General features: G+C 38.3%; 6 protein-coding genes across 15 annotated transcripts in view; 1 reads left to right on the forward strand and 5 right to left on the reverse strand.

The window, feature by feature from the left end:
- Nucleotides 1–1,879: 1,879 nt before the first annotated feature.
- chd1 (chromodomain helicase DNA binding protein 1) lies at nt 1,880–36,281 on the forward strand. Of its 5 annotated transcripts, none has more exons than XM_026339244.1 (36): nt 1,880–2,263; nt 3,595–3,710; nt 4,071–4,278; nt 4,867–4,980; nt 5,128–5,324; nt 5,481–5,755; nt 6,074–6,299; nt 10,420–10,520; nt 11,229–11,407; nt 11,600–11,724; nt 11,927–12,143; nt 12,358–12,447; nt 13,280–13,470; nt 15,878–16,066; nt 17,082–17,244; nt 17,373–17,525; nt 17,667–17,738; nt 17,828–17,977; nt 18,547–18,695; nt 18,906–19,002; nt 19,095–19,190; nt 20,081–20,257; nt 20,445–20,605; nt 20,687–20,728; nt 20,811–20,944; nt 22,412–22,550; nt 22,691–22,841; nt 23,168–23,290; nt 23,400–23,540; nt 23,625–23,900; nt 24,066–24,197; nt 27,987–28,165; nt 29,030–29,129; nt 29,211–29,262; nt 29,351–29,588; nt 34,695–34,977. In XM_026339244.1, exons 2-36 carry the CDS (start codon nt 3,658–3,660, stop codon nt 34,975–34,977), a joined length of 5,373 nt encoding a protein of 1,790 aa, XP_026195029.1. In that variant the 5' UTR covers nt 1,880–2,263; nt 3,595–3,657. The 5 variants fall into 5 exon arrangements, with proteins under 5 accessions (XP_026195029.1, XP_026195028.1, XP_026195032.1 ...); XM_026339243.1 differs by having other exon boundaries at nt 1,881–2,245; nt 34,695–36,281; XM_026339247.1 differs by having other exon boundaries at nt 1,881–2,028.
- Nucleotides 36,282–39,692: 3,411 nt separating this feature from the next.
- Nucleotides 39,693–45,553, reverse strand: reep5 (receptor accessory protein 5). The gene is made up of 5 exons (XM_026338856.1): nt 45,383–45,553; nt 45,071–45,164; nt 42,374–42,512; nt 41,322–41,490; nt 39,693–39,959 (listed from the first exon to the last, which is right to left on the reverse strand). The coding sequence occupies exons 1-5, from the start codon at nt 45,498–45,500 to the stop codon at nt 39,910–39,912; spliced, it is 570 nt and encodes a 189-aa protein (XP_026194641.1). The 5' UTR covers nt 45,501–45,553; the 3' UTR covers nt 39,693–39,909.
- A 3,140-nt stretch (nt 45,554–48,693) lies between these two features.
- hmgcs1 (3-hydroxy-3-methylglutaryl-CoA synthase 1 (soluble)) lies at nt 48,694–59,841 on the reverse strand. Of its 4 annotated transcripts, XM_026340207.1 has the most exons (11): nt 59,114–59,231; nt 58,776–58,809; nt 58,089–58,566; nt 57,460–57,585; nt 56,635–56,799; nt 53,691–53,859; nt 52,773–52,943; nt 51,845–51,951; nt 51,601–51,726; nt 51,031–51,188; nt 48,694–50,699 (listed from the first exon to the last, which is right to left on the reverse strand). In XM_026340207.1, exons 3-11 carry the CDS (start codon nt 58,534–58,536, stop codon nt 50,556–50,558), a joined length of 1,614 nt encoding a protein of 537 aa, XP_026195992.1. In that variant the 5' UTR covers nt 58,537–58,566; nt 58,776–58,809; nt 59,114–59,231; the 3' UTR covers nt 48,694–50,555. The 4 variants fall into 4 exon arrangements, with proteins under 4 accessions (XP_026195992.1, XP_026195994.1, XP_026195993.1 ...); XM_026340209.1 differs by lacking the exons at nt 58,776–58,809; nt 59,114–59,231 and adding an exon at nt 59,716–59,841; XM_026340208.1 differs by lacking the exon at nt 58,776–58,809.
- A 3,876-nt stretch (nt 59,842–63,717) lies between these two features.
- LOC113148067 (3'-5' RNA helicase YTHDC2) lies at nt 63,718–119,062 on the reverse strand. 3 transcript variants are annotated; one of them, XM_026339542.1, is made up of 32 exons: nt 118,929–119,062; nt 117,506–117,665; nt 117,234–117,324; nt 114,704–114,900; nt 113,969–114,171; nt 112,715–112,881; nt 110,635–110,737; nt 106,967–107,123; nt 106,544–106,651; nt 106,292–106,443; nt 106,044–106,179; nt 105,832–105,958; nt 105,490–105,555; nt 105,073–105,251; nt 102,029–102,125; nt 98,581–98,668; nt 98,272–98,352; nt 98,104–98,186; nt 96,820–96,925; nt 94,225–94,344; nt 93,806–94,078; nt 89,259–89,385; nt 86,865–87,070; nt 84,904–85,090; nt 82,130–82,221; nt 75,615–75,734; nt 72,956–73,095; nt 70,593–70,767; nt 67,240–67,446; nt 66,927–67,109; nt 65,301–65,375; nt 63,718–65,181 (listed from the first exon to the last, which is right to left on the reverse strand). In XM_026339542.1, exons 2-32 carry the CDS (start codon nt 117,657–117,659, stop codon nt 65,179–65,181), a joined length of 4,203 nt encoding a protein of 1,400 aa, XP_026195327.1. In that variant the 5' UTR covers nt 117,660–117,665; nt 118,929–119,062; the 3' UTR covers nt 63,718–65,178. The 3 variants fall into 3 exon arrangements, with proteins under 3 accessions (XP_026195327.1, XP_026195326.1, XP_026195325.1); XM_026339541.1 differs by having other exon boundaries at nt 67,240–67,443; nt 113,969–114,183; XM_026339540.1 differs by having other exon boundaries at nt 113,969–114,183.
- A 6,161-nt stretch (nt 119,063–125,223) lies between these two features.
- Nucleotides 125,224–136,384, reverse strand: dcp2 (decapping mRNA 2). The gene is made up of 11 exons (XM_026340234.1): nt 136,126–136,384; nt 133,901–134,052; nt 133,494–133,621; nt 131,396–131,494; nt 130,753–130,905; nt 130,550–130,662; nt 130,194–130,298; nt 129,940–130,048; nt 128,175–128,261; nt 127,896–127,947; nt 125,224–126,231 (listed from the first exon to the last, which is right to left on the reverse strand). Exons 1-11 carry the CDS (start codon nt 136,191–136,193, stop codon nt 126,101–126,103), a joined length of 1,197 nt encoding a protein of 398 aa, XP_026196019.1. The 5' UTR covers nt 136,194–136,384; the 3' UTR covers nt 125,224–126,100.
- A 6,688-nt stretch (nt 136,385–143,072) lies between these two features.
- LOC113147806 (histone H3-like centromeric protein A) overlaps nt 143,073–144,179 on the reverse strand; it is a 5,966-nt gene continuing 4,859 nt past the window's right edge. The window contains exon 5 of the mRNA XM_026339040.2: nt 143,073–143,566. Coding sequence (XP_026194825.1) covers nt 143,438–143,566 — 129 coding nt within the window. The 3' untranslated portion in view covers nt 143,073–143,437. The remainder of the gene's footprint in view (nt 143,567–144,179) is intronic.

Below are 144,179 nucleotides of genomic sequence, written 5' to 3' on the forward strand. Positions count from 1 at the left end.
GAGTAGTGTACATAAAGTTTGGGGTCCATTGGCATCTCCTTGGTCCCTACATAATGTGCTCTGTGCACATTATAATCTCCAAATGAGATTACCTTCCCTCTCTAGTGTTCAATTATATTATTGGTACATTTTTTTGCAGGAGTTATAAAATATTGTTTACTATAATTTACTAGGAATATCCACAAATAACAAAATCTAGCATTAGTTTTAGCTAAAATTTTCTCTATGCTTATTATATCTGCTTCTTAATAATCCTTTCAACATGTAGACAAGCAGTCCACTGAAGTATTAACATTATGGTATAATTTGAGATCTGCCTGCATCTTTCTCGCTCACAACAGTTGATAACGTATGCAAAGATGTGAACAATGTTCACCTGCACAGTGAGATTCCTGTTTGACTGTTTTGTGGGATGTTTATGTGGTTCACATTCCCATCCCTGGTCCCTGTGTGGTTCTTCACAGCTGCACTATATATTTTACCGCATGCATTTCTACCTCATTCTCCATAAGCATGCTTTCCACTACATACACAATCACTTATTTTCGTATAGAACGATCTTAAACTGTACTATAAATATTGTCTTCCTTACATTACACGATTCTTCATCATCTTCAAGCCCCCGTTTGTCTAACCGTGTCAAAGGATTTTCCTGTCTTACCTACTTATCCTCTTCTGTTACCACAATATTAGTCCATTCAACATCCATATCATCATCATCAGACAAACACCCATCACTGCTTGCCATTCCAACACAGTCCCAAACCAGATTAATGCAAAACCGCAGACCAACAATTAATAGATTAGTTTCCCACATCATGCCTATGCCTCTGTGCCACACTTGAATATTACCATTCGGCTTCTGTCATGTTTAAATGTAGTCGAAGTGTCGAGCCTCTAAAAACCGTGTTTGGATGTCATCTAAATTCAACTACCAATGCGATTTGATATCACATGAAACGACATTAGCGATCATGTGTCTACTTACCCCCTGAAGCGTAGGTCATTTATTCCTGGCAGTCGCCCCCTGTCATCCCATTGTTGTTATATAATAAGGTTGCCTAAAACTTTAACACCATTTAGGCATGTGCGAAATTAGCCTGATCATGCAGTTTGAATAAGACTGAGGGTATGTTCACGGTTTAGCAAAAACCTTATATTACCACTGCTTTTAAATGTTTAGAGATGCAGAATATGAGCTTCCGTTCCAGGGATGCGGGATTCCTGAATCACTTCTTATTGGTCCATAGTCAGACACGGCTAGTTTAGCCAGCCAATTATGCTAACTGAAACAAATGACTGAGTTTTCATATTTATCTAGATTCCGGCTATTTCTATTAGTGTATATTATGTGGCTCTCGATCTATTGTAAAGTCATAGTAGAGGTAAAAATGAAATGTAGTAGAATATAGAGTTAAAATTAGCTTGTAGCCTGATTCTGCATGCTTTAAACTTATCCCCAGCAGATGGCAGTGCTGCAACATGTGTTTTACCATTACAAAGTATAGTACACAAGGATTGTATGTTCATTGCATTTTATTTCACATAGTTCCATTGCAAAGTATCGTCTGCAAACATCAACGATCGGTGAAGAATAATGAATACTGAGGTCACAAGTCGACAAGTAACTACTTGAATATAATTTAATAATTGCCTATAGTGTTAGTTTACAATTGAGCATCAATAGGCCAATTTAAATCATATAATCGCGTTAATCTAAACAAAGCAGAGTTTCGCGTTTATTGGGGTTATCATAACAATGCACATGTTGATTAGTTCTGAAGAAGTAGTTCATTTATTAAAAAGAAAATAGCCGCTGTCAGATGTTTCAAACTGTTGTGGTATGTTGTGAGGAGCCGAGTCGTGACGTCACTGCCCGGGGTTTCCTAGTGAAGTGAAGCCTATAGCGTCATGGCGGAGGCCGGTTGTTGGAAGACCCTGGATTGAAATGCAAGCTTTCCACAATCGTAGTTGACCAACGAACATTTGACTTCGCTTACATCTCAAACAGAAAAGGACTTACTTGGAGTTGGGTAGAGAAGCAAAACAACATTGTACTACTCCTTACCGAACTGAGTTATTCGGGGCTGCTCTCCCTAACTGGGAGCTAGCTAGCTAGCTAGTTAGCTGGCGCAAGGTAGCGTTAGCTATCACCAGCTACTAGCTCACTAGTTGAATAAAAGAAGAAAGGACATCTGAACTGGAAAGCCGGATTTAGACAGCTTTTTCCACTTGAGTTTCCCAGGTACCGAAATAGCACCCGGTAATGTACAGCTTGCCATTACTTATCTTGTAGTATAGCGAGAAATTAAGCTAACGTTGCATGTTGATGGGGAAAAAGCCGCGAGAAGAGAACGGCGAATGAAAACAAGATGGAAGTGGGTGAAGTTAGGTTAGGTAATTTGGGTTTGTGGATTTAAAAACGATCACGAAATTTGTGTTCTGCTGTAGCTTACTATAAGAACAGACATTTTAATGGTGAATGCGGAGCATCGAGCTTGACAAAAAAGTGAACATTCCGCTGGTTCCATGCTAAGATGAAAGTTTTTTTGTCATTTGTTAGCTTCCATGCTAGCCTCGTGTTTCATAACGTTAACGTTAGCTTATGTTGCTTTCCTTGACAACCTCCGTAGACGCTGGACTATCATCTCTCTTAGCTTACTTCATGTTTATTGGATTCACGTTGATATAACCTCAAAGTAAGACGGCATTTATCAACTTCCGTTGCTATTCATGTTGTGGAAATATAGTTATCGCTACGAATAATGTTTTGCGCTATGTTTTAATGATTTTCCAACTAAGAAAACCACAATACTAGCACGACATTCGACTTTAGTTTTATTATTATTATATGACATTATACAATATTATATGATATAGTTTAACGAGATACAGTCGATATTCCTTAGCAAAACCGTAACTAGCTTTAATGTGGTTTGAATTTGGAGATAAAACACTGGCTGGCGCGTTTACTGTTATGCTTACTTTCACGCTACTTCTATACCCCGCCAATAGCTAATACTGGCATTATTAGCCGGTATTAGCTCGTTGGCTACAAGCTAAGCTGTAGCCATAGGAAGACCATAGGACGCCATAAATCGATGACGCGAGGGTTGATACAAGAAGGCCCGAACAGCCGTGACTTGGGTCCGAGTGGTTATTTACTGTTTAAAATACCTAGGTAGTTATATTAAAGCAATCAGCTGTTGTTGTAAAGGAACAAATGTAGCTAAGGAACATAGTTGGGTCTAAGGTCCATGTGTCGGGGTTTAACGTCAAATATTAATAAAAAACACGTTTTGGTGTGCGGCAGACAGTTGCCTATTGGAAAAAAACTAAAACCCAGAAAACGGCGACTATTTCGTGCGAAAATATATTGATGGCTCCACAAGGACAGTTCCCAGTGTCATTGGTTGAAGTTTGAGGTAGGCAATATTTAGAGCAGTGTTTCGAGTTGCAAGTGGATGTTACTCTATTGTATATCTGTTCAACCTGTGTGTATGTTATATATCGATGATTTGTTTTGACAAAGGCACTGTCCTGCGATTTATTATAGGCCATGTATCATGGTCTTAATGCGCCTTTCTCTTGCAGTTTAACCACGTGGAGGATAATACCACAGTTTGTGAGGGCGAAGTCTATATTTTGGACTTCAGTATGGCTGGGCGCAGTGAGGATGAAAGTGTAAGCAACAGCAGTGGAGAATCAAGGTGAGTTAAGTTATTGATAAATCTGTTGGTAACTTGCATGATCTTTACTGACACACATGATAATACGTTGGTGGTAGTAATAGATGTATACTAGATTATTTACATTATTGCTATCTCTAGTGAGTTTAATGTAAAAAGTTGCTAGCTGATGTCTACTGTTTTTCTACATTTCACACAAGTCTGTTTATACAACACAGCAGAAGAAACAGCAGCATTTCTGTCTGTAATAGGATTTATATGGGCATTATATGAACTTCATTTGAGTTACACTATTATGTCAAACTTATATGATTTGTGAATGATGAATCTATTCATTACTAATACACTCTTTTTTTGGGATTGTCTCTTAACATGTGACAGTAATTCTGATGATGAATCCGGTTCTGGATCAGGCTCAGCATCAGGGTCTGCATCAGGCTCCAGTTCTAGCTCTTCCAGCAGCAGCAGCAGCCAGTCAGGAAGTAGTGACTCAGGAAGTGGCTCAGACTCTGGCAGCCAGTCAGATTCTGACACAAAATCCAAGGAGAAGATGGAACCGCCAAATAAGTCAAACATTGATGGAGCTGAGGTAAGCAATGTGACTTCAAAGTAGTGATTAGAAATGGCCTCCTAATTATTACTTCAACTGGACATGTTCAGAAATTATCCCTCTAACTAGGAATGGGCACTGAAACCCAATACTAAACATGAACTAATCCTAACCCTCACTAACTCCCTTTTTGATTAAGACTGTCATCTATGATGTATTGTCACTATTGCCAACGCAGAAGATGTTTGAGAAGCAGGAGAAGCTAACTCTTATACACTGCAGACACAGAGACCCTACAGACAACAATTGCAAGCTGCATTTGACCAGAGTAAATGTCACAATGCTTGTTGCTGCAGATGCAAGAAATCGTGATGAAAGTCTACAGTGATCCAACCCACTTCTTCCCTGTACCACTACTGATCAATTTGGACCAGTAGTAATTTAATTCAAGAATGTTAATTAAAAAAAAATAAAAGTACTAATTAGTAAGAGAAGTTGTATCTATAAAATCTTAACCCATACCTTACTCTGATAAAGAAATGTTTGAATATTAGGTTAAATGCAAAATCCCAAAGTATTTATTTTGCACATTTTTTGCTAATCTTCAACTACAACCATTGATTGCAGTTCTGGAAGTCCAACCCAAGTATCCTAGCAGTTCAAAGATCTGCTATGCTCAGGAAGCAGCAGCAGCAACAGCAGCTGCAGAGACAAAGCTCCTCTAATAGCGGCTCTGATGAGGTTTGTTTCATGCAGTTATGATACCCATTAAGTATTTTCTGTTTGTTAACTGGGAGCTTATCAACATCATTTGGACATTTTTAAATTTATAGTTAATTGGAGATGAATATTTATGAATCTTTTAGCTTAACTGATAATCTTTTCTAGGACTCGTCTAGTAGCGATGAATCTGACACATCAAGTGGATCCAAAAGAAGAAAAAATTCACGCTCTTCTGACTCTGGGTCATGTTCTGGATCAGGAAGTGGTTCTGGGTCAGACTCATCAGTAGAGGACAACAGTGAGGAGACAGCATCAGACTATGAGCCCAGTCACAAAATCAAAAGCAGAAAACCTCCAACCAAGTAAGTGAGCAGTTGTCCTTTCCTGTTAAAGGTTGTTTTTCTTTTGTTTGTTTAGTTTTACAATTTGGATTTGTATTGATAAATGTGCTTTGTACCAATTACATTTACAAAATTTTAAGGTCTATAGTAGAAATATAGCCTTTTCTCATGTTCCAGGAAGAATTTTCGTAACGGGAAGAAAAGTAGTAGCCAGAGGAAGAAAGCCCAAAAGTGTTCATCCTCCGAGGACGAGGATGATAACTACAAGAAAGTGGCATCTGCAGGGCCACGGCGGCAGGCCACAGTCAACATCAGCTACAAGGAAGATGAGGAGTTGAAGACAGATTCAGATGATCTGGTGGAAGTTCTGGGTGAGGATGTACCACAGCCTGAGGAAGATGAGTTTGAAACACTGGAGAGAGTCATGGACTGCAGGATCGGAAGGAAAAGAGGTAACACAGTGTTGAGATGTTGTGTATATACACACACAAAACAGAATATATATATATATATATATATATATATATATATATAACACAGTATATAATGGATACAATAAGACAGGATCTGGTTAAACATAATAATATACCACTGGCTGGCCTGGTCCACCAAAAAAATGAGGCCTAGGGAAGTGATGGACCATGTTTTAAAGGAAGTTGGTGATATCAGATAGAACTTTTGTGTGATGGACTTCCTGTTTCTGTGAGCACTGCAAAAATAGGCCAAGTCTACTCTTACTCAGTATTCCCTTAATTTTTTTGTCTTACCAGCAACAGGAAGTGCAACCACTGTCTATGCTGTGGAAGCAGATGGGAACCCTAATGCCAACTTTAATCCCAATAAAGAGGCTGGTGAGGTCCAGTATTTGATAAAATGGAAAAACTGGGCCCATATCCACAATACTTGGGAGACAGAAGAGACACTGAAGTTTCAGAATGTCAAGGGCATGAAGAAACTGGATAATTTCAAGAAGAAGGAGCAGGAAAAAAGGAAATGGTGAGAACTTCTTTATTCAGTAAAATTGTCAGTGTAAGCTAATGACAAAACTATTGCAGCAAATGTACAATTAAAGATCTATGTGATTCAGAATTACCTGGTAATTCTGTATATTATTATGTTTAACATTACCCTTTTAGGGTAATTCTGTAGGAATAATGATAATGTTTGTGGTTGATCTAATTAGAGACGGCTCACATCACCCACCCAACACACTAACACTGTAGTGCAGTGATGACTTGTATCTGTTAAAACCTTTTATTAGTAGAGTGATCAAATGCACTATTGCAGCACTTCCATAGCTTCGTATCGTAAAGTGCATTGTCCATCCAATTAAACCTAACCACCTTGAATTAACTAGGCAAATAGGTAAGAGCCTCACACTGGATAATTACTACACTGGTGATTATTTTCAGCTAACAAGACCCTAACTGATGCAGTGAGCAGCTTCTTATTTCTTAAACAACCATGACGGAAGACACATCCTGCGGTCTCAGAAAAGATGTTAATTTGTTTCAGAAGGGTAAAAAAAAAAATAACTTGCATCAAGCAAAGAAAAGATCTAAGAAGATTGGTGAAACTACTAAAACTGGGTTAAGAACTGTCCAATGGAAGTAGGTCATGTGGTCTGATGAGTCCAGATTTACCCTGTTCCAAAGTAATGGGCAGATAAGGGTAAGAAGCCTGTTGAGGCAGTGCTATGATCTGGGGTTGCTGCAGTTGGTCAGGTCGAGGTTCAGCAATGTTATATGCCCAAAGAATGTGGTCTTCTGACTACCTGAATATACTAAATGATCAGGTTATTCCATTAATAGATTTTTTCTTTCCTGATGACACAAGCAAATTCCAAGATGACAATGTCAGGATTCATCAGGCTCAAATTGTGAAAGAGTGGTTCAGGGAGCATGACACATAATTTTCACACATGGATTGGCCACCACAGAGTCAGATCTTAATCCCATTGAGAATCTTTGCGCTGTACTGGGCAAGACTTTGTTCAGCGGATCAACTCTCCCATCACCAATACAAGAAATTGGTGAAAAATTAATGCAATTTCTTTTTTGGGAATAAATGTTGTGACAGTGCTTATGTCAATGCCACAGGGAATGCATACCGTAATCAAAGCTGTGCTGGTCCAACAAAATATTAGTGTGTTTTTTGTTGTGGCTGTTTGTTTTGTTTTGTTTACATTGCTCCAGAAAATTTTATTATTTAAAATAATTGTATTATTTTTAATCAGAGCATCATGCCATTTAAATGTCTAGGATATTGATCTGATCAGTTAAGTAGCAGAGGGGGTTGTTAATCAGTTTCAGCTGCTTTGGTGTTAATGAAATGAACAACATTAAGGGCAACAATGAGACAACCTGCAAAACAGGAATGGTTTTACAGGTGGAGGCCACTGACATTTTTTCTCACCTAATCTTTTCTGAATGTTTTTTCACTAGTTATACATTTGGCTAGTGTCATGAGGCGATACGGGACCCTACAGAGGTTGTACAGATAGTCCAACTCTTTAGCATTTTCAGAAGATTTACTGCATTTGCTCCTTTGGGGCCTACAAAATTACCTCCAGCAGGCCACTTGTGTGAATGTCTCACTAACTAAACAATCAGAAAGAGACTTCATAAGGGTGGCGTAAGGGCCAGTAATCCTCTTGTGGCCCCTGTGCTCACTGCCTGGCTCCATTGAACCCGATTGGCATTTGCCGTAGAACATTAGAATTGTCAGGTCTGCCCCTGTGCTTTTCACAGATAAAAGCAAGTTCACCCTGAACACGTGAAAGACATGAAAGATCTGGAGAAAGTTATGCTGCCTGTTTCTTTTTGCATGACTGGTTTGGCGGTGGGTCAGTGATGGTCTTTGGAGACATATCAATAGGGATGCACAGACCTTTACGGACTGGACAACAGCACCCTGAGTGCCACTAGGTCTGGATAAAAACCTTGAACCCACTGTCAGACCCTAGACTGGTGCAGTGGGTCTTAGACCAGATCTGGGCATCATCTGTGGTCTCATTACCCATTAATGTCTGATGGGTTCCTGTTTTTAAATTAATTCTGTTTGGTCTGGTTGAAATAACAATGCGGTGACCATCTCTATTCTGGTAGCCAGTGCTTTGGTGATAATATTTAAATCTGTGTTTAAAAGTAAGGGTGAGTGGTAACTGCAAGGGTGTGATGGGTCTTTGTTGGGTTTTAGTAGAAGTGTTTTAACAGCTGTGTTCATATGTGTGGGTATTATTGAGGTATCTTTAATATCTGTAATTAAAAAAATTTGCCAGAAAAGTTTTTAGAATTTAGTTTGGAATCTGTCGGGTCCAGGTGATTTGTTAATGGGCATACTATTTAGTGCTTTATGAAGTCTGTCTTGGGTAATGGGTGCATCTAAACTGTTTGCATGTTCTTTCAGTTGGTATTAAGGGTTTTTAGGAAATTTTTATCTATGATTGATTTACATTATTATTAAAGGAGTGACGATTTTATGTTTTGTAGAAATCCCCAAAAACTTTCTTTCCTATGTTGTAGTTGGTTTGATTTGTTTGGCGTGATATGTGGAAAGTCCTGTCTCTAGAAAGGTTGCCCAATCTTTCTTGATGAGATTGACACATTTTTTGTAGTAATGATGTATTAAAAAGCCATAATTTATTAAACATAATATGGTAAATGGTCTGCATTTATATAGTGCTTTTCTACCTAACTGGTACTGAAAGTGCTTTACACTGCATCTCATTCACCCATACAAGCACACACACACTCACACACCAATGGCAGAGCTGCTATGCAGCTGATCTGACTCACTGAGGGCAACTTGGGGTTCAGTATCTTGCCCAAGGACGCTTTGGCATGTGACATGGCAACTACCAATCCTATGATTGGCTAATAGTACAAATAAAACAGAATAACAAATAGTACAATTTTTTTCTTTTACTATACATTATGGTAAAAGAGTGGGTCGTCATGGTTTGGGCCATAGAGTGGCCTAGTGACCATGTGATAAATTTATGCTTTAATAGTAATAAATCTTCCTTCTGGGTCAATAATGTATGTATTGTGGAATGTTTTTATTTATTAAGATGGAGACAATGTTGTTTACTATTGTATGTTGATGGAAATATTTTATTATATTGTTTAGTATAGTATAAAGTCATTAGTAGTATATTTTGTAGTAATCAGTAGTTCTTTGATGGCAGCTACATCAGAAACCCATGGAGTGATGTTGGAGTCACTGTAGAGTTGTCCTTTTATGTAAAAATTGTCCACAATCAGATATGCATATTTATTGTTTTGTGTCTTTCATTTCTTAACCTTTACCTGTTGTCAGGTTGTGGTGTTCTGGAGTTGGCGTGTTTTGTTTGAGAGTGATCCAAGGCGGTGAACGCAGTGGAAAGTGATCTGGTTAACCGTGTCCGGTGGTAAATTGAGTTGTGATTTATTAAAATCTTTAATCAGAACTTTAAGGATGTCAGATGTAGTAGCCTAGTAGTTACTGAGGTAAATTAGTTTTAAGGGCTAGATTTTCTTTTCACTATTACATCATCACTATTATTACATCCTCATGTGATTGTCCATCTTAGTGCAAATTAGCAGATGGAGTGTGTTCACCACCATGACAGAAAGCACACTTGCTCTTTGATCATAAGGTCGGCCATTCAGGAATCTACCTTTTTATTTACTCTTTGCTTTGTTCATAAATGTATGGTCTCTACAACATTGTAAAGCATCTTTGCGTGTTATTCATGTGTGAGAGCATTTAAGAAGATTTTCTCTAACTAAAGTATTTTGGTGAGATAACATTACTAGAAACATTTCCTTGGTGATTAATGCTGTGTTGGAAACCACTTAACCACACTGATTTTTTTTATACAGACCTAGGTTGCTACAAGTAGTCACTAAAGGGATACCCTTCAGACAATTGGGATATATAATGCTACATTTGCACATATGCATTGACATTGATTCACTGATTTTTTTTTTTTTTTAACAAGCATATTGGGAGCATAGTAAAACATACTATTACATACAACAGCTTCATTTTTAGCTGATACAACTTCTTAGTCGGCTGTCCATTTTTGATCCAGTATGGGTTAACGTGTGCTTTCTTTTTCTCCTTTTACCAGGTTAAAGATGGCTTCACCAGAGGATATTGAATATTTCAATTGTCAGGAAGAACTGATGAATGACCTGCATTCTCAGTACCAGCTAGTTGAACGAATCATAGGTGCGTTTGCTCAATTGTATTTGTTGTTTGTGTGAACCAGTTTACTCTGAACATACAGTAGCTTCAGAAAGTATTTAAACACCTTCAAATTTTAAACACTCAACTGTGTTGTAAATGTGATTTATTTTATTTAGCCCTATGTGTACACATCACAGTCAGTGAACATGACCACATGACTGCATGTGGCTGTACACATGGCTGCATGTGTACAGCCACAGGCAGACCAAAAATGTGGTCCATACAGACTATCTGTACTGCCAGGCAAGTAAACGGAACACTTGCTTCATGCACTGTAAGTTTATAGTCTTCATTTCAACATACTTGACACTATTCCTGTTAAGAAGTTACACACCATTTTATTTCTTCACCTTTAGATGTTCACACCAAATACAACAAAAAAAAGCACTTCCTTCTTCTATACTTGTGGAAAATTCAATAGGGTGATCCCAGGCTGATGTCCTCTGACATCCCTGCTCTGAATACCACTGTAAATGTAAATGTAAATGACTTTATAGTTTTTGATTTTTAGAATTTGTGGGGATTTAAAAAAAAACATATATACATTTTTTAAATATAGTTTTATCCATTAAAATTAAATATACAAGAAATTAAAAGTTTGCTAATGATGCAGTTGAATGCTTCCTGAAGCACTGTATTGGTTCCTATGGGTTTGTGTAAGTAAGTAGTTCTCTGTATTCCGTTGAGCAGGACATTCAAACCAGAAGTCCGTGGCTGGTTACCCAGACTACCTATGCAAGTGGCAGGGTTTACCATATTCTGAGTGTAGTTGGGAGGATGGTGCTCTGATTGCCAAAAAGTTCCAGAAATGCATCAGTGACTACATGAGCAGAAACCAGTCCAAGACTATTCCATTCAGGGACTGCAAGGTAAATTGTTTCCATGTCTGTATTGGTAGTTTATTGATAATGTGTTACACCGTGAACAATAGAGTTTAAATTTAATTTAGATTGGTTTGCTAGCTTGATTTTAGCATTAGCTCTTCTCATGTTATTTTAACATGTCAAATAAACTGCAAGTTCTGACTTTAACACTGTCACCACTTGATGTTCTTTTCTTAGGTTTTAAAGCAGAGACCCAGGTTTGTGCCTATGAAGAAGCAACCAGCTTACATAGGAGGTGATGGACTGGAGCTCCGAGACTACCAGTTGGACAGTTTAAACTGGATGGCCCACTCTTGGTGCAAGTACGACTCAAGCGATCCTTAAATCCTTAAATTCTCATCTTGCATTGACCAACATTAATACTATAATAATGGGAAACAATACCATATTGTAATGGAGACCTATTTTGTCTATGAATGCTTGATCATTCCGTAATGTGCTGCAGGCTGATGATCTGTTTTCAACTATTCAACTGCTCTCTTCTATTCTGTCTTTGAATCATAGAGGTAATAGTTGTATCCTTGCTGATGAGATGGGTTTAGGAAAGACCATCCAGACCATCTGCTTCCTCAACTACCTGTTTAATGAACACCAACTGTATGGGCCCTTTTTGTTGGTTGTGCCTCTCTCTACACTAACCTCTTGGCAAAGAGAAATCCAGCTCTGGGCCCCCCAGATGAATGTTGTGGTCTACCTGGGAGACATCAACAGCAGGAACATGGTATGGTAGCAATTTCAAGACCTGTTGTATAACCAATAGCGAATGTCTGGCGGTGCACAATGCCATATCTGAGAAAGAAAAAACACACTATGTTTTCATGCAATTTCATATCCCCTTTATCACATAATTAAAGATGTATGGATCCAAGCAGCAAAGACTGCAATTATGGAATTGCCTGTAATGTTTCCTGTTCTCTTGTGTTTTTGTGTAATAGATCAGGACACATGAATGGATGCATGTCCATAGCAAAAGACTGAAATTTAACATTCTCCTCACAACATATGAGATTCTTCTCAAAGACAAGGTCAGTAGCGTCTTTACACTATGATGAGTCATGCAGTGTGATTACATGCACTCACATAACCAGGTTACAATCGGTTTTCATATTAAACTCATTGTAAATGGGTAAAAGTAAAATCTCCTTTCCATAATGGGGATAGGGGATTAGAGAAACCTGACTTTCCTAGGTAGATTTCTCACAGAGAACTCGGATAACTCTGCCATTTATATTCGTAACTGGATTGTTAATTAGCTTTTCATGCATGTGCAGGACAAAGGCTGTCAACACCACACTGCTACTATTAGCTGAGAAGTGTGGTTGGATAATAGTAGAGATCATTGCACAGAGCGACGCTACTCATTTTTAAATTAAGTCCACCCAAAATGTATTTAAAACTTAAACAAACACAAAGTGCTGCATAGACATCTAAATAAGTCACTTTTCACACTAGTTCTTTAATTCGGACAGTTTGCACTGTAAAAAGTAGTGCTGTGACTGTGTCTCTCTCGCACAGCACTGTCAGTCAGCTCCCTTTACTTACATAAAAAAATGTGTGGCAGGAAGCAATCTTGTCTGTCTCCATACAGTTAAAATTTCAGTGTCATGCTTGCAAAATAAGCTCTAGGTATAAGAAATCTGATTACTCATCTGCTGCTTTTATAAATGGATTTGACCAGGTTTCTTGACTAGATATAAACTCATTCCCGATTACCTAAATAAGACCAGTTATCTTGTCATGTAAGTGCATGTAAATGCAATTTGTTTTTGTTTGTGTCTTAATCATCTTAACTTATTACATGATTTGTGTCCGTTGAAATTTACTCGAGCACATGTAAAATCTGTTGTGTGTCTGCAGTCGTTTTTGGGCAGTGTTAACTGGGCCTTCATTGGTGTGGATGAGGCACACCGACTGAAGAATGACGACTCCCTTCTCTACAAGACCATGATTGACTTCAAGTCTAATCACAGGCTTTTGATCACAGGAACGCCATTGCAGAACTCCCTAAAGGAGCTCTGGTCATTGCTGCACTTCATTATGCCTGAGAAGTAGGACATCATTTTTCTATATTAAAACAGTAACTTATGTTAAATATTTGTCCTTCCTTCATCATGTTTATAGACATTTATAGAATGGGGCAAAAAAAAAAAACATTTACAGCTTGTTTTTACTATAGCAGATACATATAGATATAGAGCATAGATTGACAGCAACCACTTTTTCTAAACTCCGTCACAATAAAATAACTGTGGCTCAGTTTCACATTAAAGTGTTTTTTATTTAACAAAAGAGCATGTTAAAAGGGCTTGTTGATGGTGCAATAATATCGTTTGGGCCATAAGTATTTGGACAATGGCAGTTTGTATGATTTTTGCCTGACTAGTTGAGTTGAAGATGCCTTTCTTTCATCCAGGCAGAGATGTCAGAGACAAGCAGTGATACGTATACTCGTGTAATCATGCAGTGGAAAGGACGAGCTGTGTGTCATCAGCATAGCAATGATAGGTAAAGCTAGAAATGTAGTGAGCCAGCCCAGAGCCTTACCAGTGTTGCCCATATCATAAGTAATTTTTACATATGCACTCAGGAAAATCTCCAGAGGATCAGGTACATTGTGCACAGTTGGGACGGTAGGTCGGTCGTGCACTTGTTCTATGAACAACTGAGTGACATGACAGAAAAAGTACCTCCCAGAAATAAATTCAGTTCAGTTCAATTTTATTTGTAATAGATGCCTGCAGAAAAGTACAGAGAGGAGGAAGCACAAATGTGTTTTGTTTATAGCACATCAGTAGAACTAACTCACTTACAGGGGCATTACATGGCCGTCACATTCTTCCAATTCACTGGTAACATTTCACCGCAATCCGGAGCAGTTTTCTTCCCTGGTTTCTGCAACGCTGACCCGCCACATGATCTCTCCACCCCAGACACAAACGCAGCCACGGACAGGCTCTGCAATATCCTTTCATTCTGCCTGGATAGTCTCTGTCAGATGTCTTCTAGACCTGCTCATCCTTCAGCTTTCAACTTGTGGCTCACTGACCAGATTTGTGAACAACGCACCGTGCTCAGGAGTGCTGAGAGGAAGTGGCGCAAATCCAAGTCTTAACCTGTTCTTGCTGATTATTAGGATTTGCTTGCATCTTTCTCTCACATTGCCACTAGGGCGAAGTCGGAATACTACCAGGACAAGCTCAGCAACACCACAGACACCAGAAAGCTGTTCTCTACTTTCAAGTCTTTGAAGTCTGCTCTATCCACCCCCACCTACTCCACCCTGCTGTCTCACAGCAGAAGACTTCACCTCCTTTTTCACCAACAAGGTGGCAGCCATCAGCTCCCAGTTCTCTCCTCCTGACGATGACATTCTGCTAACTAAACCCAACGGCGCATCTCACTTGTTCACTCACTATGTTTTCAACCCTGTCAGAGGACGACGTTTCCACCCTCCTCCTCTCGAATCGCCCGATCACCTGCTCTCTGGATCCGATTTCCTCCACTCTTCTTCAAGCTATTGCACCAACACTAATACCAGCCATTACACAGATCATCAACACTTCTCTCACAACAGGCACCTTTCCCACCTCGTTCAAGCAGGCCCAGATTACTCTACTGTCGAAGAAGCCTTCTCTGGATCCCTCTCTTGTGGAGAACTGTGTTTAGGATCTTTTCAATCTATCAGTTCAGTTTACCATAAATGGTATGAGCATAAATGGTAAATGGTCTGCACTGCGCTTTTCTACCTAACTGGCACTCAACACACACACTCACACCAATGGCAGAGCTGCTATGTAACTGATCTGACTCACTGGAGGCAACTTGGAGTTCAGTATCTTGCCCAGGGACACTTTGGCATGTTACATGGCAGCCGGGAATCAAATCACCGATCCTATTATTGGCAGACTACTGCTCTACCTATTGATCCACAGCCACCCTGAAGCAGAACACTGCATCCACCATGTTTGAAACATTATGTGTTATGCTCTAGACCATGAGCTGTTCCCTTCCTTTGACATACTTTTGTCTTCCCATGATTCTGGTACAAGTTCTCTAAACTGACTTTCCTGTTCTTGAATGTTACCAATGGACTGCACCTGGTCAATTAACCTCTTGTTAGTCAATTATCCAAATACTATTGAACCACTGACAGCGGAGGTTTAAAATGTAATTTCTGAAAGGTAAATTCCATATCTTACCTCCTAAAAATGTTCAAAGTCCACATTTTAATCACATCTTTTTTGTTTTATTTCAAATGCAATGTGGTGGTGTATAAAGGCAAAATCATACAACTGGTTCTATCCAGATGCTTCTTGGCCTAACTTTCCAAACTACCTAAAAACATATACAAGTCTATGCAACACTACATAACTAAATAGGTTTTTCTGTCTTTATCTTGTACCATCTGTTGTCTGTCATGCTGCATATCTACTATGTGCTGTCTCTCTGTTCAAGGTTTCACTCTTGGGAGCTGTTTGAGGATGAACATGGTAAAGGTAGAGACTCAGGCTACACCAGTTTGCACAAAGAATTGGAACCATTTCTACTGCGCAGAGTCAAGAAGGATGTGGAGAAATCGCTTCCTGCTAAAGTGGAGCAGATACTTCGAGTGGAGATGAGTGCTATCCAGAAACAGTATTACAAGTAAGAGCTGTGTACTTTTCTCTATGCTTTTTAATATAAGAGTGTGTTGGATATCTTTATATTTTGTAACTCTAAGGAGCTGATGTTGTGGTAAACAAGAAAAAATAAACTTTGGGATCAATTAGGATGAGGGCAGGAACTTTCTTATGTTGTTTCTTATGTTAAGTGCCCTGTTGTAGCATAACTTAATAGGGGACTTGCACATTGCGTCATGTCACTGCATTGCTACGGTGACAACTGCAGCCAGAGGGCAGGGATTTCTTTACATTGAAAACACTTTCATAATTTCTGATTGTTTAAGTTTGCTCAGATCTATCAATAGGGGTATTTTTACCAAACCTTTGAGAGTGGTGAACATATATTAAGTGAACAACTCTAAAGTAGACGCTAAGAGGGCTTTGTGAAATATCTATCAGCTAACACTAGTGAAGAAACTTATGTTGTTATAGCAGTGATGACATTTAACAAGTGTAGACAGTTATATATACATATTTAATATACTATATACAAGTTATCTCCACTAATGCACTCAGATAAATCAGTGCCATGTATTGTCCAAATTCATAATTGAACAGCACAGAGTAACTTAAAATAATGCTAGTGTTTTTGTGCTTTTTGTTCCACAAATTAGAATTGGTGCCTCATTTTAGTTTTTAAATTCATTATTCATTGTATGAAGATACCACTTTTTTTTTTTTTTTTTCTTTAAATAAATATACCTATCAGACACTAGATTATGTTTTTGCATTAGCCTTAAGGTAACACATGAATGAGCGCTTCAGCTTCACTCGTGACTGGCTTCACCAGTTGATTATCGTCATCAATGTCAGCATGTTGTGAATTTTTATACCTTAACTCAACAGTTTTTGCATTGTCTAATTCAGTGGATTATGTGGGTTTTTTGACACAGGGATATGGACACATCCCTAGTTTCCTCGTTTTTTTTTAAGTTAATTGATTTTGCTGCCATTCATTGTCATTGTAGCATCTGAATATTTCTTCTGTTTTTGAACAGATGGATTCTAACAAGGAACTACAAAGCTCTGAGTAAAGGTACCAAAGGAAGTACATCGGGTTTCCTGAACATCATGATGGAACTAAAAAAGTGTTGTAATCATTGTTACCTTATCAAGCCCCCAGAGGACAATGAATTCCTCAATAGAGCTGAAGCTTTACAGGTCTGTTCATTTTGTATATTTATACACCCTATGCATTAACATATGTTGCTCTACTAACATGTACCATGCCATCTGTGTAAACACAATCTGAGAGAGAATAGACTATCAATTAAGCCCTTTTTCCACAGCAACTAATCCGCAGCAGTGGGAAGTTAGTTCTGCTAGACAAACTGTTGGTGCGTTTAAAGGAGCGAGGCCACAGAGTTCTCATCTTCTCCCAGATGGTACGGATGCTGGATATCCTGGCTGAGTACCTGAGGTGCCGACAGTTCCTCTTTCAGGTAGCTTTACTTTGTTTATTGGAAATTTTTTAAATGCATACAGTATACATACCGACAATTCATTACAGCTAGCAAGAAAAGATAAAGTGCCATTAACACATCAGTTATAATACATACATTTGAAATGTTATGTTTGTATAGAGATTAGATGGTTCCATCAAAGGGGAGATGAGGAAGCAGGCGTTGGATCATTTTAATGCTGAGGGTTCAGAGGTATGTTCTTTGCTCTGTATACAGTAAATAGCGGTAATTTTAATAAACAAGGGATGTTACATATAGTTAAACTTGCTTTTTCTGCCCAGGATTTCTGCTTCTTGCTATCAACACGTGCAGGTGGTTTGGGTATCAATCTGGCATCGGCAGACACCGTAGTCATCTTTGACTCAGACTGGAATCCCCAAAATGATCTGCAAGCCCAAGCCAGAGCACACAGGATTGGGCAGAAAAGACAGGTAATCAAAAAATGTCATTAACGTAGACCGTTTTTCTTTATTTGTCAACTGTCACTTGTATTTTAGCACACTGTTAAGTTGGCAATAAGTAACACCTGACTGTGCTTTTTTTTTTCCACAATATTATGTACTGTAGATGGCAAAAGACCTAAATTCTTTCCATTGAGAAATATTCTTTAAGCACAAAGTGGAGGGCCACAACCCATACTGATCTTTTGATGAATGCTCCTTTTGTACTCAATCCCTTGTTACCTATTAAACAGCAATTTTTTGGAGTCATCCAGAACAGTGTAACTTGAATATTTTATAAATTTGATAAACCAATGCCCCTGTCCAAACTTTTTTTGTGGTGCAGCATCAAACGCTCTTTGCTGATATTTAAAAAATACAATTAAGTAGCTTAGTGACAGCACTGAAAATCTGTACTTTGTCAGGTAAATGTGAGATGTCAAGAAAAAAACAATTTTAGTTTTTACTATTTAAAAAAAAAAAAAAAAAAAAAGTCACAGCTTCTGTGGGAATGGCATTTGAACACACATACATGTTACGGTTTGATTTTGCACTGGCAGGTGAACATCTACCGCCTGGTGACAAAGGGCTCAGTGGAGGAGGACATAATTGAGAGGGCAAAGAAGAAAATGGTGCTGGACCATCTTGTCATTCAGAGGATGGACACCACAGGAAAAACTGTCCTACATACTGGTGCTGCTCCCTCCAGGCAAGCAACACATATTGAATTCTGCTTCTTATTGTCTATGCTTCTTGTCAACTAGAATTATTGTGCTTGTAAACAATCTATTAACAGGGTTGCCAAGAAGATTGAAGCGTTTCTCACCCTACAAAAATCTAATTACTAATGTGTATTTCCCTGAAGGTTTGCTACTACACTTTTTTGTTAACTCATTTGGGTGTATTCTATTGCATATAGTTCTGCACCATTTAATAAGGAGGAGCTTTCTGCTATCTTGAAGTTTGGTGCTGAGGAGCTTTTCAAAGAGCCAGAGGGTGAGGAACTAGAGCCTCAGGTATGTACTTATTCTAATTTGTATGTACATATAGCCACTTATTTTTCTGAAATATATATGAGTAGCATTTCTCAGTCTGTTGTGCTCTGTAGGAAATGGATATTGACGAGATCCTCAAAAGAGCAGAGACGAGAGAGAATGACCCTGGCCCGTCCACAGTGGGAGAAGAACTGCTATCTCAGTTCAAGGTTTTAAAGAAGTTTCTTATTTTGGTTGAATATTCAGATTTTTTTTTAACTCTCTTTATTGTAAATTATAGCTCTTGTATTTTGGAAAACAAGAGGAACTTGAAAAACATTTCCTGAAAATGCACTGTTAATGCTATAATGCTAAATGAATTCCCCAAGAATTGCTGAAAGTTGCTGAACATCTAAAGTACTGATGAAATTAGCTGAAGAGAAATAGGAATTGTTTTTCACAGAGCTGAACATATGCAGAAGAAGCTGAAACGGTTGAATCTCAAATTAAAAAAATATGAAATGCTAAAAATTGATGATGGAAGCCCCTAAAGCTGGTTAAAGCTGAAAAAGGACCAGCTTGAAGAGGATTTGCAGAGATTCTCCAATAGAGATGCATTATGAAAGGTTTCTTTAAAAAAAAGAAGAAGAAGCTTAGTATCTAAACATCTAAATGGTTTCTGTAGGTGAAAGTATGCTGAAGTAGTTAAGTGCTGAAAAATGTAGGGAATAATAACAATAATAAAGATCAGGAAAATACTGTGAATGAATGCTGAACAGCATCTGATTAGCTTTGGGATGGATTATGGTTGTTGCCCTTCTGTGTGTGATATTACTGAATTCTGTATCCTCTCAGTTAATTTGTTAAAACCAGGTCTGAAAAGGTGGCCATAGTGACACAATCACAATCAAATATGCTACAATAAACAGCCTCTGTTCACAGTAATTGATCCTCAAGAGCCTCTTTGGCATCAAACTGCATGTCGCATATGACTGTATACCATCTTTAAGCTATTACCACTTGGTCACAATGGAAACACACATTTCATGTACAGTGAATGGCTTTTGATTTTATATTTACACAAAGCTAACATTTCTAGTTGTTGACCTGACCTGTGCAGGTAGCCAACTTTTCCATGATGGAAGATGAGGAAATAGACATCGACTCCGAGCGTAGCCAGCGGAGTTGGGACGAAATAATTCCTGAGGAACAGAGAAGGAGGATGGAAGAAGAGGAGAGACAGAGGGAGCTGGAGGAAATCTACATGCTGCCACGCATGAGGAATTGTGCCAAACAGGTATAGAAGCAATCTCACCAATAATTATATCGGCATGGGTGTTTATACTCACAATTTGTTTTTTTGTTTTCAGCAAAAAACTGTTTAAAATGTCTTTCATCTTAACTTCAGTAAGCGCTGTAATATGTATTGTTGCATGTTATAGCTTCTTAAAGAATTTCCAGGTAATTTTTCTTTGTGTTAACAGATAAGCTTTAATGCTGGCGAAGGTAGGCAAAGCAGGAACAGGAGATACTCTGGGTCTGACAGTGACTCCACCTCAGACAGGAAAAGACCAAAGAAACGAGGACGGCCTCGGACCATTCCACGAGAAAACATCAAAGGTTTCAGCGATGCTGAAATTCGAAGGTGACTATATTAAAAGCCAGTTTCTCTGTGTGGCTATTAGTAAATTACTCCTCCTCACATATTCCTTTCAAAATCTTACAGGTTTGTCAAGAGTTATAAAAAATTTGGAGGACCATTAGAAAGGTAAGCTAGATTAGATTTCTTTTCTATTTCTATTAATAAATACATGACACAAAGTGTGCTAAAAATGTGCTATGTCACTCAGGTTGGATGCAATTGCTCGTGATGCTGAACTTGTGGATAAGTCTGAACATGACTTAAAACGCTTGGCAGAAACTGTTCACAATGGCTGTTTGAGAACATTACGAGAAAACCCCTGTGGACCAGAGAAGACTTCAGGTAACCTAATATATCTATATAGTAGATCCTTTTGCATTGCCTCATCAAGATAGCACACCACCTCACTATGTTTTTTAAAACATACCAAGCTGGCACAGGGTGTCCACACGGACTCTTCTTTAAACCGCTTCAAGAGGTTGTGTTGGAGGCAAAGTGAGTTTGCTCCAGCACCTGTGTAAAAGAGCCATCTAGTGTTGGGGAAGAAGAGGTGTGAAATTTTGTTAATGTCTTATTTTGACATCAGCGACTGTGGTTATTTCACTAGAGGAGAAACAGTGTTTGACATGATTTGAACTCAAGTACAGTTGTCATACATTGTTTTCAGTATCTTAATGATTACAGTTATATTTGGCTTTGTTTAAGCCACATGTTTAAGTGATCAGAAAAAACCTACAGTGGACATGGACATGGAGAGCCTCAAAGCAACTCTACGATGTGCAAAGGGTTATTTAAAGGCAGCAGAAATACATGGTCAGTTGTTTGGTGACATAACTCAACCAGTTATTATGATTAAGCTGTACCCAGTCCTATTCCAACTCGAACTTTATCTAGTAATTCCTTCGTGTTGCACAGCTCTACATTGCAGCAGTCCAAGTAGTATTTCTACTCTAGCTTCTCACCACCCACATGTTGCTAGAAGGAAACTAAATTTGTGACCATAATAGTTTTTGATCAAGTTGTATTTGACATGTGTCAGTTGCGTTTTAAGTGCAAATAATTTCCATAATGTGTAAATCTAGCAAGAGCACATGACCGTTCATTCACCAGTAATATTTTGAAGGCAATGTAAAGAGACTACAGATTAAATAGTCTGGGACAGAAGATAAAAGATTTTTGGCTCCATGTCGTGCTCCAAGGTGAAGCGTACACGTAGGACTCCGATGCATGTAGAGACAGACGAAGTATGGTAGGAGAGTGCACTCCCTCCCCTTTGTTGTTGTTTTTAAATAAAACTGTCCTTGAATAGTCCAATTTGTGCTCAAAATTACGTATTGTTAGGCACCCAATCTGCTGAGGCTCAGTCCAAACACGACAACCTCAGCTGAAAACTCACAGTGCACCATTGTTTTTCCTCACTCTGCAAACAGCAAAACTGTAGCAGCAGAGCTCAAAGCTCTGACAGTGCTCACTTTTTGGCTATATGGAAGAATGCAGAAGTCTCTTTTCTTTTTCTTCTTTTATCCTTTAATTTATGTTTTGGCAAGAATGGTCCTCACACTAGCAAGCAAAGTAGTTTGTATGTTGTGTGCATGCAAAGCTCCAACTCAAAACTGGTTGTTTTTTTTTAGGTGTATTTGCGCACATTTTCACACTTGTCAGTTCCTATGTTTACATGGTTTTTCAGCGTGACTGTGTACAGGCACATTTTGAGGACTTCAGGGTCCTTCAAGCCCCAAAAGGGCATAATATGGGCACTTTTTTCCCTGAACCAAATTTCACATGCTTATTTTCCACTTGTCTCATCAGGAGGCAGAAGAGGAAAGGTGAAAGGTCCTACATTCAGGATCTCTGGAGTCCAGGTAAATGCCAAGCTTGTTATCTCCCATGAGGAAGAGCTGGCTCCACTCCACAAGGCCATTCCTGCTGACCCCGAGGAGAGAAAGAAGTAAAGCTCCCAATTGTTTTTAGACAGCATTGAGAATTGGCTAATTTGTTATTTCATTTGTTATTTTCATGTGTTCGTATAGTATTTCTACATCAGCTACAGCTTTTTTGTTAAATGTTACATTGCAATATTTTCAATAGGTATATGATTCCATGCCACTCAAAGGCAGCACACTTTGACATTGAGTGGGGGAAAGAGGATGATTCCAGCCTCCTCATAGGAATTTATGAGTACGGTTATGGCAGCTGGGAAATGATTAAGATGGATCCAGACCTCAATCTCACGCACAAGGCAAGTTCCGGCAATATTAATTTCTACTATGTTTATGCAATTTTTAGGAATTGATGTACAGTAATCGTGTAATATTAGTTGTCCTGTATTTAGTGTATATGTTTGGTGTGTTTATTAAGTTAACTGTCTCCTTCTTCACCGTCATTTTCATTTTTGTCACTGTAAATGTTACGTGTACTGAAAGTTCTTGCATATCATACTTATTGAACAGAAAAAAGCAGAACACAGTATGTGAATTATCAGCTGATGGGTCATATCAGCCCCATTAAGAGTGCTTAGGATCATCATCATCTCTAACTGTAAAATTTGTTTCCTCTGTTGCCTAGCTACTACCAGATGACCCTGACAAGAAACCACAGGCCAAACAGCTACAGACCAGAGCAGACTACCTCATCAAGTTACTGAGCAAGCATCTGGCCAAAAAAGAAGCACAGAAACAAACAGGGACAGTAAGTGTTGGCTTTAATGTGCATGTCAAGCTTCCTCTACTAACTTGAATGATAACAAGTAATTTTCAGAATTATGGATAGATTAAAATGAATATCTATCAAATTCTAGACTATTTCACAGAAGAGGAAACCAAGAAGTAAAAAGAGCAAAACTCTGAAGCCAACTAAGACGGATGAAATCATAAAGAGTCCATCCTCAGAGCCCCCATCAGACAAGAGGTCAGATGAGGATGAACTTGAAGAGGAAAAGGTACATTTAGATATAAGTGGTATTGTTTTCTGGAGCATGACATGAATGTTTTCTGTTTTTAGTCACATGCTTTCTCCATCTTAGGAGATGCCACCGGTAAAGCTGCCAAGCAGACGCGGCAGAGCAGAGAGGGTCGTCATGGAGGAGGAGGAGGAGGAGGAGGAGGAAGAAGAAGAAGACGATGAAGAACCAGAGCAGGAGGAGGTTTTATCAACAGGGGAGAGGGAGGTCAAAGAAAAAGAAGGCAAAAAAGAGAAAAAGGAAGAAATTTGTGACATAAAAGAGACAAAGGAGCCCAAAGAGAAAAAAGAAACAAAGCCATCAGAGATGGTACATAAACAAGAGGAGAGCACGGAAAAGGTGAATAAAAGCTATTTGACTTATTTTTGTACTACACTTGACAATAGTCTTGATTAATTAGTGGAACAGATAATCATGCTGTAGACTGTCACTTAAGTAGATAGAAAAGTAAAAAAGTGAGACAATAATTTGTTTAGGAATAAATTGTCAAATTCTTTTTGTCAGAGTGAAGCAAAGTCTGAGGTACGGGAACGAACAAAAAAAGCCTCAGATGTTCCTGTCCATATAACAGCAAGTGGAGAGAATGTGCCAGTATCTGACGAATCTGAAGAACTAGACCAGCGGACTTTCAGTGTGGTATGTTCTGCTGATAATGCCCTCCAATTACATTGGAACAAGGGCAATTTATTTGTGTTTGCTGTGCATTGAAGAAATTTAGGTTTGAGGTATTTTAGGTGAGCAGAAGTATTTTAATATTTGACTAGCTTGTGTTTCTTGTATTGGTGTTCTGTAGGGTTATTAAGCTCTACTGGTCCCATTGACTTCCATTATAACGACATATTTTTGATATACTGTAATCCTGACCTATTATCATTCTTTTCCCATTAATACCAAATAAATCTAAGCCTCTACCTTCAAAATACAGGGAAAAAAGGTTTTACGGTTCATGATCCCCCCAAAACCACCAGGGTCAGCAGGGTTTTATCACATAAGGTTTCGATCGAGGACTGGTTCTCTTACGTTACCAAAATGCATGGCAATAAGAAATCTGAGCACCACAAAAATGGTCTTGGTGTGTGGGACTGATGTAAAAGAGTAGTGTGAATGTGGGTGAAAATTTATTTTTTATGTGTGTGTGTGTGAGTGTGTGTGTGTGTGTGAGAGAGAGTTACTGTGTCCGCATGTGAAATTTCAGTCATCAAAGGCCCAATGGGCTCAGTTTATAAAACAGAGTGAAAGTGATTGAGAATACATTTTGTGTGTGTGTGTGTGTGTGTGTTTGTGTGTGTGTGTGTGTGTGTGTGTGTCATCAAAGGCCAATTGGGCTTTGTCGTTACTTTATCAAGAGAGAGCCTCGTCTCTCCTATTGGATGTGTAGTAAACACAGACATGCACCTGCATAAACATGCAGGGAGAATAGTTTGCAGCCTTGTCTGGCTGGTCATATGTCCTGAAGACAGCCATCAGGGGAAGAATGAAACTAGGCGAGGTCCCTGCTGCAGACTTGCAGTCCTCTGAGGAGAGTGAGGAGCAAGTTACCAGCAGTGAAAAGTCAACCGAGAGTCAGGAGAGATGAGAGGTGGAACTCCTGCTAGGCAACTAGGTGACCTTCAACTCTGGGGAGGAGGAAGAGAAAGTGGTAATATCTCAATAGAGATCAAAAAAAGGGGAAATCCTTTGGTCTGCCACACATGAAGAGCCCCTGACATTCTTTCCCCCTCCCATCTTGACCCCAGGATGGACTTATACTTTGCATTTGTCAGGATCAGCGGCCCTGAGACTGCATTTGAGAGTATGTGCCCTCCAAACCTGGAAATTATGGGTTGAAGAGGTTGTCTGAAGATATTATGGGCTGAAGATGTTGTCTGCCTGCATGCAGACCTCATATGCGTGCAGGTTTCAAGTATATCTAGGAATATGACATGATGGACATGTCATGTTACAATGCCTATGTCCTGCTCACTTCTGTGGACCCATGCTGGAACAGCATGAAGTGCTGCAGCTGGCATCTCTTCTTAGAGTCGGTTGACAGAGCTCTCATTGCCCCGGCCATGGCAAAGAGGAGGCATTTGCACAGAGGACTGTCTGCAGACAGACTGGTCTGACAAGCCTGGTGCCAGGACCATGGTCATGTGGAGAAAGAAGAGGAGGAGGAGAAGCTACAGCCAGGGACCTCAAGAAAGCAGAAGCAGTGTGTGTTGTGCCCACAGTGCAGAAGGGTGTGGAACCAGTGCACCAAACGTGGAATGCATGCATGCTAAATTCACCTCACAGGGATCTGTGGTTTATGCATCAACATGCATTGCAAACACACAGACACACATGACAAAACAAAACATCTTTTGACAGAAAATAACAAATTGGTAAATATTGCATAGGAGTTTTTCTCTCCTGTGCTTATGACAAAAAGGGGATAACACTAAAAAAAACATATAAAACTGATAAAAACCTTATATATATGGATAAGTCTGAAGCTGTTGAAGAGATCTAATGTGGTAAAACTGAAAAAAAAATATTTCTAAATAACACTTTTATTTCAGTTTTATGAGAGTGCCCATTTTGGACCCGGAGATAAAAGGTCTAAATTTTGTACATAAACTCTTATTGCTGCAAAAATAATAATGCATCAAAATCAAAGTTGTTATCAATTATTGACATAGTCAAGGCTCTAGTACCCTCATCCTGAATATTTCACTTTGCATCTTATTTTTGGTAAATACTGCATGTTTTGTGTTTTTGCCTTTTGAAAAATTGGGGGTTCTCATGACAAAAAGGGCATAAAAACCTAAAAGAACATATAAAAAATCATAAAAACCTTATATATATGGATAGGTCTGAAGCTGTTGAAGAGATCTGATGTGGTGAAAGTGAAAAAAAATATTGATATATCACATTTTTATTTCACTTTTATGAGAGGGCCCGTTTGGGGTCCCGAAGTTAAAAGGTGTAAGTTTTTTGAATAAACTCATATTGCTCCAAAAATAATAATGCATCAAAAGCAAAGTTGTTATCAAATATTGTCTTAGTCAAGGCTCTAATACCCTCATTTCGAATATTTCACTTTGCATCTTATTTTTGGTAAATACTGCATGTTTTGTGTTTTTGCCTGTTGAAAAATCGGGGGTTCTCATTACAAAAAGGGCATAAAAACCTAAAAAACATATAAAAATAATAAAAAACTTTATATATATGGATAGGTCTGAAGCTGTTGAAGAGATCTGATGTGGTGAAAGTGAAAAAAAATATTGATACATAACATTTTTATTTCACTTTTATGAGAGGGCCCGTTTGGGGTCCCGAAGTTAAAAGGTGTAAGTTTTTTGAATAAACTCATATTGCTCTAAAAATAATAATGCATCAAAATCAAAGTTGTTATCAAATATTGTCTTAGTCAAGGCTCTAATAACCTCATTTCGAATATTTCACTTTGCATCTTATTTTTAGTAAATACTGCATGTTTTGTGTTTTTGCCTGTTGAAAAATCGGGGGTTCTCATGATAAAAAGGGCATAAACACCTAAAAGAACATATAAAAATCATAAAAACCTTATATATATGGATAGGTCTGAAGCTGTTGAAGAGATCTGATGTGGTGAAAGTGAAAAAAAATATTGATATATCACATTTTTATTTCACTTTTATGAGAGGGCCCGTTTCGGGTCCCGAAGTTAAAAGGTGTAAATTTTTTGAATAAACTCATATTGCTCCAAAAATAATAATGCATCAAAATCAAAGTTGTTATCAAATATTCACTTAGTCAAGGCTCTAATACCCTCATTTGGAATATTTCACTTTGTATCTTATTTTTGGTAAATTGTTTATATAGCTCTAAATTACTTCTTTTGGTTTTAGTCTTGGAATTTGTCAAAAAGGCTTGTCTTTCTGTAGGAGGAGTCAGAGAAAAGAGCAAAAACAATAATAAGTATGGCACAAACACTGGAAATAGTAAATATAACAATTTATAATGCCCTGAAAAGTCAACTAGGTCAGTCAAGTAAAACAACAGCTAGCTGATAGAAGCATTGTGAGAGCTTCTGAGAGTTGGCAATATCATTACCCAAGAAACCCACCAAAACAACGGAAGGAGGCTGCAGTAAATACCTGGCATAGCAAAGTGTTGCAGGCTTGATGCAGTTATTGAAAAAGGGACATGCAACTAAATATTGTTTTATTTACTAAACCATATTTTCCAAAAATCTTGCTTACTTAAATTGAGTTTTATGGTCAACATTGAAAGCAGATTTCTTTGTTCTTTTTATAATCCATTCAAAAAAGAATTACTTGATTATTGAGTAGTTATTAGTTGCACCTCTATTTTAACAAGTTGTCTCAATGACTGATGTATTGGCAGCAACAAAACCAGCATAGACCAAACCCAAATAAGTTGTGCTGCAGTTGTTAGCTTACTTTTGTTTGAATGTTGCAGTGCAAAGAAAGAATGAGGCCAGTGAAAGCTGCCCTGAAGCAGCTGGACAGACCAGAGAAAGGGCTGTCGGAGCGTGAGCAGCTCGAACATACAAGACAGTGCCTCATAAAGATTGGAGACCATATCACTGAGTGTTTAAAGGAGTATTCACATCCCGACCAGATCAAACAGTGGAGAAAGTAAGTACACATTGTTAAAATAACTTTATTACATCTAACTAAGTTTTCACCAGTGTCACTATTGCCAGTGCAAATCTTCATAGAGCCGGGAGGGTGTGGGTGTGGCTATTGTTGTATACATTTTTTACCTTTGGAGTGACCAAATATATACAAAGTGAGGACATTTTAGCTGGTCCTTACAATGAGAAGGGTGTTTAAAGAGCTATTTTGGTGTTTAGACTAGATTTTGGGGGTATGGTTAGGTTAAGGTTTTGTTTTGGTTAGCTTAAGGTAAAGTTTAGGGTGATGCAGTTAGTTGTGATGATTAGGGTTAGGGTAAGGCAGTTCATGTGATAAAGTATAATTTGATACAGAGTAGATTAAGTTGTGTACTTTTGTGAGACCCACACCCACAGGTTGAGAAGGGAGAAAATATCTAAAATAAAAGATTTTAAATTATTTGCAGGACTTAGGGAGTCGCTATTAAGATGCAGGAGACTTGCTTGTGTTGCACATACATTTATTGCACATACATGTCAAGTGTGACAACTTTAAGTCATAAGCTAGTAAAGTGTCAGTTCATGTACTCTTCTGCCTATACCAGGAGAGCCAGAGCTCATCTGTGTGTGGAGATGAGCTCTGGCCTTGTGATCTGCTGCTACATCTGAGTATAAAGTCCTGATAATGTCTGAATGGGAACTCTGCTGTGTTACATTATGCCTTCCATACACAGGTTCTACACAGGTACTACTTACTGTGGTGTCTCCCAGTGTGATGTGAAAGCACAACTCCACACAATGTCCAGACTTGATCCCCCTGACATTGTCCTTACGACTTGCATATTTTGTTATATATAAAGGTGGTGTTTTTTGTTTGCTTTTACAGAAACCTGTGGATATTTGTTTCTAAATTCACCGAGTTTGACGCCAGGAAACTGCATAAATTGTATAAGCATGCAATCAAGAAAAGACAGGAGAACGCGCAAGTATGAGAAGGCTATACAATAATCTGAATTACAGTAGGACTTTACTGCCATAAGAAATTTATTATGATTCTCTTTTTCTAGGCAATGGAGCAGAATCCTAGAAGTATAAACACACACAGCTATAAACATGCAGGTACAAGCTGTTTCCCCATGTTGTACATAAAGAATAAGATGACCAAGTTTTCCCTATAAAGTGATTTATTTATTGTTTTTGTCCTCAGATATTGAAAGGCTGAAGGACAACTCTCACCAGGATGAGAGTAGCAGAGACAGCTACTGCTCAGAAAGGCATCAAACTTCAGGTCGATACCATGAGAGCAAGGAGAGGCTCAGCTCAGAATCGCATAAAAAGAATGCAGGGGGGGAGTCCAGGAAAAGACCATATTCCTCTTTCAGCAATGGCAAAGACCACAGAGACCACTACAGACCAGACATCAAGGACAGAGACAGACAGGATAGGTAAGGGAAATGTAATGTCATTTCAAGTATTTCATTCTCCTCATGTTGTCAGATCCAAACACTTGACGTGTGACACGTGTTTTCAGTATTTTCCTAAAACAACTAGTGTTTTACAAAAGTTATCAAAGGCAATAACACCATTGTTGGGGTCTATTTCAATTTTAATTTTAATGTTAATGTTGTTGGCATATTACAGATCTGTGTTATATTAAATCTTTAGGCAGTCCGTTTTATCCATAATAACTTACAATTTAGGAACACATACAAATTCCAGAAGCAACTTGGAGTTCAGCTTCTTGCCCGAGGACACTTTAACATACAGACATGTTCCAAAGTACACCCTGTTTTTAAATTTTTAAAACAAAAACAACAAATTTGTTGTTTGTATTTTTTTTTTTTTTTGTGTGTATGTAAAAAGTAATCAAAAAAAATCTGTTCATAGTCTTGCAAATACAACCTGAGATGAACATTTCATTTTTTATTTAAGAATTAAGCCAAAAAGAATGAACTCTGAGTTAATTGTCTTGTGAAAGCGGAAAAAAGGTTATTGGTTAGAGATGGTGATGATGAATTGAGAGAAAAGAAGGAAAGGAATTTTTCACAGTGTGGAGAAAGCGGAAATGACAGAACAGATTTAAGGTAACCCAGCAGAGAGTGAGCATAAAAGATCTTCCTTAATGTGAATTTTATTAATCATTTCCTGTATAACTATCAGTCCATCATGTCATTGTGGAGCACTTTTGGCTCATTCCTCTATATCACATTGGTTACCACATTGTTCGCTGAGGTTTTCCAGCATTTGCTGACGCACAGCTTTCTTAAGGTCCCGCCAAGCTTTTCAATTGGGTTGAGGCCTGGACTTTGTCTAGGGCATTCCTAAACCATAAATATTTTATTTTTAATATATTTATATAAAGTGTTTCAGGTCATTGTCCTTATGTCCATGACCTAATGTCAAACATTTGCCTCTAGAATATAGTAGCAAGAAAATCTGTTTGGAAATTTAATGGTTTCCTGCCTTAATTTCAAATTTGCCTTAAAAATCAAAATTAGCAAATACAACATGCCTGAAATAACACCAAACAATTCAGATATTTCATGTTATATTGAGAACAACCAAAAAAACATCATACTGCTAGTGGAAAACGTATGTGAATACGGTTGAGGTCTGACCTGTGACTTTTTTTGTTTGACACTCCAAAAGGCGATCACTCAGGGTTTCTTACCTCAATAATGAGGCAATCATTTTGACTGGCTTCCCAGTTCTTGGTAAGTGTAGTGTAGTGTAGTGTAGCAACAATCCCAAAATTTCTTAATTTGTAGGTTGTTTGCCTAACGTTAGACTGAGAAATTTCTTTCACATCACTTTGCAACCCTTTCCAACTTTATGTAAATCAACAATTCTTTATCATAAATCCTCTGAAAGCTCTTTCTTGGTGAAGGCATGGCTCACATAAGCACATTCGTCTGGTGTAGAGCAAACTCAAAAAGTTAGTAGTTTTTGTCAGTTGAAGTAGTCCACACCCCTAAACAAATTTTCTTAACTTATGCTTGAACATACTTTTTCCACTGACACTGTGAGGTTTTTATGGTTATCAACAAGTGAAATATCAGAATGTATTTATTTTTTATTACTTTTTTCACATTGTATTTGTTAATACTAACCTGACTACAATGAAGATAAGATCACATTTATGACAAATTAATAGATAAAACCAAAAAATTCCAAAAGGTTCACACACTTACTTTGGTAAGGCGCCTTAAAAGTAACTGGGTCAGTGGCACAAAAAATAACAGGCAGGTTTGGACAGCTTGCAAAAAACTGAAGGGAAAAAAAAAACAGAAAAAGGGTAAATACTTTTTCACAGCACTACATATATATACCTCCTTTATTTCTCTTTGACGTTTAAACCTTGCATATTGGCCTTCCCGACGCTCATAGAATTGATGGAAAACATAGCCACATCATTACCCCGTTTGAAAAAATTTTAATAGTTTGGTCTTGCATAACTTCTTTAAGTTGTAAGTTGCATTTGTTTTCAGTGTGGACTACATGCTACTAAAATAAACTGGCCAGCAGTCAGTACGACTTATACTGTATAAAGATACTACATAAAACTGTATTAATACTTAAACCATGTTATAACATTATAGTAAGCCTATAGTTTTCACTGTCTACTGTAATTGTCATTAAATTCACATTTTTTATTTCTATATTGTGAGAAATACACTTGAAATTAAATAGTTACAAAAAAAGATCCCCATTTTATGGCACTCCTCAAGCTTCATATGAAGGCCTCAGATCAAGACACTGCTCAAAAAATAAAGGAAACTCATAATCATGCCAATGTCAGTCTAAGTCATCACACTTATTAATCTGACCAGTTAGGAAGTGACACTGATTATGAATCAATTTCACCTGCTGTTGTGCAGACAGAGGCAATTACAGCACACTGTGAAGAGCATGGAGGAAATACCATACCATGCTATGCTATGCTATGGATTGGCCTGCCCGTTCCCTAGACCTGAATCCAATTGAGCACCTCTAGGACATCATGTCTCGTTCCATTGAGTGGACTGCTGCCTAGTCTGGGAGGAAGTCCCTTAGAAGAACACCATTGTCTCATCAGGAGTATGCCCAGACGTTGTAAGGAGTGCATACAGGCACATGTAGGTCACATGTGCCTTAGGTCTAGTCTTAAATGTAGAGAGAGTGTCTGCCTCCCATACCTGAACTGGGAGCTGGTTTCACAGGAAAGGACCTTAATATCTAAAGGCCCTTCTGTATTTGGAAACTGTAGGAACCACAAGTAAACCTGCACTCTGAGAACTGAAACTTCTGCTGGGAAATTATAGAAATATGAGGTCTTTAAGATATGATGGACCCTAATTATTAAGTGCTTTATATGTGAGAAGGATTTTAAACTATTCTCTAGACTTCAGAGGGAGCCAGTGGAAAGAAGCTAATGTAGGAAAAGTATGATCTCTCTTGCTAATTCCAGTCAGAACTCTGGCTGCAGCATTTAACTGGAATTAACTACCTTAAGGAGTTATCCCATTAATGATCTACAATAGTCCAGTCTGGAAGTAATAAATGCATGGACTAGTTTTTCAGCATCACTTTGGGACAGGATGCTCTTCTGAGTCCAGAGTAGACTTTTTGAGTAGAGGTTTGACTACAGCAACCTGCTGCTGTTTGTAAAGATAGATTGATCTGATCTAATGTGGACGTGCTGATCAAAGGTAAAACATCTTTAAGCAGTCTAGTTGGGATGGGGTCTGCATACAAGTCCATCCATGCTGTTTGCAGGCAGAATCTGATCATTTTTCCCTAAGAGTTATGATTTTATTTGTAAAGAAATTCATGAAGTCATTGCTGCTGAGAATTAAGAGGATACTAGGCTCGCTTGAGCTATGACTATTTGTCAGCCCGACTACAGTGCTGAAAAGAAACCTGGGGTTGTTCTGATTTGCCTTTTTAATGAGGAAATATATGTGGTTCTAGTTTTATGGAGGGCTTTTTTTATATATTAATAAACCCTCCTTTCAGGCTAGGCAAGAGTCACCTAAAGTAGTGGAATTTCTCCTTTCATTCTTGCATGATGTCTGCTTTAAACTACTGATTTGTGAATTGTACCTTCAATTCAATTCAATTCAATTTTATTTGTAGAGCGCTTTTTACAATTGACATTGTCACAAAGCAGTTTTACACAACCAAAGAACAGTACATGAACAGTGAATGTGTATGAATCATGAAATGAGATTGTCCCTGATGAGCAAGCCGAGGGCGACGGTGGCAAGGAAAAACTCCCTGAGAAGGCAACAGGTAGAAACCTTGAGAGGAACCAGACTCAACAGGGAACCCATCCTCATATGGGTGATTACATGCCGTGTAGGCAGCAGGCAGTCCAGTATAGTACCTTGGAGCTAGCTTTCTCTGATTCACTACCTTCTTTTTCAGAGTTGCAACAGTATCAAGTATTGTTCAGAGTGAAGCCGACTGCCCTCCTCTGTGTTGGTACATGGCTCTGAAATAAAAGATGGAATCAGTTCTTCATTTATCAACAGCATTTTCAGATAAACATCTACTGTAGTGATTTTTTTTCTTAGATTAAGAAAAGTTTAGTACAGTAAAGTACACTAAAGGGGAAAAAACTAAAGACATACGCTGTTGAAATGATCAATTTCAACACAGTATGCCAGAACAAGATCAAGGATGTGATTAAAACCGTAACATCTACACTGATGTTAAAGTCACAAAGTTATCTGCACTAAGAACTAGATCAGATAGAAAGTCTGAAAATTCAGTTAAAACCTCAGAGTAAGGTACAGGAGGACAGTACACAATGATAAGGACTGCTTTTTAACTTTTCCAGTTTGGATCAGATTAGGCTCTCAAACGAATTAAAACAACTAGGTCTGGGGTTGATTAATAAGCTTGAGTGGCTTTTCCACTTTTATTTTAAGGATGATTCTGAATCCAGACCGCCATAGGATAATGATTTTGATTTCCCCTGATTATTCTGATTCTGATTATTATTTATTTTAATATTATTGATTATATGATTATTTTGCTCTCAACACATTCCAGTATGTAATTAATAAAGATTTTTCAACTGGAAGATTTAATTTATCAAGATCTAAAATGTGTTATTTTTTGAGCAGTGTATTGTTACATTAGTTTATGTAAACATAATTAATTCCTTCATCCACAGACAAAGGAAAATATTCTCAACAAGACCATTGTAGTAATCCACTACTATTTTACAGTATCTGAGCTTTAATTTGATCTTCATCTAATGTTATTTCTAATGTTTAATCCAGTCTAGTTAGCTTATTTTGTTTACAATTTATGTAGCAGAACTTTACTCATGTTATAACAACTTTCCCAACAGGCCTCATCATTTAATTTCACATTACAGTATATGATGTAGTACTTGCATGGTCCTAAGACCACATCTACACACACCTAAGTACTCACATAACATTCAAAATGAAGCGAACATTAAAATGAGTCTGTCATAAATGCAGATATCAAAATATTTGAAGTCTATATGGAGACAGTGTTTTGTTGTTTATTAATGCTTGCCACAAACATCTGTGCAGATATTACAGCGAGGGTAAGCACAGAAAACTAGAGGAATACCGCACCAGCAGAGACCATCGGCTGGACATGAAGGATTATTCCCATTCAGACCACCGTTCTTCCTACCGCTACCACACAGACTGGCAGACAGAACAGAGAGCTTCAGCCAGTGGGCCACGGTCTCCTCGAGATCAGCGCTCACCCTATGACTCACGCTCACCCATGGGACACCGTTCACCTTTCGACTACTCATCAGACCACAAGAGCACCCCCGAGCAGATCTGGAGCAGCCGCAAGACATAACAGGAGCTGTCCGGGTCTGCTAGTAGCAGCCATAGACTCAACAACACAGCAGAGGCCTTACAGGGACAGTTGACTCCAACCTGATACTGTTTGAAGCACTGTGTATCAGTCGGTTCAGCATGACTGTCACTTTCTTGCTTCAGCTGCAGCTCATCTCGGGACCCTGGGTGATGAATGCCAGGGTGCAGCTAAAACCAGGTAGCAGATTATAAAAAAAAAAATAAAAAAAAAATCAAAGCATATTTTTATATTTAAGAGTTTAAAGCTGCATTGTTGTGTAGGCTCAACAACATGCAGCACATTCTTTATTTTTTACAAACTTTGTCTTTTTTTTTTTTTTACTCTGTAAATGGACACACTTGACCCTGAGTGCTGCCTCATATTCCCAAAACCCATGACACTGGATCATTTATTTGACTGTTCTGTTTGTCTGTCTTTCTATCATGTTTAAGGTGATTGTCTAGCTTATTTAAGTGTTTACGCAATGAGAAGTCAGTTGAAGCGTGGGTCTCATTACATTACAAATCAATGTAAAGGTTGAATTTGGTCTGGGCTCAGGCTCATCACCTGTACCTCATTTACAAAATCTTTTCTTTCCTCAACAGGTTTTCTTCCACCGAGTGTGAATTATTTAATAATAACATATCTTAGCTGTAAAAAAAAAACATTTTTCTTTTTTTGAGAACAATGTGTATCATGCTTTTCCCTTCAGTAATACTGTTGTAAAATTTTGTAAAATAGTAAATCGATGATCTTTTTTCCTCAGGCTTTTTGGGTTTATTATGACTTTTCCCCATTGACTCAGGCTTTTTTGTCATTCTGTGATTTATGTTATGTACAATAGTTCTTTCATGATGATTCTTTCAGAATGTAACTATTGGTAAAGGGAAAGTTCTTTAAATTAATACTCAGTTTTATTCTAGTGTTTGGTTCTTTTGTCTCAGTGTGTCAAAATTGTTGAGTTGAGAGGAACTGACTTCAATCAGTCCTAAGAAAAACACTTCTTTCATTAGAAGCACCTGTTAGATCTTAAAAATTTTACATGTTTTTTTGTTGTTTTTTTCCTTTTACTTTTCATTACGTTTTCTATGTAGGCAATAATAATGTCAGTGTTTCTATGCAGCCAAGTATATTTGTGGTGAATCACCCAACTGAATGAAGTCACTGTTACAGTTCACACTGTTGTACATAAATTTTCTCTAAATTTTGAAATGAATTTACACTGAAAGTGCATGACTTTTTATGAACGGTTTTATATAGTTGTTTATGAAGCTATTAAAAATCAATTGCCATACTCGCTTGTAGCAATTCTCTGTGTGATGTTTTTGAGCTTCTATTCTAACTATTCTTTTCTCTCAAATGGCTGCCTACCCTGAGCCTGGATCTTCTGGTTTCTTATGTTAAGAGAAGTTCTTCCTCTCCACTGTCACCTAGTTGTTTGGCTTTCTATATAATTCATGTATTATGTAGAATTATATTTTCCACATAATTCTTTAAGGTCTTATTCTCACAATGTAAAGTGCTTTGACATGTCTTTTGTTGTGCTAAATACTATAAACTGAATTAAAGTGAATAATGGCGGCACAGTGGTGTCGTGCTTAGCACTGTCACCTCACAGCAAGAAGGATCTCAGTACGAATCCATGGGTTGGGTGGGATCCTTTGTTTGGAGAGTTTGTTGTTCTTCCCATGTCTGTGTTGGTTTTCTTTGGGTACTCTGGGTAACCACCATCCAAAGACATGTATTACTTAGTGACTCTAAATTGCCATTATTTCCATTTGTGGGAATAGTTGTCTATATGTCAGCCTTGTGATAGGCTGTCCAAGATTGCCAGCCTAGTGTTTGTCGCTCAATGACTCCCACAACCCTTAAGTGGACAAGCGGTGGAACATGTCATTTGGGTTAAAAGAACAGCACTAAGATGGTTTAATGCATATCTATCAGATAGATTTCAGTTTGTGCATTTTAATACTTCTATTCACACAAAAGTTAGTTACAGAGTTCCACAGGGTTCTGTGCTTAGACTACTACAGATTATTTTGACTCTATATATGTCTCCCTCAGGGAATATTATTGGGAAACACTATAAATTTCCATTGCTATGCAGATGAGACCCAGCTGTAATTATCTATGAAACCAGAAGAAACTAATCAATTAATTGAAACTTCAAGCATGCTTCAAAGACATAAAGACCTGGATGTCCAGTGTTATATTGTTTTGTTCTAAAAATCTCAGAGACACTATGTCTAATCACATTCTTACCCTAGATGACTTAGTATTGGCCTCAAGTAATACTGTCAGGAATCTCAGAGTTATCTTTGATCAGGATATCTCCTTTACTTCATACCTAAAATAAATATCTAGAACAGTCTTTTTCCACTGAAGGAATATTGCTAAAATTAGGAGCATCCTGTCTTAAAGTGATGCTGTAAAACTAGTCCATGCATTTATAACTTCCAGACTGGACTATTGTAATTCATTATTAATAGTTTGTCCCAATAACTCCCTAAAAAGCCTCCAGTTAATCCAAAATGCTGCAGCCAGAGTTCTGACTGGAATTAGCAAGAGAGATTATATTTATACTACGTCTTCATTGGTTCCCTGTAAAATCCAGAATAGAATTTAAAATCTTTGTCACATATAAATCTCTTAATAATCAGGCTCCATCTTATCTTAAAAACCTCATAGTTCCATATTTTCCAAGCAGAACTCTCCGTTCTCAGACTGCAGGTTTACTTGTAGTTCCTAGAGTTTCCAAATGTAGAATGGGAGGCAGAGCCTTTAGCTACCAAGCTCCTCTCCTATGGAACCAGCTCCCAGTTCAGGTTTGGAAGGCAGACACCCTCTCTACATTTAAGGGTAGACTTAAAATGTTTTTATAAAGCTGTTAGTAGAGATCACCTAAGTGACTCTGAACCATCTCTTAGTTCTGCTGCTATAGGTTAGTCTGCTGTGGGACCTCTACTGAAACACTGAGCTCCTCTCCTCTCTCCTCTCTCCATTCAAATTTGATTATTGCATGTCATTAACTTTGTATCGTCTCTCTCCTGTAGTTGTGTTTCCTCCTCTCTGTACTTTTCTGCAAGTATCCTCAGCGTTGGAGCTGTATATCTCCAGAGTGCAGGTACTGGCCCTACCAACGTGCCCAATGTTTTTGCTGCTTGTTGCTGTTGTTTTGTTGTTGCCTGCTGTTCTTTTCTCTCTCCTCTTTCTCCTCACCCCAACCGGACGAGGCAGATGGCCGCCCACCCATAGCCTGGTTTTGCCAGGGGGTTTCTTTCTCTAAAGGAAGTTTCTCTGCTTTTAGCAGTTTAATTTACCACTTAATTTATCACATATCAGTGTAAAGTTGGTCAACCAACCAACCTTCTTTCACTGCAGTAACGGACAGCATTAAAAATCACACATAACTTTATATGGTTTTCTAGATTCAGCTGCACCTCTTACTATTGAAGGTTACACCCAGGTTTACTGAATAGAATCACATGGTCTCAGACAGACCTGCAGGAGACTAGAATGTAAATGGCAGAAATCTAAATCAAGAGCTCTACAGTGGCTTGAAACTTTGCTTAGTTACAAAACAGCTCCCCGTTGGGGAAATTCTTGTGGCCAGGTAGCCCCCTTAATGTGCCAAGGATTTGTGGATCAGTGTCTCTTTGAGGGACACATGGCCAGGAATCGAGGGAAACTTGTAATCAAACCACCAGCTCTTGGCTCACGGACAGTGATTGTGGTTAAACCTCTACTAAAGAAATCTCAACCTCGATCTAAAGTCACTTACTATAATATCAACCAGTCTGTAACGCCCTGTTCTTCCCCAAAGTACTGTTAAGAATTGTCTCTGAAAAGCTCTCAGCTTACAAAAATTGTATATAATTCTGTAAGCTCCTGACCTTTAACAATAATAATATATAGTTAATAATATTATTAATAAGTATATATAAAATGGCTTGAGAAGATTATATTAAAAAATCTGACAAACTTTAAATAGATGTTTTCCAGAGTGCAGGAATAGAATGGGAATTTGCTCATTTTGAGAGACTATGCACATACCTTGTACAGGCAGACAAAACTAGCCAATTTTAGGGATATCAATCACCAGCCTGTCCCACTCACCTCATCCAGCAGCCCAAGGCTAGTCATTAGGGGCCTGAGTTTCAAACCGATGGTAAAAAAATAACTTGTTGGTTTTATCCTGCTCATTGAGATTGCATATGCTTTTCCTACCAGGAACCTTTCATTGCAGCCTATAGTTGTGCACAGTTGTCGTGGTGGTGGTGAAGTCCTGTCAGTGATATGTGGGACTGTGATAAGCAGAAACCACAGAACCTGAGACCACATTTATCTCTTAGGCAACAGTCCTCTTGGTCTGTGCATCATTCACTGAGCTGCTGGCCTATTGCGTTAACACCTTCAAATATAATTTTTTTCCAGGTCCATCTGGGCTTTTAATGACTTTTGTGCTGTAATGTGCAGCACTTACCTCTGAGACATTAACTTCAATTTTGTTGTAAATCTTGACTTGAAAAATGCCATCTTTGAGTGAAGCGATGCAGCACATTGTCTGATTGCAAGCCTCTCCAACTTTCCCAACTATCCCTATATCATTTCATCTATATCTATCTGTCCATCTATCTACCATTTCCTAAATCATTCAATCTTTACCCGAAAGGTTTTAGGGAAAATTCTCACAGATTAGTGAACAGAAAACAAGATCAGAAAACCACTCCAGCAAGTTTTTATTTGTTTGATTTGGTAAGGCAAGGTTAAATAAGTAAACTCAACTAGGGAAATTACTTAATTGATACATGTGTACCATCTCATACAGGTTGGATGAAGATTACGAATATTTAAAAAAAAAACATTTCCAAGGCAATGTTTTCTCTGCAAAGCTACTTCCAGAAATGACACTGTAAGCAGGAAACCTTCTCCTTAGGAGCTCTTCTTCTCCTCAAAAATGATATTTGCTGTGGCTTTCTTGGCTGTGAAGAAATACAAACAAACATCTTGTTAATGTTCAAGTTCTTCCTTCACACTCGGGATCAGACCCTGCTACAAAGATCATTATTTAACTACTGTACATAGCACTTCATCAGATGGACTGAGAATCTTCACATATATTTTCAATAACATGGTAATTATGACATGAGTGTATGTTAGTCATGAAATTTGTGCTGTGGGAATATTCCATCTTTTCTGGTCTTTAGGTATAAAGGACCCACTGTGTATGTTCATTTCCTTCAAATACTTTGTTTATATTTTAAAAGTAATAGTAAAAAGTGCATTTTTCATAGTTGCCTGTCAAAGCACAGTGTTAGTGCCCTCTTCTGTCGCTGTGGGGAAAAAAACCTACTCTGCTCTGTGTGGTTTTGACAAAAAGAGGCAGGCTAGGCAGTTCTAGAACGCCCTAGTCACAGGGCAGCTCCACAAATGTGTTGTTTTTTGTTGTTAGTTTTGTACAGTTTTTGTTTGTCTATCTTCCACCAACTCATGTGTGCTTTTCTGAGGTGATGGACAGAAGCGAACCTACTGGGATCTTCCTGATCGATGTTTGTGAGTGAACTTTTAGTGACTTTGTCAGATGGCAAACATTATCATGGAAACAGCACAAGTCAACTGTGCTGATGGCGTACCAGACATGGCTGAAGGAACTCAGTCCTGGTTAGCTGTAACTGGCAAGGATAAAAAGGCAAGAAAGACTGTGCAAGACTCTAGCAAACACAAGTGACCTGGATACCCTCAGACTGATTTGCCTGATATCTCAGTTTAAAGACAATGATCCGTTTGTTGAGGTTTCTGACCCAATTGTATATTGTTATTATTACTATTTAATTTATTATTATTATTACTCTATTGAACCAATTGATCAATTAGATGTAATCTAGATCATTTTAGATTAATTCTCAATTAATTCTGCTGTTTCTAACTTCTAATCTGGCTTCTAACTAGATTTTCAGTTGTACTCTGGAAATGAATGTAGTCTTATCTTGTAACATGTTCTCTCCCTACCCATATGCATAATTTGAGCTTATTCAGTATATTAATGTACCTAATATTAAATATTAAATATGTCTTATTAAAAATAGAAATTAAAATGATGGATAATCGTTATTACCCATCATTTTAATACCCATATAAACCATCATTTTAATTTTTATGTTATGATGGAATTTTTACCACCCCATCCATCAAAACAACTGACAACAAGAAAGTCTAAGTCTAAAGTCAGTAAGTTACTATAATGATGTGTTGGGGAATAATTTGTTATCCATATATCATTATTATTATTTATTTTTCTGTTTTTATACTTCATAGACTTCACACAAACTTGATGACTTACTTACCTTCATCTTTTAACTTGTCAGCAGCGTCTGAAGCTTTGTCCTTGATGTTTTTCACCACATCATCAATCTTGGCTTCATTCTTGAGGAAAAATGGTCGAATGATGCGGTTATAAATCTGGACTGAGCCATTAGAAGGAGTTGGAGCCATGCACCACAACAAAAATGCACACTGGGGAAAAAAGACAAGAGTTCTCTTATCAAAGTATATCAGGACACAGGCATCACAGTTACATTACAGGCTGCCCTGATGAAACTATTTTCCAAGTCTAAATTTAAGACTGTCACCACACTAAACTTTCAGGTTTTTGCTGAAATAAATACAAAACATAGGCTACATAAGTAAAGTAATGCACAATGATAATAATAGGATTTTTTTACTCTGTTGAAACCCATGGATTATTAGAGGATTTTTTACTGCTGTCTTTTAGGGCACTACAGTTTTGGGTGAGATGCAGGTGAAGTGATGCACCCATCATGCCTAGTGCCTACTGTACAAGCCTGTGGGGGGTTGCTGCAGTTAGGGTTAGGGTTAGGGTTAGGTCTGGGTTCAGCAAAGTTGTGTGCCCAAAGAATGAGGTCAGCTGAATTCACTAAATGACCAGGTTATTCCATCAATGATTTTTTTTCCTTTCCCTGATGGCACAGGCATAATCCAAGATGACAATGGCACTTTACAGAGTAAAGTCTTAAACCTTACACTGAAAAGTGCCTTGACATGACTTCATGACCATGACATCAATACAAGATCTTAAAATGTTAAAATGTATGCAACTCTGGATAGAAATAAATGTTGTGACATGGCAGAAGCGTATCAAAACATTATTAAATAAGAACAAATTCTCCCCATAGCAGACTGATTTTATTTAAAATAATACATATATCTTCCCTTAAATGGAATGTGTTGTTGTTAACAGTCCTGCTGGAATGTGAAACACCTGTACAGGTCTTTATTTTTTATTTTTTGATGTATGAATCCATGTTTCAACACATGTTGAACACATGTTTCAATACATGTTGAAACAGACAAGCACAACTGAACATAGTAAGATTACCTTTCCAATGTAATAGAATGGGAACCAAGAGAGCATGATGTCAGCAAAAAACTCCACCACACTGAAGACTCCATATACCACCCAGTAGGTCAGCCACTTGGTATCATCCTCTTTGGTGGCACTTTCAATAGCCTTAATCCTGGAACAAAACAGGAATAACATGTAAGAGAAACAGTTTGAAAGGTCATCTGATCTTCTTTTTCTGTGCAGTGTAGGGACCATTACCATAATTTTTTTGAGTTTCCTCTGCACAAGAAGAAGATGCCTATGTGAGCCATGCCCAGCCAAAAGGAGCTTTTAGAGGATCTAAAATCAAGAATTGATGATTTGCAAACAACCTACATATGGAGACACTTTGGGACTTTGGCTACTCTACCAATAAGTGGCCATCCAGTCAAAATGACCCCAAGAGCACAACAACCACTCATCAATGAGGTAAAGAAACAACCCCAAGAGACAGCCAAAGATTTGAAGGCATCATTGGAACTGGCTAACATTTGAGTCTACAGTAGGTAAAACATTGAACAAGCAGGGTGTGTATGGCAGGACACCATGAAGGAAGTAGCTGCTTAGTAAAAATAACAGTGGTGTATGCCTGAAGTTTGCCAAAGAGCACACTGACACTGCACAGCGGTATTGGCAAAATGTTTTGTGGACTAATGGCTGACTAAAGACTGAACTATTTGGAAAGAACACACAGCACTACATCTAGCACAAAAAGCACACTGCATATTGAAATGAAAACATAATACCAAGCGTAAAGTGTGGTGGAGGAAACATCATGATTTGGGCCTCCTTTCCTCTATCAGGGCCTGGCCAGCTTGCAGTGATCAGGGAGAAGATGATTACCCAAGTATATTCAAAAATTATTCAGGATATTTAGGATAATGTGAAATTGTCTGTACATCAGCTATAGAAGCTGGGTGATGCTACAAAGAATGGGCTAAATTTCCTCCTGAATTATGTCTGATCCACAGCTACAGGAAGTGCCTGTGTGAGTTCATTTATCAATATTGATATTTATCAGCTTCACTCTCACAGCACTGCTTTTTCTTGTCTTGAACTGTCTGTTGCTTTCACACACACTGTCTCAGCTACACTGACCAAACAAGACCTTCACTTAAGTCTGAATTTTGATTTACTTTTACTCTAGTGAAAGTTCCCACACCACAACTTAAAGGCATCTGCTCATTTTGTTGCACTATTTGACTTGGCTTGCCATCATCCATCTGCTCAATCAATCAAGGGTGGAGATGTCACAGAGTATCAGGGAGTGGGGGACAGTTTTGTGGACTGGTGTGGACTAAACCATGTCAAAGTCAACATCAGTAAAACAAAGGAGCTGGTGATGGACTTCAGGAAATCTGGGAGTCCAGTCATCCCTCTCTCTATCCAGGGGGAGGAGGTGGAGGTTGTGTCTGAGTACAAATACCTGGGAGTGTACTTGAACAACAAACTGGACTGGACTAAGAACTCATCGGCTCAAAAAGGCTCAGAGCTGGATGTACTTTCTGAGGAGACTCAGGTTCTTCAACATGCTGCGGATGTACTATGAGTCTGTGGTTCCTGTGTCATCTCCTGTGCTGTGGTCTGCACACTACACAGTGCGCTGCTAGACAGTGGACCACGTTCAGCCAGAGGCTGATCGACATTAAGTGCTTCACAGGACGTCACAGGAGGTCTTTTCTACCTGTGGCCATTAATCTTTGCAATTCCTCCCCCCTCTGTAAGGGCAGAGGGAACTGACATTACACTGTCTTATAACTGCTGTCATTCCACTCTGGACTATAAATATTGACCCATTTTCATTCATCTCACATATTCTGTAAGTGAGTTCTCTGTATTGACGTTATTGTATTATTGTGTATTATGTTGGTGTGGATCTTTCCTGGTTTCCTGGTGAAAGAGAAATCTTAACCACTGACAACATTAATGTTGACTTATGCTGTCAGAAGTCTATAAAGAAGAATCTATAAAGTCTAAACTTATGTTATGTGTGGTTTCATCATCACATGCTGAAAAGCTGAAATGTAATAATTTAGAGATTACTAGATTACTTAATCAAATTTGATTAATTTTTTATTAAATATTATTAAAGTATCTTGATTATTCAGTCAAAATAATGTAACGTTTTACATATGATTCACTACTTTTACATATAATTCATTATTGATTATTATTGATGATTATTAATGCTGAAATGTACTAAAACACACATTTAAACAGCACTGAGCACAGATTGAAGTCAAACGACCTTCTCTAACAGGTTTGACAGGTGTGGTTTCAATGTTAAAAGTGGAATCACTGGTGATCGAGCTCGACACTCAGGAAGAGGAGTCAACTCAAATTTGTCTCAACAGCTTTGCTTAGTCATCATCACACACACACACACACACACACACACACACACACACACACACACACACACTTCATATAGAGTGAACAAATGTAGGTCGAAATATATAATAGTATCTCTTATGTAGTATAATATAAAATAGTGAACTATAAGTTTGTGTTGCCTTTAGATGTAAACAAATAGTATTTGAGTTAAAACGTCGGGTTTGTTCACTTCCATCCGTGTTGTTTCCATGTGTGTGTGTGTGTGTGTGTGCGTGTGTGTGCGTGTGTGTGTGTGTGTGTGTGTGCGTGCGTGCACGGCAGGCCTCGCCCAGACTGCTCCAACAACACTCCACTTACGATATGTAGGCTGGGTAGAGGAAGCCGATGAGGTTGCACAGCAGAGAGGCTCCATAACCGACGACCAGGTAAACTGCGATGATCCCGATGACGGCTGAAAACAAACCACAGGAAACATTAGTCACGACACGATCCATAGTCTACATAACTCGACCATTCCACTTTAATAGAAAGCCTGAAACTACTATGGATCAAGTGAACATTGAGTTCGACTGGGGCTACAGATGATTGCCTGTCATAACATGACTCCGTCGTTATCTGTGATGCAGTCGATCTCTTCCCGTTTCACCATCTGCTCCAGTCAACACTCACCCACAGCGATGTACGTCCTCTTCACACCGGTTTTAGCCTCGATTTTTCCCAGAACGTCTGTAAAAACGTTCTTTTCATGGAGAAACTTTTCAAATCTTTCTTTGAGGCCCTGCGTCATTGCTGCACTTCCGTCTTCAACGATGCTGAGACAACTGTTCCGACTCCGACCGCGACACACCCGATGATGCAGCGTTAGATTACAGGCTTCAAAATAAAAGCACGGCTGCACGTTTCAGTCCTTATCTTTGTCAGTAATCATGTAAATAACTATTAATTATCACAACTGCTTCTCTTGTTTAACATCCACCTGGATGTTAAACCTGGTTTCAACAATGTGATGTAATAATGATTTATCAGATCCCGCCAATCAGGCGTGAATGTACATGATGATTGTATATTATTATTATTATTATTATTATTATTATTATTATTATTATTATTATTATATTGTCAGTGCATGTCATTCACAATTAAGTTAATTTCAAAACGTTCAGAAATAGTCGGGACAACACTGGACTAACAGAGAACCCTTCAAAAACCTGGAATGCGGTTGAGTTGATATCAAATTTTGTCAGACAAACTAAAGCTGATCAGAGATCATCTGAAGCCAGGGTTTTCCAGATCTTTTTATTGCCTTGTCTTTCTCAGCAAATACATCCAAGTTCTCACAAAAGCTGGAGATACTGTGTTTGCTTACTTCGCTGAAGATCTTTGCCAAGTTCACAGGTATTTGTGATTTCCAGTAATGACTCCATTAATCATGTGAATGTTTATAATATCATCATAATAATATTTATTGCTGCATTATCTTCCTCGACCTACTGGACGTTACTGCCTCACTTTTCAATCTTCCAATGATTATTTCAACAAATAACAGTTTCAGACACAATGTTCCAGCATCCCAGCTCTGGTTGGCATGTTGACAGGTAAAGGAAAGATGGTTTTAAGGAGAGGATCATTAACCTTTTGTTCTTCCCTCCACACAGCTACCAAAATAAAACATGCTGCCACCTGGTGGTCACAACAGCCCAGTGCGAAATCACCCAAATACGGTGTATATAATCAAGGTATAATCAAGTGTCTAATTCCATCAAAGAAAATATAATCAAGTGTAGAATATTAGTCAGATTCTATGTTGTTGGGATAAATGTAACAAGTTGTATGGAATGTAGGACACTGGCATAATAATAATAATAATAATATATAGGCCAAAGTTAGTATTTGGGGTGGTGTGTAGTGAAACGTGTACAATGATTTTGGGTGATCTGACTGTATACAGTCTGGAGAATACATGGAGCAGTGGCTACAGTTATTTCTATACCTTTACATTTTGATCAAACTTGATCATAGTTGTGATTGTTTAGTCTTTGGTTTGGATCCAGTTACTGTGGTTCTACAGTATTCATTGTAGACGTGCAGGTAAACATGGTGTTTTCCTTATTAATAATAAGTTGGAACACCAACATAAATATTTAAATATTCAATTCAATTCAATTTTATTAGTATGGTGCTGTTTACATTTGACATTGTCGCAAAGCAGTTAAGCAAAGAAACTATGGAAGTTTATATGATCAGTGAATGTGTATGAATCATAATAAACAGATTGTCCCTGATGAGCAAGCCGAGGGCAAGAAAAACTCCCTGAGAAGGCAACAGGAAGAAACCTTGAGAGGAACCAGACTCAACAGGGAACCCATCCTCATATGGGTGATTACATGCTGTGTGTTAGACAACAGGCAGTCCAGTATAACAGTTAATGTCTTTAAGTTCATGTGGAGTCCAGCTAGTTATTGGAGGCTCAGGTAGACGAGCGTTGAGTCGAGACCTCAGAGAAACAGCTGTGAGTCAGACAGGTCCAGAGGACAGAGGGTGGCTATGTCCATGAGTCTTTACCTAAGGCAAATCTATTTACAAAAATGCTTGACTAAATAAATAGGTTTTTAGCCTAAACTTAAATACTGAGACTGTGTCTGAGTCCCGAACGCTATTTGGAGGGGTATTCCATAACTTTGGGGCTTTGTAAGAAAAAGCTGCTGGATTCTGGAATAACTGAAGTTTGTTTATGCACCAAGTTGAACAACTAGACAGTAAGGCATTACAGTAGTCCAACCTAGAGGTGATGAAATATTAAATAATATAAAACATTTTGGAATATATACGTTTATGCATTACACATCCAGTTACTATGCTGGAGGAGGAAGTGTTGACTGTGCATTTTGTCTGAAAATGCCTTTCTCATAATCACTGAAACTCTACGAGGTGAAATCTTGCATGGAGCCCCAGACCGAGGGAGACTAACAGTTATTTTGTGTTTCTTACATTCGCAAACAATTCCAACAACTGTTTTCACTCTCTCACTAAGCTGCGTGGCCTTCCAGCCCATTCCAGCCTTTTGTAGGTCTACAGCCGTGTCCTTGACATCTTTGGACAGCCCTTTGCTCTTGGCCATGGTGGAGAGTTTAGAATCAGATTGATTGATTGGTTCTGTGAACAGGTCTCTATTAACAAGCTGAGATTAGGAGCACTCCCTTTCCTAACCATTGCACTTATATTCTTTTTCTTTTTCTTTTATATTCATACATTTATATGAATAAAACAGCCATTTTAAGAATACGGTGGGTTAGTGCTTCCAAAACTAAAGGAATAGTATACCTCTGCACCAATGTGATACCATTACTGTTGTCAGTGTGTAACCCAAAATAGGAACAACACTGATACATCAAAACTGCTATAAAAAGACTATTATAAAATAATCAAGAGAACTACCTCTGTAAAAGTAAATGTCATTATGTTCAAATAATCACTACAGCATATAAAGCAGTACAATGAGAATTATATTAACTTTTTACCTTGGATTATTTATTAATCAATACTAGGCAGTTTATCAGTCATATAAGGGAAATGGGAAAAGGGAATTAATAACTGGGATTTTACATGTAAAGTAGTGGAAAATATATTGGTCTACTTTTGACTTTTTTATGTACCAATAAAATTGTCTTTGCTCTATTAAAAAAAAAAAAGAAAAAAAAAAGAGATACTATTCATCCTTTGGTTAAAAGATGAATATCTGTTTAAAATGTTGTGTCTGGCAATGGCCCAGAAATGGGATAAAGTTGACCCCCCCTAACCCAAAATCGGTAGACACAGACAGTTCAACTGTTGGAGGGGATGATGTTTCCTTTGCTCCTAAAATAGGAACAATATGTATCACAAAAGTCTTTGGAAAATCTATACATAAATGCAAATAACTCCTAATGGCCCATTTTTCTTTTCTTGGTTTCATTGGTGATGAAATAAACACTCACACAGTGTGAAGGTAAATGTCCATTTATTCTGAATCTACATGTTTAAACATGTAGGGCTTGATAAAATCTATCTACTACACAGCATAAATAATCTTAGTTTTTACTGTACAGTACCATTACATAGGTAAAGACTGTGACCTCTGAGTCAGGCCCTACAAACACATAATGTCCTAGTCATACCAACACACACCTGTGAACAGGGCCTGACTCCAGATTAACGAAATCTGACTGTTCAATTTGAACATTTGTCCATTTACAGTTCATACATGTTTGTTGAAACGCTTCTCAAGTGTGTAGTCACCTTGCAATTACCTCTTCTGCCCCTCTAATCACTGTGTGAATGTCTATAAAGCAGGGTCAAACCATCAAAGTAACAACAAAGTGACAGCTATTTGACTGCATGTCACACCTAGAAGCAACAGAGTAGCAAATTGTTGTCTCTGTTGTGCTTTAATAATGTCATCATGTCAACAAAGCCCTATGACATTAAGGCTTTATGAAGTTCTATGTTAAATTCACAACACCACAGAGAAGTTCATATTACTTCTACTTCCGTGGCTGCTTTTGAAGCTTTCAAATACAGTGCAGTTTGAAGTATCTGTTGTGAATGCTCCAGACACACTGGACCCTAAGTTATCTACATTTAAACTTAGTTCAGTGTCTAGTAAATCACTGTAAAAGAAGGAGCAGCACTGCATTACATCTGTAGGATGGGCAAGGAAGCTACAATCATGCCTTGTTCATGATGCCTCATCGGCTAGTTTATACAGAAATGACAAAACTGAAAAATATGACATGGGTTGAATTTACACTTTGTAGATCTCTTGGTTGACATATCTGAAAACAACATCTAATCCATTAGGTAAACATTAGGGAAAGACTAGGTTTCCCAGTCTAAATGTAAATGATTAAAATACGATGTATTAAAAAAATATATATATAATTATATAATGGACTTAACTACAAAGATTATCATCAGTTTAGAAGGGTCAGATGTTGTCTTCAAATGCTTCTACTGCTCATGAATCTTATTTTAGTATTGTTCTTTATCCATGATGGTGCACATAATGTTAGCACATGTAGTGGCAATGAACACCACATGTACATCACAGACAAATACATTACTGTGGAGTTTCACAGTGCTTTGAAAAAAATGGGTGTACATAATTATTAATTACAGGCCAGTTGGGTGAAAAAAAAAAAAAAAAAGGTGACGATTAGATGAGGCAAACGACTAAATCAAACCGATACATGCGTTATTCCGAATGGCTTCAGTTTACCAAGTATCCTACAGGTTTTCTGTTGACACATATCATATTTGTGAATAAATGCTTCCTACAACACGAACTTCACCAGGTCATTACAGCAGTCAGCAGTAGTTTGTAGTAGTAAGACAGAAGCCTTCGAAATGGAGCATCCCTTGATCCAGATGTGCAAGCCTGTAGCATCCTGTAGGAAACTGACCACATCTCTAGATAGAACTGAGGTACTGAACACCAAGAGCAGGTCTACTGTATATCTTATAGCGGTGCAGCACTACTTTGATACATAAACACAGCTGAGGCTCACTTCCTGTTCCATACTAATTAAGTTCATTTATTTTTCCCGTTACTGGCTGCCAGCTGCCAGGAGGAAGTCGGATTGCAAATGCAAATGGAAATATGTACAAATGTGAACTTTTCAACTGAAGAAAAGAAATTATTATTGTGATGAATTATGGTCATACGGCCTTTACTGTCCAACGTGTGGACAACAGGTGGCGGAAGGATACAAACTGGACACAGAAGATTCTCCAGCTGTCCATAGGTCTTTAGTCATTACTTTAATGACACACTGCTGTGACCCAATTAACTTTGATACACAATGATTTAACAAGTTTCACTTGAAAGGTGTTGCCTATTCACTGGAGCTTGATACCTCTCAGAGGTAAGCTGTGTGTTATTGACTGCAGCCTCGTACCCAGCGTTGGCTGCAGGGATGCGAGGCATCTTCTTGACTGGACTGGGGATATGCTGAAGGAGGACAACAGAACAGAAAGTAGTAAGTTATTAGCAAGCATGTAATTTATCTAGTTAATATCGACAGCTAAGCTAATATTGAAATAGAGCTGGATTGTTGAGGTTAGCATTCTGTACCAAGCTGTGCGTCAATGTTGTCTGCTTGAACTGGTTAACATTAATGTTAAATTCTTACAATAAAAAGTTTGCTCTCTCATTTGAGATTAATAAATAAAGTTAGTTAAGTATTTTTACTAAAGAAGTAGTATTAGTAAAACAGAATTATAAACTATAATTTAATAAATGATTTAAATAAGAAAAGTAAGCACAAGTGTGAGTACGGTACCTCAGCTGTAGTGCTGGATCGAACAAGGTCTGGTTCTGCCAGCAGATCATGGTCCAGAGGTCTGCGTGCGTATTCCCGCCGGTGCTTTTCATCCACCCGTGTCAGGTACCATGTTCCAGGGAACAGATCCTCCACTGAGCTGCGAGGGATGTAGCTGGCTGTGTGGACCAAATTAAGGAAAGTTAACAAAGAGATAACAAGTGGTGACTCATGCATGACTCAGAACAACTATTGTTTGTGACTGAAGGCTCCCACAGCCAGAATTTCAGTCACAACAGTGTTTTTGTTATGTCGGGGCTCTTTATAATTTCATGAATTTGACTCACAATGTGATTCAAATGTGTGCTGATAATTGCATTGGCTTGTTGTGGCTCAACAGTTAGAGCATTTGTCTCGCATAGGATCGGTGGTTTGATTCCCGGCTCCTTCTGTTCGCATGCCAAAGTGTCCTTGGGCAAGATCGGACTGTTGGGTTTTCTATATAATGTTTTATACAATTATACTTTGTAAGGCCCTAAACCTTCCAGTGTAAAGTGCCTTGGGATGACTTCTGCTGTGACAAGTACGTACCTAAGTGGTGAGTCTCCTCTCTCAGTTTCATGTTCTCAGAGAACACAGCAGGTGAGACCTTCTTCCTAGCGTCCAATCTGACCTTCAGGTCACTCAGGCTGGACACTAGTTTGTCCAGACTAGATCCTGTCACAAACAAACAATCAACAAATTACATAAAAAGTATACACCATTAATTATTTCTACACATCTGTTCTTATTTCATCCACCTTTATGAAAATAAAATCAACCATCTCCGACTTACCAGGTGTATGGTCCTGTGTAATCCGGAGAGAATACAGAGTAGCAGCAAATCCTGAACCGTAGGAGAAAACCCCAATCCTCTGTCCTGCTATCTGTGAAGGTGTATGTCTGCAACACATTTACATATTTTTTTCTTACATACTATAAATCTGACACAGAGTAAACGCTTCAAGGTATTCCAGTTAGCCGTGGAGGAATCTTGCAGAATTAACAAGCAGTTTGTTTGCAGTGAGTAAGCTATGAACTTTACAACAACTTCAAAATCTTCAACATAAGATGTTTGTTTTCAGATTTTGTAGTATGTGAGGCATTCTTGTGTCAAGTCAGTTATTGATACAATAATTCTATGTTCTCAACACAGAAATATAAGGGTTTTATATTGTTATCTTGGAGTTTTGAGAACATAATGTGTGACTTGGAGGTATAATAAATAAAACACATTTTCTGGACAGCCCTGCACCTTGTGTTCAAGTTTATTCTTGAACACAAGTGAAAATTTGTGCCAGGATTTATCTTCAAAGCATTCTTGAGCCATCACATTGGATGAACATGTGGAGACTATGACCTTGACCTTTGGCCACCAAAATCTTAAAAAGTCCAAGTGGCCAAATGTGGCAAATTTTATAACATATTCTTCTTTAAATGCCGCATTCACAAGAATGAATTGGCGGTAATGTCATACTCATCAATCATTCAACACAAAATAATGCACAAAATAATAAGAGTAGTAACCAAACAACATACATTCTACATTCTAATACATTCTGTTCTTAACTAAAATGCCTGTGGGATGAACAAACTAATTCAAGACAAACGTAATGGATTATCTTCGTTGGGTCTTGGCTAAAACATGATCTATGTGTTTTTCAGCAAGTGATTAAATACAGCAGTTGAAAAAATGAAAGTAAAAAAAAAAAAAGAATACATACTGTGCAATGACTGATGCCAGGCAGCCATAGACAGAGGGAGTGTACATGTTTCCATTCTGATTTGATATCAGCAGAGAGGACTTTGTCTTCCTCTCAAACAGATCTGCACTGGCATTCATGAAGGCTTTCTCCACATCACGGTCAAAGTAGGTATCTTCTGGCTTTACATCCCTGTCATCCACATACACAGACACACAATTAGAATTAGAACAGAATAGAACTTTACAAAGAAAATTACATAAAATAGCTATGTTAAGAGTTTTATTGCATGTTAAGTGATAAAACAGCAGGTGAGAACAGGTAATCAGTATGTTGCTTGCTGCACTTGTTCAATCCAGGAACAGTGCTACAGAATAGCTTTCTTGAGTTTTTGGGGTAGTTGTTCAACGTCTATTCATGTTAAGTTTGGTACCAACGACTTGCTTGATCTGATGACTGGAATCCGATGATTCCAGGAAGCAGAATTAGTAAAAGCTTAGTTAATTAATTGTTGCAGGAAAGAGTTTTCACCTCCCTATACCCTATCCGTGGGCAAACTATTCCAGGTATTCCTAGATACTTTTTTCATAATTAGATTATTTTTAAAAATCATTATATATTAATAAATGCTGATGTATCATTTATGAATTAACCTCCTCTCACCATAATAGCTTATCAAATTTTATCCAATTGGTGTTTATGCACAACAAGTCTGTAGGTAAAAACACATTTTTGTCACAATTTTCACCTATGAGAATTATGTCAAATAAATCCAGACTAGAACTTCTATAGTTATGTTTTCAGAAGCATCAAATTCAAAGTACCATTTGGAGGTTGTACTTCAGTACTTTTACCTTAACTTGAGTAGTAAAATAACTACTTGCACTTTTACTTGGGTATTGAGTGTGTGTACTTTATACATCTCTGCTCTCAATGTACCTGAAGGCGTCGAGGCCTGCAAAGGGTCCTGTCTCAGTGTTAGGACTGGGATGGCTCAGAAAGTCATTCAGCATCAGTCTGGCCAACGACTTCTGCACCAGCTTGCAGTACGGGGAGTGAAAGACTAAATATCCAAAGTCCTCTAGGCTGAAGCGCTTCTCAGAACCCTCTATAAAGAGAAAATAGAAAAAAAAAAAAAAAAAAAAAAAAAAAAAAAAAGAATGATTAGACCATACAATCTCTGAATAAACAGTTTAATATCTTAAATGATGGTTGCTTGGTTGGTGCCACAAATGCCTAAAACACTGGCCTGGGTGTGTATGTGTATGTAAAATAGGTGTGTCAAGCTTGTAGCATTATATTAAAAAGCCTTCGGGTTGTAATTGTTGTTAAAGGTACTTCACCAAAGTATAAAGGAAAGACGGTGAATACTGTGAGTACATGTGATTTTTTTTCCCCCATTTTTAATAATGTTTTAATAAAATTTGCATTTCAAACAAACTTCTTTAACTTCTTCTTCTTTGTAGAATTTTTAGGAAAATAAATAATTGAATCTATTTTGGAATAAGGCTGTAACTGTGGAAAAACTTAACCGCTGTTAATAATTTCTGGATGCACTGTATATTGTAAAGACCTGAGGGAAAAAGCTGCTTGGACTTTATGATTTGTGCCTTGAGTGAGTGAACTCATGGGATTGTTCGTTTGTTGGTTCAAGTTGTTTAATTAGTAGTGTTTCAACTGTGTTTTAACTGGTTAATGTCAACTATGGTGTCAGTATGTAAGTGGGTAAGTTAGCCACCATGATGGAGTGGTGTAGAATTAGCTGCACCCAGTGTCAGTGTTCATGTTGATATAAATTAATATTGATTTAATTATATGGTTTCATGTAGGTCTTGTGGATCGTATTAAAAGTTGCAATGCAAGGTCTGAACGCCCTGTGAAAATAAATGAGGTACATGTATATCATAATATGACGCTAAAAAATTGCTGTAATTAGGAAGCAAACAGTCATTATGATATATCACATTTTAGCCTTTGACGTTACAGTGTTGCTTGTAGTAGATAATGTCAGCACATTGCTGATGAGATCAACTTCAAAAAGTGCCTTATCCCTACATGATGTAGGCCAAGCTTTTTCATCCTTCGATGTCGGCTCTTCCATATTATTGTGAAGCAGAATTCACCAAGCGTTGGATTGTTCACCCACTAATAGGGAACCTGAGCTGGGTTTAGACCTTTGTGCAACAGGTTAATTTTACCCTACTGTTAATGTGTTGACACAATAATAACACTGTGGGTTGTCAATGAGTGTTGGAGAATATTTCTCCTACCTCTCTGTCCATTTACATTTAGTCATTTGTCAGAAGCTTTTATCCAAAGCGACTTACAAGGATAAGCTGGGTAAGTGTAAGGAGGTCTTATCTAAGGACCCCTACTGGAGGTAGGCTACAGCTGGGATACAAACCCCAGTCTCCCACATGGGAGGCGATGATGTTACCACTATACTAACCACTACACTAAACAGTCTGTCCACAATTTTGTCCTCTGCTTAAGAAATTTGTAAGCATCTTCAAATTCCTTCTCATACTCCTAATAGTTCATCTTAGGAATGCTTCCCAGGAAAAAAAAGTGCAAAGGATTGCAAGCAAAGACTTTCAGTTGAGTTGTTCAATGGTAGTACCAACTATCTACCTCTGCACTAGAGGTTGACCGGTGGTAGTGGTTAGCCAGCTATTTAATATTTGGCATTTTTAATCAATCAGCATCTGCCAACATCTTTGCTTACACTGACTGATTATGAAAAAGTGTCTAATGACACATTTGCAGCCTGGAAGTTGTTATATGTAGATGTGGCATGTATTAATGTGCAAAATTGTCTGTGCACCAGTGTCAATTAATCACCTGGATGCATTTTATTATCACTTAAATAAACAGTGAGTGAGATTAGCAGATCTGAAAATACAGTTACTGTGTTTGTGCGTCTCCTCGTATCTGTGTCTTTGTGACCGAGGGCCGAAGGACACATAGATATCTGCATTATAAATAGACAATCAGCTTCCTTCTTCTCTAAAGATCAGCATTGGTCATTAAAAAAAACATGTTGGTCAACCTCTACTCTGTATGCTCAGCAGCCTCACTCAATATATTGAAAAAACTGTAGAAGAATTTATCCTAAAAGCTTTCTATCCACCTAAAATATCTTCTGTATCTAGTTTTTCATGGAACTGATACATTTCTTCTTTTCAAAGCAAGCCACACTTCTTCTCCCTATTTAGCTTTTTTTCTTGGTTTGTTCCTCATTCACAAGTTGCTTTGGATATAAACCTCTGCCAAATGACTAAATGTAAATGTAGATTCTGGTCACTGAACTTAAGTAAGCTTCTTAGAATAGCAAACGGGTAACATCCTAAACCCTCTTAACCAATTATGCTGTTAAATGTCCTTCAGATACATGACAGAAAAAGCATTCTTCAAACTGAAAGATACTTGACTTCACTATTGCTTGTAATTGGAAATGTATTCATAAAATGCTATCTGAGATCTGTTTGTATACATTTTATTTAAATTACATGGTGTAATATTGACACTGAATTTACCACTTAGTGAGCCGAGTGTACACAACACATACACAACTTTCTTGTCCCGGCTGTCAGTTTAAAACTGTGTGATAATCTCTAAACATACGATAATCTCCAACTGTGCAGAGCAGGGGTGTCCAATCCTGGTCCTCGAGAGCCACCATCCTGCTAGTTTTTCTTCTATCTCTGTCCTACCCACTGCTGATTACCTGGATCAGGTGTGTTCAACCAATCAGAACTTGGAAGTGCAGGGCTGGTTGCAAAACAAACTGGACAGTGGCTCTCGAGGACCAGGATTGGACACCCCTGGTGCAGAGAATAGAACACATAACAGTTTGAATGTGGGAATTTCACTTTAAACCCACCTCTTTGCCATTGGGCTTGAATCTTGTTGCGGTACACAGAGTAGCATCGGTCCAAGGCACTCAGGTAGCACTCTATCGACAGCTTACCATCCACCACAGGGTACTCTGACATCAGGTCTGGCTTGTAAAAGTCATATGCATGCTGCATGTGGGTTCCTCGCAGACCTGCATCAGAGCAGTTTTCAGCAACACACTCATACTGCATAAAACATTTTTTTAATTCACATGTCCAGAACATCAATTTGATTCATGATTATCATTAAGAACTAATTATTCTGGGATATTTCCCATGCCTTCAGTCATCAAATGAATTAATTTTTAAACACATTTGCTAGTTGTAATAAAGTATTAGACACTGAATTTACCATTTAGTGAGGTGAGTGTTTACAAGTGTATAGGCATGGGTAACTTAAACTTTCTTGTCCAGGTTGTCAGTTTAAAACTGAATGATAATCGAGACGATAATCTCTAATTGTGCAGAGAACAGAACACATTTAACAGTTTGAATGTTGGAATTTCACTTTAAATCCACCTCTTTGCCCTCAGGTAGAGGTGGGTTTATTCCAACCAGAAGTCGACTTCCACAAAGTATTGAGTTATATTATATTTTAGATTAATTTCCTATATTTTGCACACAATGCAAGCTGCTTACAACTAGCAATCACTGTTGTAACCACAGACAATTGAGAGCAGCCTAGTGCAGTATTTAGAAAAATCTGAATCATAGGATGAACAATTCAGGCGGACATCGGGTCAATAAATTGGTCACTGTAGACAATACAAGAAAGCAAAGCATTACAAACAAATAGTTATCAGTTAACTGACCTCGTTCAAAGGCCAAAGGAGCATTAGGTCCAACCAGCATGGCCACTGCCCCAGCACCCCCTGTAGGCCGGGCATTTCCTGTGGCATAGACAGCAATGTCCCCTGCTACCACCAAAGCATAACGCCCTGCACAGAGGAAACATCACAAGAAGGGAGACACCAAAGGTAATTCATAAAAAATATTTACAAAATATCTTGTCTGAAATGTGGGTCCTTAAGTCTGCTGCATCTTGTTCAATGAGGTGAAAGTGTGTAGCAAACAAAAAACAGCTAACGATACATGACGTGTGTCAACTGTAGGCATGGGTAACGTAAATTCAGATTAAGGCAAGGAATAATGCATATTTATGGGAAATCAGACTTGGACCAGAAACAGCTGTTGAGCTACAGGATTTCAGGTCATGAGCAGCAAGTTATCAGAGCAACAGCAGCAGCTTCTACTGCATGTAAATGGAACAGACACACAAGAAATGAGAGAAAAAGGTGGCTTGCTCAAAATTCAGCGTTCAGAGTTGAGTACACAGATTCTTTATTGACTCTACAAAATAATGCAGCACGTACTGTTATGGTTGCTGAAAAAAGTTAAGAAGGAGACACCAACATACATTTCCTCAAGTTTGTTCACTCACCATCCCATGAGCTGGACTCCACCCAGTTAACAGCATTAAAGAGTGCAGCTGTACCACCGTAGCAGGCATTTGTGGTGTCAATGCCCTCCACATCTGTATTTCCTGAGTCCTCAAACAGCTGCATGATGACTGTCTTGACAGACTTGGATTTGTCAATAATGGTCTCAGTGCCAACCTCCAGTCGGCCCACACTATCATAGGACAGGCAATTCCTCTCCATCAGCCTCTGGACCACCGTGAGGCACAGAGAGTTGATGTCTTCACGGTCAGAACAGAAACCCATGCGAGCTTGGCCCAGGCCCACAGTGTATTTCCCAGCTGGTACGCTGTCAAACTGCTCCAGCTCACTCTGATCCACATACTGAGCTGGGAAATAGAGTTCCATGGCAATGATACCCACATCTTTGGGCCATGGGCCCAGGCAACTAACTGGGGCTGATCCAGGCATCCCGAACAAGGTGAGAAGGGGTTGCAGGTTCTGCATTTAATTAATTTGACAAATATAGTGTTAGTTATTTGTGTCCAAGTACTTTAACTTTGACATATCCACAGTAATAGATCAAGCTGCACAGCAGCTCCTCAAACGTAAACCAACGTAAAAACAAATAGTTTGCTAAAGTATGCGTTTCTACTATTCAGATCCACCAGGTAAAATATGGCAGTACACTAAACCGGAGCAGCACCCACCTCAAAAATAAGAGCACGATCCCACGAAGTGGCGCTTTAACGTTCCCACATGAAGGCGTTCAGAGAATTAGATTAGCGTTATATCTATACCGTTAGCTACCTTGCAAGGTTACTGAGATCACTGAGCAACTAGCATGTCAGGTATGATCGCTGTAGTGTAGAATCAGTAGTTAATAGCTTTCACTTCTACTGTTAGAGTTAACATTTTGTGAGGTTTAAGGACATTTAACGTTTTGTAATAACCTAAAAGATAGAGGGTACTAGCTTAAAATGTGGCTAACAAGTATAAAAATTGTAGCGTTAGCATCAGCAGGCATTTTTTTCAGAACAAGCACTACCTGGATCCAGTTGATGTAATTGGGTGTTGCTAGATGTCACATTGCACAAAGCGTTTAACAAAACAGCCACTAAATAGAGCAGAGTAGCTGATAACTAGGTGAAAGGGCAAGCGGATTTCCGTAGTTCATGCCCGGTACTAAAGTTATTTACACTTTAGACGGTCAGACTAAATGGTCAACTATGTTGGGAAAAATGAGTTGCTGCACAAAAGGGAAATTACAACGGTAAAAAATGCCTATTGAGAACACGGAATTATATCAGTAACAATACAAGTACCAACATAAGTTCAGTAAGTGAGATGGCTACCCGGACCACATAGCTGACGGAACTGCTTCCTCTTTAGCGTTAACTCATTGAGCCTGATTAAGGCAGAATGCTTTAACCGTAGCAGAATTGTTTCTCACTATATTAGCAGTTATACTAGTTATGTTAGATATGTGCTACCTAACTGATCAAAACGCGACTCAAGCCGATATATGGCTTCTGATGGTCAATGTCCTTCATTAATACTAAACACAGCACAAATCGAGACAAACACTAACTCCATACCTACGCGGAAATATATATATAAAAAAAACGTGGTGTACATTAAGCCTCTCACCTGTGTCTGAAGTAAACTGATCCTCAGAATCACTAATCCAGTGTTAATAGTGGCCAGCACTGCACATTTGTTTTTATATATGGCGATGACAGAGCAGCGTACACCCTGTACTACAGCACCTGGCCTCCTGTCCAATCACGCCTCACACATATCATGTGACGCTACCAGGTCCTGCGGGTTTCTGGCCAATTGGATGTTAGAAACCACAACCACGCGCCAGCGCCGCGTAGGACGTCCAATAACAGGAGATGTACGATGTCTGGTGAGAGAGAAGGAGCCAATCACAGCGTGACATTAATTCCTGGCGCGGTGAACACAGGATCACAGCAACATACATGCAGGTAGTAGCGGTTATTAAATAATCTAATCACAGTGTTTCCTCGACTAAAGTGCAAAAGAACAATCCAAACACTGCAATTGCAATGTTAAGTGTTTTTTTTTGTTATTTATTATCAATTATCTGACGAGCATTATTTAACAAGCAAATAATTGAACATTAAATATTGAAATAGTGAATTTTCAATGAGCAAATTACATGAACATAGGCTATAAATTGCAATACGGCAAATATAAAACAGCACAAAACATAAGGAGGAACACATTAAAATGTATAAATTCATTTTATTGGTAACTTTAATTCAGTATTTTTAAATGTGCTTCTTTAAATTCTTTAGAAGTTGGAATCTTTTAACATTTAGTTGTGATGTGAAGTCAACTTTCTAGTTCTAAATTAACGATATTTCTTGTGAAAAAGGGAAGTAACAATATTTTATTGGCTTTGATTTCCCTTAAAAAATATTATTGTACTTGAGTAATAGATCTATACAATTAATGTATACAAATGTGATAGTTTTGGTGTAGGTATATTGACTGAAGAAGTGGTTCTGGTATTCTTTGTGTTAATCTGGTTTATTGTTTTACAGAGCATTCAAAATGATATTAAGTAATGAATTCTCCATGCTGTAACAACTGGCCATTTCCAGCAAGCAGGTGCACCCATGTATTTTCTAATACAGTAAGACCTGCTGGTGGAAGTTTGACTGGCAGTTTGGATAAAATGGTCACATTTCAACAAAAGCTTTATACCACCACAATGTTAGTAAGAAAGGGACTGGTCCATGTATTTAACATCCATAAAGGTAATGCAACAGCTACTGCAGATGTTGACCCTTGCATTTATTAAATGAAGGCTGTGTCTGGTCTGAATGCTCTGTGGGGTTCCAGGGTCTTTAGGGTTTCATACATAATACATACATGAATAAAGGCAAGATTCACAGGTGGACCAGTGGTTTGGTTTCATTGTTGATCATCATACTATAATGGTGACGAGGGAGCTGAAAACAAAACGTCAGCATGTTCCTTCCATCGTGATCGTGAGATTTGGCTTGTGACTGACAGAATGATGTCACAACACTGAAGCATTTGAAATAAGTTTCCTTGAAAGTATGTCTGAGCTCAGACCTGTAGAATTCTTTGTTTGCTTAAGTTGTTACCCTTTAAACAAGAAAATCAGAAAGAACAAAGAAATGAGTAGTGGGGGCACCTGTAGAGAGAAGATGGTGTTATACTGGACTGCCTGTTGTCTAACACACAGCATGTAATCACCCATATGAGGATGGGTTCCCTGTTGAGTCTGGTTCCTCTCAAGGTTTCTTCCTGTTTTCTTCTCAGGGAGTTTTTCCTTGCCACCGTTGCCCTCGGCTTGCTCATCAGGGACAGTCTGATTATTATGATTCATACACATTTACTGTTCATATAAACTTTAATAATTTCTTTGCTTTTGTAAAGCTGCTTTGTGACAATGACAATTGTTAAAAGCGCTATATAAATAAGAGTTGAAGATGAAGAAGAAGATGTTAAAATGCCATAATATAGAACCATGGCTGGTTGTTGCTCCTCTCACTATGTGAGATTTTTCTTTTTTCTAACTGTATTTCTTTGCATTTGATCACAGCCTTCTGAACATATTTTTTTTCGGTTTTCCTATTTCCCTCTTCTCATTTAGTTATCAAATATTTCAAGGTATTAAATCTCTGTTTTGACGAGTATACTATAGAGGGCTGTTGAAGTCATGAGTTAATATTTCCCCAGTTCAATTTCAAACTAAATTTGTAAAGAGTTTTATTTTTTGTATCGCTAAGGGTATGTGTTCTTAATTTTTTAGGAAAAATCTGATGTATCATCAGCTAAAACAAACTAAATGATGGTCTTTGACAGTTATTCCCTTAATATAAGAGTTCGTTTTTTGTTAAATAAAAAATGTATATAATAATAAATAAGTTACTATGGTAAGTAAAAGAGGTGATAAACTGTAAACTTGCCTAGTTCCTCTTCAAATTTTGAATCTAGGATTTGTGCCTTCTGGAAGAAAAATACAACTGTTAATATCTGTACATAATATAACTGTGATGAGTGTCCTGTACACCAGACTGTAAAAAATAAAGGTGATGTCTATACATTTTCTTCAAAATCTCAAAGTGTTTCAGTGTTTAAAAAATGACATTATGTTCTACCGATCAAAATCTTTGTAAAAATAAGAATAACATAAAGCCACTTTAAAAATCACAATAATTAATAAACTCCAGAGCCAAGAAGATGTTGTTGAAAAAACAGGCCTTCCTCTATGAGATCCTGATTTAGTTGCGCTAATAGCAACCCCTAAGGCCTAAAAATAATTAATAATAATTTATTGGTTTCCCAGAGATATTTATAAAAATTGGTAAGTCCATAAGTTCATCTGGGCCTGGTGACTTTTAAAGGTTTCATCAACAAGCGTAGTTATATTTTCCAAGTAAAAATTAGATTTAGACTTTGAATAAGATGAGGTATGAGGATGAGGTAAAACTTCTTGTATGATTTCTTGGTTGGTGCAGTCTACTCCTTTTTTCTACCAGGATACATATAATATTTTTTCATTGTCAGCTTTTTTCTAAGTTGCTGAAGTAAGAGGTCTTTTTTCCTCATTAATTTTGGCCTAGACCTTTCATAAGCACCGTGAGCTTTATCAAGGAACAACTGATGTAACTGAGACTATAAATTACTAATCTTTTTTTTTTCTTCTGCACTCCAGTCTGTATTTTGATTGTAATATGTAAACATGCTGAACTTGTTTCATGTTTCCTTTGATCATTTAACATCTTATTAAAGGTAATTGAAAATGTTATTTTAAAGATTTTTCATCTTGTATTTCTTTGATAGTCAAAATATTTACTTTCACTATTACAATATTCATCATTGTGTAACACAGTGCTTCTCAAATAGCACTGGGGTGACCCCAGGCTTTTTTGCGGTACTAGAATAAAGTGTAGTTGCACATCCAGCACAGTAGATGGCAGTGGCGCTCTGATTGTCAGAGTGTGCGCAGAGAGTATTAGCTCTATGGTGTTGTTGCACCGAATATGGAGCGGGAGGTTGGGGCAGAAGGCTGTGGACATTCTTCTTCCTCTTATCTCAGTTGAGGCAGAGCTCAGTGTACCAATAGAGTTTAAAACCAAACTTTATACCACTGAGTTAAACAAATTCTACCACTTTGTTTACCTTACCACAAAAACATAGCCAAACTGTGTTTTCTTCTATATTTTTAAGTTTAACAAAATAGAATTTACAGCTGGAGCTGTTTGTCTTAGAACATTTAAAGAATAGAACATTTAAACACAACCATTGAATACAATGCAGTGTTGGCATTACAATATGAGGTGTTACAAAATGAATGTCACTAGTCTATAGTTTGCATCAGTATCATTATAGCTTACATCACAGCATTAACAGGAAAGTTTGTGCCATAGCAGCGGCCCTCTGATACAGTATTTGGTTATGTTTGTTGCCCGTTGGGTAAATGCCGTTCTGTTTTAATTTAATTGTATCCCAGCCCCATCTGTCTATTTGCAATCAGAGTATCGACCCATTTTGTCATACTATATACTGTCCATTTCTTTAACATATTCAATGCTGATTGTCATGTATTCCACAATGTAGTCTTTATCAGAGAGATCAGTGTGTTTGTTTTTTTTTTTTACATTCTTTACACTGACTTACAAACAAGTCAGTCAGCCTTAAATGTAGAGAGGGAAATACCACAGCTTCATAGTCAAGTCAATCATTATCAGTAGCAAAATAACATTCCAATATAACATGACACAGGGGAGGCTGGCGATGGAGCTGGGAACCCCTGGGTACGACCTGTTACAGATAATCAGCACATGGTTTGCTCTTGCTCATGCATGGCAAAGAGCAGAAGGTAAAAAAGTACTTTCCAACTCCACGTCCTCAATTGCTGGACTTGCAAGCATTGTGGGTTAGGGTTTGGGTTAACCCAGGGCGTAGCTAGCAGGGCTTCGGTTAGCTGCAGGATGCAAAGGCTGGAGGTCAGGAGGCATAGTGCAAGTCCAGGGTTTGTTGCAGACTGGTGGTTGGTGGTCTGTTGTTGTTTTTTTAAAGGTTCAGCAGGACTAGGGTGTACTGTATCTGTTTCAATCTGTTATCCCAAAGTCCTCCCAGGAAAAAGGGAAATTAGAAATAAACAGCAAAAGATTTATGTGGACATGTATTCAGCTGATAACAAGCAGGCAGGGTAAACTCAGGAAAATACTACCCACTTGTTTTTTTACACTCTTAAAAGTTATTGAAAGAGATGGAAGCCATCAGAAAGCTAGTGTAATGTCTTCTTGCACGTTATTCATAAATAACGTGGGTCGTGTCAGGTAATTACAGTTAATCAGCACATGGTGTGCTCTTGCTCATGCATAGCAGAGAGAGATGGTAACAAGTACTTTCCAACTCCAATGTTATTGTTTAGATGGCATTTAATGCAATCATTTCTTCAATCAGCTCTTGATGGGCTTGCTAGCATTGCTGCCATAGTAAGTTCATTTATTAATCTCTAGGTGGGGCAGCCGTAAACTGTGACAGCTGAAAAGAGGACAATGTGAAACACTGAGGACATCACACTAAAAACCGGTTTCAGATTAAATCAGTATTTACTATTGTCATTCTATTAACAGTATTGTGACATTACTTTCAATCAACAGCCCAAATAAAATTTCACCTCCCCTCTTACAGCAGAAAAAATGAACATGTTGGCAAATGAGTCTCAGATGTACTCCTGTGGTGGCTGAGGCAGTGCAAATCTCAGGAGTTGGTAGTTGTTACGCAGAGCATTGTTTATGTTTACCACCAATGGTTCTTTATGTACAATGTACATGTCAGGCTGTCAAATATTAGCACCCAATTTCAACCATGTGAATGAACTAGTGTGTAGAATGTCTGTTTATCAAATAAGAAATATCTGTGTTAATTGTACATTTAATAACTGACCTGGTAGAGGTGCTACAGTGAACATACCAGTTAGTAAGAACATGAGCACTATTTTGAACATGGAAAACCCAAACTTGATAAAGACAGAAACATGTTTCAATGAGCCATTCTGTGTCCTAATGTTTAATCTTAGCTGGTAGTGAAGTTCTCTTACTGTAAAAGACAAAAAGAAAAAAACATTAAAGATAAAATCAATTCATCCTGTGTAGGTATGCATGTAGGTTGAGCCAGATTTTGTGGCATAAAAACAAAAGCCAAGTGTGCTGGGATACCTCTTTTTGAACTTGATTCCCTAAGTTTCTCTCCCACAGTAACAGCAACTGGCTGCCTGCCTGGGGCTCTAGTTCCTACATGAAAGAAGAAAAAAGAAAATGTTTCAGATGCAGATCCATTACACTGGTTAATAGAAAAAACAATTTACTGAATTGTCCCTCTTACGCAATATTATTAGGAAACTATACATTTAATGGGCTGCTCTCAATAGGTAGAGCAGTTGTCTGCCAATCATCGGTGGTTCGATTCCCAGCTCCTTCTGTCACAGTGTCCTTGGGCAAGGTACTGAAAGATACTGAACCCCAATTTGTCCCCGGTGAGTCAGGTCAGCTGCATAGCAGCTCTGTCATCAGTGTGTGCTTGTGTGTGTGAATGGGTGAATGCAATACAGTGTAAAAGCGCTTTTAGTGCCAATTAGGTAGAAAAGCGCTATATAAGTGCAGTCTTTTTTTAAAAGACATAAAGGCCTGGATGTCTTCCAGTGTCATTCTCTTAAATTCAGACAAGACAGTCAATTTTTTGTTTGGTCCTAAAAATCTCAGAGACACATTCTTACCCTAGACAACTTAACATTAGCCTCAAGTAACAATGTGAGAAATCTGAGTTATCTCCTTTTTCCACCTGAGGAATATTGTTAAAATTAGGAGCATCCCTGTCCCAAAGTGAAACTAGTCCATGCATTTGTTACTTTCAGATTGGACTATTGTAATTCACTACTGATGGATTGTCCCAATAACTCCTTAAAAAGCCTCCAGTTAATCCAAAATGCTGCAGCCAGATTTTGCCTTGAATTAGCAAGAGAGATCTTATTTATCCTACGTTAGCTTCTTTCCATTGGCCCTACTGTAAAATCCAGAATTCAAATTTATATTCTTCTCCTCACATATGAAGTACTTAATAATCAAGGTCCATCTCATCTTAAAGGCCTCATAGTATCATATTTTCCCAGCAGAACTTTCTTGAGTGCAGGATTACTTGTAGTTCCTAGAGTTTCCAAATGTAGAATGAGAGGCAGAGCCTTTAGCTATCAAACTCCTTTTCTGTGGAACCAGTGCCCAGTTCAGGTTCGGGAGGCAGTGTGCCTCTCTACCTCTCTAAGACTAGGCCTAAAACTTACCCTTTTATAAAGCTTACAGTTAGCTCTTAGTTATGCTGCTGTTAGTCTGCTGGGGGACCTCTACTGATACACTGAGCTCCTCTCCTCTCTCCTCTATTCATTCAAATGCCATTGTCATTAACTTTGTGTCTTCTCTCTCCCGTAGTTGTGCATCCTCTTATCTGTCTCCTCTGTACTTTTCTCACCCCAGTCGGTGAATCTTCCTCTAAAGATATTTTTTCCTAAAGCTTACTCAAATTTCTAAATAATTTTTTATACAATTATAATCTGTAAGGTCTGAATTGAATTGAACTCAGTTCAATTAAGTTTATTTATAAACTCAACCAAATAAAAAAAAAAGTTATATATTTTGTAAGGTCTTAAACCTCACATTCTAAGGTGCCTTAAAATTACTTTTGTTGTGATTTGGTGCTATATAAATTGAAATAATATTAAGTAAACTCTCTGCCAAACTGCCTTAGTCATGACGTAAACACAGCTGCACCCTGTGTTTGCACTGGCCACCCACCTGTCCATCTCTGCTGATCTGTACCTTCTTGTTGTCGTTCCATGAATTAAGGATGTGATGGGTGTACTGGAATGGAATACTCTCCTTATGAATCCACTCTACACTGAACACTCCTCCCAGTCCCATTAAGCCCCAGTCCTGGCAGTTCTCCTGACTAATGGCTGATGCCATGCGAGCATAGCCCTGTGAAATACATGTAAATGAATATTGCTTTTTTAAATTAGGGTCAGGTTTTTGGCAAATATGACTTAACATTACATCTATCATGAATTTTTTCCTTTTGAGAAATTGTCTTTTCATCTGTCAGAGTTACCTGGAAGTGTCCAGAGCCCTGGACAGAGAAAATGAGTATGATGAAGTCATTCTCCAGGAAGGCCTTAGTGAGTCTGTTCTCATTACTTGGGGTGGTGGACCAGATACCTTTCTGTTGAGAAATTTCTATGTTCCTGACATTACTGCTCTTCATGATGAAGTAACGAACAGATGAATCCAGTTGAAAGGGTGCAGGCTTTGAAACCTGCTGAGAACAAAACAAGGGAAACAACATAGTTCATTAACATGCACTCGCATGTGGACACACACACACACACACACACACACACACACACACACACACAAAATTTAATTTGATTGAAATTGCATATTAGTTTATCTATTAATTTAAACCAGAGGTCGGATGAGGTAAGAATGACGGAAAAATCTGAAGGCCGTCTGTCAGTTGTAAGTGTACATATTACCTTTGTCTAGTCTTGTCTCGGATATTATGTACCTGACCACATTGTCTAGCTGGCTTCAGTTGGTTTGTATAGAAGAGTATACTGGGGAGGTAACTAGATATATGCAGAAAAAAGGTTCAGTGCATGTAGGCATCATCGCTGAGCTTGGCACAACATATATTGCTGGTAAAGTCGGCTGTGCTGACTGCATTCATCAGCCAAGTCCGAGATGGCTCAAACAAGTCAGTGGCCACTATGGATCACAGAGGGGTGCAGCAGTGTAACAGTGTAGAAGGAGTAAAAAGAAGGCTTGCAAGATTGGAAAATCCCACACTGACTGCAAGGTCAGTGTCTCTGTAGATTTTTTCTCTCCATGCCCTTATAAATGCATTGCATATAACCTGGATTGTTACATTAATTATTAAAAAATTAAGGGTAAAATTGGCTGCAGGAGTGCTTTGATTCATTTTCCTCTGATTTGCCCCACGTTATTTGTCCTCATACTTTTCTGTTCCAGGTCTTCTAGATGCATAGTAAACCTACATAGTGCTCTAAAAAAGTATTTGACCCTTCCTCATTTTTAAGTGTTTTATTCAACAGACCACACAGGTCACTGACTATTAGCTCCCCTGCCATCTGGGAGGAGATCCCATGCCATTAAAGCTTGGTCTAGAAAGCTTTTTTACCCGGAGAAATTGCCTCCCACAACTAGACTGGTTTGATTGGTTTTATTCAAAATTTAAATAATTTTAATTCCACCCTTGATCTGAAATGTTGAAATTGATCATTTAGGTTGCCTTCACACCTTAATTCGTTTGCTTTGGTCTAAATCAGTTGATGAGTTTTTAAACTTGTAGCAATTTCTCCTTGGTTATGTTTCGTTTGACACAGAAAAATCGAGCGTATCAAAACACGTCACTTCAAACTACACGAGAACGTCCTCTCCCCTATATTGCTCAGCTGTGTCTGCCGCGGGAACAGTAAAGTAAATACAGGAAGAAGGTAAAGTGTTGTGGACTACTGTATGTTTGTGTGACAGTAGGAAGATGAGTTCAGTATAAACGTTAATGCGGATTGGTCTTCCTGTTGATTATTGTTGTTTATGTTACATCACCTGCAGAGGCCTCAGACTTGGTCTCTGTGAGGGACTTCGCCTTCTCACATCTCCACGTTTGTCCTCAATTAATCAGACAGCATGTTTTTGTGGGACAAACAAAAAAGAGGAAAATCTACACACTACCCAAAGCCCTCAACTCATGCGATTCATAGTGCTTGGTACCGTTTTGGTTCGGTACGCGTTCTCACCAGGAGGACCACACTAGAGTTCGCTAAGTTCGTATTTCTTTGCAAATAAAATTATTATCAAATCCTCCCTGCAGCATGCATGGAATCGCATGTACAACAGTTCTAGATTTGTTTGTAAGACCTCACTCTTACTTACTTACTTGAACCCCTCTTTCCTGCCAGATCAGTTCCTTCTCTCTCTTTCCCTATTTTTGTGAAGTGGCCTCTGTCTGAGCCTCCGGTACCGTGAGTGTTTGCTCCCACACCTGGTCTGTTCTCTTCTCCCTCTTCTCTGTGCCGGACTTGTTCCTGCTTCTATTCCCCTCCGCATTACCTTGTTCTGTTTCTGTGTTGGTCTTTGTGTATGACCTCGGACTGTACTGGGATTGGACATTGGTGTATAACCTGTTTGTGGATTTTGTACAGAAGTATGACTCTATGTCAGCCAACAGTGCTGAAAAGAGGCCTGGGGATGGGTAAGATTAATCAAAATCAGCCATTTTCTTTCCAGCTTAAGTGTTTACCTAACATCATTGTTTTTGCTCTGCTTTTACCAACAACTTGATTCAGTCCATGTCTGTGAATATTAATAGCACTAGAAAACAAACAGATTCTCATGAACTAGAAAAGACAATTGGGTGCATGGGATTGGGAGAGCTATTCTGTTGTCTAAAAGACACAGACCTCTTAGAAGCTACTGACCGATGACAAGTTCTTATCTAAAAGAACATCACAAAGAAAAGTTAATATAGAGTAAAAGTTGAAAAAAAAAGTTGTCAAGAAATAAAACTGATAGACCAAGATAAGGCCAAAAATATAAGGCAGAAAAAGAGGGAAAAAGGTGAAACTAAGGTGAAAGAAAGACAGTTAAAATAAAGGAGACATAAACCAGTGAAAAACAAGAAATGAAAAATTAATTTTGATATTTTATATTCTTTCAGTTCGAATATAGTGTACTTCACACTGTCGTGTACTATCATTTTGCTAACTGGTGCTTATAATAAATAAATTATAGAGAAAAGCGTGGGTTGAGGGGGTGAGGGGTAGTCCTTACGTCTACTGCAGTCATAACATTTATGACAAATTAATACAGAAAAACATTAAATTCATATAATTCATTAAGTTCACACAGTTTTTTTGCCACTGTAAGATGACTAAGATAATGTTTTATAAAGAGTACTACCTTACCCTATCCTTAACCATCATAACTAACTGCCTCACTCCAAAACTTTACAGAATCTCTAACAAAATTTTTTCTCTAAAATTCATCTCTAAACCCAAAACTTATTCTTAACCCCTGAATTTGCTCTTTAAACACCCTTCTTATTTATTTCTACATGTCAAATACTGTAATATGCGATCTGGCCTACAGTATGGCCTTTATGAAGCATATGGAACTGACTGAACAGACCAGTGGAGCTTCACCCCTAGGTTCTCTGCAACTGCATGTCAAAGCTTGAGAAATGTTACAAAGCTTGAGAATGTTACAATTTTAACATTTTCCTACTACAATTAGTAATAGTATAAAAACAGGACATGCAAGATTGGACGAAATTATTGTGTAGCCTGTTGTGACTTACATGTGATTTAAGTAAAATGTATTTGTTGTAATAACCATCACATGCAAATTGAATGACATCAAGATTGTTTCGCAGACAGTGAATACCTTTCCTGAGGAGGAGGTACAGGGGCTGTCAGAAGGACTGTCCAAGGTCACAGAGTAGACAGAATTACTGGAGAAGTGTGGATCTTCAGAGAGCTGACTTATGGGCAGTAAGGTCTCTTCTCTATTGCGTGTTTTCATCTGGAGGAGACCTGAGGCCACTGGCATCCTATAAGATCTGATAGTGACAGAATGGTGCAGCATTATAAGCATCAAGTGATAGTACAGCATGGGCCTTTACAGGCCTACACATTAGAAAAGTTCATACATACATATATATATACACACACACACACACACACACATATATATATATACATATATATATATATATATACACACACACACACACACACACACACACACACACACATACTACAGAGTAAGACTACTCATAAAAATGTGTGTAATGTCACTCGAGTCAAAAGTACAAATTTTGATTTGCTGTTATGTTATGACAGTGGTTTAGACAGCCCCGGTTTTTATGTTTATAGACAAAAAATAGGCAAAAGAAAAAAAACACAGTCAATAAAGGTTTGGATAATAACTAATTCTATTTCTGCAGTAGGATAAGTTTTGAAGCGGTTACATCTGGAACATAAAAATGTATATATTTTTATTCAAATGGCATCTTTAGGGGGTGGCTGTGGCTCAATAGGTAGAGCAGTTGACTGCCAATCATAGGATTGGTGGTTTGATTCCCGGCTGCCACGTCACATGCCAAAGTGTCCTTACTGAACCCAAAGTTGCCCCCGGTGAGTCAGACCAGTGTGCCATCGGTGTGTGTGCGGATGGGTGAGTGAGAGGCAGTGTAAAGCGCTTTGAGTAACAGTAACAGTAGAAAAGCTTTATAAGTGCAGACCATTTACCATCTTTCAATTAACAATGTTTTATTAAGTGATAGAAACAGACTTGTTGCACAAATTTTATTGTCTGACGGCTGTTTATAATCAATAACCAGCCAGTACAGACACCTCCTGGGCTCTTCTACATTTGAAGGAAACAGGAGTGATTTCCTACAATACAAAATTGCTCTTCCTGCTATGCTCTTATTGCCTTGTATATATATGTACATATACAAGACCATACATGTATACAAATGCATACTATAATAAAAACAATGAGGCTGATAGCGAAGATGGTAATAATGTTATAATAACAAACAATTCTTTCCAGTGAAATAAACCCAATAAAACATAGTCTGATTGCAAAGTCAATAAGCCCTGATCTTATCCTCGACACTCTTCACGTTGCGTGTGAGTGAGATTAGTTTGGCCACATTCTCTAGTAAACACAAATGTTCAAAACATATCCAGCTCAAAAAAAAAAAAAAAAGCGCTCCAAAGAGATTGAAACCACTGCTACTCAAAGGCAACTGTTTGGCTTCCAAGTTTTAATAGTGCAATTAAAATAAAATAACGACTGATATCTTATATGTAGTATAAAAATAATATTTAAATATAAAAATTGAAATGTGAATACCTGTCCAACAAACGAATATCCAAATGCATGAAAACATGGATACAGCCCTACTTAGAAGTGAATTCTAACAGAGCTTGAGGGAAAGGTGTGTTTGCATGCTGGCTAGTAGTGAAATTCCCAGGTTTCACTCTTTTAAGTCGCAATACACTTCATCTTCATGTTCGTCTTTATCCTCTATACAAATACAGATGTCGAATAATTTGTACCAAGAATCAATTTCAAGAGGCAACAATTTCCTCCGAAATAGCTTGAAACCAGTAGTATAAACTTAAAAAAAAAAAAAAGAAAAGGAAAAGGAAAAAAAGAAACCAGGGGTATAATGATTAATGATTCTTAGTCCCGTGTTCCAATTACTTAGTCTGAGGTGAGAAGCAAGATGCAAGAACGCATACTGAGCTCTAGTTGAGTAGCCTCTGTTAATGTTATTTCAGCCTACAGACAATTCCTACACAGCCTTAAAATCGCTTCTAGAATATTAAGCAAAATTACGGTACATCAAAGAAAAAAACAATTTAAACCAAACAGGACATCAGCAAGTGACAAGAAACTTAGGAGCCATCAAAAGATCTGGCTATGCCAGTTAAACAATCAATGATATCAGAGAATGCAGCGCTGCAAGAAACTGCATATTTTGACAGAAAAGTTTAAATCCATGCTTAGAAAATCTATTCTATAAACATTACCAGTAACCACTGGCGCTTCTGTTGCTTAAAAATGACACAGTTCAATAGAGAAACCGTTTAAGAGAGCAGGGAGCTCTTTCTTTGTCATTTCATATAAATCTTAACTGCACTGCCAAACAGGCCAGGTGGAAAGTGTGAATATTTGTTAAACACTACAATAATTTACATTTGAAATGTAATAATTTTGACTCTAGATTTTACTTGTCATGGGTGGATTGTTGGGGGCTCCTGGAGTTCTTCACATGGGCATGATGCCCCTCATCTGATGACATGGGCCGGGGCCGTTGACCAATTCCTGTAGGCTGCTGCAGGCCAGCTTGTTGTTCTTCTGCTGCAAGTACCTGAAAAAACAGAATATTTTAAAAACAATAATCAAAGGTATTATATCTACATATCAACACACTAAAGACACAGATATAGATAGAAGCATCCATCAGCATTTCCTCTGGGTGCCCATGAACGGAAGCACATAGTAACCAAGTGTTAATGTAGTATAATACATTATGGAAAACTAAGGTTAAACACATAGTAAGAATAAGGCAGGGCACACATGAACAATCACCTTTCAACACAGAATCACTGAACCAAAGAGACAATAAATATGGCTGTAATTACTACATGTTTTTTCAAAATCTTTTGACAACACCTTAAAGGTGTTTTTGAATGCCCCTTACCCAATTTTCACTCAAACCCTGTGGCTTTGAGGCCAAGTGCACTGTCCTCTATGACCTAGTAATAAAATGCTCAAAAACAATCAAGTTCTTTTTAATGGCTCTTTTTGATATGAACTAAAGGATCCTAATGCTATCTCAAAGTTTTTTTTATGTTGCCTTCCCTAAATTATGTCACTTTAGAATCAGTGAGATTTGTCTCTAAACGCACCACTTGAAGTTGGCCACTCCACCACTTTCTCACCAAGAGGGGTCAATGTTAAACATTTTAGATCTTAACATAACACAACACACGTATATTTTGATCAGCTGACTTACTATTTATTATTATTATTACTGTCTCCTGTAAATAAAAAATATAACATTTACAGCAGCTCAATATAAACTGGAAGGAATATCTTTATTTATATTTTGACTGTATGTGTGGGCCTGACGAAAAATGTTCGACTGAACAGGCACTGAAAATAGACAAAGTGAAGAGTAATAACAAACATATATATATATATATATATACCTCATAATGCTAGTTAAAAAGAATGTGGATTAATACTGGTTGACCACCCTTGGTACCAATAACCTCAATCACGCATTTCCTGTAGCTGTGGATCAGACCTGCACATCATTCAGGGGCAATTTTAGCCCATGTTTCCTGTAAGAACTGTTTTATTCTTTGGACATCACCAGTGTATGGCTCTCTTCAAGGCGTTCCATTGCATCTCTACTGGGTTGAGGTTTGGGCTCTGACTTGGCCACTGCAAAAGGCAAGTTTTGTTTTTCTGAAACCATTTTGTTCTGGACTTGCTTTGGTGTCTTGGGTCAAAGCCCTGTTGCATCACCCAACTTCTACAGAGTTTTAGCCTGACTCCAATGATTTTTAGGTCGTTATTCCAAGGGTTCACATATTTTCCACTAGCACTATGAGTTTTTAATGGATGTTCTCAATAACGACATGAAATAATTAGTTTTGTGTTATTATTTTAGGAACAGTATGTTCGTTAATATTCTTGACTTAGATAAAGACCAGGTCACATTTTATGACAAACTAATGCAGAAAACCATTGTATGTCTATGGGCCAGACATTTGCATGTGTTGACTTGAGTACTGCTCAACTAATCAAATTCACAAGCAGGCCATAATTTTTATAATTTAAAGGCCAGAATTGGATACCTTTTTGGAGAACAAAAACATGACTTATCTGACCATTAAAGGAGTCTAATTATACAGCTTTTCAATCTAAAGGATATTGGACCAGGATGTCACAAGAATGTGAATTTTAATCCAAAGAAAACTATTTAGATTGCCACCTCTCGTCTGCCTGAAAATGTATGCCTCAGGCCTTCTGAAAGAGCCAGCCTTAGGGTTATGTCGTTTGGTTTGCAAATGTGATTTGATCCTCATTCCTCTTTGCAGAAGATCAAATGACATAGCGGAGTTGGGGTTACAGCATCCTTCCTCCGTGGTAACGGAAGTCGCTGAAATGCAATGGATTTAGTTTGAGTAATGCGAATATGGAATTCATTGTATGTTTAACAAGCTCATGTAATTGAGCAGCACAGTCCTTTAGCAGAGTAGCACATATACCATCTGGGCCCACTGCCTCCTCACCACACAGTTTTCTGCAGCCTGAAATAAATTACTAATTGCTATAAAAAATACAGCACTGATAGCTCAAATATACACTAAACCAATAATAGCGGAAAGAGCGGGACTAAAATAGTTGTAAAAAAAAAATTTTTTTTACTTTCTCAGGTTTTCCAGGTTTCAAAGTCCTGCTGTGCTTGTGCTTCCCTGGTTATAGGAAAGAAGTTGTTATTCCAGCCATCGTGGTTAACACTTACGGCATAAAACTTTGAATGAGACCCAGGCATTTTGCAGTTCCCAAAGTTAGTCTGCTGAAGTGAGAAAAACAATGTTGGACTGCAAGTTTCTGTGGGCAGTGTTAGGAACAAGCCTAAGGCTGGACTGTGTGATGTCAACCTCAGTCTATGTAGACAATGTAAAGGATTCTGAATAAATGTGCACTTCTGACATACTTTGAGTGTGTCTACATGCACATAATAATATGCTGATCAAGTCTAGAACATGGAAGTATGTTCCAGACTTAATGCTGGCACAATTAGATTTCTGTTGTTATTCCTTCCTGCAACACTAGTACAACCTAAAGGAAGAAAAAAAGAATGTAACATACAGAAACTAGGGTCCGGATAATGGCTTCGTCCTGTTGAGTCCAGGGTTTTGAAGGACAACGGATCCTCTTGATGAACAGGTTTTGCCACTTCTGCCTAAGCTCAAGCATCAGTCCTGCAGCCTGACAACACAATAAAAAATGAGAGCATTAGACAAGCTGGCATGTAAAAAACATTTTATCACAAAATATCAAGAAGGCAATACAAAAACATATGCATTAGCAACAGAACACAATTACTAAAAGAGAAATAACAAAAGAAAAAGTCTGTAGTCTAGAAATCAAATATATATTTAGTCTTCAGCACTTTCTGAATCATATTCTCATTCAAGCAAAGATCAAATACTTAAGCAGCATGACCTCAATTAAACATGACAACACTATTGTATCTGTTAAAATAATGTGCCAACTGGCTTATTAGGCAATCTAATCAAATGGCTACGCCCAGTTTTTGGCTGAGGCATGACATTTACATTTGAATTTAGTCATTTTATTCAGCAGACACTTTTTTAAGTTAATTTTTAGTAAATTTTAATTTATTATTTATTACTTTTGTCAGTTTCAAGTTATTTCAGTGACCTTTGTGGGTTTTTCTTTCTTTAACAGAAAGAAAAACTTTCTGTTAAAGAAAAGTTAACCAACTTTGGTAGCAACAATTTTATCCACATTTGTATATATGAGAAAATTACTTTTTAAGGTATTGCTGCCTTTGACGTGACTGAATAAATTCATGTTTTATAATTTATCATTATGTGGAAAAAACGCTATGGGACGTCTGATGCATGAGGCTACAGAACTGCCTGTGCAGATGCGTGCTGCAGTTGGTCATTAAGAATTGTTGCCTGGTTAGGCCACACACACCTAAAGACTATCATGACTATGTGATGTATCAGTGCCTTTTCTTATTTTTCCAGCACAAATTTTACAGTTTTTAAAAAGCTGCCAGTTGGTGTCCATGTTAATTTTGATACAAGAATGCAAAAAATGTCACATTCTTGAGGGATATGCAATATTTTCTACTATCATAACTTTTCAGTGGTTACTGACTAAGTGTGTTGCCCACACTCTACTTGGTCATTAGGTGTGTGCTTCTTTCAGACTGGCAAAGACTGGAAATTTGTGATCTGTGGTGGAAACAGTACTTGAGTGTGAACATTCTTTATAATTCTTAGCTAGCCTTCAGGTGTGTGCAGGCAGAATACCATTAGTTAATACCATTAAAAATAGAGATAGAAAGATTCAAACAGAAGGCCTATTACGTGTAAAACATTGTGAAACCGGTCTCTTTTTATGATCATGATGAGATGCAGTAACAAGTTAAATAGTTGACTCTGGGGCAGCTGTGGCTCTGGTGCGGTTGTCTTTCAATTATAGTGCGCTTGTTTAATTCAACACTTGATTGGATAAGACACTAAAACCCAAGTTGCACTTGGTGAGGCATTGATGTGAGAGTGTGTCTGTGTGTATGGGTGAATTCAAGAGATTTATTGTCATATATACAGATCAACATAACAGTTGCACCGTACAATGAGATTCGGTAGTCATTAAGACCGGCCATAATGTATTTCTTGACAGTGGGTATGATGGTGGTGTAGAGTTTTCTCACTCCATATTAATTGCTGTTTACGTTCCTCCATCCACTAACGCTGCCGATGCGTGTGACGTCATTGAGACGGTCACCTCCAGCCTGCAGACCAGACACCCTGACGCCTTCTTAATGATCTCTGGAGACTTTAATCACGCCACCCTCACCAAGACACTTCCTATCTGTACCCAGTTTGTGAGCTACCCACCAGGTGGGAGAGGACACTGGACCTATTGTATGCTTATTTTAAAGATGCCTACAGCTGCAGTTGGGTTCCCAACTGTGTCCTACCTCCAGTAGGGGTCCTTAGGCTTTGGATAAAAGCGTCTGCCAAATGACTAAATGTAAAATGGTACATCTCCTCCCACAATACACACCTTTGGTTCAGATGCAGCCTGTCTAACCCTAACCCATAAAGAGGTGGCAGGGTTGCTTTGATGAAACAGACTGGAAGACTCTTTGTGAGCCTCATGGTGAGACATTAATGGACTGACAGACTGCATCACTGACTATATCAATTTCTGTGTGGACACCCATGTACCCACAAAAAACATTTGCTGCCTATCAAACAACAAGCCTGGGTCACTCAAGACATCAAGGCCATCCAGAGACTGCTGTCTGTCAGGTTGAGGGAGGTGAAGGAAGTTTACAGGAGGAAACTGGAACAAACCCTTAAACATAACAACACAAGGGAGGTGTGGAGGGGCATGAGGACCATTATTGGCTACAAGTCCAGCAGCCAGGTAACTGTGAGGACTGTGGACTGAATTGAATAATTTTTTCAATCAATTCCAGGCTAAGCCACAGAGCCCATTACAGTCCACTAACTGCTCTTCAGTCCCTCCCCCACACGACTCAGCCATCACCCAAATGATCTCAGCTGAGCAGGTGAGTAGATAGCTGTACAGACTTGGTGAAGGCCTGTGCTTCTTAGCTATGTGGAGTTCTCTAGCACATTTTCAACCTCAGCCTGCACCTGGAGAGAGTTCCTCTTGGGTGGAAAAAGTTGTGCCTGGTTCCTGTGAATAAGACACCACGTCCCAGAGCCCTCAATGACTACAGACCAGTGGCTCTGACATCACACATTATGAAGGCTTTTGAGAGGATGATACTGGAGTCCTTCCGACCTCTGGTCAAACCCTCACTTGACCCCGTCCAGTTTTCCTATCAACCCCAAGTTGGAGTGGATGGCGCCACCACTGTGTGTGTGACACTGGCCTGTAGCACAGGTGCTCCACAGGGGACAGTTCTGTCTCCAATCCTCTTCACCCTGTACACTTCAGACTTCAGGTACAACTCAGAGTTCTGTCATCTTTAGAAGTTCTCTGATGACTCTGCAGTTGTAGGATGTATTAAGAATGGAGATGTCACAGAGTACCGGGGAGTGGTGGACAGTTTTGTTGACTGGTTTGGACTCAACTATCTTCAACTCAACATCAATAAAACAAAGGAGCTGGTGATGGACTATAAGAAATCTGGAAGTCCTGTCATCCCTCCTTTATACAGGAGGGAAGAGGTGGAGATCATATCCAAGTACAAATACCTGGGAGTGCACTTGGATAGCAAACTGGACTGGAGTAAGATCTCAGCAGCACTGTACAAAAAGGTGCAGAGCCGGGTGTACTTTCTGAGAAGACTCCAGTCCGTCTGCAGCACCATGCTGCGGATGTTTTATGAGTCTGTGGTGGCCAATGTCTTCTTCTATGCTGTGGTTGGTCTGTTGGGGCTGCAACATGAAGGTGGCAGACACTAACAGGCTGAACAAACTGATCTGGAGGGCTGGCTCTGTTCTGGGGGTCCCTCTACATGTTGGAGCTGAGAGGAGGATGCTGTCCAAACTCCTCTCAATCCTGGACAATCCCTCCCACCCACTGCACAGTGTGTTGGCTGGACAGAGGAGTATGTTCAGCCAAAGACTTATTAACATTAAGTGCTCCACAGAGCACCACAGGAGGTACTTTCTACATGTGGCCATCAATCTGTACAATTCCTCCCCCCTCTGTAAGGGTTGGGGGAAGTGACAAAAAATTATGTCATAATTGCTGTCATTCCACCATGGACTATAAATATTGACCCATTTTCATTCATCTATTTTTTTCTGTATTCATGATATTGTGTATTTATATTGGTGCTAATCTTTCCTGTTTGTGGTTCCCTTTCTTTCTGTCTGTGTTGAGAACAACTGTAATGAGGCAAGAAAAGATTCCCTCTGGGATTATTAAACTTTTTTCAATCTCGAATCTGAACTGGGGGAGCATGTTTACAGGAACTCAAGAAACCTGTTCACTGGAAATTTGAGTGTACATGCAGCAAGTAGTCTCATTCTAATCTGAGCGAGTAATATGATTTCTTCTCTGCCTTGGGCTGATTTTGGAAGCGGGGTCCAGGATGGTTTTAAAGACAGAAAAGACGCTTCCCTACAAACCTTTTCCTTTCTGTCTTTCTCTGTGCTTTTTAAATACATGTTTTGTGGAGATGACTGACAGCACTGCAAGAGAGACACATGGGAACAGACAGGCAGTCACAGCGCTCCTATTTACCGCACAAACTATCAGTTGCCATGACTCAACTCCCACACTGGATGACTGAGAATCTTCACTAACATTAAATTCATTATTTTCCTTCTATAAAAAAATTTTGAAAAAAACTGAAATCACATGTACACAAGTATTTGAGGTTCTTTGCCATGACACTCAAAATTGAGCTTTGGTGAATCCTGTTTCTAAATGTTTCTACAACTTGATTGGAGTCCACCTTTGGGAAAATCAGTTGTTTTGACATGATTTCGAAAGGTATACACCTTTCTATATAAGGTCCCACAGTTAACAGTGCACGTCAGGGCACAAACTAAGCCATGAAGTCCAAGGAATTCTGTAGACCTTCAAAACATCATTGTATTAAGGCACAGATGTGAGGAAGGGTAAGTTGCAGCATTGAAGGTCCCAATAAGCACACAGGCAGCCAACATCCATAAATGGAAGACATTTGGAACCACCAGGGCACTTCCTAGAGTGGGCTACCTGGCAAAACTGAGCGATCGAGAGGGAAGAACCTTAGCCATGGACACTTTGAAAGAGCTCCAGCATTTTTCTGTGGAGAGAGGAGAACTTTCTAGAAGAACAATCATCTTTTCAGCGCTCCACCAAACATGCCTGTATGCTAGAGTGGCCAGAAGAAACCCACTCCTCAGTAAAAGTTTGCCAAAATTAAGACATTAAGACAACATTCTCTAGGCTGATGAAGCCAAGATTCAACTCTCTGGCCTGAATGCCAAACGTCATGTCTGAATGAAGCCAGGCACCACTCACCACCTGGCCACTCACATCTCACCATGGTGGTGGCGGCATCATGCTGTGGGGATTTTAGGAGGCAGGAATTGGGAGACTAGTTAGGATTGGGAAGATGAATGCAGCAATGTACAAAGATATCCTTGGGCTAGATGGGTGGGACAAAGCAGAGGCAAGGTACAAGGCAGAAATAATTGATTTACAAGAACAACACGAGTTAGGCTATAAGGGTGGAGAGTGGTGCAAAGACAATCTGTCAGCGAAACTGGAGTCAAGATAGGGTTAATAAAGGAGAGGCAGGACACATGTGCAAACAATCAAGGTGATTTGGGTGAAGTTACAGAAAACAATAAGGTGTAAAACAGAAAGAGGGAGAAAATAAGAGCATGTGATCGAAAGTCAGAATGGAACTATGACAAAGAAAGATGAAAAAAAATATATTGCAAAATTTAAAAATATGAAATCACCTGGTACAGATGGGTTTCCTGGAGAATATTATAAAGTCATAATAAATGACTTAACACCTGCACTATGTAAACTATATAACAACATATTAAAATTAGGCGATCAAGCCAATCAAGCCTTCATCACCATCCTGCTTAGGGAAGGAAAAGATCCCCTGCCGTGTATTAACTTGGTCCAATGAGCCTTCTATGTGTGAACTACAAATCTTAACTTCCATTTTGGCCAGTAGAATTAAAATATATATATAGGTAAAGAACTAATGAAACCAAACCAAACCAACACTGACTAATTTATAACCGACAAGGAACATAAATACAATATATGTAGTATTATATTATATGTTAAATAAATAAATGTCAAAATTCATCTGGCAGAATAACCTAAGTAACACAGTTTAGTGCAACTGTGGCATGGATTAGAAATGAGAGATAAAGTGCAACTGAAGGAGTATCCCTATCAATATTACCTTTTATAGAACCTAAAACTGTAAATAAAATCAAAATAGGAAACAAGACACTGCCTGTTCCCAAGAAAAGTCACACACTCTAATATTTAGTTTGACAACCTATAGCTTTGATTATGTACGCATTTGTTGTGGCATTGTTTCAATAAGCTTCTGCAATGTCACAAAATGTTTTTCCCTCCAGAGTTGCATGAATTTTTTTACCCAGAGTTTGTATTGATGATGGGAGAGTCAGTGTCATCAGAAAAGAAAAAATCCATTGATAAAATAATGTTGCTGAACCCAAACCTGACCAACTGCAGCAGCTTAATGCATGCCAGTAATTTGCTGAAACAGAGTAACATCATCCACGACCACAGGATGTGTCGTCCAACATGGTTGTCTAAGAAATGAAAGCTACTCAGTGCATTAGTTAGAGTTAAATAACCTGTTGCCAGCTAAAACATAATCATCTATGCAGTAATTATCCAATGTGAGGCTCTTACCTATTTGATGAGAATAACTTTGATGATTGAATGATTTTTTAATACGACAGTCAATATGCTATTTATGTAAATGAACCTTCTCTGACATTATGCTGGGGGAAATGTGGGAAAATGAAGACTGTCCTATATTCCAAATATTCTGGAAAGAGGTCAAAAAACTTGGTGCTATGCACGAAGAGACCTATAATACAGACCTGATTGAAAGATCAGTGTTGAGAGCAATGTTCCCTTACCTGTCTGTCTAGTTCGAAGACAAGCCAGTCATCTACCTTCATCTCAGTTAGGTCCTCTGTCTCACTGTCACTGATGTCATCCAGTAAACTATCTGAAGGAAATAACACAAAGGTAAAGTTTGTATAAGGCTCTAAGAACCACCATTACATTCAAAAGATTCAAAAGATTTACTGAAATTGCCCACAAATTGGAAAGCAATATACAAGCTGATCTACTGGGAATGTGCAATAAGGACTTTGCCTTTATAAATATACAAAGTGAGACGTTTTTGCCCAAGTTCGCTAAATACATAGAGAAAATGCAAATACTTAAATGTGATTAAAATCAGGCTTAAAAATGTGATTTATTAAGCCTTAAAGCAGTTCAAATATTTAATTGTCACATACACAATCAAAAACCATACAACATGCAGTGAAATGCTTTTTTGAGACTGTTCGGATATATAAGCTAATAATAAGAAAATATGCTTATAAAATATACAATGTACAACGTACAACAAATAAAATATAAAATATACCAGAATAATGTGTGATAGGTGTTAAATGCGCTCTCGGCTGCGTTATCCAAGCGAGCATAAAAGGTATTTAACTGTGATTCTAATTTTCTCCTGTAGCGCAGTTTTGCTTTCTTCACTGATTTGCAGGATGCTGACTTGTATTCGTCCATGTTCCCTGTTGCACGCCTTGTGTCATAGGCAGCGGAGCAAGATCTCAGAATGTTGCGGATGGATTTATCCACCCATGGCTTATGGTTGGGAAACGTTCTCATGGTAATCTTCTGGGCTAGAACATATCACAGTCCGCATCGTACAGTCCAAGGCGTCCTGTAGAGCGGCCACCTATCGGTCTGTCCAACGTGTGACTTCCCTCTGAACTGAAACTGTTTGTATTTAGGCATGACGAAGATAGCGGTATGGTCAGATTTCCCAAAAGGTGGACATGATTGTGCCTTGCAGCTATCTTTAAATGGAGTGTAGTAGTGATCTATCCTAATGTGTCCGCCTGAGGCAGAATGTCAATGCCACTGATCAAGTTAAATTCCCGAGGTAGATAGTAAGAGCAACATTTGATGGTCAAAAGCTCCAGATTGGGTGAGCAGGAGCATAAAATACGTACAATGCTCGGGCTCTAACACCAGTTGTTGTTTACCATTAGACACACTCCGCCACTTCTTAACTTCTCCGACTCCATTGTTCTGTCCTTATGGTGGACTGAGAAGAACGCGGCTGGCTGAATGGCGTGATCAGGTACGGTTATGGTATGGTTCAGCCATGTCTCAGTGAAGCAGAGGAGGTTGCAGTCCTGAATGTCCCCCTGGCACTTAATTCTGGCCCTGAGGTCATCGAGTTTGTTTTCCAGAGACTATACATTGGCTAACAGAATGCTAGGCAGGGGAGTACGATGCAGTCATGCCCTCAGCCTATTTCTGACACCGGCTCATTTCCCTCGCAACTGCTGCTTATGATCGCGTCCTTTATTGCTCCTCAGGATCTGCCTCAGCAAGCTTAAATCTGGAGTTAAAGAAGCAAAAAGTAGGTGCATTGTAGACCAATAAAAACAAGGGTGTTTCTGTCGTATGTGGTGGTATCCAGTGTGGTTGGCGCAGTCGCAACGGCAGCCCATCTAAGAGGTACCATGTTTTACCGTACTAGGGTTGGATGAATTCATTACCTTTGAAAGAAAGATACAATCTGCGTGTGCTGTTATTTGAAGGAGTTGGATGCAAATGACAAAGAACAAAATGTTCTTATGGTAATATATTTAAAAATGCTTAAGAAAAAAATACAAACATACAATTTAATTGATCCGGTTTTGCAGTTGTTGGGTAAGATACAGGCTCGATTGTTATTTGGGGTACATTCGTGAACCATATTGGTCCCCTCAACCACAGGTTGAGCATTTTGGCTGAACTTTTATTAATTTTAGCATATCATCATGCCTTAATTAGGCACATCAAAATGCGACAATTAATTCTTCACTCTAACAAGCACATTTTTGGACCAATATGCACAATGCTCGACACAAAAAAAAAAAAGTCTTATTTGGTTCAGCTAGCGGTTGAGAGGGACCCAAACATGCACAACTTGGTGGAAGGAGACGGTTTTTAAGAGGTTTTGACTTCCCTCCTATTTACTGGATGCAAGAAAGCATGTGTAAATATTTGCGTGCATTATGCCACTGATCTGCTGACAGTGCTTTCTACGCACCCAGGAGACACTGAATGATGCCAAATGTGACTTTTAGTAGATGGTTGCTGGTTTCCCGAAAATAACAGAATGATCTTGAAGAGTTTCTTCCTGTTATACCAAGATTTTGATGCTATAGCTCAAAGTGGCTATTAATCTCTCCCACTGAGATTTCTTTAATTCCTCTGGTTTCAATTACCTCCTAAGTTTACACTGGTCATTCTCTAAACTTATCATGACAGACACCAAAATTCCCATATAAATACAGCCACCTCTACCTTGTTTGCACCTTTTGTCCATCATGCACTTTGCTCTCAGCTTTACTTCCTGTTTGTTTGTTTTTTTGTCCGATTCTGCCTCTGGCTCTCTACTCTAACTGTTTCTCTCTAGCTCTTCACCTTGTTTCACCCTGTTTTGGATTTATCTTTCTGAATTAGGTTCTCTCTGTGAACTCTAGGATAGTGTTTTGGATCTCCAACCAATAATTGAATATCGAAAGAATGACATCAAGGGAGATAGAAAACTGTATCTGGATATAAGTGGGATAATGCATATTTTGACAAACACATGCATTTTTCCCTTCTTTACCATTTCTTTTCAGTACAGCAGGTTCTGGCAGAGCAGAGTGTTGCTTGTCACAGCCTCCAAATATAGCCACAGTGATGGCAGTCACCAAGGAGCAGCAGCGGACACTGGCCATCCTGTGTCCACGGCTCATCTCATCATAGATCAACCAGTCCGTAGGAAGAGCCTGGCCCAACTCGGCTGGATTGCTCTAAGCAGAAAAAACACACACAGTCAACTAAAACGTTTTTATTTGTACTGTGCAGTAGTGTGAAAAAGTATTTGCCCCTTTCCTGATTTAAAAGTGTCTAAATCTGACTGGCCCTATGTGGAAAAAGTAGTTGCCCTCCTTGTTAAATCATGCATGAACTGTGATTAACCACATTTTTTGGAAAGCTGAGTGAGATTTCACTTGCTATATGAGGCCTGATTAGAGCAAGACCTGAATTAAAAAATCAAATAGAAGCTGTCTGGAAAAGTGAAGCACACTAAAATAATTTTCACCAAACCACTGAGAGCCATTATCCACAAATGGAGAAAACTTGGAACAGTGCTGAACCTTCCGAACAAAAATTACTCCAAGAGCACTGACTGAGTTTTTATAATTCAACAACATTGCAAAATTGTCAAAAGCCAAACAAAAATACTCATATTTGCCAATAAACATCTTGATTATCCCCAAGACTTTTGGGCCACTATTTAATAAGTTTAACTTTTTGGAAGATTTTGGAGAGGCTATTTTAAAGTCAATGTATGTAAAGTTTTGACCTGTTTGTAGCTGCTGTGTTTTGTCTTGTTTGTTTACTGCCTGTTAACCTGCTGAATATAGGCACATTACCGAAATGCTAAATAATAATTAATATTAATAGTTTTTATTATTATATACTTTATCGATCATCGGTTTTAGGCCCGCTGCTTTTTTTTCCTCTAGATGCTCTGGGCAACATAATCTGTAAGTATGGTATTAGCTTTCATTGCTATGCTGACGACACATGGTTATACGTTTCATCAAAACCAGATGAGAAAAAACTGTTTAATAAAGTTAAGCAATGTTTAAAGTATATGACAGACTGGATGCTAATTAACTTCCTTCTGCTTAATCCTGATAAGACAGAATTTTTAGCCGTAGGATCACATGCAGCTAGAAGCAAGATTTTATATCACACTGTAACTTTAGATGGCCTTTCTGTTCTATCTAGTGCAACAGTAAAAGACCTTGGTGTGATTCTAGATTCCAGTCTTTCATTTGAAGCTCATGTAGATAATATCACCAGGATACCTCAGAAATATTGCCAAGATTTTATTTTGTCACTAAACAATGCAGAAAAATTAGTTAATGCTTTTATCACTTCTATGTTGGACTACTGTAATGCCTTACTGTCTGGTTGTTCAACTAGGTGCATAAACCAGCTTCAGTTATTCCAGAATGCAACGGCAAGAGTCCTCACTAGAACCAGAAGATACAAGCACATCACCCGTATCTTATCTACACTGTTTGTTAGCATTGAGACACTTATAGTCTTAGCATTTTTCCAATACGACCAATACTTTTTCTTTTAGTCAAAGGTTTTATGACTAAAAGAAAAAAACCTATGAGGCGCAGGTTTGTGTGTGTGTGTGTCTTCTAACCAATTATTTTTGTCCATCATACCAAGTGGGGTTGCAAGAAACGTATACAACAAAAGCTTTTGTAAAAAATGTAATCTAGTCTATTCCTGGGAAGCAGACATGCATGTTTGTTAAAAACAAAAAAAACTAACTGGAATTTACCTTATATGTATGACCTAATGTAGAAGTGAGAACAATGTAGAAAATGAATTTCTGTTTTTAACCATTTACAAAACAAAAGACTGTATAAATAACAGTCTTGATTTCACGGACAGAAATCAAAGTATTCAGTAATTACAGTATTTAAGATTTAACTAATTTTACCACATTTGGTAATTTATTAAATTACCTATTCATGACATGCTTTGTTTCCTTACCTCCTTAAATTTTGTTTGGCTTAGGGCAGAAGTGGGATGAAAGTGGACTTTCTTCTCTCGGTTACTAGAGAGCAAAGATGTCTTCTGGTTGACGTGGACCAGGTTTGGATACATCCCAGCCACCAGGGCTGCCTTAACTACAGCCCAGTTCTCAGAGTTCAAATTCACATCACGGATGTCACTGCCTCCACGGGCCCTCACAAAACCTAGTGGACAAACAGGCTGTTTTAAATGTTATGCTATGCATGACTAAATATCTCTCTCATGCAATTTACAGAAACTATTACCAATAGAGACTTCCACATTTGTATTTTACATTACAACATTACATATAACAGAACACAACTAACAAATCTGTCGGAATCAGAATCAGAATCAGAATCAGAAACATTTTATTGCCAGGTGCGATAAAGTGCATTTTACAGCACTAGGAATTTGTCCTGATGTTAGGTGCAGATATAAGAGAAGAAAAAAAAAGAGGGACATACAGAGTCAGAAGGCACTAAAGTAATTATGAGATAAATATGGTTATGGCTGTGAACATGAGTATGAGTATAAATATTAACATATGTATATGAATATAAATATGCATATTTGTAGTTGGTTGGGAGGGGTGGGTTTGTGCTGGAGTTATCTGTTCAGCAGGCTGACAGCAGCAGGGCGTGAGGTCCTGGTCCTGATAGACCAGAGTCTCTTGCCAGAGGGAAGAGGCTGAAATAGTGCATGGCCAGGGTGAGAGAGATCAGCTACAATCCTGGATGCACGTCTCTGTGTCCTGGATTCGTACAAGTCCTGGAGTGATGGGAGGCTGCAGCCAATCACCTTCTCAGCAGAGCATATGATTCTCTGCAGCCTGGTCTTGTCCCTGGCAGTGGCTGCAGCAAACCAGACTGTGATGGAGGAGGTGAGAATAGATTTGATGATGGCAGTGTAGAAGTTGGTCAACATTTGCTTAGGGAGGTTGTACTTCTTCAGCTGCCACAAGAAGTATAGCCTCTGCTGACCCTTCTTGGTGAGGGAGCTGATGTTCTGCTCCCACTTGAGCTCCTGGGAGATGGTGGTGCCTAGGAAACGGAAGGACTCAACAGAGGTCCGGGGGGAGCGGGACTGGGTCTCTTCTCAAATCCACTATCTTGAGAGCGTTGAGCTCCAGATTGTTCACGCTGCACCAGACGGTCCATCTCGGTCCTGTAGGCTGACTTCTCTCCATCGGAGATGAAGCCAATGAGGGTGGTGTCGTCTGCAAACTTCAGGAGTTTGACGGACTGGTGTCCAGATATGCAGTTGTTTGTGTACAGGGAGAATAACAGAGGAGAGAGGAGGCAGCCTTGGGGGGGATCCGGTGCTGATTGTTCGGGAGTCCGAGACATGCTTCCCCAGCCTCACAAACCTCCGTCTGTCTGTCAGGAAGTCTGGAATCCACCTGCTCAATGACTCCGGCACATTCAGCTGAGAGAGCTTGTCTTGGAGCAGACATGGAACAATAGTGTTGAAGGCAGAGCTGAAGTCCAAAAACAGTATCCTAGTATAGGATCCTGGGGAGTCCAGGTGCTGGAAAGAAAATGGGGAGCCATGTTTACAGCATCATCTACAGATCCATTGGCCCTGTAGGCGAACTGCAAGGGGTCCAGCAGGGGGGTTGTAATGTCCTTGAGGTGGGACAAGATGCTCAAAAGACTTCATGACCACAGAAGTCAGGGCAACGGGTCTGTAGTCGTTGAGTCCTGTGGTTTTGCCTTTTTAGTTATAGGGGTTATGGCTGAGGTTTTAAAACAGACTGGCACATGGCAGGTCTCCAGTAAGGTGTTGAAGATGCCAGTGAACAGGAAACAGCTGGTCGGCACAGTGCTTTAGGGCAGAGGGTGAGACAGAGTCCAAAGCCCGCGGCTTTGTGGGGGTTCAGTCGTTTAGTGTTTCCCAACTAGCTAAACTACCCAAAAAGTCATCTATCTGGAGAGATACACTTTAAATAAAGATACACAAATAATAAACCTTATTTTACTTAAGTTAGTGTTTGTGTTTTATTGTCTTAGAAATACTGTTTCTTTATAATTGTGACTTTGGTGACGATCGCATTTCATTTTTATGCAGACAACTAGGAAATTGCTACTTTTTCTTGCTTGTTTGTACATATATGTACCAAAGCGAGAATACAGCTGAACATAGGGTGACACTCTCTCCAACACTCCATGATTTTCAACATAATTTAACTGTAGACTCTGTGGGTAACAGACAAAAAGAAATTCCTAAACTATTTGAAAAACAAAAACAAATTGCTATGTCCATCTATGTCTACTATAGTCAATAGTTTTAGCTTTATTGTTAATGTACAACAGGTCACATACACTTGGTGGAGTGACAATGGAATATAAAAAAAATTTAAGTGGAGCTGACCAATAGCACGGAGCTGTCCCAGCAGCTGTGTCCTCATGCCAAGTATCATGTCCATGGTGCCCTGCGAAAGGTAGTTCTTTTCACAGAAGGATCGCTCCCAGCCGTCAGCACGGGCCTTCTGCCATGCCTGGTACATAAAGGAAAAGCATGCTTTTATGTAGGCTGAAATAATATGACCTTGTACCTAAATGCAGCTAAAAGAAGCAATTTATATTATTGTATTGTTATATTTCTTATACAAAACATTGTCATTGGTATTTGTCCTAATTAATTACAGATTACATTACATTAAAAGACATAAAAGCCTGGATGTCCTCCAATTTCCTTCTCCTAAATCCAGACAAGACAGAGGTTATTTTGTTTGGGCCTAAAAATCTCAGAGACACAATGTCTAATCACATTCTTACCCTTGATGACTTAGTATTGACCTTAAGTAATACTGTAAGTAATCTCGGAGTTATCTTTGACTAGGATATCTCCTTCACTTCATACATCAAAGAAATCTCTAGAACTGCCTTTTTTCACTTGAGAAACATTAAAATTAGGAGCATCCTGTCCCAAAGTGATGCTGAAAAAACTAGTCCATGCATTTGTTACGTCCAGACTGGACTATTGTAATTCATTATTAATAGGATGCCCCAATAACTCCTTAAAAAGCCTCCAGTTAATCCAAAATGTTGCAGCCAGAGTTCTGACTGGAATTGGCAAGAGAGATCATATTTATCCTACGTTAGCATCTCTCCATTGGCTCCCTGTAAAATCCAGAATTTAATTTAAAGGCTGTAACTGCAAAAGATCTGTCACCTCTAGTTGTCATTTTTACATTAGGGACATACAAAAGATCTCTACCAGAGGATCTCAGGCTACGTGCAGGCTTATAAAGCTTTAACAGCTGGGATATATAGCTGGGGGAAAGGCCATGCAGGGCTTAAAAAGTTATTAATTAAATCTTAAAATCAATCCTAAAACATACTGGCAGCCAGTGCAAGGTAGATAAGACGGGAGTGATGCGTTCATATTTTATTTTTTTAGTTAAGAGTCTTGTAACTGAGTTCTGAACAAGCTGGAGCCGATTAATAGATTTATGGCTGAGACAGGTGACCAGGCTGTTGCAATAGCTGAAGAAATAAATGCTTCTAAGTTCACTGGTTCAACATGTTATGTATCATGAAATGATATAATTTAATGTATATATTGTATTTTTTGTTTTTCATGAGGTTATAAAAAATGTCTGAACAAGCTTTGTTACATGATGTTTAAAGTTTAATTTACTAGGGGGCAAAATGTGTATGGCTCTATGTTGTGGGCTGATAACAACCGTTTCTGTTTTGTTAGAATTCAGCTGCATGAAATTTTGAGACATCTAATTTTTTTACGTCATTTATACACTATAATATATACAGGTAAACTTCTGCGATATTAATCTGGACAGTTAAGTAGCAGAAGTAATCTGTTTCAGCTGCTTTAATGTTAATTAACTTTGCAAAAAAAATTAGATGACCACCAAATCAGGAATGGTTTTACAGGTGGAGGCCACTAAAACTTTTTCTCTCCTCATCTTTTCTAACAGTTTCTTACAATAGTTTCTCATTTGGCTAGGGTCAGTGTCTCTGCCAAATGAGAAACTGGACCCTGGACAGTCCAAGTTCTCCAGGATGTCACATCAGTACATGCCATTGTCAGAGAGTTTGCTGTGTCACCCAGCACAGTCTCAAGAGCACAGAGAAGACTCCAGGAGACAGGGTACTCTAGGAGAGCTGGAAAGGGCTGTAGAAGGTCCTTGACTCATGAATAGGACCGGTATCTCCTCCTTTGTGTAAGGAGGAACAAGATGAGCAGCACCCTGAGTGCCATTAGCTATGAAAGGCCTGGACCAACTGTCAGACCCTATACTGGTGCAGTAGGTCTTGGTTTGCTCCTGGTGACAACAATGCCTCATGTGGTGAGAGTATGCTGGCAGTTCCTAGAGGCATCTTCGGTCATCTCATTAGGAGATAACATTGTCAGACATGCATACAATCACGTGGGTGCCCTACATATTACTAAGTACCATTTTGTTGTAATTAACTAACCTGCTGCATAGTTTTATATTATGAAGGCTTTTGAAAGGATGATCCTGGCTGATCCTGATCCTGACCTCTCATCAAACCCTCACTTGAGCCCCTCCAGTTTGCCTATCACGTTGGAATGGATGACGCCATCATAGATCTGCTCTATTGCATCTACACCCAGTTGGACAAGCCTGGGGGCTTAGTGAGGATCATGTTTTTGTATTTCTCGAGTGCATTTGACACCATCCGGCCTGCACTGCTGAGAGTAAAATTAAAAAAACATGCAGGATGACACTCCCCTGATTTCCTGGATCATGGACTACCTAACTAACCACCCAGAGTATGTCCACCTGCAGAACTGTGTGTCTGACACTGTGGTCTGTAGCACCAGTGGTCCACAGGGGACAGTTCTGTCTCCATTTCTCTTCACCTTGTATACCTCTGACGCCAAGTAAAACTCAGAGTCCTGCCATCTACAGAAGTTTTCTGATGATTCTGCAGTTGTAGGATGTATTCATGGTGGAGATTTCACAGAGTTTCAGGGAAAGGTGGACAGTTTTGTGGACTGGTATGGACTCAACCATCTTCAACTTAACATCAATAAAACAAAGCAGCTCGTGATGGACAGGTGGAGGGCATATCCAAGTGCAAATACCTAGAGTGTACTTGGTCAACAAACTGAACTGGACTAAGAACTCAGCACTGTACAATAAGGCTCAGAGCCAGATGTACTTTCTGAGGAGACTCAGGTCCTTCAACATGGGTCTATCGTGGCAAGTGTCATCTTATATGCTGTGTCTGCTGGGGCACTAACATGAATGTGACAGACACTAACAAGTTGAACAAACTGATCAGGAGGGCTGGCTCTGTTCTGGAGGTGGAGCTGGACCCTCTACATGTTGTAGCTGAGAGGAGGATGCTGTCCAAACTCCTCTCAATCCTGTGTGTTGGTTGGACAGAGGAGCATGTTCAGCCAGAGACTGGTTAACATTAGGTGTTCCACAGAGGGCCACAGGAGGTCCTTTCTACCTGTGGCCATCAATCTCTACAATTCCTCCTCCCTCAAAGGGGTGGGAAAACAATTTCTGTCATATAATTGCCGTCATTCCACCCTAGAATACAATTATTGATCCAGTTTCATTCATCTCACATATTCTGCACATATATTGAGTTTTCTGTATTGAGGTTATTCTGTATTTGTGTTGGTGTGGATCTTTCCTGGTTGTGGTTCCCTTTCTTTCTGTCTGCCTTTGCGAACAACTCTAACAAGGCAAACCAAGTTCCCTCTGGAATTAATTTTGGATTAGTCTTTTAATCTTGAATTTTTCCATTTTGATTTTCAGGATGTCTTTGAATTCAGCCAGCTGTAGGTTAATACATGTATTTCTATATCCATCCATATATTCTGTAAATAGTATTAAATTAATCTAGCTGCATTAATACTTAGCCACCAAATTGGTATGCTCATTGTCACTGAGAGCGATTAAAATATTTTTTTCTATATTGTAAATATGTGTGTAAGTCTACATGAAAGTGAAGAGTAAGGAAACAAAGTTGTATGGCAATCTCCAAGACCTATATAATTTATGTTATTGTTATTAAATAATTAATTAATTTATATACATTTTTAATTATGTTAACATGAACACAGACTGGAGGCCACTAAATGCCATAGAAACCTCCATTGTGTTGGCTACATTTGTGGTTAATCACATCTACTTACACCACAGTCGACCTGTCAAAACACAGTCTCAACACTAACTGAACAACTTGAAGCTACAAATTAACAGAGCCATGAGTTATCACACTCAAATCAAAATCATTAACAGCCATTTCACTTAGGTTGTTACAATTTTTTGATCAACCAATCACAGTTTTGCAAAATAATATGTCATCCTGAGCAACAGGGAGCTCTCTGAAAGTTTTCTAAAAATGTTTGTTAATTGGCCACTGATGTCTCCCATAACACTAGTAGTACTTCCACTCAAATTCAAACATCATTGCCAGAAAAATCTGAAACGTTTTTTGACAATGTAGCAGGATTAAACATTATATTTGTTAATATTTATAACAAACACAAAAAATATTTTTTTTGTACTTTTATCAGATATGTTTGTAAACAACACCATTACTGAGTTAGCACATATTTCTCTATGTTAGTCTTTTGCTCTTTGCTGTTGTCTTTCAATCAATTTCATGGTAAACCATGGCAAACTTCAGGAATACAGTGGCAGAATTTCAAATTCTCTAATATTACAACTATGGTTGTAACTATGGGCCGTGCTTTGAAAGTCATCTTTAGGGTTAAATATACTGTAGCATCAGACAAAATTTAGAATTCAAAAGGCATGTAAGGTGGTTCGTTTTTTGTTAAATGTGTTATAACCACATGTGTCTCCTAATATCTAGGTTGTCAACATTTCTTTGCTATCCCCATCAAATAAATCCCTTCCTAAATTCACCCTAAATCAAAGTTCTTATATAGAGCACACCTACCTGAAAGGCTCTTAGCAGTGCCATGTGGTCACTGAAGGTGCTTGATGCGAAACGTTTGCGGCACTGTAAAGCAGCTTGTTTTTGAGAGCCCTGAGCAGGTAGGATGAAGGGGTCACGGTAGGCCAGTGAACAGGCAATGGTTAGAATGGGGTCCAGACACTTGAGTACAACAGCACACAGCACCATCTTTCCCAGATGGGGCTCTACTGGTAGATCAGCTAGGTGGTAGCCCAGATCAGTCAGGTCTTCACACTTGTCCATAGCACCTATTGTCTGAACAGAAAAGGGACTTATTCCTGAAATACTTTATGTGAATGGGTAAGTGTGCATATGTTATACATATGTGTGCATTTGCAGTGCCTTATGTCACAGATCACAATTAAGTGAGGTGTGCAGTATGTTTTGTTAGTACTTCTTACCTTCAGCATGTGTATAGCATTCCTGATGGAATGCATGGGAGGAGGCTGTGGTGCTTTTGACAAAAACTCAGCTACTGGACAGGAAGACGGAGCAAGCAATTTGGTCTGCAGACAAAGTTCCTGACACACAATAACAAATCACTGTTACAAAATATTACTTACACGTGTTTAAGTAGTAGTCTTTACATACACATCAAGATTTATTTTGTGCTACCTGCACACTTAAAATATACAAACTACTCTGATAGAAACAGCGGCAATTGTTCTCTTTCTATTTTCTGCAAACTTTCAAATACTGAAGACATAGGCCAGGCCAGGGTGTCATTCTAAAATACATATATATATAAATATGCATTACAGTACATGACATGCATACATACATATAACAGTTTGACCTATTACAATTGCAATGAGATTTAGGCTTGCACAGGTTTTCCTTACAGGACTTAGAAATTAACATCACTACTGACCCCAAAGCAAAAGAAAGACTATTGTTTCAGCATCACTTTAACACAGGATGCTCCTAATTTTAACAATATTCATCAGGTGAAAAGAGCCAGAGCTAGAGGTTTATTTTATGTATGAGGTAAAGGACAAGTATCACTTGAGGCCAATGCAATGTCACCTAGGCTAATAAAATGATTAGGTAATATGTGCTGAAGGATTTTAAGCCAAACAGAATAACCTCTGTCTTTTGCATGCCTGGAGATTCTGGTTTCACAGATATATATGGCTGTGTTATCTGAATAGCAATGGTAATGTATGGAGTGTTTGTTATAATTAAAATATAATTGCCTGAGGGGGACATATATAAAGTGAAAAGAATTGCTCCATAATTAACTTGTGTGCGTGCATGAAAGACCAATCATTACCATGAACAAATTAGAATATCTATCTGCTAGAATTTAAACTAACCTAGTCCTAGTGCCTAGTGTTCAGTTTAATCCAAATGTTCCGGTCACATAATTGTTTTAAAACTAAGTTCCGGCTTCCTCCCACTGTCTAAAAACATGCAGGTTAGGTTAATTGGTCACTCTAAATTGCCCAAAGGTGTGAAGGTGAGTGTGTAGGGTTGTGTAGGGTCTCTATATGTCAGCATTGTGATAGACTGGCGACCTATCCAGGGTGTACTCTGCCATTGATAGCTGGCATAGGCTCCAGCACTCCCATGACTCTTAAATAGAGGATAGTAAGTCAGGTCTTGCAACTAATTCTAGACCTGTTTTACATGTGAGTCCAACCATGCTAGTTGCAGGGAGGATCTGATAAATGTTTTTCTCTAATAGTTATGATTTTATTTGTAAAGAAATTAATGAGGTAATTGCTGATTAGAATTAAGGGGATACTAGATTCAAAAGACGTATGATTTTTTTGTCAGCCTGGCTACAGTGCAAAAAAGAAACTTGGGGTTTTTTCTTATTTGTCTCGATTGAAAATGAATAGCATGTGCATGCAGAGCACCTCTGCATGCTAAGCTGCCTCACTCTCAATTTTCTCAAACTTGCAGAAAACAGTACTCTTTCGACCTTTGTCTGCACTTAATTTCTTTATCTGCACCTAAAATGAACAATTAATAAACAATCTTGCACTTATACCCCATGTAACTAAAGCAGCTCTTCCTAGAGTACTTCACTTTAAAGTTCTTTTCCTTGGCTTAAATATTTTTGCTTGCTTTGTAACTCACTTCTAAGTCGCTCTGGATAAAAGCATCTGCCAAATAACTAAATGTAACACCTACTTCAATGTTACAGACAACCACCTATAATTAGTTAATCTGTACTAAGAACTAAATCAGATAGAAAGTCTGAGAATTAAATTAAAAACTCAGAGTAAGGGGCAGGAGGATGGTACACAACAGCAAACTAAACTGTTTTTTGAATTTTCCAGTTTGGTTAGAGAGCTAAGAGTGATGCTCTCTGTGGATTGAATATTAAGCTGAAGCATATTCTGAGAAAAAACACACACACACACACACACACACACACACACACACACACACACACACACACACACACACACACACACACACACACACACACCTTGATGCTCTTGGGCTGCTTTGCTGCTTTTTTAGAACCTCTTTAAGACCCAAACAATGAAAAAAATATACAATTTCCACAGCAGAATTAACACAGGTGCTGCTTGTGTAACCATTTTTATTCTACAAAAAATAATAAAAAAAACACCATATGGCATCTTGATAGTGCCAAAATGAGCTGAAACTAGAGGACAAATTTCCAAATGGTTTCTAGAACTCAACTTTTGCTGTTGTCGTACTAGGAGCAGTACAAATCAGAGTGCAAAGCATTTTGCAGGCTGGTGCTAATCTGAACACATTACATGAGGCTTCACCTGCTATTACTCTATGCTTGCACTTACACCTTGTAAAACTATGACATTTCAAACTAGATGGAAGGAAGCCCTAAAGCCCAAGTGTACAAGCAACTCTTCTTTCTGTGTTAGCAAGAGTCTCATTTGCATTCATGAGTGGAGTAATTATGGATGTAAAATGTTAAGACTTGCAGGTTAGTATGCTTGACAGTTTTGACATTGATGCATTTGATGAAGTATGAAAGAGTGTGTGTGTGAACCTACCTGGAGTGGCATCCGCAGAAGCTGGGGAACCTGAAATTGCTGCATGTTATTGAACCTGAGTCGACTGAAGAGGTGGAAGCAAATCCCGGGTCTGCAGCGCCCCGCTCTGTGGATATGTCACACTGTCAGTAGATTCTTTAAATTATTCAAATTTATTTGGGAATTATTTGGGATGCAATTATTTGAGATTTAAAACAATATCCAGTGGCAAGAAGAATTATGTAAACCTTTTGGAATTTTATGGATTTCTGCATTAATGCAGAAAAGTCATAAAATGTGAACTGATCTTTATCTAAGTCAAGAGGATTAACAAATATATTATGCCTAAAATAATAACCCTAAAAATATTTAGATTATGTCTCTGGTGGCTGGGTAGTGTAGTCGTAACATCACCAACCTCCATGCGGGAGACTGGGGTTCAAATCCCAGCTGTGGCCTACCTCCAGTAGGGGTCCTTAGGCTCCTTACGCTTCCCCTGTCTACGTAAGTCTAAGTCGCTCTGGATAAAAGCGTCTGACAAATGACTAAATGTAAATGTCTCTATTGAGAACAGCCAGCCTTCTTTTGTGCTGTCCTGCCATAGACCCCCTGCTTGTTCAATGTTTTACATACTGTAGACCTGTGAACACAGATGTTGGCCAGTTCCAGTGGTGCCTTGAAAACTTTCACTCACTCAGGGTTGTTTCTTCACCTCAGTGATGAGTGTTCATAGTGCTTTTGAGGTCATTTTGCCTGGCAACCCATTTCTTGGTAGAGTAGCCAAAGTCCTAAAGTGTCTCCATTTGTAGATTGTTTGACTAACTGTAGACTGGTGAATTTTGAATGTCTTTTAAATCACTTTGTGATACTGTCCTGCTTATTGTAAAGCCTTTCCTCTAAAAACTTCTTTTGACAAGACATTGCTCACATAAGCACAATCCTCTTGTGCTGATCAAACTTATAAAGTTTAACTGATTTTGACAGTCAAAGTAGCTCTAGCCCACACCTACAAACTAATTGTCTTAATAAGACTCTAGGTACACTCCATTTAGCTTTTTTTATTATTATTATTCCATGGGTTCATATACTGTACTTTTCCCACTAGCACTATGATGTTTATATGGTTGTTTTCAATAAAGACATTAAATATGTAATTGTTTGTATTATTATTTTAGGCACATCATATTTGTTAATACTCTTGACTTAGATGAAGGTCAGATCATGGTTTATGACAAATTAATGCAGAAAACCACAAAATTCCAAAAAGTTTACATACTTTTTCTTGCCACTGTATAAGTGTGTTACCTTCCCTTCCTTTGCAGAGCACTTGCTTTTGAGATCCAAATACTCTTCAGCATAGATGTATGACTGAGTGTATCAAAGGATTTCTATAAAAAAAACAAAAACACAAAAACTAACCATATTTATCAACATCTTAATCTTGTATTGTAAATCAGTCAACAGTGACCATACCTCTTTGACCTTTCCTGAGTCAATGACAAAGATCACATCGTTGATGGTGATGCTCGTCTCAGTAATGTTGGTGGAAAGAATCTAAAAAGTAAAAAAGAGGGCTGACACACAACCATTCACACCTAATTTCACCATTAACTCTATCTGCATGTCTGGAATGTGGGAGAATGCCAGAGCACCTAGGGAAATATCTATCTAAATAAAAGGTTTCTTCTAAAAGGTAGAAAAATCTGTGTCATCTTATGTCCTAAGCTAATATCTTAAGCTCTGCTGAATGACAGTTTAAAGAGGCAGTGACATCCGACTTACTATTTTCCTGACACCAAGTGGTGGGGTCTTCATGGCTTTCTTCTGATCCAGAGTCTGCATGGCTGAATGTAGAGTGAATACTTGGTACCTGAAACACAACACACCTCTGAAACTCAATATTTAGTTTGACAATATGCTATTATATACTAAATATTGAGATGGTAAAATGACATTTAATCCTAGGTATTTTTGGTCCTTTTTGCCAAATCTTTATATTTTAAACATATCTACATCTAGGGGGCTACAGTTACAATCCATTTTCCTCTCCAATGTTTGCTACCTATCTACAAAATAGATAATCTATAGGTGGAATTAATAACAAAATAATATGCGAGGACAAAGGTAATCTCAAGGCACTTTACAGCGTAAGATTTAAGACCTTACAAAATAACTGATAACAGGTTTTTTTTGTATACAGTCAAGTCATATTCTCTCTTGACTGGACTCGACAGAGCAGGCTACTGAGTTGTAGCGAAAGTCTGAGGTGTAAACAGAAATATTGCCAGTACAGTCCCTTGAGGTTGTGGTTTGATCTACCAAGCATGAGAAGTGCTAAGGAACTGTATGCAACATTTTCAAGTTTGCATACAACAACAGCTGAAATCCCATTTATTATTTTAATGGTGCTGGGATGTTTTGTTTGGAGACACACTGTGTCACAAACTGTGTGGATGATGTCACATTCATTCTGGTCAGTCACAACAAAATTGCATGTAATAACGCTAAGGATGGTGAGGAAACTTTGCTGTTTGTTGTGTACAGAGAGTATACACATGACCTCACAATGAGGACATCACTGGATGACTCACTTGCCACTAAATGGCAAAAGCTGTTTGAATGGCAGTGTTGATTTTGAAAGCCAAAGTCAGCTGGAAGTCAATGGAAAACTAATCAGAGTATATCAAGTCAATTAAACTTCTTGTAAATCGATCTGGTCAGTTACTACTGCTAGTATGAGACAATACCTAGACCCTTGAGCATGGAGGACATTCCAGGAGACAGGCAGTCATACAGGGGCTGGTTGGGGCCTGAGGGCCCAACATCTTATAGTGGGCCCTGTGCTCACTGCCTGGCATCATGGAGCATGATTGGTATTTGCCATAGAACACAATTGCCATTGTTGCAACCATGAGCCTGGTTCTGCTGGAGGTTTCTTCCTCTAAAGGGAGTTTTTCCTTCCTATTGTTGCCTTAAGCTTGCTGAAATGGGATTCTTGGATTTTCAATATAATTTTTTTATCCAATTATATTCTGTAAGGTCTTAAACCTTACACTGTAAAGTGTTTTGAGATTACTTCTGTTGTGATTTAGACTATATAAATAAAACTGAATTTAATTGAATTAATTAAACTCTGTAATTGAGATGTATGCTTCATAACTCCACTGAACTCAACTTTGTTTGGTTCAGTGAACTTCTGTCTTGCAAGAATAAAGCATGCAAAAAGAGTTTGTGTCTATGACTTATTATTGCCTCATTATTCACAACAATAACATTCTCCATGGCTTCTCCAGACCCTTTCATGTTGGTCACATATGCTCAGGGTGAAGCTGCTCTCATCTGTGAAAAGCACAGTATGCAAGTGGCAGACCTGGCAATGCTGGTGTTCTAAGGCAAATGCCAATCAAGCTCCACAGTGCTGTGCAGTGAGCACAGGGCCCACTAGAGGATGTTGGGCCTTCAGGTCACCCTCATGAAGTCTGCTTCTGTTTGTTTGATCAAATACATTCATATCAATGGCCTGCTAGATGTCTTTTTGTGGGGCAACAGATACCTTCTGATACTTCATGGGTTAAGAAGAGCCCTGTCCAGCTCTCCTTGATTAACTGCCTTCTGGAATCTCCCTAGTGCCCTCGAAACTATGCTGGGAGACACAGCAAGCCTTTTGGCAATGGCATGTATTGATCTGCCATCCTGGAGGCTGACTGTGCAACCTGTATTGCAGGGGTCACCAACCTTTTTGAAAACAAGAGCTACCTAAAGGGTACCAAGTAGTATAAACGGTTAAAAGTTGCACTGTTCACTTTTACTATAATAATATTGTTAATAATACATACCAATACATATCTTAATAAATTGTCTTAAACATTTATTTTATTAATCTCTATCTGTTTCAACATTTGAAAGTCAAATTTATCACGTCACTGATAATTTTGCAAATATCTTTGACACTTTTGTATGAATGAAATGAATTGTATGAACATTTGTAACATTTTGTTAAAATACACTATACAAATGATCACTTCTGTAACATATTTATATCCCATTTGCACTATTCACAAGCTTTACAACATTTGTTTACAAAATCATGAACTCTGTCACTTTTGTAAGAGTGAAAACTATTTCACTTTTTTTATTCATATCACTGTTGTCTGTACTAATAACTAGGTCTGTAGCATTTTTAACAAATCATCACATCCATTACACTAGGTTTCACATTTTCACACAGTCTTGTAGATGTAAATCATTGCTCCTTTCAATAACTCCCTATGTGAAAAGACCTTCTTGTTCTTCATCCAAAAATGTGCAGATTTAAATGAAGCTTCATTTGCCTTTTGTGACTTTTCACCGGGCTCGTTAATAATGACTGCTGTTTGTCTAAAGCTGCCTTAAACTCAAGCTTCTTCTGCCCATAGTATGCTGCCAGGTGTGTAGTTCGCATAGAACTGCCCAGTATACCTGTTCCTGTTTACTCGTCTCAGGAGGGTAAGTTGGTGGATGTTGTTATGCCTATGATATTGAACTTTGACCCCAGATGTCAGAGTTCAGTACTTAGTAGTAACCATTTTACTTAAAAAGACATAATATCAAGCACGATTTGTACATACAATAAGTCAATCAATCTACATCAGTGCGAGTGTTATTGACTCAAAAAGAACAGCAACATAATTGAATACAATTTTTGAAGGAAGTCCATAGAACTTGCCCTGCAGGTGACTTGAGTCATCCCTGCGGGCGACCAGGTGCCCTAAGCACCATGTTGGCTACCTCTGTTCTATAGGGTCCAGGTATCACCTCATGCAACCAGTAGTGACACTGACCCTAGCCAAATGCAAAACTAGTTAAAAAAACATTCAGAAAAGATGAATAGGGGAAAAAATGTCAGTGGCCAGTGACCTGTAAAACCATTTCTCTTTGCTGGGGTTGTCTTATTGATGCTCCGCTAGGGCACCTGTTGTTTATTTCATTAACAACAACTAACCCCTGTGCTACTTGACCGAATCAATATCCCAGAAGTTTAATTGACTTTATGGTATATATTTAAAAATTAAAAATGTATTTTGTAGTAGTGACAAAAATTCCAACAACTACAATAATCTGGCTTAAACAAATAATTTAACTAACTCTAAAGTGGGCTATATCTACAGAATACTTACAGTATGTATACCTACAGGTTATGCACATACATATACATATAGTGTATTTATGAAATAAAGAAACATCTTCTTACCTCCCAGAATGGGTGGAGAATTCCTTATCATCGTACAGGATGCGGTCTCTGAGTGCCACTATTTCATCATAACCAGGAAGAAAAATTAGGACAGCACCTGAAGACCAACAGAGAAAAGCACACATCCTAAAATTTTTGATTTGTGAAATATTTTAAACATACCTTTAAATGAGCCTGTGATTTCAAGAAACTGTGATTTGAAGAAGTAAAAGTGCTCTGGACAAGAAAAGGCATGGCAATGGTTTTCCTTAAATTTAGTGAAGATTCTCAATCATCTATCACTCATTTCAATTACAATGAGTGTTTCCTGCAGGCAAAAACATGGCTCTGCCTTTGTGTCCCCTATTGTGACCAATCTTTACATGGAGGAAGTAGGGAACAGAGCCCTGAGCTCTTTTCCACGATGACAACCAACCACTGGTTCAGGTATGTGGATGAAAATAAAAACACAGTAGGGGAGAAAACATCACATTCACTCATGAGGATGTAACAGAATTGGGTTGTGCAGTGCAAATTGAGGAAGACAGAAGCCTCAACATAAGGTTTAAAAGAAACCCACACACATCCTCCTGGCCTTCTCTTCTCCTCTGCATCCTCTGTTCCTTGTGAAAGAGTGTTTATCAAACACAGATGAAATAATCTCAAAAAAAAAAAAAGAAGCATATAACTGTTGAAAAATTGTTATTTCTGAGTGAGGCCTAAACTGATCCAACCTCTGATAGATGTGCATCTAATCCGTCGATTTCTGAACTATTTTAGTGTCTAGTTTCCAGTGGAAACTTATTCTAGTTTTAAGCCGCAGCTGTTTGTGGTAGAGTTTTCTGACCTTTTAGGTTTTATTTTGCCATAATATGACAAACTTTTAATCCCTGGGGATTTCAGAATTCATTTCTGTAGCACAAATGATGCTTTGGCCAAAGACTTTTTAAACACCAGCATGGTCATACTGCACAGGCTTCACTGCTCCTGCAGAGCCAGATGCAATTAGTCCAAGGATTCTGAAAGCCTATGCTCATCAGCCATGAGGTGTTCTCCAAGAGAGTTTTTGGGTGAAAAGAAATTGGGCTTAATCCCTAAAAATAAGAAGCCAAATCCCAGTGTCCTCAATGACAACAGACCAGTGGCTCTGACATCACACATCATGAAGGCGTTTGAGACACTGATCCTGGAGTCCCTCCTACCTCTGGTCAAAACCTCACTTTACCCCTTCCAATCTGTGTATCAATCCAACCGTAAGTGGACAATGTCATCAAACATCTGCTTCATCGCACCTACACCCACCTGGACAAGCCTAGGGGCTTAGTCAGGACCATGGTTTTTGATTTCTCCAGGGCATTTAACTTCTTCAGCCTGCACTGCCTGAAGTGTGTCTGACACACAGGAGCACAGGTGATCCACAGGGGACATTTCTGTCTCCCTTCCTATTCCCTCCCCTCAATCCTGGACTATCCCTTGCACCCACTACCCAAAGGGTGTCCAATCCCGGTCCTCGAGGGCCACTATCTCTGCCCTACCCACTGCTGATTACCTGGATTAGGTGTGTTCAGCAAATCAGAAGCTGGAAGTGCAGGGCTGGTTGCAAATCAAGCTGGAAGGTGGATCTTGAGGACCAGGATTGGACATCCCTGCACTACACAGCGTGCTGGCTGGACAGAGGAGCATGTTCAACCAGAGACAGATAAACATCAAGTGCTTCACAGAGAGCCACAAAAGATCCTTTCTTCCTGTGGCCATCAAACTTTACAATTCCTGCCCATCTGTACTGCTTCTCCCCCTGAGGCATCAATAGAAACGAGAGTGTTCTTCACTTTTTTTAATGACCAGCATTGAATTATCAGCATTTGGCTGCTGTGTCCAGCCATTTCCTAAGAATTCAATTCTAGACTCCACTTTGCTTTCTAATTTCAGACTGGTATCGAAATTGCCATATATATCAAAAGTTATGGGAGAAAATTGCTTTTATTCAATTGCAGTTATTTTGAGACAAAGCAGTCTAATTTTAGAGTTCACTGCTGCTTTTGATACAGTGGATCATGAAATCCTCTTGTCTTGTTTAAAGCACTTTGCAATTTTGAGGTAATACCCTTAACTGATTCAGGTCATATTTGATGATACACTGATGATATTCAGATTTATTTACGTTTAAAGGAAATGAGAGGCATGTCAACATAGCCACTATTTGATTGTCTGAGAGACTTGAGAACATCGAGTTCATTCCAGCTTTCTCCAGCTGAAGTTGTTAAGTAAAGTCATCCTCTCTTTAAATGTTTTTGAAATGGCAATTCATGGTTTTATCAGTTCCAGGCATGACTATTGCAATGTTCAAAATCCTGTTGCTCATTTCTTGACAAATACAAGAGATTTGACCATATAACCCTGGTTCTGGTCTCACTTCACTGGCTTCTAGTTCTTTTTTTTTTTTATTTTAAGTAATTGATTTTTATGGACTTGACTTGTACCATCTTGCAAAACTAGGACATCTGGATCATCAGCTGAGTTTCTTTTAGAGGGTCCAAGGGCCAAATACAAGCTTTTGCTGTGTCAGCCCCAACATTATTATAATGTTAAAATTATATTTTCATAGCAGAGTGTTATACTTCCTTTTATTCAAAGGATAATCTTTTCTTTGTTTTATTTTGTTTTAATTCATTGTGGTCAGTCTAGTTTAATAAATGCTTCGGTTAGCCAGTTATTTGTTGTGTAACATTATTATACAGCTAGTTTGGCTACATTTAGTAGACCTACCTAGTAAACCTAGTAAAAAATTTAAAAACAAGGAGAGCATGTGAAAAAGAAGAGCTTCTGTGTTCAGAACAGTAACAAAGTCAGACTGTTGTAGCAGTGCCAGATTACAAACTATGTCACATCAACAGTGGAAAACATTTACAAGAAAATAATTCTGAAAGGTTCGTTGAACGACTGGATCTGTGTGTGTGTGCATCTGCATTGGGGTGAAAGTCTGCTGTGTGCGATACGCAGAGCAGAAAATAAGGAAAAAAGCTGCACTGTATGTCAATAAAATCCAGAGAAGTGTTAAGGCTCACCTTCACTGGTGGTGGAGAAAATATAGTGCAGCAGATCCATAATAAGGTCCAGGTCCACCCACTCATCATCAAAACTGTGGTGGTATAGTTTGAGCAGCTCCTGCTCTTCAGTGGTCACCTCAGTTCTCTCACACTGTACCAAATCAGACTCATCCAAGATGGTCACCTCCCTCAGAGGACTGCCCAGCAAAAGAAACAAGCCTATTAGGTTTAGTATTAAAAATACTACAGAACTATCTGGATGCGAAATTACTTTATGTACAGTTATAGGAAAGGTTTTTGGAGGAGATGAGGGGCTGGCCATAATAGGACAATGCCTCTCTTCACTGTATCACAGGCACAAGAGCTACTAAATAAGCACTTAATTCTGCCTTTCTTTTAGCAAAAATAACAAATCCACTCAACATTACAACTCACATGGATGATCTGAGAAGATCCATTGCATCTGTCTGCTGAAAGTGTTTGGCAAAGTCTAAGGCTGTCCTGAAATGGCATGAAAACACTGTTGCTCAATGCATTCACATCTTCTCCAGCTTATAAGAATATAAAAAGAAGCAAAAATTCTGTGGAAAGTATAGATAAGAAGGTAGAAAAAGCAGTGGCTGAAATTCATACATGATACATTATCATTATTATACATAATAACTTCCTTAATTTTAGGTTGGAACTTCATAAATGCATGTTTCCTCTATTTCTACACAATAGTATGAAATAAGGTAACTTCATTTGGTCAGCCTGGTACTAAAATTAATAACCCACCATCCATTGGATGCCTTCATGTTGATGTCGGCCCCCATGTTGAGCAGCTGCTCCATCTGTGTAAGGAACCCTCGACCTGCTGCCACCATCAGAGGTGTGGCTCCAGTTTCACTGTGTGTGTAGTCAACTAAAAACAAGAAAACATATATGAGGAAACAACAACATGATACTGGTCCTAGCATCAGTCCTCCTGTCTGCTGTGTGAGTTATACCATTAACACTTTCATAGAGTATGAGGTTGAAGAGTTGAATGAAAGCATCCTGATCTTCATTGAGGAAAATCTTAGAAATGCAGGAGTCCATCTCCTTCAGTAGCCATGGCTCTAGGTGTCCTGAGCCACTTTCATTCTGTCATAAAAATACAAGTATTTAACATAAAACATGCAAACTTAACCAGGTAGCATTCATTTGATAACAATATTAAAACTAACTGTGCTTAGAATGTTGTGTGTTGGTTTACCCGCTTTTTGTAGGTGCTATCCCCTCTGTCCTGGGAGCTGGTAGATAGCCCGGGACAGCCCGGAACAGACACAGGGCTCCTCTGTTTCTCCTCAACACAACTTTTCTCCACTGCCTTACACCATTCTGTCAAGCATTTCTGCTTCTTCTCCTCTGACAACCGGAACATGTCATAGACAAAAAACAGATTAAGGCATTTCCTTATTTCTTTATTCAATCTGACTAAGTGAACTAATTCATAAAAGTGTCATACTTCTCTGTGTTTCTTCCTTGCATCTCCCCATGTCCTTTCTGTTAAAGCCTGTCAGCCTCAGAATGTCCTCAAGAAAGAGCTCTTGTACTTCAAACAGTCTCCCTTTGACTATAAGAAAGAGAAATGTGCTTATTAATATAAAATTAACAACCAACACATACATTCTCTTTATAAAAATTTGAAAAATAAAATTGCACGACTTAACCAGTTAAACCAAAACTGTTTCTCTTTTGTCAAAATTCTGCAAAACGGATATCCAGTTTGGTTTTATTAGCACTTTGTTAACAATGCCAACAGCATTGCTGTTAGGTATAGAGCCCACTCAACTGTCAGAGAAACTAACAAAATGACAAACTAGCAAATTGCTAAAGCAATAACAGCTAGTATGAACATTCATTAAATTAATTAATTCATAGCACATACGATGCATAACAGGGCAGGAGCCAAAGTACTGAAGGAACAGCTCTATATCCACAACTGCACTGGACAGGATCAGTTTCAGTGTTGGGATCTTTTGAAGAACATCCCGCATCTTAGTGAGCAGAAAGTCAGTCAGACCATCACGCTCATGCACCTCATCCTGTTAAAAAACAAAAAGAAGTCAGTCAAACATTTGCACAGTGAATTAAAAGCAAAAGCCAAACTAGAAGCTGAAATAGGCTTTAACCCACCCTTCCCAGCACTCAAATCCCATCAAGGACTTCAGAGGTTTTGATTTCAGTGATGCACTCCAGGATCTGAGCCCTGTTCTTTATATATGGATTAACGGGTTAGCTGGATAATACTGGCTCACTATCTGACATGATCCCGGATCTGTTACAGTTTTTCTAGATTGCTAAATCACCATTATAACCAGGCAAAAATTTTAAAACCATAACGCTCAAAAATCACACCCAATTTCCTAAACACTAAACACTACTCCCCCGTTTTGACATGAGTCAGATTTGTTGAGCTGTCACTCCATAACTCAACACACAAATCCCTTAATTTCTTATTGCGTACACCATGTGGTCATTTTGAAAGCTCTAGCATTCACATCTTAAGCTCCATTAGCACACAATTCCCTAGGTGAAAACACACAAGAGTCAGAATTCAACACATGTCAATCAGATCCTTTAATAGATAAATAAAAGGGAAAGGGCCCTTGAGTTTTTGGACAATGGATTCACATACAGTGAGGAACAGAAGTATTTGAACACCCTGCAAGTTCTCCCACTTAGAAATCATGGAGGGGTCTGAAATTCACCTGAGACACTGAAAGAATTCTGGCTCTCAAAGACCTGTTACTGTGCCTTGAAAAAGTCCACCTCTACTCCACTCATTAATCTAAATTAGTAGCAGCTGTCTGAGCTCTTTCAAGACACCTGTCCACCCAAGTCCAAAGAGCTGTCAATAGACACCAGAGACAAAATTGTGGACCTCCACAAGGCTGGAAAGGGCTACGGGGCAATTGCCAAGCAGCTTGGTGAAAATTGTTCAAATGTTGGAGCAATTGTTAGGAAATGGAAAAGGCCCTCGGACTGGGGCACCATGCAAGATCTCACCTCATGGGGTATCACTGATGATGAAGGGTGATGAAAGGTGAGGAATCAGCCCAGAACTACAAGGGAGGAGCTGGTCAATGACATGAAGACAGCTGGGACTACAGTTTAAAGGTCACTGTCGGTAGAACACATCGCGTCATGGTTTTAAATCATGCATTGCACAGAAGGTTCCCTTGCTTATGTCATCACATGCCCAGGCCCGTCTGAAGTTTGCCAAAGACCATCTGGATGATCCAGAGGAGGCATGGGAGAAAGTCATGTGGTCAGATGAGACCAAAGTAGAACTTTTTGGTCTAAACCTCACTTGTCGTGTTTGGAAGAAAAAGAGGGATGAGTTGCTTCCCAAGGACACCATCCCTACTGTGAATCATGCTTTGGGGGTGCTTTTCTGCGAAGGGGACAGGACGTCTGCACTGTATTAGGGAGAGGAAGTATGGGGCCATTTATTGTGAGATCCTGAGCAACAACCTCCTGCCCTCAGTCAGAGCATAAAAGATGGGTCATGGCTTGGTCTTCCAACATGACAACGTCCCGAAGCACACAGCCAGGATAACCAAGGAGTGGCTCTGTAAGAAGCATATCAAGGTTCTGGAGTGGCCTAGCCAGTCTCCAGACCTCAATCAAATAGCACATCTTTGGAGGGAGCTTAAACTCTGCAGAGATCTAGAGGAGATCTGTGTTGAGGATTGGGCCAAAATCACTGTTGCAGTGTGTGCAAACCTAGTCAAGAACTACAGGAATGTTTGACCTCTGTAATTGCAAACAAAGGTTTCTGTACCAAATATTAACACTGATTTTCTCAGGTGTTGAAATACTTATGTTCAGCAGTGCAAGACAAATAAATTCTTTAAATTCTTTTCAATGTGATTTCCTGGAATTTTCCTTTTTATTCTGTCTCTCAGAGTGGGAATGCACCTACACCTACATGCACCTACTCCATGATTTCTAAGTGGGAGAATTTGCAAAATTGCAGGGTGTTCAAATACATCTGTTCCTCACTGTAGAAATTAAGGATTAGGTTACAGAGGAAGAGGTGGAGATCGAGTGAGAGGAGGTGGCAAATATAAAGATTCTCTGGCCTAACCTAGACCAAAGGTGGACACATTGTCTGTGTGTGTGTGTGTATTGTACTGTGTAATATACATTATAAATTTGTATTTGCTGTTTGCTGTTGAGAATATGAGGCAAAGTTTGAACAAATGTGTTTAAGCAATTGAAAAAACTGTAATTCTGTCAAATTAATGCTGAGTTTATTGTCCTAGCAACATATCCAGGAAAAGCAAATCTATTAAAAAGCAGGTTTAGTCATTGTAAAGAAGATATGAATTCAGATTTAAACAGTGATAAACCAGGATTTCAATCCAACAATGATGTGCCATCGTTACACAAATAATCTACTGTAAATAGGGCAATGATAAAACTAATGATGACAATAAAAGTTAGTCCGCCCTATTTTAATTCAGTTTTTTTTATGTGTGTAAAAAGTCATTATTAAAAATCATGTGATCGTAATATGTTTAGTATAAGGACCTCAGACGAACAACATTTGATCTTTTTTACTATGTTGTTCTTTATTTAACAAAAGTGAACCCAAAAAGAAAAAATGTGGACAATATCAAGTACCTAACCCTTTGCTTCAAGTAGATTCGCTCTGCAGAACACCAAAAACTTTAGGAGTTCAAAACCAGGCTTTCTGTAGTTTGATCGGGTATCTTTCCTTTAGAAAACGGACGTTATAGACAGTACATGAAGCGCTTCTAATCATGTGACATGATCTACTGATGCACTGTAAACAAAACAAAATTGATTTCTACAGTGTCCTTTTTTTCACGTCATTCCTCCTGTACGCTCTACACAGCGACCACCGCACCACTACCAAAATCAATCTGATTATTTCCCCAAGTGGCAATGTATGTCACTCAGACTTTCTCATGCTGTGGGATGCATGTGTGAACACACAAGTCCGCGCAAGACCTGATCCTCTGGAGATAGTTTGCATGTAAAAACAACTTTAGAAGAAGATTGAACTAGTACGGTTTGTTTGAAAGGGGAGTGAGCAGAAAGCCTCTTCTGTTAAAAAATTATGAAAGTCTCACTGAAGTTCACAATACTGCATCTGAACAAACCAATGTGAAGTTGTTTGGGCTCATCGCCCACTGCCATGTTTGCTGAACACCAAATACATTATTTCAGCAGAAACACCTCATCCCACTGTTGAGAGTTGCAGTAAAGGGATGATGGTTTGGAAGATCCACTTTCTGACTGACTTAACACACTTGATCCAGATAATAAGCAGTAGGTAGGGCAGGGATAGCTGGAAAACAAGCAGGGTTTGAGGACTAATTTTGGAAACCACTGATCTTGTCAAAGTCCAGACCTCAACTAAACTGAAATGCTGTGGTATTTATTATTACAGATTATACAAATGATTTACCATCAGATAAATGGACATAAGCATTGTACCAGCTGTTAAGTCTGTTCTAACCCCAAGTTTGGTGGATTTGGATTTTATAAAGCAGGATAATGTTCTTGGGTCTTAATGCTTACCACAATTACGTGAGTGACAGTTGTCAGGCTGGCATCTCCAGCCATCAAGGTTCTGAGGAACACTCCAGTAGTGCAAAAAGTCAGCAGTGTCTTGGGAGAGACCCTGAGGTTTTAAAGTCAACAGTTAAAAGAATCACTTCCATTTCAACTTCAATGTTCAATTATATAGCTGGCTTAAGTTCTAAATTAAAAAAAATTAAATGATATTTAAGGCTCAGGACAAGCACGGAGTGACCGAATATTGGGACTTTCATTTATATTTGCACAAATGCTGCAAAGTTTTGATATTACATTATGTAATCTAGGCATCTAAAATGTCAGATTGTTACTGTAATGTGTTTTTCAGGGGTCTCCTCTTTTCACACTGTGAGGGAAATTTTTTCTCCGTCTTTATAGACTGATCTATTTCTGAGAATAATTATAATAATAATAACTACTCCTAAATCTCACTAGCATTTATTAGTTTATTTGTGTTAAATGATGTACATTTAAAGTGTTAATATTATGCAAAATCCACTTTTTGCTCATTTTGGTCCATTTATATTACTCTACGGAGCATGTAGACACACAACAAGTATGGCAGAAGTGCACACTTCCTTTATTTTTTACATTTTTTGTTTTGGAAAAGTCCTTGAATGGTCCTTCAACTCAAAATGACGTTTTGTTGAGTCTCAGGGACCCAATCTCTGCTCAGACTCAAAGCTCATCTTTAAGATGGATTCACAAAACCTCTTCAACCTCTAAAGGGGCATAATATAGGCACTTTAAAATATCTTTTTGGGAAAACTGATTAATTTACAGAACAGATCAATCTGGTGACAAGTCAGCTAAAAACGGCCAAAAGTGCAGGTTTATATGCAAATTTTTGTTTCTCTGAGTTCACAGTTTGAAGCGTTAAAATGTGTGCTTGGTGCTAACTCTAGCTTACAACTTTTTAGTTTAAAGTGGGATTCGTCAATATTGCATGAGTGTTATATTGCATTTATTATAGTAGCATTAATCTTAGAGCAAAGATAAGGACATTATCAGATATTGGTTATCATTCTGCAGTGGAGTTAACTGCTACCTAATGTAATTGTAAATAGTTGAGATGAAAGTTTGCCTATATTCTGCTTTCACATATTTGGCCGTGAAAGTGGAAGTATTGAGTTTATATGAAAAATGGTTAACATTACTTATGAAATTATTCCAGGCTAAAACATCTGAGCTTCAGTGCACACAGAAAGTATTCACAGTGCTTCACTTTTTACAAATTTGGTTATGTTACAGCCTTATTCCAAAATTGATTAAATTCATTATTTTCCCCAAAGTGCTAAAAAAACAATACTCCATAATGTCAAAGTGGGGAAAAAAGAAATCTTTTTACATGTACCTAACTATTCACAGTCTTTTCTCAGTACTTTGTTAAAGCACCTTTAGCACTTTCATAAATGTTCAAAAACTGTGCAGCTAATACTGACCCTCTCAAAAATGGCCACTTTTGGTTTTCACAATAACCACATGCATACTAGACCATATTACCTTTCTTTCTAAAATGTTAATGAAAGTTATTCATGAGAATACACCTCCTTTACATGAAAGGTTAACATCACTTTGTGTTAGCACCCCTCTGTAAATGCTTTCTGCTGATATGGTAAGGTTTTGACTTAGTGCTATTGTTCAGTTTTACAATAAATGCACTGTACATAGTTTTTGGGGGAATTTACCGTGATTCCAGACTTTGGACATTTGCACTTTGCACCTGCAGTTTTCTCTCTTCAACCCCTTGCTGTATTCTGTCTCTTTATAGCATGTTGTGCAAAAGTAGTACAACTACTACAAGTAACACAGTGTGCTTTAAATCAAAACAACCTTTAAGGCAAAGAATTTACATCAAGAGTTTATAGTAATTAATAGTATAGTTAATAGTAATTTTTTAGAGAATCATTCTCTAATTGAGTTTAATAAAACCACTATCAGAACCAATCCCTGTATCTGTGAAGTCAACTAGTTGCGCTCAGAATGTACAGGATTTTAACTTTATAAGAGTTGATTGGTATCTTTTAAAGTATCAAAGATCAACAACTCGGCAATAATCCACCTGCTCTCCAGTCTGATATGGTAGCCAACAGTCTGGCCTACAATCTCTCCTCTTTCTGCTGCCACTCTCTCAGCAACAGCAATGGCGGCCAGACGTCTTGGCTGAGTACAGAAAATCCTGCAGGGCTTTTCATTTCTGCTGCACTCATCCAGCAGGAACTGTGGAATCTGTACAACAACAGTTACACTTGATTATACTTGCATAGATCGACCTAAGGTTCTGTTGTTAACTACACATTATCCAATTCCTGTACATTTCCAAAATTGTACTATTTTGTTTTAGTCATTTTTTATGTAAAGCAAGCCCAGGTCATACTCAAATAGACAAAATTGTTGGTACCCTTAAAAAAAAGGGTACCAACAAATGGTCAGTGAACTAACTTAACTGTCGCACCTGTAAACAGGTATTTAGGCCCACTCCTCATGGGAAAACTCCAGCTGTCTCAGGTTAGAAGACTGCCTTCTCCACACTGCAAGTTTCAGCTTCCAATGATGTTCAATAGGATTTAGACCAAGGCTTATAGAAGGTCACTTCATAATAGTCCAATGTTTTGTTCTTAGCCATTCTTGGGTGTTTTTAGTTGTGTTTTTTGGGTCATTATACTGTTGAAGGACCCATGACCTGAGACTAAGACCAAGCTTTCTGACAATGGGCAGCACATTTAGCTCCAGAATGCCTTGACATTCCTTGTAGCCTGCATATTTAAAACACCCTGTGCCAGAAGCAGCATAGGTAACAGTATCATATATTGGGATAGGTACAGTGTTAATTAATGAATATTCTTAATTTTTGTAGCTGTGAACATAGAGCTGATGTGACTTGCTAAAATGTTCCAGTTTTGTCACATCTGTCCAAAGGAAAAATATCTTATTGAAAATCATTAGTTAATTTTCAATACGTTATTATTTATTATTACTTCTGTCAGTTTCATGTTTTTTCAGTGACCATTGTGGGTTTTTCCGTCTTTAATGGAAGGGTACCAACAATTTTGTCCGTGTGTAAATGCAGTTATTGTAACCACAAACCCTCAATAAAAAATATTCATCCTGTGGAGAATATGACCCATATTGCATAACAAATCATCTAATGGTTTATAATTGTAACCATAATAAATTTGATATTTCATTGAAAAAACTAGGCTTAGAAGGCAGAAGGCAGAATTATTACTGAGGATATCCTCTTGGGACCATGAAAATCTAAACCCATTTTCTTTTAGCAGTTGTAGGGTTATATTTGTCTGACAGACACACTTACCTGTGTAGTTTTTCCACAGCCTGTCTCTCCCACCACCAGTACCACTCTGTTTTCTTTAATGAGTTGTAGGATCTCGTCCTGGTATTCATGAGCCGGAAGAGAATGCCGAAAACTGTCTAATTCTGTTGGTCTCCTTCTTTGGGGCACCATGGGAAAGCCATTGTTTAAGCGCCCACTTGCTCTATTCCTGTCATAGCTGTTGTCTGAGGGAAGAGCTGAAGAACATTACATGACCCTATCTTGAGTTCAAACTTAACTGGCATTATTATATAAACTGAAATACATAACTTGTTGGCTTTGTTCTTGGACATCACAGTGTGTTCCCCATTAGGAAATCATTGCATTTTAGCCTTGGTTCAAGCTTAGAGTTAGTTTAGGGTATGGGTAGGGTAACAGGTATAGAAACTCTAAGGTTAGAGTTTCCAAGTGAATGACATTCATGCAAGTCAATGTAAAGTGCCCTGTGTGTGTGTGTGTGTGTGTGTGTGTGTATGTGTGTCTGTGAATTAGGTTAGGGTTAGGGTTAGGTTAAAGTTTAGGGTGAGGCAATTAGTTGTGATAGTTAAGTTAGGGTAAGGCAGTACATGTGATGAATGAAAAATCAACGGAGTAGATTAACATGGCCTCCGCGACAGTAGGAGGCTAGGGAAAGCATCATGTCAATGAGTGTCCTCACAATGTCTGTCATACAAATATGTATAGAAACCAAGTTTAAATGAAAAAACAATCACTCACCGTGTTCTGCAGCTGCAGACATGCCACTTTTATTGTTGGGCTGCATGTCTGTGCGTTCTTTATTGCTAACAGGAAACCTCTGAAGCAGGCTGCGGATGAAATATAGGGAATTGTGGGAAAGTATGAGAGGCATGGTAGGCTGACGTTTCTCTGAGCCATCCTTCTTCCTGATGGTGAGAAAGCGATTTGGTCCTTTTCTGTAAGAGACAGAGAGCAATGTCTTCAACATACCTGCTGTAACTGATTTAGCCTCAAAATATTGTCAATTGAAAATTTGGGTCTTATCTTTGTAATTGTACTCATGTATTGGGAACAAGTGTCACTGATGCATAGTGAGGAAAACCGGGTATTTTTTTAACATATTGTTTTTATCTTTTTTAGGAAGTCAACAGTGTTGATAAGGAATGACGAGAGAGAGATGGCAAACCACATAAACCACTACACCCTCTCTCCCTGTGCACCCTCTCTAGCCAATTAATTAATAAATTAAATTCCACCAAATATATAAAACTTGTCTCACTTTTTCATTTTGCCTTGTCTGCTCTTATTTATTGAACAACTCTTCAGCCTGTCTTTTTGAGATTCTCTTGGACTTGTTTTGACCAGCTAGAATCGTCTTGCACTTTCAGATGTGTAGTACACAACAGGAGATTGTGTGTGTTCTCATGTACTAGCAATAGATAGGGGTGGCATCTGCAGTGTATAGAAGACATGACTTAACACAAAAAGTATGTTGTGAAGTATTTTGCTTACCAGGTACATTTACAGATAGACCTAGGTGGTGTTCAGCTGTCCCTTTGATCCTGTTAAGTGCTTTTTCGCAGCACTATTTTTTAAATTTCATTTTTTGGTTTTTTACTGTTACGCTTCGTTACAATTATTTATACATTTTATATTTTGGTTATTTGCATCAAATCTCAACTAAATACAAACTGTTTTACCTCTAATATTATCACAGGCTTACAGTTTATTTAAAGACACATTTTTTGATAGACTTGGCTAAGTAACAATATCACAGACTCTAAGCTGGACAGAACACTCTACAACTCTGCAGAGTGACCAAGTAGTTTCACAGTCTGATATGCTCTGGGTTGGCAGTCTGGCTTACATCAACAAAACTTGCCAGTTGTCAAGATACCAAGGTAGTCCACACTCTCTGCTCGTCACATGCAGAAGTTATGACTGTGATATGCAGACCATTTGACCTGGGATTTACAAGGATTATAGTTGTAGCCATCAATATACAAATGAACACTAACGTGAAGGAGACTATGAGTGAACTCTTCAACACCATGACTGAGCAACTGACCACCCCCGTTTGACCTCTTCATTGCTGCAGGCAACTTCAACCCGGCTCGCAGGTCGAAACTTTTCAAGTAGCTTCTTCAATCTGAGGATAGTTGGTTGGAGGCTACAAATTTATCCTCCAGGTTAGTTTCACTTCACACCTGGCCTAATTAGGCTCATTAATAATAACCCTATATTTGCCCTCTAAGTTATGTAATAATAATAATGTATACTTTATTGATCCCCTTTCCCCAAAGGGAAGTTGGACAGCTTTCAGACTGTGTTGGCACTACTACAGGGTTTTGGTGTCTTGTCCAAGGACAACTCAGCAAGTAGTCAGGAGGAACTGGGAATTGAACCACTCACCCTGGGGTTTGTAGGTGACTGCTCTACCCCCTGAGCTACTGCAACCCTATAGAATCATATCATATATTCAGGCCAGGTGTGACATGAAACCAACCTGAAGAATACATTTCTGGCCTCCAACCAACTACCTTCACACTGAAGATACTTGGAGGAGTAGTGAAACATTTTAACCTGACTAGAAGGAAATCCAGTTGCCATGACTCAACTTACTGATAACTTTATCTAGATAGCTGAGAATCTTTACCTACACCAACAACAAGACATAGCTGCTTCCGCAGTCAGGCCTTTAACATTCTGTTCAGCCAGGTAGTTGTGCCTACCATCGTCCCTGTGTGCAAGAAGTCAAACCCAGCTTTGTGTGCTTTGAGCAGCTTATTTTTACATTTAGTTAGTTTTATACTGCCAGCTTTACCAGATAGGGAAAACAACCTGTGAATTGGTGTCCCTCTTCCCATCTTGGAGGACATTTCTCATCAGTGAAACACCAGAACCACCGACATCCTCAGATTCTCATCAAACACCATATTGTCTGTTCTCCCTCTTACCTTCAAATGGGAGTTACAGAAGTATACATGTATGTAATACCAAGAGATTAAAGAAGAAATTCTAAGCTTGCATAGTCATCGTTTGAACTTAAACGAAAATGTCTTGTACAGTGTACAACAAACAGAAATAACTGACCTTGTCATTTCTAATAATTTTGGAAGGAACTGTATATTTGTGTGCATGTCTCCATTAGGACCAGAAAGTAAATAAAATGTAAAGGGTTTCTACAACTGCATGAGACTGAGTGAGGCTACTATTATTTCGGTCAATCCCATTTATTCTTGTGATTGAACTTTAGATAAAGAACACAGGTGCTGGTGGCAGAACTTACCCTCTGCTCTTAGAAATGTAACCAAAGGACTGTGCCATTCGATGAATGAAAGCCCTCTCAGTACTGGATAAGGAGGAGGGAAATTCCATTTCTGTTTAGTCAGGGAAAGGAAATTATTAGAACACTGTAAAAGACATACACCATTACACCTATCTCTTTACTACAAACATAAGGATCAGGACAGTGTCATACATCCATCATATGAATAATTGTTTAACTGTTTAACAAGTTATTAACTTGTTAACTGACCCGATAATAAAAAAGTGTGATACCTTTTTGGTCACTGAAGCAAAATCTCTCCAGAGAGATACTTGCTGCTATCTTGACTTCTTCATCGATGTGAATTTCTTTGAGGCTTTTAGAACCATGTGGTGGTGTGTTCTGGCTCTTGACTTGTTTATGCAAGGCCATAACAGCATTTAACATGGTGCACTGCAACACACAAACAATCATAGTTCACAGTGCCTAGGAAAACATTGTCAACATCTGTTGGAAACCTTTAAAATGTCTAATCAAGAAAATGGCTAAACATTTTGTGCAGTTTCACATCTCCTGCATGTTTCCACAAAAAAGAAGCTGAATGAATGACTTTTGTATTACTAAATTGTAACTTCCTTCACAATTCAATTGTGAAAAAGGTTTCACAATTTATTAGAGCAAACAGCTAAAACTATGTTTTAAAATATTACACTTTATTTGCTTTTTCTAATATACCGTGACAAACACAGTACATACTTCAACAAATCTTGTTTTTAAATTAATGTTTTCATTCATGTTTCCCATCAGTCTAAACACAATAATACAATAACATTATAAAGTCAACCTATTTTTCCTGAAATACCTAAATAATAAAAAGCTCTCCATCTCTCATTTCCTAACGTATAGAGGAGTAAAATAAGAGTTCCACCTGTTCTAAAATTGTCTAAATAGCAAAATGTCCCTTTATTGAGATTCATCAAATCTGAACATATGGTTTCATAAGTCTTAAGAATCTCCTTGATAGTCTACCTGGACCTGCTATAATCTTTCTTTTTCTACAGGATTTCTACATGTGAGAATAATGTTTTGACGAATTTGTAAAGGGGTTTCAGACAGTGCTAAGGGTGTTTTATGATGTCGAACTCATGTTCACCACAATTAAGGTTTAAAAACTGAGAAAATGTCGCTGTTTACCCAAAGTCAAGTTTCCCTCAATTTCCCTTTCACTGCTGAAACGGAATAAGCAAATCGAATACCAACGTCAGCCTCGTCCCGTTGACAGAGTTAGCTCTTCTTGGGCCTTTGCAATGTTTCAATCATTATCAAAGCTAGTTTTTCCAGAAGTAAAGACTTAGAGCGCGGTGTCAGTGAATGATTTTGCATATGTGCATCCATTTTGTTTGCCATTAGCTAAATTAAACTAAGATTTTTGTCGAGCGTTGGTGGGAGATCCTTCCGTTGGTGACAAGGCTAAAGACAACGTTAATTTGTTGATGAGCCTGTTGTGTTGAAGTGTTAACGTGAACAGTGATAAGTTACATTTGAGGAGTATTTTTATTTATTATTTATTTTTTTATTTAACCGGCCTCGAAACACAGAACTAGCGTTAACTTAGTGTTAACGTTAGCCAAGTCAGTTTGGGGCTGCACCATACACCTTCATAACGCTGGAGCTAACTACATGCTGCCATCAAACAAATGAACACAGGTACTGTACCTTTATCAGATACAAGCCCCAGCCTCAGGTAATATTCCCCAACCTTCCACTCTGACTAAAAGTGCTCTGGTTAAACAGTCTCCTGTCCGTGTTTTCTTCCTGTGTGGTTCCGTCGACAATAGCACCGCCAACAGACAACCTACATCCGGTCTGGCTCCTTCAAAATCAAGTCCTTTTTAAATGGATTATTTATCTTTTAATTTGAAGCTGTTAAATACAAAAGTGACACACTCTTATATTTCAAAAGACGTTTGAAGATAGAAAACTAAAACAACTAAGGTATGCAAGGTTTCCTTTTCCTCTGTTGCAGAAACCATTAGTCATTTATTCTGTCATTGTAAAAACACAAATGTATTTTGGACAAACAACAATACTTGTTTGTTACAATACACAAACTGTTGAACCATATGGTAAAATACATTGTTTTGAATTGTCAACAGTCTTCTGAAGTTGTGGACATGATTAACCAACTGCATAGTGAAATTAAAAAAAAAAAAAGAAAATCTGCATGTGTTTCCGAACACTTGTTTTTCAGGTTACCATCACATTGCGTAGTACTAGTGCTGCAGCAGTGGATGTGGAGCTCTGCATCTTCTCTTCAATCTGACCAGTAAAAGTGCTGCCTCAAGCACTGCGCCATCTTGGAGTTTGTGAAGTGGCCAGACCAATCTGCCCAATGGACCTAGTGGATGTCCTCCCCTCAAAGAGAGCGATGAGCCAGAAGTTGAAGTCAGGTCAGTTCCCCCACCTGGTGCCTGCCACCATCTGTAGAGGCTGCTGTTGTGGAGCTTTAAACTGCCCCACTGTTAATGGAGCACCTTGATCTGATAGCAATACATTCACATTACCACAGTACATATTTTGAAATCATTATGTCAATGCACAACTTTTTCAGCAAAGATGAACTGAGAATATGTTTCTAGGTTGGCAAAGTACACAGCTTTAAGCGAGAGGGACTCCAGAGTGGACGAAGGCATGATTGAAAGCAACAGGCAGCCTTTATTTGTCATATGCACATGTACATGTTACACTGAAATGTGTCCTCTGCATTTAACCCATCCTCTTGGGGGGAGCCAGCGTGGAGTGTCTTGCTCAAGGACAAACCTGGTGTGTGTGACAGGGTTTGAACCACAAACAGCCACAAATTGCAGTGCTAAAAGTTACCAAATATCTTTTGTCAAACCAAAGTCCTAGTTCCACCACGGCAATTTATTTCCATCAAAGATGGTTATGGAATGAATAAAATTGGGGGTTTGTAATGAAAATCGTCGTAATGTTAACATTAGCAAGCCTAAATTTTAATTAAAATAAGGCTTTGTGCCAGGTAACAAATACACATTCTTGGGGATTTCTTCTAATATAGATGTGTGTTGTAGACTTACAACTATCTAACTAACTACCAATTTTAAAATATATGTATAATGTATAACACCAGCTATCATAGCATAATGTCTAGGGATTCTTATTTTTGTTAGCTATATATAAATTTGTATAACGATATTGGGAAATTAGGCATCTATTGAAGTCCTTCAGGTGAACTGCCATCTTTTGCATCTGCACACTAGAAAAACCAACTGATTTTGTTAGAGCTAAGAATGAATTTCTACTTTGCCATATTGTAATCATTCACCATATAACAGGTATTTTCTAAACCTCAACAATGTGGAACTTTAAAGAAAACAGACAGATTAAAGACAGATCAATCGTCTAATACTACTTCTATGTGATAGTTATGATATATGATTTTTCACAGTAACTGTTGAGACTGGAGGTCTGCACAGACGCAGATACATTACACCTTCACTTACACTCCACCGGTCCCAACAGCAGGTTAAACCAAACAGCAATCAACACACCCAGACGTATCAGTGACTGTCACCAAAACATGTACTACTTCAGCGGATGCCACCCCAGAAGGCATCACACAAAAGCATAATAGTACAGACACCAGTACCACCCCCAAGCCTTTAGATTACATTTACATTTAGGTTTAGTTATTTGGCAGACACTTTTATTCAAAGCGACTTACAAGTCCCTAAACGACCTCTCTTACTTTCAGCAGAGGGAATTTAAAATACACAGGGGGCAGATTGGGAAACAAAACTCTGACATGAAGTATATTAACATCTGTAACATCAGTAGCATCTATAAACAGGTAGATGAAGGAGTCAAGGAGGGTTTTACTGAGAATGAAATAATTTATGGTGTGCTGAATAGTGTAAAGTACCTTCAAGGACATGCTTATTAATAAAGAAGAAATCTCAATCACTGAACTCAAGGGTTTTCTTCAGATCCTATCTTGGAGAAAGGGCCAGCATAGAACAGTTCCAGGAACTTATGCAAAATACAAAATAGACACGAAACCCCTTAAACAGTTCTTTGCATTTTTTGTAATTTGATGTTGTTGCCTTAGCTTGCCTTCCCAAAAGAGGAGAGAGAGAGGAATCAAGCTGATGGAGGCAGCAAAAGGTAGCACAACTTTGAAGAACTGGGTTAAAACAACAGGTTAGGCTTTATGATATAAATGCCTAGCAACATTTTCTACATTATAAATTTGATATAAAGTAAGTATATTATGAGAAGAAGATTTTTATCTTATCTACACTTCATCTGCTCCCTGTAAAATTTCACATTGATTTTATTATGAAAACTACAGCTTGGGGGAAGAGCTTTTTCTTACAAAGGTCCAAAGTTATGGAAAACTCTTCCAAATCAGACACAGTCTCAGTATTTAAGTCTAGGCTAAAAAAACAATTTATTTAGTCAAGCATTATAGTAAGTAGATTTGCCTTAGGGAAAAACTTATGGACATAGAGCATTATGGTGAACTTTCTCACCCTTTAAGTTAGGCTGTCATAGTTAATCCTGACGGAGTCCCCCCTGCTCTCTACACTAAATATACATTCACCTCATACATTATCTGACTGTGATCATACCTAACTGTTACCTCTCCTATTCTCTCTCTTTCCCTCTTCCTGTCTCTCTGTCGAGCTACACATCTTTCCACCCTCTGACCTCTGGACCTGCCTGACTCGTCCTGGTGCCCCACTTCTGGTTGGAGATCTTGTCGCTTGGATACCCTGTGTGGCCCCTATGGGATATGTGTGGCGACTGGGGTTGGTTCCACGCTACCATAAAGTTGGTCCTGGACTTGGCTGACGTCGGCAGCTGTTTCTCTGAGGTCTCGACTTAACGCTCGATAGTCCAGGAATTGGAAAACTGGAATTTCCAACAAGTCTACCAGAGCCTCCAATAACTAACTGGACTCCATAGTAACTCCAAGACATTAACTGTTATACTGGACTGCCTGATGCCTAACACATAACATGTAATCACCCATATGAGGATGGGTTCACTGTTGACTCTGGTTCCTCTCAATGTTTCTTCCTGTTGGGGTTTTCAGGGAGTTTTTTTTTTTGCCACCATCACCCTCGGCTTGCGCAACAGGGACAATCTGATTATTATGATTAATACACATTCACTGATCATGAAAATGTCCATTGTTACTTTGGTTGTGTAAAGCTGCTTTGCGACTATGTCAATTGTAAAAAGTGCTATACAAATAAAATTGAATTGAAAGATTTTTAAGTTGGATGCAGGCTAATAGCAAATTAAAAACTATATTACAACATTTAATAAATAAAAAGCAGAAAATCCTGGCACAATTTTACCTATTGCCAAGGAGAGAAATCAGTGATAAATACACTATCTATTTTATTATATTTTGTATAGTGAATGAGTTTCATCTTTAACATAATGCTAAGGAAAGTGATTTTCTGAAGAGGGTACTCAACCCAGAAACTCAAATTGAGTTAAGTTTTGAAAATGATTGGCATCAGTGCTTGTTAAATAGTAGGTTTGCCATACCCAAGCAATTTAAAATAAAATATGTTGTGCTATTCTTAAATCTACTTATAATAATTCATTGTAAGATGCGATGCAACCTCACTCTAGGTCAGATAGTGGAGAGCCTGGTGAGCATCAGGAGGCACATCAAACAGGTACATACGGTGGCAAGAAACATTATGTGAACCTTACACATTTTTTATGCCTTTCTGTTTTATAAAATGTGATCTGAGTTTCATCTAAGTCAAGAGTAATAACCAATACGATGTGTCTAAGGTAATAGCAATTTTTGTCTTTCATGTCTCAATTGAGAAGACTTGTATGAACAAAATTCAGAGGCAGCCTGCCACTGTTGAAACTGTAAAAAGGTGGATAGAGGATACAGCGTTGAAGATACAGATTGGAAGACTCTTTCTGAGACTGAGGTGAGGACATTGGTGTGAGGTATGGACTGACAGGGACCAAATGGGTAAGGACAAAAGGCTGATTTTATTGGCAAAGGGCAGGGGACACGAAGGGTTAACAAACACTAACAAAGTGACAACAAAAAGAGACCCGAAACAACACGGTAGAAAAAATACAAACCATAAACAGACATACAAAGTAATAACTGAAAACACTGCAGTAACGCAGGCAAAAATACGAACAGAAAACCTAATTAGAACATACAAAGTACCAGCTACTAGTTAGTACAAACTATCACAAAACAAGACCTGGGACAAACGGTAATGGAACACAAACAAACTCATGAATAAGAAATACAAAGTAACAAACGAAAAAATCACTGCGGAAGGCAGGAAACTTACAAACAGGGACAAACTCCTCTGATTTCCTGGATCATTGACTACCTCACCAACTGCCCACAGTACATCCACCTGCAGAACTGTGTGTCTGACACTGTGGTCTGTAGCACAGGTGCTCCACAGGGGACAGTTCTGTCTCCATTTCTCTTATTTACTTACTTCAGGTACCACTCAGAGTCCTGTCATCTTCAGAAGTTCTCTGATGACTCTGCAGTTGTAGGATGTATTAAGGGTGGAGATGTCACAGAGTACCGTGGAGTGATGGACAGTTTTGTGGACTGGTGTGGACTCAACCATCTTCAACTGAACATCAAAAAACAAAGGAGCTGGTGATGGACTTCAGGAAATCTGGGAGTCCCGTCAACCCTCTCTCTATCCAGGGGGAGGAGGTGGAGGTTGTGTCTGAGTACAGATACCTGGGAGTGTACTTGAACAACAAACTGGACTGGACTAATCGGCACCGTACAAAAGGCTCAGAGCTGGATGTACTTTCTGAGGAAACTGAGGTTCTTCAACATGATGCGGATGTTCTATGAGTCTGTGGTTCCTGTGTCATCTCCTGTGCTGTGGTCTGCTGGGGCAGGAACTTGAAGGTGGCAGACACACTAACAGGCTGAACAAACTACAAGGAGGGCTGGCTCTGTTCTAGGTGTAGAGCTGGACTCTCTACATGTTGGAGCTGAGAGGAGGATGCTGTCCTAACTCCTCTCAATCCTGGACAATCCCTCTCACCCACTACACAGTGTGTTGGGTGGACAGAGGAGCATGTTCAGGTAAAGACTTAACATTAAGAGCTCCACAGAGCGTCCTTTCTACCTGTGGCCATCAGTCTACAATTCTTCCACCCTCTGTAATGGGTGGGGGAACTGAAAATTGATGTCTTAGAATTGATGTCATTCCACCCTAGACTATAAATATTAGGCCACTTTCATTAGTCTCACATATTAAAATACACACATAAAAATATATTGAGTTCTCTCTATTGATGTTTTTGCGTATTTATGTTGGTGTTGGATCTTTCCTGGTTGTGCTTCTTTCTTTCTGTCTGTGTTGAGAACAACTGTAATGAGGCTAAACAATTTTCCTTTGGGATAAATAAAGTTTTTTGAACGATGAATGTTGAATCTTGAATGGAGGATAATCTTATTCAGTCATCAAGACAACTTCACTTGGAAGAAGATTTGTTTTCCAGTAAGACAATGAGCCAAAGCATACAGCAAAAGCTACACAGAAGTGATTTACTGACAACAAGGTGAATGTTCTGGAGTAGCCGAGTCAAAGTCCAGACCTCAATCCAATACAGAATTTGTGGAAGGACTTGGAAAGACAAAGAAATGGCATAAATTTCCAGAGTCCAGATGTGCAAGCCCAATTGAGGTCCAGATGCATTTACTAAATACTGACCTGAAGGGGGTGAATATTCATGCAAACACTGATTCACCCTTATATTTTTATTTGACATTATTTGTAGAAACCTGTTATCACTTTGACACATTCAGAAATTATTTTGTCAAAGTTGCCAACATTAATTGAACATGATTCATTTATAATGTCAATAAAAGGATGAAACATCCAAGAGGTTGAATACTTTTTATAGGCACTGTATCTCATCTCACATTCATGGTACAATAAATCAATGGCCAAGAGTAAAAAAACTGACTTTATTCACAGTTAAGCTCAAAACATCATCACTGAAGCTGAAGGAAAATTGCCATTTGTACAATTAATAAGTGTGATGATAAGTAACAGTGACAGACATTTTTAGAAGAGACCACACTTATACATAGCAGGTTCAGAAAATAGAAATTGTTTGACAATGGGTTCAATTTTTACCTTCTTATTTCCTTAAGACATGTTTTTTTTTTTCAGTTCTGTCGACCTAGTGTGGCCCGTCTTTAGAGAGTAACTTAAAACATATTTGGGGAGTTGTTTTAGCAGCATCACCACCAAAATAAAAAATAAAAACGTCACAGATCTCTGATTCAGTGTGCTCCTGAACATGACACTGCCACAATAATTATATTTAGTGTATTTTCAATTTAGTTATGCATTTAACAAATGTTTCAACTAGGCAGACAGTGTACAAATAAAACATCACATCAACAAAACAGAGTTTTAAATTGTAACTGAGGGCATTTATTTGAATTTTTACTTTCATTGCAGATGCTACGATATAAATTCAAGTAGAAGTCCAATTCCTTTAAAAGAAAATGGTTGTCTTGAGCAGTCTTCTCCTCAGGGTCTATGTGTTATCTCCTGCAAACTTAATTATGAATTTGAATCTTTTAAAAATGAGATATGAGTCTACCTTGGACTTTGATTCAACAGTGCTCTAAGGCTACCCACCTGTTTAAGAGGCTTCAGAATTCAGCGTCTTTTACTGCATGTATTGAAAAATGAGTATGACCAAGTATGACAATTGAATGACTCTAAAATGCATTGCAAAAAGGCATAACCAGCAAAATCCTTGATGAGCTGCTGGCAAAATGGTGCTTTGATGTCTTTATAAGTGAAGCAGCCATATCAGTAATCAAAACATTTCATTATGGCATCTCTGTCAAATCTGAAATTGAGGAAAGTCTTGGAGGACAGCAGGGGCGCACTGCTTCTGCTGTCGACTGTCTGGTGACCATTGGAGTTGCATGGGGCCACATCTGTAAAAAGAAATGCTTGGTTACATATTGTATTTCATGAGAACATTCACTTAGCCTTGAATCTCAAGAATATCTAGTAAAAATAGTTGTAATATTTCTAACAAATAGTACACTGATACTGATACTGATCTTACAGAGCTAAACTATATTAAACTTTACAAATTTTATATATCACCATTGCTTATCATTAACTTTGTGTCTTTTCTCTCCTGTAGTTGTGCTTCTTCCTCTGTACCTTTCTGCAAAACACATAAAATACCTGAACTGATTAGGAGTTTGTTCAGTGTCATATTTGACTGTATGTTAAAAGTAGATAAGTCAAATGAAGTGTCAAATTTAGAGAAGAGATCACCACTTTTTACAAACAAGAAAAAGGATAAGAAAAAGATAGCAAAGGCACTAAATATTCCCTGAGACACCACAGCACAGCTTCGAAGTTTGAAGTGAAAGCAACAGGGGCTACACTACCTAGACATGGCAAAAAAATGAAGGTTTCAGTTTGTACATTAAGGCAAGGTTTCCATGACAGAACTGACTCAAAGACGTACACAACTACTGACAGAAAAGCACAAAATGGCCAGTTCTAATATTCTCCAAATCATATAAATAACCCACAGTGGTTTAGGTAGAGGCTCAGTGATGCTTTGGGGCCCTACTGTCGGTAAGGAAGCTGAAACAGTGTCACTGGACCTTTCAACAGGACAATGATACCTAGCATACCACAAGTCCACCAAGTCCTGATCTCTAGAGTGGCCATCGGTCACGTGACCTGAGCCTCATAGAAAATCTTTGGTGGGATTTCAAACAGGCAGTTGCAGCACGCAAACCCAATTGAAGATCATTTCCAATGATGGTTTGGTGATTGCACTAAGTCTTAAGATTGAAGGAATGCCCTAGTAAGTTTTGAATGTGCTTGTAACAAAGTAGTTGGATAATTCTGAGATTGCAGTGGTCTTTAAATGTTGCATTTTATATTGAATTTGGAGGAACCACTTGCAAATTTTGTTGTGTTGAGGTTTTATATATTTTTAATATATACACATTTAATTGACATTACCTATTTAATTGACATTAATAAGGTATTTTTCAGAAATGTTTTTGTCAAAGTCACCAACTTTTATTGGCCATGACGTGATTTATAATATCAATAAAAGCATAAAACATCCTAGGGGGTGAATACTTTTAATAGGCACGGTACATCTGAAAGTTGAGTTCATGGCAACTGAACTTTCTTTTTGTTAGGTCGAAACATTCCACTACTCATCCTAGTAGCTTCTTCAGTCTGAAGATAGTTGGTTAGAGACTCGGTTATGCTCTAGGTTTTGGTTTCACTCCACCCCCGGCCTGAATGGGCTTGTTAGGTAAAACAATGAAAGGGGAGGTTGTGAAAGATGTAATTATCACACCTCTGTTCACCCCTCTTATCCCCTAAAGTGGGTCGTTAGGTGTGTCCAACCTGGTGCAGGTGTGAATTGGGCCTCATCTTTCTGGGGATTGAAAGGGCAGCATGGTAAATATGACACAGGTTGTCCTCCACCTCTGTTGAGTGAGGGGGTGTCGATCTGCACATGCAGAGATTCCCTCACACCACCCTCAAACCATTTGTCTTCTCTGTCCAAATGTGAACCTCATTGTGCAGTAGTGCAGTAACTGTAGATACATACCCCTCTCAAAACTGTCTTGGAGTCTTCGTGGTTGAAGTCTTTTATCATCTTTCTATAGAAATAGCATAAGAGCATTTATTAAACATTCACTCATGGATCAGCATCATCAAATCAATCAAATGCAACAGTTATATACTGCTACATCTTGTAAGTGCAAAATTGCCTGTACAAAGCTTAAATCATTAATTTCACCAATTTTTTCTTTTTCAGAATTTCAAATTTATGCATTCATCTCTACCTTACGAACTGAAATTTAAAACTAATTTCTTTTGCACTTACGGTTGTCATCAAAGGGTTGACTCCACTGTCATTGGCTCCCTTCTTGACATGAGGTGAGTCCATTTTTTTTCCATTGCCCTTCAAGTTCTACACAATAAGCAGAAGCAAAAGTTACACAATAACAACTTATGCAAATTGATTTAACAAGTGAAAAAAAAACATAACCCCACCAAGTTATCTTGTTTTGTAATGTAACCAAGCCTAGCACACCTAAACCAGAAAACCTCCCTCGATCTGCCGCATCTGAAACATTCTTAGTGAGATATGGGGCATTTAATTAAAAAAAAGGTCACAAAAAATAAAACAAAGAATTCTTAATTATTTAAACATGGAATTCTATCTAAGTGTATATTCACAAAAAACATATACTGCATTCAATTCAGTTTATTTATGTAGCAGCCAATAGAGAGAAGTTATTGTAGGAGAAATATGATGTTGCTTGCTAGTTCCAGTCAGAACTCTAGCTTCTTTATTTTGCAATAACTGGAGGCTTTTAATAAGTTATTACGGCACCATTTTAGTAGTGAATTTAGATTAGTTTTCTTAAAAATATAAAAAAGGCACATATATAAAGTCAAAGAATCAGTCCAAGCACAGAACCCTGTGGAACTTCATAACTACCTGGTGTGTACATAGAACACTCTTTAACATGAACAAACTGGAATCTATTTGATAGGATTTAAACCATCCTAGTGATGTTCCTTTAATCCAAATGACACATTCCAGTCTGTGTAAAAAAAAAAAAAAAAACCTGTGATCTATAGTGTAAACTGTTATAAGTAAAAATGATCATAATTGTTTTTCTATATCACCTCTCATAAAATATAAACCAAAATTAAGCAAGCAGTAATGTGTTGTTGTGTTTTCGTATTACTCTCATCTTTTTTAATATTTTATGCCTCCATGCAAGTGGTAGCCAGGACTGGAGACATTATGTCTTGTTGTTGTGTGTCCGTCCATCTGTACGGTAACCCAATTCTTGTGAATGTGCTATTTGGGGAATGGAGGAATTCTTTTAGATTTGGCACAATTTTCACCTTACTGACAACTGATTACATTTTGGTTAATTAAAGATCAAACTGACTTTACATTCATCTAGTTCTTGTGGCCCATTCTTATGAATAAAATATGTGAAGAAAACTTTGAAGGAATTTCTTCAAATTTGGTAAACTTTATGTTTGGTCAACTTTTCACTTGGACTTTGTGATTAACTATTAAGATTTTGGTTGCCAAAGGTCAAAGGTCACGGTGACAGTAATGTTCACCCAGTTCTCGTTCTCAACGCAATGTCTCGGGAACACTTTGAGAGAATTTCTTCAAATGTTGTAAAAATTCTCACTTTGAATCAATGATGAACTGATGAATTAGATGGTGGTGATGAAAGGTACAACATCACTGTGACTTCATATATCCCTATCGTGTCAAGGATATATCTCAGAAACACCTGGAAGGAATTTCATTACATCTGGCACTTAACAGTAAGTATGTGCTTATTACACAGATGCTAACATTCATTGTAGGTGTTGGTTTAATATGATAATATAACATTAAGTAAAAGCGGAAAGGAAATAGTGCATTTTGCAGCTGTTTCATGGTTATTACACAGAAACTACATGTATTAGCCAAATGTCACACCCTTATTTTCTTATTGTTCTCTATTACCAAGCTGTATTGCAAATTAGCTACTACTAAAATGTAGCCCAACGTTAAGATGCTGCTGTTTGACAATGGAAAATTATATCAGACTGAGCAGGTGTTTCCTAACCTGGTTGAGCTCATACTGGTTCATCTGGCCCATAGCCTTCTGCTGCTTGTGTTTTGCCCACCCGTCACCATGACATGCATCAGCACCAGTGAGGTAGCGAGATTTTGACCTAAGAGAACAAAAAGCTAATATTTATGATTGTACAAAATGAGTGTTGAACTCATTCATTAGCAGGAAATGTGGAAAATAAATTATTTGTGAAAAAAACTATGTACGCCTAGCATTAAAGAGAAGGATTGAAGAAGTGTTTTTACCAAGTATTATCTGAAGGAGTGTATGGAGTGCTGTTGTTGTTTGGAAAATCCTCATCACTGTCTGTTGATTCACCTTTGAGTCTGCTGATCCATTCTCGCAGTGGTCTGTAAATGGGAAAGCAGAAAGTGTAATATTAAATTATTAGAATGAAATTACTTAGACATCTTAATTCAAAATATACAAATGTGAGGCAATCATTTATTGTTTTTTTTTTTTAACATCTGTTAGCACATTTTAAGAACTGTATGCTTATTTTACTCTGAATTATGAATGAATGTAAATACTGTATGTGTATATTCATTAAAGGTATAATTCAGTAAGAAAAATAATGAATGGTAATCTTGTACACACGCACCTTATGAACGGAATTGCCATGAAAAACCTGTTGGGAGCAAGTCCAAGTTTAGACTTTGGGGTCATGTCATTCCTGTGACATGGTAGTTTTTCAATGGGAAACCATTCAATGTTCTACAAGAAAAGAGAAGAAAGTGAAACACTTGATGAAACACTTGACGCTGGATTAATAAAGGAGGAGCTCAAATGTGTAAAAGTTTTTACCCTGATCTCTTTCCTTGTTTTGGGGTTGAACTTGGTATCTTTTGACACGCCTGGTATTATGTAGAGCCGAACCAGCTGGTCTGTGATTTTCTGTTCTATGTACATGTCTTTGCAGATACGATTCTTGATGTCAAAGCCTGTCTCTTCCAACACCTGACAAATGCAAATGTAGGAGAAAAGAGCAACTTCAGTATGAAAGATGATAGGAGATCCCAGACAGGACAAGGGTTCACAGATAGGACATGGGTAGGAGATGGAGTTCTGGGTCACAAGGTCACGAAAAACATAGACCTGTAGTATCGGTATAAACATTCAGCCTATGTGTAGAAGAAATGTATGTTTTCCATATGGTACACATACTTAGTTCCTTAGGAATGTTATGTGGAGGGGTCCGGAGAAGTATAAGTATGAGGGTTAGAGAGAGAGGTAGAGCAGAAGACATTTACATGATTGTGGTGTTTTCTCCATGCCGGCATGTACTCATTAAACTGAGATGGTTCATCACACTGAGTCCTTCCTTGAAGTCTACTAAGATTTAATTATATTAATAAGAAGAGGAAAATGTTCTACTACTCACACACAAAGGCTTAATTTACCATGGCATTCAGTTGGTCAAAGATAAAGAAAAAAAAAAACTGCTTACCTCACGTACTGCACAGTCATGAGGAGCTTCATCTTCATTAACTTTTCCCTTTGGAAAGCCCCAGCCTGACTTTGCAAGGTAGCCCTGAACAAGCAGTGCCTGAGAAAAGATGTAACAAGCACATAGCTGCAGTATGTGAAATGTGAGATTGTCTTACACAGCACAGCAACAAGTGAACATTAGTGAGACTGATATCAAAAATAGGGGCATGGAAGCATCACAATTTGACCACGGAGCAATGGAAGAAGTTGGCCTGGTTACTGAATCACATGTTCTTTAGCACATCACCTGGGTGACCAGGTGTGCACTCCTTACCTGGGGAATGCATGACATTGGGATGCACTATAGGAAGAATTCAAATCAGTTAGACTATAGGCAGTGTGATGCTTTGGGCAATATTCCAATCAAATCGAGCATCTGTGGAATGTGCTGGACAAACAAGTCAGATCCATGGAGGTCCCACCTCACAATTTAAAGAACTAAAGGATGTGCTACTAACATCTTGGTGCCAGATACACCCCTTCAGGGGTCAATTGGAATCCTTGCATTGATGGGTCAGGAGTGTTTAGCAGCAAAATGGGCATCAAGACACTATTGGAAAGGTGGTCGTAAAGTCGGCCATCAACTACCCCTTTCTAAAAATTGGTATTGGCCATTAAAGTATTATGCCCTTTTGGGGTTTGAAAACCAGGTCCTTAAAGTCCACAAAATGTGTCTCATGCTAAATTTTTTTTAAAACCATTATAGTGAACAGCACGTTTATAAATATATGTGAAAAGATCCTCTCAAAAACAACTGGTTTTGAGGTGAGGGGGAGCGTTCAAACTTGAATGAAACTTAACTTTGGGATATAGATAGTCAAAATCAATAAATCAATCTTTGAGTGTCAGTGCTGAAATAAATCCAGCAGCTACAAACAAACAGAACAGAGTTTATACATGCATACACCCGCACAAACACACACACACACACACACACACACACACACACACACACACACACACACACACACAGTGCTTTGCTTGCTCGTGTGAAGACCACTTGGTCTAAAACAAATAAAGCCACAGTTTACTCAGGAAGAGGGGAGACTTCTGTGGTCACCCATAAATCCAACAAGCTCTGTCTGCGCTTTGTTGCTGCTGTTTTGCTGTTTTCAGAGTTAATCAGCTGTAGCCAGAAAAAACAAACATACATACCAAACATACATGGTGTGTGTCTACATGCACCACACAATCATATATGTGTACAAAAATGCCAAGAAAGTGGATTTCGCAGGATATGGGCAAAATCCAAAAGCACATCTGTTGACCACTAATACATACACATGCAATGTGATTTATCAAGTATGAAAGTGATTCATGTGGCTATTATTGTGTCTGTGTTTAAATTCAGCAGATCTATGAATGGGAAACAGAACTGTCAGTTTGCCTAAACAGTTTATTTTTGATGACTTTTATTACTATTATGACTATTATAAACTTATATATAAAGTTCACTGAAATTAATAAAAGTATAATAAAAGTATAATAATATTGCAAAACTACTTGGATAAGTAGTGAAACTACTGCTTAGAAGCATAGAGCTTTCACTTGAAAAATGGTACTAATTTTGGCATTTCAGTTTTCCACCAACTACAACACTCACTATAATTCATTAATTACATATCTCTCAGTGTTATAATATAGCGACAACACATGCTTTGGTAGAGGTAGTCTTTCTCCTTGGTTAAAGTAAGGTTAAAAAGTTTCATAAATGACTTGAATACTACCCTGAGGAATACGTGTTTTTAGTACCTTTAGCTTAATTCCTAAATGTGATCCTGAGATGCTTGATAAATATGGGCACTGAATACACATAAAAGTTTTTCGCCCTAATATGCTATATAAGTGGCTCCAGCAGATCCCAGGAACAACATCTGAGATCTCTGTTCAGTCCTAAGAACAGCTAAGATCGGCTCAGGACCCTCAAGCTCCCAGGACCCGAGCTTGAAGGAATAAGGCCGCTCCAAGGAAGGAGCGAGTGGGGAAAAATATTATTATGACTATTATTTTTATAATAAGATATTGCTACAGCGTCTAAGTGAGTGTACAAGACTTACGTTTTCCAGTGATTCATCTAAAATGATTGCTCCATAGGTAGGCACACCCATTTTGTACTCCTTCCACTGTTCAAGGACTTTCTGCACATCTTCTCCATGAGGCAACAGGAATGGACAGTGATGGAAGAGTTTTCAATTGTCAGGGAAAATCATATTTCCTCTAAATGAACATTAGCAACACATCTCTTCTTGCTGTGAGAATGTGACTGGTAGGTTCCCAAGCAAATCCCACTGCTACAATAATTTGTCTTCAAAATCCCAGACAGAAAATAAGTATTTAGACCAACTGTTATTACAACAAAAACATTCATGTTATACTTTGGAATGTTTGCTGTACATAGTGGCATCACTGCTGTTGGTGTATCACGGTACATAACTTTGACATTGTCATTCACATGTAAAGATATCAGCTTTAGCGAAGTCTCTTATCCCACAGTGAGGAGCTCCTGGTGTGTTCTGCATGCAGAAGTCCAGGTAGAACCAGTGGGCTAGCTCAATCTGGAAACACACCCGAATGGCGTTGTCCCTCTCCTCACTAGGGATGTGCAGGATGAACCGGCTAAAGAAATACAGAAAATTTTGGATTAGAGCCACATTCATATTCTAGGGGACTATGTGAAAAAGTGGGGGTACAAAATATTTATTACTCTTTATACAGATACAGAATCAAACACTGGAAAAGCTTAAGAGAGTAATAAATATTTTGTCAAAAAGCACCCTGCCCAGCAGCAACATCATATTTTATAAATGTAATTTGGCAGACTGCTTGCTGTTGCTTATTATTTAATAAATTTGCAGTTTTGCATTTAGGCAGGTTTGTGTTTTAAGTCCTAGGCTAAATCTATGGTTTCAATTACTCAACTTTTCTTTACCTTTTCGTCTATTTTGTTAATAAAAGCTGCTGGTGATTGTGACTGTTCATCATTTTTCAAGTTTTTTTTTTTTATTTCTTCTTTTAACTAAACTGTACAATAGGTGTAAGGATAACACTTAGCAATAGAATAGAATATACACGCACCTAATTTGTTCTACTTTGCTCTGTATCCCTCCCCTCTCTGTTAATAACTATGAGTAACTTTTTCTCTAAAATTTAAAATCGCCAGAAACACATCTTCTCTGTTAAATTGCCGCCTAGATCCGTTTTTGGTTTTGACATGATTTGCAGTTTGGATCTGACATTTGCTCTGACACCTGGCACAGTATATCTTTAGTGTTACTGACCTGTTTTGTATTTTTTGTTTTTTAATGTGGTACAATTAACCTAAATATATGATATGAGAGTATAGCCCTTCTACTACGAGCATATACTAGTATGAGCCTGGAATTATGCACCAAATCATTTTTATTGATCCTCAAAGTTCTCAACAGTCTCTGCTGTCTACTGTATTTAAATGCCCTAAATGTAATTTACATCATTCCTTAATATTCTTTGGTCATTTATGTCATTTATTGATTTTCACAAGCATTCCTTTTTTTGTAGTAATTAGGTAGGAACTAAGTTTCAGTCATTGTTGTGCACTAACATTCTCAAAGCATCGCAAAACATGTGCACCAAAAGGATTTAAATTAAGCAAAAGGATGCCTAAAGAGTTTTTCAAGAGGTCTAACAGATTTAAAGTTGATGTAAACGTGTTTTGGTGGAATTTCTTTGTTTCCTCAAATGGACATTCCCTCTTGTTCATGTGCAGCCAGCGAGGTACAGTATGTTTATTTATGTTTATGTTACGTTGTGTATATTATGCATTTTATTTTGTGCATGTCTACAGTTTTGTTCATTTTGTGAATTCTTGTATAATTTAACTGTTTGCCGGTGGATTGAAGATGGAGTGAAGGTGAACTGACTGAACTACGGTATTGTGTATTTGCCAGAGGAAGTAATACTGAACACGTTGAAGTGGAAAAATGTAGACTTTAAAATAAATAATAAATCCTTAACTATACCGTAGAAATACACAGTTCTTTGTGATATGAAAGGATAGCTCTCCTACTAGGAGGATATATAAACCAAAATGTATGCTCCAAGCTCACAACATAGCTGTTAATCAGGATAGGATTGATACTTTGAGATGTTTAAATATTTACAGAAACAAACAATCGTGTGAGATGAGAGCTTTACAGTATGTATGCATATCTTATGCCTAGTATTCCAAAATTATACTACTACGTACTTATCAAAAGGTCGTGCTCAGACGTCTTATTTTGAAATCAGGAAGTAGCGATCACAGCTGGTCGCTGTGAAAGCGTTTACTATCAGCTTTATAATGTGAGCGCAGGCTTGATCGCAATGAGCCCAGTTTATTGTCATTATTTAAAATCGCCGTCAATGTTTCTGACAATTTCTCTCATTATAAGTTTTATTATAAGTAGTAGATTTGCGGGAAACATTAAAAATATGCGCAATACCCACAATCCGGCACCGAAATTCACGCCCCGTTTTAGTTGTTTTTAACAGTTCTCAAATCGACTTAGCAATAACGATATGAGGTGAACGTGACAAAAATTATTGACAAGAAACATTTAACAAATGGTAAATCTAAGGACACTGCACTGCACGGGAATAATGGGTTCATTTTCACACATACGAAAATCCCAAATGAATTAAACACTACTAAATAAACGTTAATGTTGTCACCTGCAAAGGTCGTCCAGTACATCGGAAGGGATCTCCATTCGTTTTGTTTCCATGTTGTTTGAAAACATCCAGACTCTCTCTGACTCTGTACTCCAGGAATGCGGGAACAAAAGCTATAAAGTAACAGCAACAACCTACACCCGCAAATCTCCATTTATAATCCCATCTTCATCTTTACAAAATCTCAATCCTCTGTAAAAGAAACTCATATTGAGTAGTCCGCTTCTTCTTCTTCTTCTTCTTCTTCTTCTTCTTCTTCTTCTTCCTTTTCTTCTTCTACTACCACTACTACTTCGCCTTGTTCGAGCGCCCCCCTCGCCACACCAAAGAACCGCGCAACACTGAAAGAATTTAGACATAGCGGCAAGTAGTGGCCGGGCGGCGTAATTACACATTCCTCAAGGACCAGGTCAGGCACATGGGAATAAAAGTATTGTCCTCATAATCATTACAATTGATTACTGCCTTCTACCCGTACACTGTGACCACATGTGACCCATTGACATCACCAAACGTTTGCATACTTCTTTTGTGATGCCTATTCAGGCTTTCACTGCAGCCTCTTTAAGTTGTTGTTTGTTTTGGGCAGTTCCTCCCTTCAGTCTCCTCTTTATCAGGTAAAATGTATACTCTATTGGATTTTTAAGTATGAAGGCCAGGCTAAACCACTTCTTTCCCCTGAGGAACTGCTTTGTTGTTTTTTCAGTGTGATGCATGCATGATGAAGGATCTCCTAATTGGGGTTGCATCTTTCTTTCTTGCCGCTGCCGTTATGTGTTATATCAATGACCATTTATGAGCCTGTCCCAGAAGACATGTCTCCAAGCCATGACATCACCTCCATTGTGTTTCACAGATGAGCGGATCCTTTCTTTCTCCAAACTTTATATTTTTCATCACTTTGGTAAATGTTAATCTTTTTTTCATCAGTCTTTAAACATTCCATATTTTTTGTGGCTCATTTCTTTACATTTTAGCAAATTTCAGCCTGGCCTTCCTATTCTTCTTGCTAATGAGTGGGTTGCATCTCCTGGTATCATCTGTAAGTTTGTTCATGAAGTTCATGAAGAATCTACTGTGAACAGTAGATTGTGATACCTTTATTTCTGCCTTCATAATCTGCTGTCCCAGATTTGAAGGGTTCCTTTTTTCAGACTGCATGTTTCAGCTCCTTCCACAGATGTTCAGATATATAAGTCCACCTAGTTCTTAGCCACTTTTCTGTGTTTTAAATGTGTGTTTTTGGGTTATTATTCTGTATAAAGACCATGAACATGATGATGAAGTTTTCTGACACTGGCCTGTACATAATGCTCATTATGCTATGTCTTGATTTCATTATACCCTGCATACTTTCATTTGATTTGAAAGTATGCAGACACAATACAAAAATGAGAAAAGGTTTTATTTGATAAAGGCAGATCATATTGATAACAATCTTGCGAGCTTACTATGGATGGGGAAGGGCTTGTGAAGGGACTAGAGGACACAGGTGAAAGTAATCAGGTAAAGCGGGAGTTTAGGGACAAAGCAATGACAGATCTTAAACTTCTGAATATTATGTGCAACCGTAGTCACAGGAACATTAAGCTGCTTTGAGATAATCTTACAGCATTTAATCAGAGAGTAAAAAAATCATTCCCTAGCAGTATCTGAGTGAGATTCCCTTATGGCAGCTACCTTCTAACAGACAGCAGAGTTGTAATATTATAAACCAACTTCCTTAATGTTGTCAATATGTGGTATTGTTTTTAGAATTTTGAGAAACATAATCCATTAATTTCAGGGCGGCACGGTGGTATAGTGGTTAGCACTTTCGCCTCACAGCAAGAAGGAGCCAGGGTCGGCAGGGTGCCTTTCTGTGTGGAGTTTGCAATTACTCCCCTGTGTATGCATGGGTTCTTTCTGGAAGCTCTATCTTCCTCCCACCTCCAAAGAGATGCATGTTAGGTTAATTGGTGACTCTAAATTGTCCATGTGAATGTGACTATAAAGGTTGTATGTCTCTATATCTGCCCTGCAATGGGCTGGCGACCTGTCCAGGGTGTACCCTACCTCTCCTGATGATAACCGGGCTAGGCTCCAGCACTTCCACGACCCTTCAGTGGACAAACAGTTAAGAAAATGAATGGATATTTTACAGTTCCTCCCTTTGTCCCCTTTTGTTTTATCAGCTCCCCTCAGTCTTTTGTATATTTCTGGTTTGTTGCACCACACACTACACTACACCCTCCATCACTCCTGTGTGTTTGTTTGTTTGTTAAGGATTGTCTTGGATTGTTATATGGACTTTGCCTCTGTGTGTTGGATTTCATTCCCCTTTGTAAGTCTGTGTTTTGCCTGCCTTTGCAGTGCCCTATTTGTTGTTACTTTGTATTGCTTGGTTTTTATGTTTGTTACTGTTTTGTCTGCTTTGGCAGTGTTTTTCGTTTGTGTCTGGTTAATGGTTTTGTTTGTATTTTTCCACAGTGTTTTCGGGTCTCTTTACGTTAAGACTTTGTTTGGTTCCCTGTGTACCCTGTACTTTGGTCCAGGTTGAATAAATGACCTTTTTTTGTAACAGGATGGATGATTCATTTCATCCATTTTGGAACAAGGTTGTAACATAACAAGATGTGGGAAAAGTTCAATGATGTAAAAACTTTGTGGATGCACTGTATGTTTTGGGATCTGTGGATGTTTGAGTCTGTGAATGTATAATTTCTTCCCTTTGTGTCGCGTCTTTGCAGAGGGCGACTCTCCTGGAGTTTGTCTCCTCTCTGGATTTTCCCTCTCAATCGCCAGTACTGTTTTATTTTTAAAACAAAATCTCCGTTTTCCAGGTCCTACTCTCACTCATGCGCTGTTGTCTCTAATCAGGTCAATTATTTGACCTTTGCCCTATATAAACAGCTGTGGTAGAAAACGTTTGTCAAATTCTTCGACCAAACTTTTTCAATTTAAACTTTGGATCTCTGTTCATTCAAAACTGCGTCTTCCTGTGACAATGTTTCCATTAGGTTCTCTGTTGTGACTCTCCACCTCAGTGACCATGCAGCAGACTCGAGAGGTTGCGATCTCGCCTGCTCCTTATGTTTGCCATTTTGGCTTGACTTGGTGATGGACAATAGAAGATTTCCGAATCAGTGAAGCTTGTATTAAAAAAGGGTTTATTAGAAGCTTTTCATAGTCCGACCTGCAGGGGATCTAGAAGGGGTCTATAATGTCCTTATCAAACCTTTTAATATAGGTGTGGCTGATTTGACCATGGCAATGCGAAAGGAGGCTCATTGACTCATTATGAAATAAATAGGCCATGGGGTAAAACGTCATTATTAAATAAAAGCTGACTTTAAAAAATTACATTTTGAAATAAAAACTGACAAAAATAAATAAAAAGATCTCTGCAATAATTTCTGTTATTGTGACAATGATTAACATGTAATAATATATCACAGTAATAAATGTTTTATATTGTTTCATAATTCAATTGTCATGTGATTTATTTTATTTATTTACGCAGATATTTATTTCATAATGTTCTATTTATTTATTGAATTTTGAACATTTTGGTTTCACAGGCCTGAAATAATCCAGTTATCAGCAAGCCTGTTATCCTGAAAACTAACACTGACTGCTGTGAAAATACACACTCTATAATATATACTGTAATTATAATTCCTAAGCCCAGATAATGTGTCTGTATGTACAAGATAGTAATAATGACCCAATTGTGTGTTGTAGCCTGTCTTCCAATCCTCTCCTTCTTTACTGTGCACAAGATGGTATGTATTTTGTAGGCTGAGGTTGGCTAGATCGTGAATAGTAAGAGCTTGAAAGTGGAGGAGATGAGCAGAAGCGGATAGTGGTTGTTGATAGTGATCTCATTCAAACCTTGGTAGTCAATACAAAGTCAAAAAGTGCCATCTTTCTTGCCCTTGTGTGTTACACAAGAGCATGTGTGATGTGTGTGCATAGTCCTGCTGTGTCTCTCCTTTTGTGTATGTCTGCATCAACACTAAAATAATAACTAAATTATACTGTAACCACTGTGAAGTTAAAGTAGAAAAGTAAAAAAAAAGTACTTGCTAGATGCTAGATTCGTCTCCAGGAGGAGGCAGCTGGTTAATGTAGTGGTAACATCACCGCCCCCCATGTGGGAGACTGGGGTTCATATCCCGACCTCCAGAAGGGGTCCTTAGGGGACCTCCTCACTCTCCCCTACCCTGGTACCCTACTTGTAAGTTGCCTTGGATAAAAGTGTCTGCTAAATGTAAACGTAACACATCCAAGAACACCTCCTTTGCTAAACCAGAACACTTAGCTTATTTATTCACAACAATTGTATTTTTTTCCCTGAATTCAGTTTATGGAATGAGACAAAATAAGTCCCCCCTCAGTTCCAGAAAGTTAAAGTCAGTTCACTCGAGTGAGTCCAATTATTGATTGGTTTCCTTCTCAGGTTGGATAAAGAAAATAGAAATGAAGACCAAGCTGAGAACGCTGATAAAATACAACTAGAATAAATAAACTAGTGTTCATCTACCCAGGCAGTGGGTTTTGGGTTTCCTTCAACTTGTGTTGTGAGAGCTCAGTGCTTGTCCGTACAAGTGATGAATAAACTGAAGCTATCTAGTACTCTTTGACAGGTCAGACTCTCCTCTGCTCATCTTTCGCACATCCTCTGCTTGTCTGTAGAACGTCCGTCTGCAATTTTTGGTTTCAGTCTTTTAATTGTTGTCATTCCACCATGGCCTATAAATGTTGACCCATTTTCATTCATCTATTTTACATATTCTGTACATATATTGAGTTTTCTGTAGTGATGCTATTGGTTATATGTATTTATGTTGGTGTGGATATTTTCTGGTTGTGGACAATCAGTGGGTGGGAGGGATTGTGCAGGACTGAGAGGAGTTAAGACAGCATCCTCCTCTCAGCTACAACATGTAGAGGGTCCAGCTCTACCCCCTGAACCTTACGCTGGAGACTCAGTATTAGTCTCAAAGGTGATGAACCTTCCCACAAATATACACTCAACAAACTGTTAACTGTTTTCCATTTGCAATTTAAGCAATTTAGAGTCAGCAGCAATGGTTAGCAGTTAATTTTGATGAAGCCTAGAGTCCATGGTGCAATTTTTAAAGGTAATTTAAAGGTAATAAAAGAGAAAGTGGTGTGAATATTTTTTTTTTATCAACAGCAATGACATGAAAATTTATTTTTCAATATGGATGTTTGGATCCAGAGCCTGGATTTACAGTCAATAAAAAGTATTTTAGTACCATGTATATCCTCCTCTTTGCAGGACCTCTCGAGAGATTCCTTGAGAGGTAATAAGGTCTGAGTCTGTGCACAGCAATTTTCAGATCTCTCCAGAGAAGGTCTGGGCTCTGGCTGGAACACTTAAAGACATTCACAGAGTTGTCCCAATCCACCCCTTTGTTTTCTTGGCTGTGTGCTTCAGGTTGTTGTCCTGTTGAAAAATGAACCATTGCCCCAGTCTGAGGTCCAGAGTGCTCTGGAACAGGTTTTCCTGACTAGCCTACCAGTTCCTGCCACTAAAAATATCCCCATAGGATGATGCCACCACCATGAATTTCTGTAGGGATGGTTTTAGTCAGGTGCTGAGCAGTGCCTGGGTTCATCCAGACATGATGGTTGGCATTCAGGTGAACTCCAATCAACTTGTCAAAACATCTCAAGGATGATCAGTAGAAACTGTAACAGAGCATGCACTTGAGCTCAATTTTGAGTGTAATGGCAAAGACCGTGAACACTTATTTTATTATTTTTTAATACATTTACAAAGATTTTCAACATACTCAGCCGGAAGTTGAGTCATGGCATCTGGACTTCCTTGACTCAACTAGATAACTTCACCTGGATGACTGAGAAACCTCACCGATTCCAATCCATTTTGGAATAACATAAGAAAATGTGGAAACAGTTAGGAACTGTGAATACTGTCTGGATGCACTGATAATAGTATGACCTAAATGAGTAGAGTAACCTAATAGACTGACCTAAATGTTTAGAGTGAAGTAAGCTCTTCAATAAATATTACATTAACAGTGTGAGTGTCTCAAAATTAAGAGGTTGAGAAATCATCGTTGCCCATTTATGCATCACCCCCTGACACTTTATAACCCAAAAATATTACCAGCTTGTTTTAGGTTATTTTAAGCCGACAAAGGAAAAATTAGTCATGTGACGGTGTGTGTCTGTCAAATAATGGAAAAAAGGAAATGTGGATCTCAGCAGAGAATAAGGTGCAGTTTTAGGCCAAATCTTGACATAGAGATAATACTTCACTCAAGTTTAGCCTAATAAAACACTGATGCCTCAAGACATTCAAAAGCTAGCATGGACTTATAATCAGTTAACATGTCTTTGTTCATGCAGATCTCGGCAGGAATGCAAAACTTGGCATAACAACTGTAGGTATTCTCTCTGTGTTACACACAGGTGCAGCCATCCTTGCATTTGTGTAACTGTTTTTTCTCCTTCTGAACAGATGCAATGATCAGCACAATCTAAAGTTCTAATTCTTATTACCACACTGTGTTATAAGCTAAAAGACAAATAATACCTTTATTACTATAAACCAGTTCCGAAGTTCATCTACCCAAGTTATACGAGTCTCCCAGTCATTTCACTCCATAAATGACCCCCTCAGGAAATATTATTATGATAATATATTGATCCATGAAACCAGAAGAAACTAATCTAATTAACGACCAATTAAGCAATAATTGAAATGTTGTTTAAAAAATAAAAATACTTAATAAATAAATAAAATTAAAGCTCATCTGTGACTGGAATTAATGAATGACAAATAATGTCCTATAATGCCTATACTCTCTTTAGACCAAATTGGCTTCTTCTGTGTGACTTTTCTATTAAACAGGAGAAAGAGAGAGAGAGGAATAAAAAAGCATGTTTACCAAAATAAGACATTAGGAATGTAACAGTAAACAAAAGTTTATTAAGAGAATAAGCTTAATTAGAATGAATAACAATATCTACACGCCAATAATATTACAGTGGCAATATAACACAGCAGTGATCAAACTAACATATCAAACACATACAATGTATAAAAATCTAGATGCTTGGTGAAAATTATTTTCCAACTTTTGTTTTTTGGTAGGACTAAACTTGTTGGTTTGATGTGAATTGTTCCTCAAGAAATGTCATAATGTAACACAACATTAATAAACTTTGAACTGATTAAGCAGAGAATCAAAATATAACAGATTGCAAGGAGGAAGAATATAAGCATCATATCTACTGTAGGTACTCCATTTGTGAAGTTTATATGGTGTTGTTATTACAGGTTATCCACTCCACGAATCCTTCTGGCAAGCTGAATGTCGCGGGGGAATACAGTAACCCGCTTAGCATGTATTGCACACAGGTTGGCGTCTGAAAATAACATGACAAGAAACGCTTCTGCTGCCTGGGTAGATGAGGTAGAGGAAGAAAAAACAAAACAAAACAAAAGTTAGATTTGGTCATAAGTCATATGTAGTCATTTTTCTTACATCAATTTAATTCAGTGCATTTTCAGTAAATTACACTTGCTTATTGGTTGACTCAATGTGGTAAAATAAATAAACAAAAAACAACCAAACAACAACAAAAAACAACCAAAAAGCAAGGGCATTCCATTTTTGAATCAATAAATAACCAGGTACTGTACTTTACCATGCGGATCAAAAAAACATACAGGAACAAGAGAGGCCAAAAGCCTCAGAGATCAATTCTTAGATTTACACATTAAGCTGGATGTTCTTAATTTTGTATAAATAAAGAGACTCCAGTGGCCACAGTCAAGTGTATTCCCGCGGCCAGAGAGGGCAACATTGAATGCAATTTGGAACTCCTGTCTAAGGATAAATGTAAATACAGTAAAAATATTTGGCTGGCTGTCTAAGTGGTGTCCCGCAAATAACATGGGCCACATAGATAATTGAAAAACCTTTTGAAGAAAACCTGTGCTGATTAGGAGAGATAGCATCCATTCTACTTTAGATGGTGCAAGTTTAGACAACCCAAACTCCGACATCTCA

This window comes from Anabas testudineus, chromosome 22 (genome assembly GCF_900324465.2).
Source record: "Anabas testudineus chromosome 22, fAnaTes1.2, whole genome shotgun sequence".
Lineage (NCBI taxonomy): Eukaryota > Metazoa > Chordata > Actinopteri > Anabantiformes > Anabantidae > Anabas > Anabas testudineus.

Coding starts and splice junctions, on each gene's coding strand:
- chd1 (XM_026339244.1), top strand. CDS start 3,658: ATGGCTGGGCGCAGTGAGGATGAAAGTGTAAGCAACAGCAGTGGAGAA. Junction 17,978..18,546: donor GGATTGGGCAGAAAAGACAG/GTAATCAAAAAA, acceptor TTGCACTGGCAG/GTGAACATCTACCGCCTGGT. Junction 29,263..29,350: donor ACACAGCTATAAACATGCAG/GTACAAGCTGTT, acceptor TTTTGTCCTCAG/ATATTGAAAGGCTGAAGGAC.
- reep5 (XM_026338856.1), bottom strand. CDS start 45,500: ATGACGCAGGGCCTCAAAGAAAGATTTGAAAAGTTTCTCCATGAAAAG. Junction 45,165..45,382: donor GAGGACGTACATCGCTGTGG/GTGAGTGTTGAC, acceptor GTTTGTTTTCAG/CCGTCATCGGGATCATCGCA. Junction 39,960..41,321: donor TGACAAGTTAAAAGATGAAG/GTAAGTAAGTCA, acceptor ATTTCTTCACAG/CCAAGAAAGCCACAGCAAAT.
- hmgcs1 (XM_026340209.1), bottom strand. CDS start 58,536: ATGCCTGGATCAGCCCCAGTTAGTTGCCTGGGCCCATGGCCCAAAGAT. Junction 57,586..58,088: donor GGAGTCCAGCTCATGGGATG/GTGAGTGAACAA, acceptor TCCTCTGTGCAG/GGCGTTATGCTTTGGTGGTA. Junction 52,944..53,690: donor GCAGGCCTCGACGCCTTCAG/GTACATTGAGAG, acceptor TGTGGATGACAG/GGATGTAAAGCCAGAAGATA.
- LOC113148067 (XM_026339540.1), bottom strand. CDS start 117,659: ATGTTAAATGCTGTTATGGCCTTGCATAAACAAGTCAAGAGCCAGAAC. Junction 110,738..112,714: donor CATATCAGACTGGAGAGCAG/GTGGATTATTGC, acceptor TTAAAACCTCAG/GGTCTCTCCCAAGACACTGC. Junction 70,768..72,955: donor CAACAATCCACCCATGACAA/GTAAAATCTAGA, acceptor TGTCACTATCAG/ATCTTATAGGATGCCAGTGG.
- dcp2 (XM_026340234.1), bottom strand. CDS start 136,193: ATGTTTTCAAACAACATGGAAACAAAACGAATGGAGATCCCTTCCGAT. Junction 131,495..133,493: donor TAGATGAATCACTGGAAAAC/GTAAGTCTTGTA, acceptor ATCTTTTCTCAG/GCACTGCTTGTTCAGGGCTA. Junction 130,663..130,752: donor AAACAAGGAAAGAGATCAGG/GTAAAAACTTTT, acceptor CTTTTCTTGTAG/AACATTGAATGGTTTCCCAT.